This window comes from Lonchura striata, chromosome 4A (assembly GCF_050655825.1).
Source record: "Lonchura striata isolate lonStrDom1 chromosome 4A, ASM5065582v1, whole genome shotgun sequence".
Taxonomy (NCBI): Eukaryota; Metazoa; Chordata; class Aves; order Passeriformes; family Estrildidae; genus Lonchura; species Lonchura striata.
The window spans coordinates 6707899-6842564 of NC_140742.1; the positions used below are offsets into that span (position 1 = coordinate 6707899).

At 45.7% G+C, this 134666-nt stretch overlaps 4 protein-coding genes across 11 annotated transcripts; 2 read left to right on the top strand and 2 right to left on the bottom strand.

The window, feature by feature from the left end:
* Positions 1–11805: 11805 nt before the first annotated feature.
* MAP7D3 (MAP7 domain containing 3) lies at positions 11806–54208 on the top strand. Of its 2 annotated transcripts, XM_085570422.1 has the most exons (21): positions 11806–11910; positions 24607–24702; positions 25496–25576; positions 26984–27147; positions 28988–29102; positions 30025–30057; positions 34473–34574; positions 36273–36371; positions 36749–36847; positions 37921–38046; positions 39874–40019; positions 40416–40546; positions 41133–41377; positions 45672–45807; positions 46907–47087; positions 48181–48285; positions 48520–48573; positions 49364–49451; positions 49852–50050; positions 51158–51453; positions 52786–54208. In XM_085570422.1, the coding sequence occupies exons 1-21, from the start codon at positions 11826–11828 to the stop codon at positions 52791–52793; spliced, it is 2589 nt and encodes an 862-aa protein (XP_085426548.1). In that variant the 5' UTR covers positions 11806–11825; the 3' UTR covers positions 52794–54208. The 2 variants fall into 2 exon arrangements, with proteins under 2 accessions (XP_085426548.1, XP_085426547.1); XM_085570421.1 differs by lacking the exon at positions 52786–54208 and having other exon boundaries at positions 51158–52348.
* A 724-nt stretch (positions 54209–54932) lies between these two features.
* On the bottom strand, positions 54933–84050 carry FHL1 (four and a half LIM domains 1). 7 transcript variants are annotated; one of them, XM_085570423.1, is made up of 6 exons: positions 83992–84050; positions 59178–59359; positions 58054–58231; positions 57416–57585; positions 56679–56865; positions 54933–55911 (listed from the first exon to the last, which is right to left on the bottom strand). In XM_085570423.1, the coding sequence occupies exons 2-6, from the start codon at positions 59331–59333 to the stop codon at positions 55757–55759; spliced, it is 846 nt and encodes a 281-aa protein (XP_085426549.1). In that variant the 5' UTR covers positions 59334–59359; positions 83992–84050; the 3' UTR covers positions 54933–55756. The 7 variants fall into 7 exon arrangements, with proteins under 7 accessions (XP_085426549.1, XP_021404156.1, XP_085426551.1 ...); XM_021548481.4 differs by lacking the exon at positions 83992–84050 and adding an exon at positions 83478–83629 and having other exon boundaries at positions 54933–55914; XM_085570425.1 differs by lacking the exon at positions 83992–84050 and adding an exon at positions 83478–83619.
* Positions 84051–97095: 13045 nt separating this feature from the next.
* SLC9A6 (solute carrier family 9 member A6) lies at positions 97096–120177 on the bottom strand. Its single transcript, XM_077786505.2, has 16 exons — positions 119872–120177; positions 113886–114085; positions 113440–113517; positions 112736–112812; positions 111705–111817; positions 110050–110155; positions 107125–107266; positions 106794–106899; positions 106479–106567; positions 106147–106260; positions 104456–104567; positions 103965–104118; positions 103092–103122; positions 101902–101981; positions 101191–101296; positions 97096–100431 (listed from the first exon to the last, which is right to left on the bottom strand). The coding sequence occupies exons 1-16, from the start codon at positions 120131–120133 to the stop codon at positions 100156–100158; spliced, it is 2046 nt and encodes a 681-aa protein (XP_077642631.1). The 5' UTR covers positions 120134–120177; the 3' UTR covers positions 97096–100155.
* Positions 120178–121074: 897 nt separating this feature from the next.
* Positions 121075–123909, top strand: MMGT1 (membrane magnesium transporter 1). The gene is made up of 4 exons (XM_021548350.3): positions 121075–121229; positions 121647–121699; positions 122533–122636; positions 123593–123909. Exons 1-4 carry the CDS (start codon positions 121148–121150, stop codon positions 123753–123755), a joined length of 402 nt encoding a protein of 133 aa, XP_021404025.1. The 5' UTR covers positions 121075–121147; the 3' UTR covers positions 123756–123909.
* Positions 123910–134666: the final 10757 nt, after the last annotated feature.

Consider the following 134666-nt stretch of genomic DNA (forward strand, 5'->3'; position numbering starts at 1 on the left):
TGCATCAGAGGCTTTTAAGGAAAATAGTCCATGAAAGAAGGATGAAATCTGAACGTAGAGGACAGCTTTGTGCTTGTACCACTTCTCTGTGCAGCTGTTTGCCAGAAAAGCAGCAAACAGGCATGAGTAGTTCTCCTTTTATTTCTGCAGGTGGCACCAAGCATTTAGTTCTGACATATTTGTTATTTCAAAGCTATTTTGAACTCCTAAAACATGGTCTGCTGCTGTGCAGACCCTCTGTGGCTGCACGTGGCCTCTCTGCAGCTCTGTGAGCCCATGCTCCAGCTGGTCAGTGGGTCACCCATCCATCCCCAGGGCCAGCTGGTCAGTGGGTCACCCTTCCATCCTCGTTGTCTCTGGGATGGTGGTGGGAGCTGAGGTGTGAGGCATGGATAGCCCCAGACAGGGAGAAGACTGGCCAGGAGCCAGTGGCATGGGTGAGTGTGGGATTACAGCTGAAGCAAGCCAAGATCTTGGCTGGGGTGTCACTAACCAGACCCATATCCCAACCCTGCAGTCCTGCCCGTGTCCCATCCCATCCTCCCAACTTTTCTGAGCTGCTGCTGTGCCCTCAGACCGCTCCCACAGGGTCATTTTTCTGCTGATTTCAGAGACAGAGACACCAGAGGGCCAGTGCTGCATGTTCAGGGCACCCTTTGAGCTGTGAGGTCTGCAGAGCCTCATGCAAGGACCATGCCAGAGAGCTCTGTTCCATGACAGCTCTGGCTAATCCACACCCCACGCTGATCTGCTGAGCCAGGGAAAGACCCTGGACTAAAGTGGGCAAAACACAGAAACTAAATATCCATATTCCTAACCACTTTCCATCACTGTAAAACTTCACTGCCACAGTCACAACTCTCAAATTTGCCAGATGTAAGCTGCCACATACAACCAGGACCGGTGCTTTGAGTTTTTGAAGCTGCTGGGGGTTACCCAAGAGAGCCAGTCACCTTTTTGGGTGCTCCTTCCTGCAGATGGCCGGGCTGGCTGTCCCGTGTCCCATCCAGATTTCATTTCACTGCAGCCCTCGGAGCTGTCACTCTATCCCCAGGATAACATATCTGCCACGCTCACGTGCAGAGCACACAGTGACAGCTCCCTGGCCCCAGCCCAAAAACTTTATGACTTATTAATTTAGCAAGGCTTTTAATTCACCACTGGCAGCACTGGCTGAAGAGCAAAATGAGGAAGTCAGATTCATCTTTGTCTCCAATGCATCAAAATAAAAGAACATCTCTAGTGTGCACAGCAGACTCAGCAACCAGGAGCTTCTGGGCTGGATATTGGAGGAAATAATTGGAAATCAATGGTGCTATACCTGCTCCATCCACCTCCAGCCCTGCTCTACATTGTGATCAGATTGTGCAGAGGTTTTGCACTGCACCAAATATTGGGGGTTTTTAGCAGCTGTTTGTACTCTGTTTTTCTTAGGTGGTCTATCCATGCTCTGAAGGTGCAGACACTATACATTTAAAACTGCTCATTTCCTTGTGCCATGGGGACAGAAACTCCTGGATTGTTTCCCTTAGGAAGCATTTCTGGCCTACCGCTGAGTGTGCAGCTGTGTACTGAAGCATGTACTCGTTAGAATATATTATAGAAACATTATAATACTTAAAAGGTAGATAGTGTCTTATAATTTCAAAGCACTGTATAAGCACTGACTAATTGGCAGCACTTTTAAACAGATAAGGAACTACCATGGAAAAATAAGTAGCAGCCAACACTTACTACCCTGAGGTCTGAAGTACAGTAGTTATTTTTTCAGGTGTGGAAAGGCAAAATATTTGAGTTTGCTCAGATGCCACAGTACAGTAATAACTGGCAAATGTCAGTATTTAAATGAAACTTCAGATGGAAACCCCCTACCTCCATCTACTCCCCCACCCACTCACCAGCCAAATTTGTACAGCTGAAGTGCTACCATGACAGGACTTGTCACAACTTCTTTTCACACAAGTTACACAGCCTCGATACCCCCTTGAGCACTGGATGGAGGTTGGCTGAAAATCCTGCCCCCAGGAATTGCCTGAGAAAAAACAAGGCTCCAGCCCTGCTAGGCTGAGCAGGTTGTTGTCACACTAAGAAGAAGAACCAGTATTGCTGGTGAAAAGCCAGCACCTCATGCTCAGCCCTGCCGAGGCACTGGCTGCTCCTTTCTTTTTCATTTCCTGTAGCAGAACAAGCTTCAAAGGGCTCCTGTGACAGCCAGCAGCTTTGATCCAGGGTACAACACCTTGGAGGTGGGAATCTCAGATACCAAAGCAGGTGCTGCATCACCATATTAGCAAAGGAGAATCTCCAAGGCTCTTCAAACTTCTCTCCTTTTTTCTTCTTCACTGAACAAACCATTCAGCCTCAACAACAAGCTTGCAGCCCAGTTTGTGCACACATGGACAGCATCACACAGTGCTCACAATCATTTATGCCAGGCCACTCACCACAGGATTTCAAACCACTCAGGGCTCACCACTGCTGACTTGAGACAGAAACCTTCACACGTGAAAGCCAAAGTCGTGGCAAAGAAACCAGTGGAAACTCTATTAGCAATGCTGTGACCTGCTAATTAGCAGTCATACTGAAAGCCATTAACTCCCAGAAAACAAGAGACCTGGAGGTTTCTGTTAGCTGAATGTGAGTTGGAGACTGAAGACTGAAGGGTTTGCCTTGAAAAACTCCTAAAGCATGTGCTCAGTGTTTGACTGAAGCTGTTTTGCTGGGTTTTCAGGTGGCTGGTGACTGCTGTGCCTGGTTCACCGTGCAGGCGTATGGAAGGGAATTACCCTCTAGAGGGTTCTTCAGAACACAATATAAATTATCAGCTAGCATTGCCATAAAATATATCTAAAATATTCCTACATGCTATGCTACATTTCATTTATTTCAGAAATATTTAAATGTCTTGCTAGTTTGGCCCTTATATTTCTAGAAGGAAGAAATCTGTGTCCTTGACAAAGATGTAAATAAATGTAGATCTAGAGGGCACCAGACTGGAAAGAATGGATTTCATGGAGGGCTACAATCCTTCATGTTGCTGCCCATAGCAACATGATACTCATCATGGCAAACTTACCTATTATTTTACACTCACAGTGCTCCAGGAACAGAGCCAGTGCTCATTACTGACAGCTACACTGGGGTCTGATTGCAGAGCACATCCCGGGTTGCTTTGGAGGGGCTGGGTAACAATTGGCTCTGCAGGCAGAGTGCCACTGCCAGACTTTCAGCATCTGCATGATTTGTGTCTCTGACTTCCAAAACTCCACATACCACAGAAAAGACTCACACAGATAGCCAGCCTCACATCAATCACCTTCACACAGTCCATGCAGGCACCTCTTTTTACCTGCCCATCAAAAACTGATCATTTTACAATAGTAATTTTGATTAATTAATTTTCTTAAGTGGAGAGCATGTCCTTTTTTTCTGGTGTAAAGCCTAATTCTTTTGAAGCTCACAGCCATATTTTGAAATGTGTTCTGCTAGAAAAGCTAGAAAATGCTTTCTTAGATTTTACTCTTGAAGACTTCACAACTGACATTAAATAAAAACATGAAGACAAAGGAACCATGGAATGGTTAACTTTTGAGGGAGACACAATCAGAAAATGCTCAAGGAGAAACATCTGGTCTTTCTCTTCTTGCTCCACCAGTCTCTGACTCCACCAGTCAGAGCTTTTTATGAAGACCAACCCAAATGGAAAACCTGCTTGTGATGCAAGTGATTTGTTAGGGCTGCCCCTGCAATGCCATCCACAGTGTCGAGAATAAATGGACTGCTGTGATTCTGTAGTAACAACCTCACAAAACAGCCCCACCAGGCTGGGAAACTGGCCACAGATGGGCTGGTTCTTGTGTTTTAAGTCTCTCAGCTACAAATCTGGCCAGTTATTTCTCCTTCTGGAGTCTGAGGTGCTCAGTCGCACAGCTCTTGTTGGGCTAGTGTTTATAAGGAACTGCCTAGTGGGTTCAAAAGTGATTTATGGGTGAAATTCAGAAAATAAAAAAGTGAAAAAAGAGAGTTTTGTGTGTGCAAAATGAGCAGAAGTCTGATCAGAATCCGACCCTGCATTTCTCACTGTGTGTGCATGGATGTGTAGGAGCAGGGAGGCAAAGGAAATATGTGAGAGAAGCCATAAAAGCTCCCAGATAATGCCTCCAAAGTATTTCTAAGCCATTGCACAAGGAACAATATACAGAGACTTAAATTCAGACACAAGGGATCTATTTACGTGGCTAGGAGAATTCTCATGTGGAATACGCTTACAAAGAACCTTCTTTAGGCAAAACAAACAAACAAACACTGGAGTCATTTATCTCCTTGCCCTCTTCCTGTGCTGGAATACAGGAGCTGCACAGTGCTACAGTCCCAAACCGTGGCAGGGGCCTCCCGCTGTCCCTGCAGAATCCCACTTCAGTTCATTCAGCTGGGCAGGAGCAGAGGGCCCATTTCATGGGAGGACAAGGTAGGGTCTATGGTGAAGCAGCCTGTGAGACCAGGGTCTTTCCAAGCCATGTAAGGAGCCAGTGGGAATTGCCAAGGCAGCAAATTCCAAGCCAAAACAGGAAGGAACACGGTAGAGTTCAGTAGCAACCACACTGCTAAAGCTCTTCTCCAAATAATTTTTTTTATAGAAAGAAACATTGCTGTTTGCCTAAACATTATTTCAGTATGACATTTGTCTTCCAAAACTGATTAAGTAATCCAAGAGCTGAATTTTTTTCTTGATGCTGCTGAATAGGACCCATAGATTCGCTCCATATTGAACTTGGTAAGACTGGATTAATTGAAATGAGGAGAGGCAAATTCAACAGCAGAATTAACACTTGGGAGTAACTGGTTCTTACTTCCAGGTGAGAAATGAAACCACAGCTTCTCAGCAGGGTGAATGAATGCAGCCAGCACTTCCCTGTGCCAGACTCACGTATGGGCATTTATGGTGCAGCCCCAACAGCATCTATCCCACACCAAGAGCATCTGACCCTGGGGAGAGAGGAAAGCAAACTGGAGGAAGTCATCCTAAAACACAACTTGTTAGTGCCCACTCCCCTTACAAGCTGCTTGGAACAGCAGCTAGAAGGCGTTGGGATAAAGGAGGGATTTTCAGGTAGGTAAATGCCAAAATACTGCAGAACATTAAAATTTTGATTAAATTAGCTCCAGAAATCAAGTGCATTCATAAAACAAATATTAGATTTTTGGTGGATTGTTGCTGCTGCTGCTGAAAAGCCATTTCTTTGTTCTCTCTTCCTGTGTGAGCAGGACAGTGTAACCATCATTTCCAGGGTTCTCCTTGGCTCGAGTTCACTTTCCTTTAGCATGGGAATGTCTGGCCAAAGGCAGCACATTGCCTGTCCCAAACCTCTGCAGGGAATCCAGACAATGTAGTGAGGCTGTTAAATCCAGGCTTGCCAGGAAATGTAGGGAGAGCAGGTGGCAGTCTGAAGCAAAAAAAGTTTGCCCACGGTCTGGGAAATGGGAACTATTCCTGACAAATCTTGTTCTTACTGCAGGAAGAGCCACCCTTCAAACCCCAAGGAAATATCCTACATCAATTTAGGGAAGCAAATACTTCAGACCAAGTTTCTGTCCTTGCACTAAGAATATTCCCCATCATCGCTACAACCTGCTCTTTATTCTTGCTTTTTCCAGAGGCAGTGAGGCAGTTACCAGGGACTCTCCTGTTCTCTGCCAAGGAGCTCTGCACAGAATAAAATTTGCATGACTGGCTTTCCTTCTTTTTGTCCAAGGAGACTTCCTGGACAACTGATCTTTCAAAAGCAATGGCCTTCAAACTGTTACAAAGAAAAACATCTAAGCAGTGCTAAGTTACTTAGAAATATTTTCATGCTCAAACAACTGAAAAATTATTCTGTATTCTCATATTTCCCATAAGTGCTCACTTCTAGGCAGGGATCAATGAGCCAGATTTTTAGAACATTACATAGATTTGAGAAGTCTTTTAAGAGTCTTCAAAAAATGTCCTTTCAGTCAGATGCACAGCACTGTTAAGAAAATACTGTAACTCACATCAGTGATTTATCTCAACACCACTTGGAATAATAAAATATTCATAAAAAGCCCTACTGAAATATATTATCTCATCAGGACACGGCGATAAGATTAAATTGTTTGGCATTAGAAGTGATAAGGATTACCATATCAGTGTTTAGCTTGTTGAAATCATATTACCTAGTGCCATTGATAGCAATCACATTGAAATTCTGGATAATTTCAAATTATTCTGTAATAATTACCACACTGTGCTGTAGGCAAAGGGAGATGCTGGAATCTTCACAGCCAGTGCTGAATTTGTACAATGACTCAGTGTGATGGGATTTGTACCTTGAGAAAATTGACTGAACTGATTCCCCTCCTAGTCTTTCCTTTGGGGAATGTAATGCTTCAAATCAGAGCAGGGCAGGAAGGAAACAAGTATAGAAGTTATTTTAAAAATTATCCAGCTGCTCTATAGCTCCTTAAGAAATTCAGGACAAGGTTTGGGGTAGGGAGCAACCTCTGTGATCTGTGTTTACCCATTATTCCTGCAGGCTCCCAGACGGTGTGGCAACATAAATAAATAGCCAGTGATGACACATGCAGTGAGAACTTGAGCACAGAGCATCTCAGTTTGGTTGAACAGATGCAGTTTTGACACTCACTGTTAAGCAGCCACTGTCACAAGAAGTGGCCTAAGAGCTTAACTTTTATAATCTACTATTTGTTTACTGTCTTCAGTGTGCTCAACCTCCCAGACACACCCATACATATACACAATACAGCAACTGCCAGCTTCAGAGAGAGCTTATGCTGGATGGAAAGAATAAATAAATTGGTAAATAAACACTGGAAAGAAGATAGAGGGTGAGAACAGACTTACTTATCCCTATTTTGACCCCTGCAAACACTTAAGTTTGTATGGGAATATGTTTTCTAAGACAACACATAGGTGTAATTCTATGAAGTGAGAACTGGTGGGCAGGCACAGAATGGCAGATAGGAGAGCAGAGGATCTATTTCCATATATGACATGTGCATGTTCTTTCTCTCTTAATTGCCTTCTGTGTAAATTGCTCTCCTGCTCTTACTATACTATTTTATAGAAAGGATGATCTCAGAGACAGAATTGGTGTCAGGCACTGAAGCATCAAACCCTTTCTGCCACATGACCACCATGTCTTCCCTTGAACTCATTTATCTTTTGTCACTGCTTAGAACACTCTGTCTAATTTTAGAAGGCAGTTCTGCAGCCCTTGCAGTGAATAGCACTTGTTCTGGCCAATAGTCCCAAAAGGCATAAGTAGGAGTGCCAGAATCACAGAAACACAGAGCTGAGACAGAGCTCAAGAGGTCATGGGTCCCTCTGATCAGACCTGTCTTTCTGGGCTGACATTCACCCAGACACAGCTCACCCCTGCTGGAGCTTTACTGCTTCCCCAGAAATCTATCCCACTATTATTTCCCTACCCCTACCTGATGATATTTTCCTTGAAATCAAATAATCTTCCATGATTAAAATCACATCAATCATCTTTTACTATCTCTGTTTCAAAGAAAGAAGATTATCACCCTTCATCTACCTCTTCATTAGACTGAAAAAAACCCCAAAAATCCAATTCTTTAACTTACTTCATTCACCCTTTCATTATTTCTTTTCATTTGCTCTAGATGCTCCTCAGCTGGCTTTTATCTTCTCGGGCAGCAGCCCCAGAGTGGTCCTGCTGCTCCCCAGGGCTCCTGATGAGCAGAGGGGGGCTGTGTGTCCCAGAGCCCACCCTCTGTCCCTGCTCTGGGGCACTTCCCTTTTCACAACACCAGGCCACTGTTGACTCATGCTCAGCTTGTGACATCCCAGATTATTTTCTGCTCTATCTGCTATTAGCAAGCTGTTCTCTGTCCTGCCCTTCTACACTGAATTGTTCTTTTCTAAATGCTTTCTCTTGCATCAGTCCCTATTTACCCTCATCTTCTCCTGGGCTGTATCTCTAACTTCCAGGATCATTCTTAATTCTACTCTTGTAGTCTACCATATCAGCAGTGCATACAAATGATAAAGGAATGTTTCCCATTCTATCATCCAGGTAACTAATAAACATACTGGGACAAGGACAAACTAACAGTTGCATTCTCTATCTCTTCTATTAGGCAATACCATCTAATAACTGCACAACTAAGGAATTATTCACCCAGATAAATACAAGTGAACTTGAGCCAGAGCTGAGAAATGAGGTCCTAAGCATACAGATGTATTAGTAACACCATGGTTTGCAGGTATTTGTCCCAGCAGGAGAGCAATAAGCTAGAATGTGCAGTTAAAGCCCATTTGGAAAGAATATTGGGCAGCTACAGTAATTTTCATGCCATCAATTTTATTTCCATCGGCCACGACAGTTACATTCACCACAGGAAACCCACTGTAATCTGTCACAATAGAGACCTTACACTTTTGGACTTAAAACATTTTGAAATACTTGTTCATAATTTTTCAAAATCTTACACATGGATATAAATATAAAAATACATTTAATTTCCCTGGTTTCTTGTTTTAGCTCTTATTCAGGATGACTCTGACACAAATAAAGTTGAATACATGCAAACATTTTACTGTTAGATACTTCAATGACCACAGGAATTAGGACCTGAAGTCTCACAGAAAATCTGGGGGCTGTTTTCTTGAACTACTATATCAGATTTCAGACTGAGTCCAGAGAAGCACAACATCTAATACTGTGTAACAATGGATACTTTGGGAAACAGGGTAAGGAATAAATTAGTAGGTGGGAGCTTCTTCCTCTGGCACACTCCCCAGATCTATCAGTGACTTGGGCATTCTCTGAGCATTTCTTTTTGCATCTCGGTCATCACATGTGCAAGCTTCTACCTGGCTAATTTCAGCCATTATTATTCCAACTACTTTCAATATTCCTGAAACTGAAAAGGATAGTATAACCCCCTGGAATCTCATATTGCATGCAGTGCCAGGGCTCTATTGATTCTGAGCTCACAATGCCAATATGCACCCATCAGTAATTCGGCCTGAAACAGCCTTGAAGATTTGTCAGAAACTATCACATGAAAACTAAGAGGACAGAAGAAATGATTGTAAAATTAAATTATTCATTTTTTCCCAGGGACATGGAAAAAAGGACAGTCTTTCAAGGATTAGGATAAATCAGCTGCTACAATCAAATCTGCAAATGCTGCAAAATTGAAAGGCAATTCCAATTCCGGCTGAAGCCACGTGAGGTCAAAATTTTAATGAAGTTCCACCAAAAATGCAAAAGCAGTAATTGCATGACTGACCTGAAAATCTGAGAAACAAAGTCTAAAAGGAAATAACATTATTATAAAAAATGTTACATTTACAATTGCTGCAACATTAGCTCAAACATTCCTAAACTGCTCATCAGAGAAAAAGATAACACATTTTCCACACTGGGGCAGATTTTCTCAGCTCAGTTCCTGTGTGCCTAAAGATAAAAGATATGCTTGTCAAGCAGTATGTAGATACATGGAGAGCAGGGAGGGACAATGCCCCACTTCTACCTCAAGAGTCCTTTTATCTCTCATAAATTTATATGTGCTCGGTCTTTTAACTTTACAGCCTCCACTGCACCACCACAAACATCCTGAGTGTGCAACACTTGGTTTATTTCCCTTCCTGTAATTCATACCTCCTTCTATGAAGCTTTGCATGTGCAGAATATCAGGCTTGTCAAATTGCAAGCAGCAATACCACTCATAGATGTGTCAGTTCAAATGGAAAGAAAATGCAATCTCATTTGAAAGTGAATTTTAGTTGCCCATTCTGTTTGCAAGCATCCCCTTCAGTGTGATTGCTCCTGTGCCAGTTGTCTCATCTTTCTCAGAGGAACAAAAATGTATAAATAGACTCTGACCCCTTTTATTGCATAGTGTGTTAAATGGAAAAGTTAAGGAAAATAACTGTAACCTAATAAAAATTCAGAGGCACCTCAAAACATTAACGAACACTTTATTATTACATATATTAAAAGTGCAGCCCCATAACTACACATTACTTTTGGGGCTTGCAAAACAAAAATTACATTCTGTCAGGTAGTTTGACCATTTTTTCATACCACACATATTGTATTTTATGCTATTGAGAAGGAATACAAACAGTTTTGGTGATATTTTCTCATAGCTGCTGATTAAAGGAAGATGGAAAAATATGTGGATACAGAACAAGGAATCAAGAAACTTGGGCCAGGCTTTTTTGCTGTTCATGACATAACCAGAGACTTTTATTTCAATGACTCAGTCTTCTCATCTGTAAAATGAGGATAACATCAGAGTGTCTCTCAGTGAAATGGTGAAATTTGATTTCAGCATGTGTATAAAGGACATGGAGATTACTAAGTGGGAAGGTGTTATTACCATATATTATAAATATAAATCTAGAAAATTTGGCATTGAATGTGTAGGGATTTTTCCCCTCTAGCTGCCCCTTTGTTTTAAATACTACTAATAATAATTGACATTCTATTAACACTGAGAGGAAACAACAAACAAAGGATTCTGTTCACATACACATATAGCCAACTTAAAAAAAAGTAATAAGAACAGGGCAAATCTGTGGTCTGAGCATTCAGAATATATAAACTAAAATGGAGCCCTGCATGGAATATTTAAAAGGTTCCTTTTTTGTTCTCTTGAAATACTACCTGATCTTACTGCTACTTTTTCTGCATTCATCACAACTATGGGTTAACTTTTTGGCCCACTGGCAGGCAAACTTTCTGTTCATGATTGCAAAGGGAGTTTCCTGCACAAGGCCCAAAGAGCCTGCCCTTTGGAATGGTCATGGATGCTACTTTACATTCACTCTTCTCAGAGCGTAAACTTAGTGGCAAAATGAGATTATTCCCAAATTTATTACTAACCAGCTAGAGCAGCATCTCTGCTTGAGCTCTGTAACGGGAGGCAATTAATCATGGTTATTAACACATTCGTTTAGGTTGGAAGGGATCTTAAAGACCATCCAGTTCCAGGTCCCTTGCAGTGCTGGGATGACATTTGCAAATGCTGTGGGGACACAAATTGTCCCTGCCATGTGAGGTATCTGGGGAGCTGTCCCATGCCCACCCAGCCTGGAGCCGGCCAGCAGAGCCTCAGCACCGGCCACTGGGGACCACGACAGCTCCCGTGGGGTGGCCAGTTCTATCGGCCCCTTTGGCAGATGCTCACAGAACATTCGAAATATTCAACCCCTAAACCGCTAAACCGAAGGCATATTTAAGAGGTTTCTGGATCTGGCACAGAGTGATGTGGTTTAGTGGTTGCAGTGCCAGCGCTGAGTGGGTGGCTGGATTTGATGGTCTTGACGGTCTCTTCCCGCCTTGACAATTCCATGATCCTAAACCACATCACTCAGCGCCAGGTCCAGACATCTCTTAAACACCTCCAGGGACGGTGCCTATTCCAGCACCTGACCACCTGAACAGTGGGTTCCTTTCTCCTAATCTCGATCTCTGCTGGGGCCGTTTAAGGCCGTTTCCTCTGGTCCTCTCGCAGCAGCCCCGGCAGACGAGACCGGCTCGCTCCTGCCAGGGGCGATGAGGTTCCCCGGAGCCCCGGCTGCCCCAGCCGCCGCTCGGCAGACTCGCTCCGCGGCCCCTGCAGGAGGCTGGAGCCGCCGGCCGGACCCGCTCCGGCAGCCCGGTGCCTGAGGCGGCGCGGCGCGGCCGCCCCGGATGGACGCGGGAGCGCTCCCGGTGCCCGCGGGGCGGGAGCGGGCGGAGCCTGCGCACTGCGGCCCGCGCCCCGCCGCCCGCCGGCACTCCCGCGGCCCGGCGCTGAAGATGGCGGAGGGCGGTGCGGCGCCCCCGGCCTGCGCTTCCTCCTCCTCCTCCTCCTCCTCCTTGAAGGGGCTGCGGGAGCAGATGGGTGAGAGCGGGCAGGGAGGGGTAGCACGGGGGTGTGTGTGGGGGAAGGGGGGTCCGGCGGGCCAAGGGCGCGGCTGGCGCCGGCCGCCCCGCTGGACGCCCGGCCCCGTCCCGGGGCGGGGAAGGGGCGCCGCGGGCGGAGGCCGCCGGGGCTGCCCGGCCGCGGCCCCGGGCGGGGATCGCCGGCTCGGGACCTCCCGCAGCCCGTGGGCAGCGGCACAGGCGGTGCGGGGAGGCTGCGCTACACGAGCCGCCCGTTTTTCACCGGTTCTCCAACTTGTGCTGGCTCTTGCTTTCAGAGGGTTTGCCCCAGCGATGTGTTCGGTCCCGAGTGCAGAAGGCAGAGACAGCCCCTGGCACTGATTTCGAATCAAAGATTGACTAATTCCCGATTTTCTTTTTCTTTTTTTTTTTTAACTAGTGTTATCAGAGGGCTGAAGAAGCTCTTCTTCGGTTTTCTCTTTGGCTGTGTTTATGTGCATATTTATTCTTAATAATATACTCTACGATATGTGTTTGCAGCAACATTTAGTGGTACATTTCTATGCAAAAGTTTTGTGGGTGAGCCATTAGAAAAGATAAACATTTACTTATCTCAGTCACAAAAAAAAAAAAAAGTAAAGAGACTTGTGGTTTGATCTAAGTTAACAAACTAGGACTATGTGCAGCATCTACTCTTGAGAGCCTCCTGCATGATTGTTTTCAGTGTATCTGTAAATACATAAAGAGGAGTGTTGGCAAAGGGTCCTGAATACACAATTCTCATCTAGCATTCTTCTTCAGTGTGTTGGAAATACTATTTAATTACCTTTTGTTTCTGTTTCAAAATTAAGACAGTTCAGTGCTCAAGAAGGATAAAGATCTGCCAAAAGATAGCAGTTCTCACCTGCACAGGCTATGTCTGTCTGAACCTTATTCTTCCTGCTAGAACTGCTGAATTTTATTTTGCATATGGGATGCACTTACATGGTGGCTGCTAAATTTTTCTAAGGATGGGCACCCATATTTGGTTACAGCTGTCATGACCTAGATTTAGTCCCAAAATCAGAGAGGAAGTGTTCCTTGGGCCAAGCAGTTCCATCTCCCTTCAGATATGCACATGCTGTAATATGCACATCATGTTGGAAAAACAACCTCCCTCACTAGATCCTGGAAAGGCTAGACCTTGAATTTTTTTCCCTGAGGGGGTAGAAGTCACTGAACCAGAATCTGAACTTTAGTGTACATAGAATGCATTTGTAGCAGTTACGTGCTCAAAGATAAAGTCAGTGCTAATGTGCAGTGAATCAGTGCTGTCTGTGAGCTCACAGGCTGCTGCAGCTCTGCTGCCGACTTTTAGTCAGTAGCACTCTCTGGAGAGAGCAAATGATATTTAAAAATCGTCCTTGCAATCCAGTGGTTGACGGTGGAATTTGCAGGATAATTTGCTGCTCTTTGGAGAAGTTGTGAGTAGCAGCCAAGTCTGATATCGCAGCTGTTTGGAGAAGATGTAGGAAAAAAAAAAAAAGACACCCAAAGAAACCTCGATGTTCAGTCCCACGCTCCCCTTCGGGTTTTTGGGGAGGGATAGAACTTCCTGCTTGTCTGAGCTCACTTGGCTGCGTGGGGGGACTCCTCAGCTCCAAAATACCTGCTAACAAGAATGCTTCCACCCAGTTTCTGCTGCTCTGTGGGCAGTTGTGTACTTTGCTGTCTTAATCAATCTGGAGAAACATCTATGCAAAATAAATACAGTGTTTGCCTTCGGCCGTTTGTCACTGAACTTGTGTCTGGGAATCTCACATTTAAAGACAAAGAGAATCTTGCTGAGAAACCACAGCTCTTCTGGCAGCCTGGCTAAGAGCTGTGGTTACATACTGTTTGTATAGTCACCCTCTGCATAGGTACCTTTGTGGGTCCTTATTACAGGATGCTTCTGGGTTCTTGTTCTGTTCACTTCTGCTCTCTGTGACCAGCCTCTTGATGCTGCTTTGTTCTGTGGGTGATTGGTGCTTGCTAATTTTTAGGCCTTGCACACATAGAATCCCATGGCATCACTTGTAATCAACTTCCAATTTTGTATGGCATTAAAAATATTCTCTTAAATTCAGTCTAGTGTTGAGGTAAGGAAAAGGTGTTTCTCCTTCTTTGAGTATCAACTGGAATTAAGATTCTGCAGTCCACCTCATGCCTGCAGTGCCAGTTCTACAGTTCTTTTGTAATAATTTTCTGCCCTGACACACTTGCCCAGTCTTGTTTCCTTTATGTGGGTGACAAAAAGCAGAATCTGCTACCACAACTAGAAGGCAGTTAAGGTTTCTGAACATCATTTGACATTAGAAATTAATTGTAGTTGTACATTGAACCAGCAGTGCATAGGTGGCAGTTGCTTACCCCATTTTTGTTATCCATGTTTGCTGCTATCATCCCTCAGGGATGAAGAGGAATTTTTGATCCTGTTCTAATGCCATAAGTACTGCTGAGCTTGTTAAGATGTGAGAAGAGGGGAATAGTCGAGTACTTGTGGTTTATCCAGTAAGTGAGGTTTTCCTTGAATAGTGTGGGTAATCAGAGGAAAAATATCTTAATTTAAGCTGCTGTAGCCTACATTTATTGTCTTCATTTTCACTGGAATACTGAAAACTCCTGTCTTTCATAGTATGGGTGGTAGAGAATGTTTGGATTTTTTTACTAGAGCTTGGTATTCCTTTTCCATTGCCAGGATTTCCACTCACATATTGAATTGCTGTTGCAAAAGTTGTTCAAAACAGAATATTTAAATGCTGCTCATGCATATTTTCCTTTCCAAGACCTGCATCATCTTTTGGGAAACCTGTCTCAGGTTTGGGGAACAAAATACAGTGCCTTTTTAAAAAAATCTAGCTGCAGGAATAAATTCCATGACCTGCAGGTCCCAGTTTGATTGGAAGTTTTCTAATAAACAGCTTTATTCCATGTCATTAGTTTTTTCTCCCTGTGAAAGTGGCACTGTCTGGGTTTGTCCATTTTGCCCAGACCGCAGTTCTTGGCAACAGCTTTACCAAGTACTTGTACACAGAATTGGCATGAAAGGAAGGATGGATGGACAACTAATAGTGTAACTTCATTGCTCAAGCAAGTAGGGACAAGCACAGATTTATCTGGTCTCTAGATAACAGTTATAAAGCAAAACTTAGGAATACAAACTTGTACCAACACCTGTAGGAGTACTAGAGAACTCTTGGGTACAGTCTTGGTCCCACAACAGAAGATGGTCAGAGCTGTCTAGAGGAAATTATTTGGGATCCAGAAGCATCTGTCAGACAATTGATGAGTTGACCTCTGTGTCAGAGCTGCTTGCAGGAAGAAGAAAGAATTTACTTATGAATTTGAATCCTTGAAAGCCTTTGGGATTTGCAGTGTGGTTGTCAGTAGAGGTGGGCTTCAGATCTTGCCTGGGAAGCAGCAAGACAAGGAAACCATTTCTTTGCCAGGTTTCTCACAATGTGGGGGTGCTGCATGAGAAGCATCTCGAGCATTCAGTTCTTGTCCTACTTGGTGATGTTTGAATGAGTGACTGGTACAGGTCCCATCTGCAGAGCAAAGGCAGCCCATCACTGGAGCATTCAGCTGATGATCACTGGGTCTGGCTTCAATTTCTTGATTTGTCAAACTCCTCAGAACTCTGAAGAAAGTTCTAAGGGGTTTTGTGCTCCATCTTTTTTGTGTGAAAGTAGTAAGACTGCTTTGCAGAGTATCAAGGTGATAAATGCAAAGAACTGCACAGAAGCTGGATTTCATGTACATCTCAGTGGTGAGAGAACCTTCCCAAATCAGGCTGAGAACTTAATATATTGTGATGGTTATGAGCCCTAATTCAATTTTCTTCTTGTTCAGGGAAATACAATCATACACGGTAGGAATAATTTTGTGCTGATTCAGAAAGATGAATGCTGTGTATTTAGGTGCTTGACATTCTGTAGATTACTTCCAGTTGTAAGTGGTTTATAAAAGGTTTTATTCAAATTTAAAACTTTAAATTCTTGAGATTTCTCCAAAATCATTTAGGAAAGATATTCTCCTTGATGTAAGGAGAGAAAAAAAAGCAAACAAACAAAAAAACCATCCAAAACATACATATATAGCATATTTTTTTCATTTTTTTAGGTAGTGTTCCATTCTCTACATATTTCTTCATGTGTTGAAAGTGCAAAATATAAATTTGGCTTCCATGCCTCAATTCAGATGAAACTGTTTAGTAAATAATGACTTGCAAGGGTCATGACTCCAATAGTGAGAGCCCGGAGATGCTGTGGCTTCCACTATCCCTAACTGTGCATATTCTTGAAATGTGACTGGAATTAAGGACTGCTGCTTCTTCATACACTTATGTTTTTCAAAAAGAAAACAGGGGAGTACTAATACACTATTATTAATTTTCAGTTCTTAAAGGTGATAAGAGAGGAAAGAAGGGTTACTGTAAGATAAATGGAAGAAATAATCTAGGTTGGTTATAATAATGGTGGTATCAAAACCTGCTGGTTGTCTTTAAATTTGATTAAATAATTGGAGATGCTTGCAGTCCTCTTCTGAAAGAAGACTCTGAGAAATAAATTCTGACCATGCAATTTTAATGACTTCTGTGAATATGACTTATCAGATTACTTGTGGTAGTTTAAAATCCAACTGGGACTGCAAATTTCTTGTCTGCCACAAATAAATTAGTGCCATTTAACTTCCAATTATGCAGCTTACAACCAGGTTAATCTTAATTGATGATATGCTTTCAGTGTGTTTGCATATGCCTGTCCAATAATCAAAACCTTTCTAGATGCTGGTGTTTTAAGTTTTCTGGAGTGTGGGGTTCATGGAAGAAAAAAGTGTTGCTCAGAATTGTTTTTGCTTGAAAGAGACAGAAACCTCCACCATGCTGCATAATGCCTGTGCATAAAGGGACAGAAACCTATGCTTTTAAGGAAGGCTGACATAGTTGCTTGACACTTGCTTTAATCTAAATTATTTTTATATCTCAGTCAGTTTGGAACCTGCTTTCTAGGTGAAGGATTCCCCAGTTGAAGTTGCCTTTGAAGAAAACATTTACCACTGGCCATGCTTAGAATACCTCTCTCTTTTCTCATAGTGGTTTTTTTTTTTTGCCTTCATAATTCACAGGGAACTTCTAAAATACTCTTTTATGAGTACTTAACTGACTCTTAATTTACAGACACTCTCTGTTGTTTAAATGCACTGACCTGAATCTTGGGAGGGAGAATAGATATTGTAGTGGCTTGTTCTCTGGGCAAGTGTTTCAAAGCTCCCAAGTGTTAAAATTCCTCCCCCAAGCCCAAGAGGGCTTGGCTACAAGAATATAGAAATACTGTAGGGATCTTTATACTTAAAGAATGTAATTTAATAGAATTTAAAAAAAAATATTAATTTCAAACCTTACCCTCTCTTTAGTTTTGCCAAGAGAACTTTTTAGAGGAACATTTTTGCAGTACAGAGTTGATTAATATTTTTGTATGTTGTGTTCTAGACATTAAAACCAAGGACACTCATCTCCAGGCCAGATCAGTGAGTGTCACCGTGCTCACTTTCAAATTCCTTTAAAAGGCTTTCTGCCACTGGGTAATTAATTTTAAAAGAAATATGGTCTCTTTATTTGTCTCTTTAGCTCCTTTTTCCTGCTTGCTTTTTTTACACCCATTTTCCACTTTTCACTTACCTTCAGGCTTTTTGGGGCAGAGACAAATGCATGGCTGCTTTGCTGGGGTCATACATTGCACGTATTGGAGTGTGCCACAGTCTTAATTTTTTAATTAGCTGGGTGAACTGTACAGCTTTAAGAAAATTTGCAGTTTATTTCCTTTTACATTTTGCATCCCCCTTTTCTGCTTTAGACAGAGGGTTTGCTGCATTAAACACACTGTGGGCCTGTCAGTGTCCTGCAGCACTTTCTGCATTGAGTAGTTTGACTTGAGACTGGCTTCTTGGGGGTAAATGCCAACACTAGTCTCTCTTTCTGGAACACATAGGCAGTGTTTGAATGAGCTCTGAATTTTCCATGAGAAATCCATCAAGTGTAAAAAGCAAAAGCAGTTTTCACTGCTGTCTTGTAAAGGAGCTGCTATCCTTGCACCAAAAGAAAGCTCAAAATGGTGTTTTCACAGGGTTTGTCTCCAGTCGGTTGTGACTCGCAGTGCTAGGCTGTGGTCTGGGCTGGCATTGTTTGGGCTGGGTGAATTAAACAATAGCCACAGCCTGCAAACAAGAGGACAAAAGCGTTTTCAAGGCCGTGCTTCTAGCAAGCAAAAAACCCCCCAGACTGTTCAGGAAAGAGGGAAGTGGTGGAGAGAATTTAGCTATTGCTAGTGTTACAAATAGTGCACGGCAAGAGAAAGAAACAATAATGAAAAAAACAGATGTGAAATAAGAGAAGAGAGCAAGAGTTTGTCTTGAAGTTACTTTTTGCCATGGCTTGCAGGAGAGTGAAGAGGAGTCAGTGTTAGGCAGCCCCGGAGTTGGGGGAGTCAAGCAGAGAGCTGATTTCTGTCTGTAGCTTTTGCCAATGCTTGAGCTGGAATTCCACTGGGAACTGAGCTGTGCAGAGGAGGTTAAAGTGGGACTGCTCTGGCATCTGTGGAGCCAGTCCAGCATTGAGGGACAATATACGTGCTCCTAAGGCAGCGCTATTAAATAAAGCAAATTATTTATACAGCAGACTGGTTATTGATAATCTTCCATTTTACCTTTTGGGTCCTTCTGTAGCTGTTAAACTTGCATCTGATTCTGTCCAATTAGGAGTGTTAAATCTGTATACCCCTATATATAAGCATTTGTGTCACATAATTAGTAAATTTCACAATGAATCCCTTGAAATTATATAAGGGCATATTCATTGCGTAGACTGCTTTCATTTTAGTCTTGTGTATTAGGATACTTTGGAATTTCCAGTATGCAGAAACAGGTAAATATTTCAGCTAAATTTTAGTAGGTTCACAAGGGTCTTTGTGAGTGTGGAATTGCTGCTGTCATTCCACTTAATTTCTTTCAAGAGATGAATAATAACACACCTCACCAATAAAGAACCCCAAATTGTGGAAGCCAGGTGTCTTTTCTAGAGAAGGAGATAGGTTTAGCTTGTCAGCCCTGTGTGCACAGCACAGACAGTGCTTCTTACTTACTTATGATGGCTTCTGCAAGACTTGGTGACACGTCTTTGTCCTTTCTAAGCATTGTGCTGGCAGTTGCTTTTCCCTTTAAGTAGCAAGAAGTGTAACTAACTCATAGCTGAGCAGTGTAAGTGAGGTTAAAATAAGAGAATAAGGGACAGTGGGAGTCAGTGAGACTCCACAGGTGTGTTTTCAGTAGTGCTCAGACAACTGAAGGTAGTGAGGATGGTGTGGCTGTTGAGCAATGGTGTAGCACCTCTGACTGTAGAAAGTTTCTGGAGATGGCTGCTAATTCTGTTAAGGACAAATTTCAATGCCTTGGTCTGTGCTTATATCACAGTCAAGTTTGTTTTAGATTATGTGCTTCCCCTAGGGCAAAGTGTGCAGAGATCAATGCAAAAATTAACTAGCAATCTTCCTGGTGCCTTTCTGATCATGCCCTAAGCTGAGTACATAGTATGAGTATCATCCATCTTTGAGATTGCTTCAGCTGTATCTCTGCAGGTTTCCTTACAAGTAATTTTGTTAATCATGTGATTTTTTAAAAGAAAATTATTTCTAGGTCTTAATCTGAAAGTGGAAGTTTGAAGATAAGTAAAAACTTAAGTTCTTGCAAGTATGTCTCAAATACTCATGGAGCTGCTGATTCATATACTGCAAAGGAATGCTTGTGTTGGGTTTTCCAGTGGGATCAAAACTTGTGATGAACCGAAGAAATCACCTTGAACTGTCTTGAATTTTGGGAGGAAAACCAGAATGTTGTACAGAATTAGCTTAGGAGATGGTGTTAAAGGGAGGAAAGCACATAAATGTAGTAAAATAGGTATCCTGTGTAGGGAATAAATACAGGACAAAGTTTGCAAATGGAGTCTGGGATAGGGATAAGACAACAGGAAGCTCTTCTAGCCTGCTGAAGCTGAGAGTGTGCACTGCTTTCTGGAGATCTCCGTGCTTCCCATCTGGTGGCTGCCCAGACAAAACAGGAGAACCATCTGCCTTCCAGCTGGCCCGTCAGAAGGTGCCTACCGGGAAGCTCACGTGTTTGTTTGTGGAGCCTGTCAGTCCTTGCAGCCCAAAGATGGGATGTGAGGATCAACAGGAAAAGACAGAAAAGGGGAAAACAGGGAAGAGAGGAGTGCACCCAGAGAGGGCTTTCTCTCCATCATTAGAAACTTTTTGTGTTGTCCACTTGTTTGTGAAGGTGCATCCTTCCTCTGGTGTTATCTGAAGAAGGAGTAGTGGTGTAAAAACCAATACCTGATTTTTCTTAAAGCTTCCAACGTGTGATCTTGCATCCATTTGTCCTAACCTACGTTAATTAGTGAGTGGAAATTAGCTTAAAACGCAGTGCACAGAAATCTCAAACTTAAATACTGACTTTCCTTATCTTCCCTGAAAGTGTGTAAAAAACTTATTAAAAAGATCTGAACACTTATTGCCAAACATGGCTCCCTGTACTTGAGCAAGGCAAAACTGGAGGCTTGCAGATTTGGGACAGTTTGCTATAAAATCAGAGATAATTTGCTGGAATGTTCACTTTTGATTCATGGATTGCTTATTGGCTTCGTATTGCTTGCTTTAAACTTTTATGGACGCACTTAGAATCATAACAATGCTTAACATTCAGGAGCCCTCCTAACACCCCCTCTTTCAGAGGCTTAGTCTGGGATATTTTTGTTTGCTTTGCATAAGGAGTCATTAAATCATAAGGAGCAGAAGGATTGCTGTGAAAGTCAGCACATTCTGCTCTCCTCTGCAGCTCCATGAGGGAAGGGGAGAGCGAGGGGCAGTGCCCGGCCAGGTCACGGACACGGGGCGGGCGATGGGGTGGAAGGCCTGGACCTCGCTGGGTGAAGGGCCAGGAGTGCTGCAGTCCCTAATGAGGTTTACTAAGAACAGCAGTGGGTTCTTTGCCAGTCTTGGCAGGGGCCAAGGGTATTAGCCGTGTGCAGGGGTTGAAATAGAAATCAAGGTTTATTTTTAGCACCGGTCTCTTCAGGGCACATTGGAAACCTGATCAGGGAAGGGAAGTGCTGTCATGCTCGGGAGGCACCTTAGCACCTGCACTGTCAGTGGATCGTGAGCTGGAAGTGAAATTGGGAGAGTTGGATTTATCTAGAATGTCACCTCCTGGTGCTTCTGTGGGTTTGGTTTATCTCTGATTTGCTTGGCCAGACCTGGGGTGCTAAATGGTGATGAGGGCACAGAAGGAAAACTTTTTCACAAATTACCTAATCATTTCATGGTTCAAATAGCTTTGTTTTATTATGCATTAATGCAGATACTATTATTAGCCTCATGCATGGCTTATATTTTTATTAATTTTACCTGGAGCACGTAAAGGTAGAATACTGTAAAATAAACACACACGTTACGCTGATCACAAAATATTGTTGTGAAAGACTACTGTGGGAGGGCAAGCTCTGAATAAAAATGAGATATAATTTGACTCTAAGATAATTTTTCTTCTCCAGGGAGTTTGCTGAATATGTCCATGAAGGCACCCCCACATTAATGCAACATGTGACACAGATTCTAGCGAAATGGTTGTTAACTGGTTTCCTGTTCTGGGGTATCCTAATTCATTACAGAGGTATTAGGCTCTGTATTTTACAGAGATATATTTTGTGGAAATTTTTTTTCCATGAAGCTTCACTCCACAAGCAGACTGCTACATTCATTATGGAAATCTAGGCAGAGGAATTATAGGTATCTGCCAAAACCCATTTAAATATATTCATTATTAAGGTTTTTTTAATCATGTCAAAGCAAAATAAGAGAGGTATTTCTTAAAGATTGCATAGTGCAACAATATGCAATGCATTTTCTTTTAGTGTAGTAAAATGTGGACTTTAAAAATCACAGTTTTGTATTATATATTTACCATGAAATAGTCAAGGGCCATAAAGCCTGTCTGCTGACTAGAAACTTGGTGAAATTGAGATCACGTATCTCAGGGATGTATCTAATGTGATGTCTGTTCCCCTTTTATTAATCTTCTGTTCAGATCCCCAGTTCACATTTGACTCTGGCTTTCTGTTGCTTAAATGGATCACATTCGTGTGGCAGGAAGGTGCATGCCTTGTGCCTTAAATCTGCTACTTTCAAATGTGTTAGTGCATTGTTTCTATGCAAATAATGAAGCACTGAAGGAGTGAACATAAAATATTTTATCTGACATACAAAAAACCTTTATGTGCAAAAACCTCTGGCTGGGTATTTCTAGAGTTTTTTCACCTCTGTGTCCTCTGCAAGCTGAACTGTTTCTGTAACCCATTTTCCTGTCTTATAGAATAGTAATCTTTTGCAACCTTAATTAATTAAAATAAGCTGACTAATTGCTTTGCAGATGTGACACATTTTTAAATAAGTGCCTTCTAATGATGAACATTATTCCAGCTGTATATTGAGTAAACTGTTTTGATTGAGTAAATAAATACATAATCCCCCATATCCATTATGGCTGCTTTGTTCAGCAAGATTTCTATTAGTAAAATACTTCTGCAAGTAAAATAAGATTAATATTGTACCTGCTTAATTGTAGTTTGCTTTTTACCATAACTTTGTTAGGGAAATTTGGATATTTAAACTTTGAGAGGTGAGGCAAAATTCCAGTGTTGGTCTTAACTGAAGCTGGTGTAGGTGCAGAGTGACTTTGTTCTGTTGGGATAATTTCCTGCCTGGGTTGAGTTGGCTCAGGCTTCCTGGGCAGCTCTGTCTCCTCCCTTGAGGAAAGATATACCTGTATTTCTGTATTTGTCTGAAATCTAAGTAGTATTTGAAGAAGCTTATGTTCCTTTAGCCTTTGCGATGTACAAAGGTGTCATTGGATATGAATGCCTGGTTGTACATTTCTGCTCTCAGAACACCTGCAGTGGGCTGCTTTTCCTCTGGCTGTTTTCACTCCCATTTGTGTTAGAATAGATAATTCTGTTGTTCTCCACTTGGTGTTTTTTTTGGGCTGGATTCCCATCCATGTGACATGCAACAGTGTACAAAAATCAGAATTTTGTCTGACTTGTCTGATCTAGAGTGAAAAAACAGTGAGCCTTTTTTAAGCTATTTTTTTTTTGCCATTTGGTAATGTCATCGTGTAGTATATCTGGTCTCTGACTTGTGTGAAAAGAGCCTCAGAGATGTATAGGATGGGTTGGAGGAAGACTTTTGTTTGCTGCTGCACTGAAAAACTAATTCAAGACATGGCAACAGCTGCGGGTGACAATTTAGAGTTGCTGAATAAGTATTGTAATCAGCATTTATCACTGAAATCACATGGGATTAAACACTTTGAGGTGATTGTTCTTGGGCATGGCCTTGGGGAGGGTTATTACCATGACACAACTAGTTGTCATGGCAATGCATGGAGAAGAGGGAGACTCTTCCTTCCTCTTTTGCATTCTGCACTCCTCTTAATAAAGGGAAGTCAGATCATTGGCAAAGTTGTAGTCTCCTTTTTTAAAATATAACAGCAATTTGTACTATTGGTCCTTCATGTTCTGGGTGAGATCACAGCACGTTACATGTTCCTTTTGTGGATTTGCCTTTTCTGTGTAAAACTGGCCTCAAACTTTCTCATGTGTGGGTGGGATGTGTTCCCTTGCTTCCCCTAAATTTGGGCTTTTCCATGGAAGCCAGTTGAGCTCCCAGTGTCTGTCAGCCAAGGTGAGAGCAGGGTGGCAGCGTGTGAGGACACTTCTGTTTGAGCTCTGCAGGGCTTTGGGGTAATGCTGTCTTACAGGTTGTCCTGCCTGCTTTCCCTGTAACTCTTCACACCCTGTGAGGTGATTAGTGAAGGTTGATACCAAAACAAAGAATCTGGGGAGAGTGATACACTAAATTAGTCTCCCTGACTTGTTAATGGGTTTTGTTATGTAGCGAAATAAATATTGGTAGCATTTCCTTTCTGTGTGATTATCTGTGAGTTGTAGCCCTGCATTTTGCTGAAGTCACCTTGGTGAAACTCAGATAAGGTGAATGGGTCTTTACAAATGCTCAATTTACTGTTTTGGAGTCTTAATTTATAATTAAAATTTATTTTTGCAGATCCAATTTCAGAAGTATGTTGTTAACATCCCTTAATGGTTTACTCTATGCAGCTAATCCCCTTTCTCTTTCATGCCATGAAGTAATGACAGGTCTTCATAGACCTCTCCCTGCTTGGGTCTCATCAGAATATTATTCTAGAAGTGCTAATGGGCTATTACATACGTGTGTGCAGCCCACAGATGCTCACGTGGTAGCAAGGAGTTTCTGTTATTAAATGTAAGTCACATATAACTATGCAAAATAATGGAGTTAATTCTAGAAGAGTTATTTAATAAGTTTGATCTTTGAAACTCTATAGTCTTAAAACATAAGGTTTGATAAATGTTTTTACAATGAAAAGCTATGCCCGGTCTCAAGTCTCATTTGACAAGTTTTTCCTTAGAAGCTGAGCAACCCTCAGTTAGTTGTTTAATAAAAGCATCAGCGACCTCAAGTAGAATTTGATGTATTTATTTTAGATATTTATTTAATGAGTTTCAGTTGTAGAGCTTTTCTTAATGTGGATTGATTCTTTCTCACAGTTGCTGCAGCCCAAGCCATTGCAGAAGAAAGAAGAAGCCAAAGTGGCATTAGCCCTCTTGCAGTCCAGACCTCAATAAAGACAGCAACTAAACCAGGTATAATTACAGGTCATTGCTCTTAATGAAGTGCTGGGCTCACAAGCGAGGGTTAGTAGGGATTGAAAAGAACATATTTAGAGAGAGGTTTGGTGCTCTTTCTTCAGGAGGCATCAGAGCACCTGGTAGATGGTTTGTAGGTTTGGTTTTGATGACAGATTTCTGTTTTTGACTGGCTCAGAGTTCAGTGGAAATTGCCTGTTTTGTAAGCAGGACATGACAGCAAAGATAAATGATGGTAACTGGGCAAGTTACCAGCTCACTTCCTGCTGAAATTCAAGTTTTTATTCCTGCAAAGACTGCTTAAGTCTTGGTTCTGCTTAGTCTGTAAATTAGCTGTCCTACAGTGCTCTGAATTTGTCATGACAGGTGAACTATCTGTTCCCAGATGACATTTTCCTAAATTCCTGTCATTCTTGTTTATGGGAGTTAATATGTACAAGAATGAGGATCAGGGCTGAATATGGAAGAGGGTATGTTCTCACACATCTGACTTCTTAGGCTTTCCTTTGACTATCCCTATGGAGACTTTAATATGATGTCTGCTTTCTCTTGCAACTATTAAAAATGTTGTGAGGGAATGAAAAAGGGGAAGAGGAGGATGTTCAGCTTTCTGTGAATTTTTCAGATGGTATCTTTTAATCTCTATATAGAGTGTGCAGTGATTTGGTGGTGTGTGCATCTCTCAGGAAGTTTCATTCTCCTTTTGATAGTAAAGACTTTTGACATTTTATATAAATTTGAATGTTCAAAGTCATTGACAATTATATGTCTTCAATTTTTGTTTTGACAGTGATAGATGGTTCCATGCTAAGAACAGAAGAAAGGCAAAGACTGGCCAGGGAGCGTAGAGAAGAGCGGGAAAAGCAACATGGTATTTTCATGTTTCATTTAAAATACCATTTTCTAAAATGTTTCTCTTAAAGGAATTACTGTCCCCCTTATTCCATGTTCTGTCACTTTTTGTCAGCTTGCTGGGGACAAGAAACAAAGTCTGCTCTTGGTCTTGCATCAGTGTCCATCTGTGAACCTGAATGAAGAAGTTCTTGATTTGAGAGGAGAACTCTGTAGAGAATTTTAGCTTGTTGAAGCTCTGTGTCACTTCTGACCTTCCATTTTTTAGCGACCAACCAGCAAATTTAGCTAATTCCTCATTGAAAGCCCTAACAAAAACACTTTGGAAAATAGAACTTTTAGCTTAGAACTCCTTCCTATAGCCCTGAAGACTGATGTTTGGAGAATGCTGATTCAGAGAAAACCAAAAAAGATTTATCTACTTGAATGGCTTGTTTGCCTTGAACACTGCCTCCCTTGTTTCCCAGCACACTGAAATGACTCCTGTACTGAAGTGTCAGCAGTATACACTTTATCTTAGCAGGGAATCTGAGACTGGATAGCAGCAGAAAACTCTTGCCCAGCTTTATGCTGTTTGTGATGTGAATCAGTGCATGTGTATGTAGCAGGAGATGAAGGGGTCACAGTGTGCCCTGCAGTCCTGGGTCTTGGGCTCCCAGCTGGTGAGATGTCTCTCTGAGCTGTTTGTTTGTTTCTCAACATAAAAGCAAAGACCCACAACAACAGGAATTACTGTGTTATCCTAAAACAGGGTAGTATTATGATGCATATAAAATTCAGAAATATTTTGGGGGCCCTGTGTGTAGATGCTGCCTGTGCATTGTTGGTGTGATTATCTGGTCTCTTGGTTCATTTCATCTGTCTGGCCATGGAAAATTCTCTGTGAATTCTAGCTGTGTGTCACAGGACCTGAGGCTTCCTGTTGGACTGCACACAGCTGTTTCTTGGTGGAGGCTGCAGAGAATGGTGATACAACTATTTTGAACTCCAATACAGGAACTGTAGGGTCTTCCCATCTTATCACTCAGTGCCTTAAATATTACTATATTTTGTTTTAAAAACCAAAAAAGATACAACATAAAAAATTCTACTTTTTCATTTTTAATTTACTGCTTCCTTACAGAGACATCACCATTATGTTGGTAAGAAAAGTGTATGCTTAATATAGGGAATATACATATCCTGATATTCCTGTCTAGACAGTAAAGCCTAGTAGCAGGCAAAGTTCTAATTCCACTTCCAGCCTGGGGACAGAATTAAAGATGAGTCTCTTGTCTGTTGTCACCTCTGCAAGCTCATCTTCCTGTACATTTTCACTTCAGGTGGTAAGAATTATACTTGGATAGTCCCTTGCTTGTAAGTTGTATTGCAATATCAATGAATGGCTAAGTTTGATTTTAATTTTTTCTTAAAAATATTTTTACAGCTGCCAAAGAGACACAGATCCTTGAAAAGGAGAGAAAGGCAAAACTCCAGTATGAAAAACAGTTAGAAGAAAGGCAGAGAAAGCTAAAAGAAATGAAGCAAAAAGAGGAACAACGGAGGGCAGCAGTAGAAGAGAAGAGGAAACAAAAAATAGAGGAGGAAAAGGTAACACACATCAAAGTTCCATAGATTAAAAGAGCTACATGGTTTTCCTACATTACCATGCTCTGAAGTGCTGTGAATGAGAAACTCAGGGAAATTATGAATGTGTTAGAAAGAAAAGTATTTTCCACATCTACAGTGGGCTATGTAGGCACATGTTCACCTTCCCCATAGAGCTTTAGCTATAGCTGAGGCATTCAGGACTTCAGGAGCTGTAGCTGTTTGACCACTGGTTATTTTTCACTTGAGCAAAACCCCCACTCCATATTCCTAGATTTCCAAATGCCTTCAGAGCACTTTGTAGATTTTGTCTGTAAATCAACATAGGTGACAGGTCTTAGACTTACTTCTCTTATTTCTGTGTCTTGCTTCCTTCTCAGGCCCTGATGTGGCCTGAGACTCACATTCTCTTAATTCTTCTAAACCTGAATTCATTCCTGTATGATGAAAGGTGGTGATGTTATCTGTGTATTTGTCATTTGCTGCTTTGAACTGTGTAGTGACTGTGCTCAACTGGCCTTTGCTCTGACTGCACATGGACAGGCAGGGCAGTGTTTGAGTTTGGGACTCACTTGAGGATAGAAGCTGGCAGCAGAAATAAATACATGAAGTTATTCCATCCTTTTGAGAAGTAGCTGACATGAGGATTCATATACCTCTCCATAGCTCCTCAGTCATTCTGCACATCTCTGTAGCTCACTATATTGAGGTCTTGAGCTCATTTCTGTCATTTGTAAAGTGAAGCTTATGTCTAGCTCTGACTGAAGAATTACTGCACTGCAGATACCTCCATGGAAATACAATCTACAGATTACATAATGTCTGGGTACTTTGGCACCTTAGGTAAACTCTAGTTCAGGTTTCTCTAACAGAGGGGAAACTAAGCTTTATATTTCAAACAAAAACTTTTAATTTTATCTTTTGTCAGTGAGCAGAATCCTCCCTTCTTTCCAGGTTGACATTGTGTGTTTTGCACAGTGACTTTTTTAGTTTGTGTTGTGAAATGGTGTTGAAAGCAGGTGAAAGTCTAGTGTCCCCAAGTGGGAGAAATGGCTGTATAATGAGTTCCCTTGACATCTTACTGCAGTGTATCTGCAGAAAATACTGCTTCAAGAGATCACTTGGGATATAGCTATTCCAGAAGAGAAATGTGTTGTTGACACGTGTGGAAACCTGGCTGGCAAGAAGGAGTCTAGCATGGTTACGGTTCATTTTTATGCGCAAGAGCTAAAGCTCCCCTGCAGGCAGTTACTAGTTCTGGAGACAGCAGTGAAAGCTTCTTTCAGCCCCTTGTCAGGAGTGATTGCTGGGGCCTGAACTTGATTGGTCTTCTTTTGTAGTTTTGCCTTTATGCCTTGCAGTTCCTGGTTTCATCACATCTCAACCTCTCATAATTTCAGCATCTGTTAAGACCCAGTCATTGTTTTTATAGTTCTTTGAAATTACAAATAACTTTATACTTGGTATTTTACAATGGAGATTTTTTATCACCTTTTAGAAATAACTTCATTATAGAAATAGTTTCAAGGGTAACAGATGACTTTTGCTCAGTTTGGGGTTCATCCCTATTTAGAAAATCAGTAGTGCTGTTTTCTGAATAGGAAATCTGTTTGGTGGCTATTTTAAGTAAAGAGCAGAATAGATTATCTGTGCTTTAGCTCGACCTAATCATGTTTGCAGTGTTTTGAAGCCATTAATTGCCTCCAACATTCTTTGCATGATAATTTTTGTAACAAAATCCTGGTAAAAAAGATGATAAATCATACTGGGGGTGGTCTGTATTTTGTTTCCTGGCGTGGCTGTGGTTAACAGTTAGAAGCTTCATGGAGATGTTGTTTGGTAGGAGCGCTATGAAGCAGTTCTGCATCGCACCTTGGAACGGAGTCAGCGGCTGGAAACACGACAGAAGAGATGGTCGTGGGGAGGGTCTGTAACTCCAGACTCAGAAGGCAAAACAGGTAAGCAGCACTGCTTTTAGTAGGACTGAAATCACAGAATATTCTGTGTGAACATTGGCAAATGCAGCACAATTCACAGGGACCTGGGCATCCTTTCCTATCTGGGATTTTAAAGCAGGATCTGTGACTGGCTCATGGGAAGGTGTCATATCTGTACTTGCCCTGAAATGCTGCTCAGATTTAGAGCTATTTCTGACCTTGGGAAGAGCTGGAGAGAAGCTCTATGGGAAATACAACACATGACAGCACTGCCAGCCCTCAAGCATCAGATAAGGGGAATTATGATCTGTAATATTAAGATAATTGAGAGTCCTTCAAATGCAGTTCATGTAGTGGAGTGCCAAGACTGGTGATTAAACCAAAAGTACCCAGTTGTACTCTAATATCACATCTAAAATGTTTTAAACACGCCCTTGGAGTTAGGGAATGCTGACTGATTATTTGACTGTCCAGTAGTGGGTAAGGAAATGCATTGGTCAGTCCAAGCTTCTTGGAACATGGATTCTATTCTGGATTAGGTGATGCATTTTAACAGTCTTTAATTTGAGCTCAGATAATTTCCTGTTTCACAATTAACTGTTTCTACTTGTAAGCATTCTGAAATCAGACCAGCAAATAAAGATTGCAGTAGAAGGGATCTTTTCACACACTACCTAACCACCTATAAATAGTGTAAGTTATTGGCCAGGAATAAAATAAATTTTAAAAAATATTTCAGTTCTGCCTATCCTCTGTATTGGTGGAATTGTACTGAGTATGGTACTGTTATTTTCTGTCAGCTTGAGTGTGTGTTTGTAACATGTTTGAAAGTGCTTTGATATCAGTTGTCATTATGATATGCAGCATCCCCATTTTTTGGTTAACTTGCATTTTTTTGCTATTTGACCTCATGACTTAGCTTACAAACCTTCTTCTTCTACAGAACAGCAGAGCACAGATGAAGGTGGAGCTGGTGGTACAGATTTATAAAATTTTCTTTTTCTGTTATTTTGCATTCACTACTAACCTTTTAAGCTTGAGTTCTTCTCACACTAAGAAAAACCATCTTCTTATAGATCTTTTCCTGGATCTTGGCCAGCTGTGCAACAAATGTGATTCCCTAAGTAGAAAGCAGGCCCCCTCATTTTGGCTATCCCTCCCAGCTAATTCAACTATGGCTTAAGTCATGGCATGCTGAGTGGATTTTAAGGGAAAGGCTTATGTTCATTTGGGTTTTTAAAGAGCACAAGGAGAAGAGAAATTTCTGTGGGCAAGTATTTGAATATGAATTAGTTCAGTGGTCTAAGGTTTGGAGGGTTTAAGGGCAGTTTCAGACTGTTTCATTACTTTGCAAAAATTACATTGTAGGTCTTGGTTTGTTTCCTTCTTGCTTTGGTTTACCAGCAGTTGAAGTAACATTTGCAAAATCAAATGATATTTTAGTGAAACTTTGTGAAAGGGAATGAGTCTCTTGAGCAGTTTAATAATTTTTCTATTAAGGGTATTGCAAAATCAGAGCTTTCCCAATTACCTAAAAATAATTCTATTCAAGAAATGTGTTTTCATTGGATTTCTGGCACTTTCTAGTGCACAGACTAGGCCATTCATAGAAATGCTTTGGATCACTGATACATATGTTTAATAAGGAAAATTATTTCTTGTGGCTAGATTGAGATGAAAACTCTCAGCTGAGACTCAGCTGAATCTGAATTCTGACAGTCTGTGCATGCCCACAACGTTACTAATGCAGTGCAGCTGTCTGTGACACAGACAAGTGAGACTTGAAACTGCAGTGAAGGTCTGACTGAGTATGGTTAACAACTCTGTCAACACAGCAGAAGCATATGTATTTTAGTTAACTTTTCTCTTCCCTTGCCCTGCACATCATGAGTCCCTAATTTTCTCCAAAATGAGCCAGTTTGGCTGGGTTGGTTTATCTGCTTTACATGTGTTCCTTGGATACATATATAAATCCATTCACTGTATCTCAGACTACCAAATATCATTTAACCTTGAAACTGGGAAATCACATTTGCCTTACATCTTTAAGAAAGCAGTGTGTTTTATTCTTCTAACAAACACAAAATAATGTTCTTTGCTCTCTCCTGACTTATGTGAGGAAATGAGCCTTGTCTGTCCTTTCCGTTGTGGAGGATCTTCAGTGCTGCTGAAGCACATTTAAGATAAAATGTCTTCTAACACAAATGCTCCTGATGTAATAAGTGCTTAAACTGTGATTTATGCATCATAAAGTGACTATGCAGATAGTTCAGGAGCAGTAGATCAATTTGGATAACTTGGCACCAATCTGGAAAAAAAATTGCAATGGAGATAAACAGGTAATGCAATGTCCTAGTCAAACCCTTGTGCACCCACATTGTTTTAAAATTGTGTTTGATTTTATGTTAATGTTTCAAACATGAAGCTATGATCTGTGGGGTGTATAATGTGGAACCATGACTGGTTTTACATTTCTCATATTTATTCCTATTTCAGGGTAGGTCTTTTTAACTTTGGGAGCTCATTACTTAATTATTATTGAAAATCTACCTAAGACATGTGGGATACTTAAATCCAGCTGGCTTTCTAAAAAATCCTTATATGGTCCATTTTGCTGTATATTTGCACATTTTCTGGAAAGACAACAATTACCTTTTTTTTACTCTGAAAAATGACACTATATGAGCTCTACTCCATTACATCATTGTAGCTGAATAGTGCATCTTCTCTAACTGCATGTTTTGAGCAAATTTGAATCCATTATTATACTTCCACTGTCAAATTCTGTGGTAGATTTGGGATTAAAGCCCCATTTCTTAAAATGAGAACCATTTGGGGAACTGATTTCAAATATTCTTTAAATATTTTAGGACAAAAGGCATTCTTGTCAGTTGTAGTGCTGTGCAAAAAAAAATGCAGAATAGGATATGTCTTCCGTGAACAGGGTGTGTCAACAGTAATATTTAGGAACATTGAGTGGCAGAGCAGAGGTTTTGGGTGATAGTGTGCTCTGGAAAGTGAAGCCCATGTAATGGAACATTTCCCCAGCCATCAGCAGTTCTGTGGGATGTTTAGTGTGATTCATGAGACCACAGCAGGGATTCTGCTGATGGAGAAATGGAAAAATGGATGAAAGCCCTAGAGTCAAGTGTTACATTAATGGCATTGCTGTCAGTGCTAAGATGAAGCAGGCAGGGTGTGGGTCTGCCAAGAGAAATGGCCAAGCTGTGCAATAAAGTCTCCTTGATGACAGTCCTGGTAAAGGGGGTGTTTTAGTGGTGCCTGCTGAGCAGAACTAGAGGTTCAGGTGCATCAGGACTGGAGACATGCTTTTAGAATAGAAATGGGGCTGCCAGAGCCTTTCCTTGCTAAATAAAGAGCTTCCTTGTCCTACTAGAAATTTGGAAGGAAGTGAGAGACAGCTGATCTTATTTCATGTAGCCTTATGTTATCCAGCCTCAGGCAATGCTGCAGCACCCTCTCAGTGAAACCTTGGGAGGATTGAAAGCTCCTCATTCTGAGTGATTTTCTTAAGATCCCATGTTTTCCAGCTCCTTGCCCAGTCCAAGTCCTGCTGTATGGCAGACATGTGCTTTCTTCAGCTCTACTGCTGCAGTTTGCTTTCCCCCTCCATTAGCAAAATAGAGAAGTTGGTGTCACATGGGCTGTGTGCTTCTTGATTTCAAACCCCTTAATGGATGTTTTCTAACATTCCCCCGAAGACGTTATTTGGGATACTTTTTCAAATGGTGCTACATAGGCAGGATATTCCTGAGCCAGTCAGTCCGGTTGTCTTCTAAAGCTTTTTTTTTTATTAGAAAAAGGAGCTTTATAGTTTGCAGAAGCTGTTCTGTAATGAGGTAGGGAAGAAGTTGAGGCCATCTGATCATGCAGATGTATTGCTTGAAAAAGCATTGACCTCTGTTCCTGGGTCCCAGTAGGTGATAGACCAAATCTCATATTTCATACAAGTGCTGAAGTGCTAAATTGAACCAAGAGAAATTTGTGTGAAGTGTCTCTGTGATGTTTGGAGGCCATGGACTCAGTTGAGTTCAGGCAGGAGGCAGGATTTCCTTTAAAGAGCAGACACTAGGGGGTAGCCTTCCCCTTCAAAAGCACCCAAACACATAAATTATGAGCTTCCTGATTTTTGTATATGAAACCTCTTAAGGCTGTTTAGTTATCCCAGTTCTCAGACTCCATTCACAAAATGCCCCCCTTTTTTTTTTCTTCTTCATTTTGTTATGTTGGGAAAGTGTCCACTAAGCTCAGATCTTAATTTCTAAACTAGATTCAGTAGATCTTCCTCTTATCCCAGGGGACTTTGCTCTTGTTCACTGTGCCAAGAGCTTCCCATAGGCTGTCCATAGGAATCCTTATATCCTGGCTCTGGCTATAAGGGGCTGCTGTAGCATGCTGGCAAAGGGAAAAGATGTTGCCTCTGTGGTGAGTAGTGCTGCTGTGTCCTTTGGTATTTATGCACTAATGAGTTCAGATTAATCATCTTTGCTTGTGCAATGTGTCAGTGAAATCAATTACTTGTATTAGATGTATAGAATTTCATGTTTGTTGTGCTGGTCTGCACCCCTCTATGTACATTTATGTTTTCTGCTTACTGAGTTTCTGTAGCAACAGTTGTATGGGGTTTTTTTCCAGTGCTTTCACACTCTGGAGTAGTGTTCATCCTGAAAGTACATTATTTGAAATTAAAAAGCAGGTATTTATCTGCCTTGTAATAAACTTGCAGTTCTGCCACACGAAATGTGATCTTTATGTGTGTATATGTATCTGTATACACATACCAAAAGAAATTAATGCCTCTTGTGGCAGTTTTTTTCTGAAAAATTGCAGATTTGATAAGAAACATGAACTTAAGAGTAGCTTTTAGAGAAAAATTGGCAATTTCTAAAATACAGCAATCTTTGTGAAGCGATCAGAAATAAGAATGCTTTCTTGCCTTTCCTTAGGACTTGGTTTTATTCCTCCAAAAATGGTTTAGATTTATTAACTAGTGATTAAAAAACTGGTTTGAATGAAGAAAGAAATTTTCCTGATTTTGTTGTTATTTTCTGTGTCTTACCAGTCTGGTAACAACAGACAACCTCAGTAGCTTTTGTCTTTATATGTTAGGGGTACAGGGTTTAAAAATCCCCTGTTCACACACACATGCATAAATTTTGGCATGACTCCACTAAATTCTACCTTTCCTGTGCCTGTCCCAGCTGGTGCTAATGGTACCAAGCCTGTTCAAAGGAAAACAAAATTTTGTGTTTATCATCAAACAAAAATGTAAATAGCTTTCAGGATGTAATACCTGGAGAGTGAGCTCCCAGCAAGGTGTGAAAGGCTCAGGATGAGGGTGACTTCTAAAGGTATCACTTCTCTCCACAGCCAGCAAACGCTCGCCCTCCACAGCCAACCTCAAACAGGCAGAGGCTGCCGTGAGCAAATGCCTGTCCTCGTCTGCAGCTCCTCTGAATGCCTCAGATCGAAGTAAGTGGGGGTGTGTGGCTGCTGGGAGCAGGGCACTGCTCAACTGTGCCTGGGGAGGAGACAGGAGGTGGAAGGAAAATTCCTCCCTCCTCCCCTGCTGTGTGACTCACTTCATATTTTGATCTCAGATGCATTTCATGCAATTTCTTAATCCAGCCTGACTGTTCAGGGTTTTGACCCAGTTGATGTGATCTCTGTTAGAGGAGAAGAGCGATGGTAAAAACTGCTGGTTTTTAATTTTTTTATTTCTGTAATTCTGTTACTAAAGTCAAATCTTGGTTAATGATTCACAGATAATTTCCCATCATCTCTGTGGATTTGCATGCCTTAATTCACACTCTAAAATTTCAGCAAAATAGACATAGTATGAAAATAAAGTCTGTCCTTTTCTGTTAGACAGCTTCAGTCATTTGATTGCCAATGAGAGGGGAAAAAATCAATTATGATAAAGAATTGTCCCAACATACTTGTTAAGATAAATAAAAACTATTTGTAGGAGCATATATTTTGGCTTGTTTTAGCATGAGATTTTGTTAATTTGGAATCTTCCCAGAGTTTTGTATGAACCTGCCTATATCACAAACATGGAGGATTTTGCTTTTGCTTTTTTGTTTTTCTAAAATGATGAATAAGCTAAAAGCTGTTTAATACAAAAGCAGATTCAGCTAGGTGTGTGCTGCAGTGTTCTGCCAGGCTGCAACCTCTGATGAAGCAAACTGAGCTAAAAGAATCCCTGACACAGACACAGCTAAAGGTGGTTTTGCTGGTTCATGTTGGAAGGTGATGCAGCAGAAAAATTTGTGATCATCCATTCTGTGCCTGATGGGGAAATCAGTGACTATATTTATACTGGCAGGGGCTCTGAGTCACTGGAGGCTGCTTGTGATTTTAAATTATATTTATATATTATGTGTCTGCAGGGTTCAGCTCTGGATATGAGTCAGAAGCAGGGTTGTAAAGTACAAATTAAACCTCTTACAAAGGAAGTAACTAATTATCAACTAATTGGGATTGCTTTCAAACTTACTGTCATACCCTGAAATCCTTTGTGAATCCTTAGTCACTTCGGAGGAAATATTCTCAGGTGGCTTGAAATACAACAAATTTGGACAGGACTCCAAGTGATCTATGTGATCAGAGGTGAGAGGGTGACTTAGAGTGATCCTGTGCTCTCAATCTGACACTTGGGGAGAACTGTATGTTTGGTAAAAAGATGGGTAAATTCACAGGACATAAGATACAGTCCTAAAATAAACCAGATTGCTTCTGTTGTGCATGTGTGCCTGGGAGGGTGAAGGAGCAGAATGTGGAAATGAGAAAATTATGCTTGTCCTGGATCAGTGGAGTATCTCCACTTACTACTGTGTTAATTCTAGGCTCACTCATACTCATAGAGACTGTGAGCAGTTGTCTTTTAAAATTCTGGTGTATTTTAAGTATGTACAAGGATGGCCTCCATAGATCAAACAAGAATCTGTTGTGGCTGACATACTACTGCTGTGATCAGAAACATGCAGAAATTAAAGAAGTAATGCTTTATATGAAGTGGTTCTTCCCTGATCCAGTTTTTCTGCTTATGAAGAATTTAATATTATAAAGCAACTTAATCATTCCTCTCTCTCTTAGGGAAGTGGGGCAGGTGTTGGAGGGTACCTCTGGGCTTTTGAGCATAATTAATCCATGCACTTTCACTTCCAGGTACCACAAAGAGAAGTGCCTCATTAAACAGACTGAGTAACAAAGTCCCTCCACATTCCCAGCAGTCAGCACCCAAAGGTTCGCAGGTGGAACAGAAAGGTGCTAGAAACCAGTTTGTTTTGAGAGTTGGGAGGCAGTAAATGGGATATTCAATGACTTTAAACCATGTCCCAGTTCCATTATAAATGTTTGCACTCAGGCATTCATGCAGTCTGTGCACTGTGGCATAAATATAATTATGCACATTGCAGTGCCAGATATTGGGTAACTGTCTCTAAACCAGCCTTATTCCTCTGAAATGTGGAAGGGTGGGGGGAAAGTAGACAAATGGTAGCCAAACCATTTAACTCATGAGAAAATAGTGCTTCATAATGATACATTGATGGTTTTAGCTGATTGGTAAAAGCAAAGCATGGGATGGCAAGTTAGAAAATCATATCTTGTTAAAAATAATCTTCCTTACGCTTGGTCTCTAGGAGGAACAGAAAAGAAGAGGAGCACATCTTTGAGTAGAATGAGTAGTAAACCCCAATCCTCTCCAGAGCTAGAAAAAGTGAAAAAGGAAGAAAAAACAGGTGGTTGTTTCATAAAATCAAATATTTTTAAAAAGCCTTTTAAGTTTGGATGGGCTTGATTACACTAGCTTCCTAAGTTCTTAAATTTCTAGGACATTTAAATGGTTTTTTAGTTACCCAGTGTTAAATATAAAATTGTATAAGTTAAATTTTTACTTCTGGACAGAAAAAGAAATCCTCTAAGGCAGCCTTAGTCTTTATTATATGGCACTGCAAACAGATAGCAATATGTGTCTGCTTAATAAAGCAATCTGTTTGAGAGCTGGTAGACTGAAGGGTCAGAAATGGTAAAAATGTCACTGATCTGTTCACTTCTTAGTTAAATCTTACCTTTGCTTTTTAAATTCCATTTCATTATTCAGTTTAAAAGCAACTTCTCTGTTCCTGCTGCTGGAGTAAACCATGTGCATGCAGAAGGAAGAAACCTGTTCTCACTTTAGTCTCTTTTGGTCTGTGTATTCCCAACTAGGTTAAAAATAACCTCATTCCTAGGAACTCCTCCTAAACCTGGAGAATAGCACCTTGTCTAACATGTTTTTCCCTCTGAGTTAACAATTCTGAAACTTTCCTTTTTAGCAGCAGTTGCCAACAGTTGAAATTATTTCTGCTTCAGAATCTTTCCTGTGTGAGAGAATGTTGGGTGCTGTCCATGTGAATCTGTGTGTGCAGGCGATGCTTGACCATAACTGCTGGCTTTGACTTGCAAGCCTTCTGTTTATTATGTCAAAACAGCCTTTCCTGCAATCTAGAGAATGTAGCTCTGAAGAGCTCAGTCAAAAATGTCTCATACTTTGACTGGATTCAGCATTTACCTCTGTTGTACACGTGCCAGTCTCTGCACTTTAAAATGACTTGTACTAAGCAAGACAAGAACAGGAAGTGCAGCATAAGAGATTGCACTGTTTAACCCTTCTGTGCTTTTAGTTTGGAATTCCCCCTCCATGACTTCAGTATTGTTCTTCCAAAACTGTTACGATTTGCAACAATGCTCATTCTTCCTTTGCTTTGTACTGCTTGTCTTTTCCGTGATATGATTTCATGTTGGATCCTTTTTGGTTTGTTCCTGTGTCCAGCTCGTCGCTCCCAGCTCAGTCCCCTGGACAGTAGCGTAATCAGCCGCCTCCTGGCCCCCACACAGGCCTCCCTAGCTAGGAGCAAAAGTGCTGCTACCTTGTCGGCTGATGGACAGGACCCCTCAGGTAACAGGAGGGCAGCAAAGCCTCAAAATCTTACACACTTGCTCTTCAAGCAAGAACGTAGATGGTAGCTGCTAACTGTGCTACACTTCTGTCTGAATCAGACAGTTAATACATGGTTGTGTGTAATATTACTTACCCATGCTGTGTTGCATGTTTACTTTACAAAACCATATAATAATATTAGCTTTTAAACTGCAGTGCTGATTTACTTGCTCTGCAGAGAACCAGATGCTGGTGTTCATTCTGGGGATTTTTTAACTGTGTGTGGTTTTTTTTAACTGACAGAGACCTGCATTTGTACCCTCAACTCAATCTCAGACATTGTGGTTAGAGTAGTACTAGGTTATGAAAGGGAAAAAAAAAAAAACAAGCAAACTTAAAATTTCAAAGTGCAAAACTTAGGGGAAGAAACTCTTGCAGGAACATGACAATAGAGTTACCTTTAGATAAGTACAGTGAGCCCTGAGCTGGCTTTGTTCAGCTGATAAGAGAAGTCAGGGTATAATAGAAGAGAGAAACCCTGGCTGACTCAAGCAGTTTTGTGTTGGTCCAGACTGACCTGATATGTCCACAGCAAGCTCAGTTTACTAGAGCAGGAATTTGCATCATGGGCAAGCCCCCCTAGCTGCATCCCACATGTCCTGGAATTGTTACTGGTTAATTAATAATGCCCCAGTAAATGCATCTCTGGAACCAATGTGGAGTCCTTTCTCTTCTTTTACCTTCATCTTGTGTTATCAGTTTTGCCTGTTTCTTCTTTAGTATGAAATCACATCTTTATTTTTTATCTTACACCATTTCACTTGGTCCTTGTCAGTAACGGTGACATTTCCACACTGTTCCCCTTGCCTAATAACCAGGTTTTATTTTTTGGTTTGTCACCAATAGTCATATTTTTACACACCTGTGTATGTGCTGCTTTTATTTTACCATAAATTATTCAGTTCATGTCATGTGGGGAAATGCCATCATTTTTCTGTTACTGTTAGCATGTGACACTCATTATTGCTGAACTAAAGATACATTTTTATGAGTTTACTTAGAGGTACTTTTTTCATTTCAGTAGAAAAGTACCTGTGCTTTAACACAACCTGTGCACAAACAGAATGCAGGTCTCTTTGCACAAATGCTGCAAATACAAAAATAAAATGTATTTTCCATAAAGTTAGTTACAAAACTATGTGCTTCATTTGTCACAATTTATTTGAATTACAGAAGAATCCAATATCTAGTTTTAGAATATTTTTGCATCTATGTGTGCTTATCTGTCTGTGATCGTGTTAGTAAAAAAGTAGTAAGATAAAATTTCTTCTAGTATCTTATATGTGAAGAGAGTGACACTTCAGGTAGGAAAGGTATCATAGTTAAATAGTTGACCTTTTTTACATCACCTTTGAAAAGAAGGGAGGTTTCCTCCTTGAGTATAGAGGAAACATGCTTGAAATCTGAACCTGTCATGAAGAAATTGTCAGGAAAGATGTAAGCCTTTGATACAGAAGCAGTTGTGATCAAATGCAACTTGACTAAAATTAAAGTAATGCTGCTGTACTACAAATTTGGTCCATTTTTGGAAAAGCATTTTATTTTTATCTACTCCAGACTGCTGCTTTCAGAGTGTTTATTCTTGGTGCTGTTGCTTCCCAAGTACTAATTGTGTGGTGGTGTCTGTCTGTGACCCGTTGCACTGTGCACTGCCTGCGGTGTTTCCCTGTACGGTTTCTAACACACACAATATCTCTTTCTCTTTTTCTCCCTCTTCCTTCTCTCCTGCTCTTATGCTGTGCACTTGGTTCTTGTTTTGTCTTGTCAAATTCCTAACTTTTATAGAATCTCACCTCTGTCCTCGTTCAGCTTCAGCCAGTTCCATCAGTTCCCCAGTCCCAGCTCCTAAAGTGCCGGTGCGCAGCCGTAGCATCGACAGGTTGAAGTCCTCTGTGTCTTCATCTGATGCAAGTTCACCTGATTCAACCCAGGTTTGTTGAAAACCCAGAGGAATTAAGTTTCTGTTAATCTGGGGGGGTTGCAACAGCTCAGGATGGGATCCTGTTTCCCCTCTTTGCGGCTGCTTTCAATAAGCATTAATGAAATGTACAGTAGCATTTGCCTAGAAAATACAGAGTATTAAAATCCAATTGGAATTGTATGGTACTTGATCTCTCTTTTATCTTGAAGGCATATTGTTTGCTGCTTATGGTTCCCAAACTTTAATTTATGTAAAAATTAAACACAGACCAGGTCTGTGTTTTGGAACATAAAAGAAATTCAAAGTGTGTCTTGTTGACCACTTGCTTGTTTGTTGAAATAGCAGCTCCTTTGTCTGCAATGTATTCTAGAGAGTCAGCAGTATTTTGTTTTTGTGTATCTTCTAGAAATCAGAGACAGAAAAACCATCCCCAGGTTCTGGCTTGAGGCGCCCTCCCTCGCCATCTGTGTCTGCCCATAGAAGATCCCCCTCTCCTGCTAATTTGGTGAAGCGTCCTCCGTCCCCTTCTGCAGTCAGGTACGTGCCCAGGTTAAACCTCTTCTGCTGTCAGGTATGTGTAAACACCTTTTATTCAGCACAAATTGAAGGCTTCTTCCTGTCTCAAGACAATTGAGCTGTTAGAGTTTGGATGACCTATGCTGTGCTGTGTTTGTACAGAAAAGTCGTCATTTTGGGTCCAATTTCCCTTTCCCACAGTAGGGATGCAGCTTTTACCCCAACTTTTGTTGTGCACCCTAATCTTCTGTGCAGTCTGTGCACTAAAACCAGCAAAAGCCTGCAAACTTTTGAATGAAGTGATCCACCTGTATTAGCATAGGAAGTTTCTTGGAAGGAATCACAACGTTCATCCTAGATGAGGAGTAAATGGAGATCTGGGCTAGCAGTCCTGTTTTGATGTTAGCCCCCAAGTAGCAAGGCTGGTTGCCCAAGGTTTCTTGGAATTCTGGTTTAAGTTTTATGGGGAAGGCACCAGTAATTTGTGGGTGGATTTATTTTTGAAAGTGAAATATGTAATATAAACTAAACAAAGGAGACTGCTCTCCTCAGGTGCGTGGTTGAGGTTTTCATTGTTAGCTCTGAAAAATATTCTTTATTTCAACAGACAGAAGACTCGCCCACCTTCACCTGGTGTGTCTAAACAAAGACCACCATCTCCTACTCCAGTCTCTAAATCAGCACCCATCCAGCGCCCATCTCTCACACCAAGTGTTATAAACATTACCAAAAAGAAAACTGAAGCAGAGAGCAAACCAAAGGATAAAAGCACAGAAGGAGTAGGACAAGATCAAGGTGCTTCCCCAGCCTTGGAGAGGGATGCAGGAGCAGCTAGCACAAAGACCAAAGAAGGTGGGTGTTTCTCAATGTCTGACTCACTCCTGCTCCAGGCCTCTCCAGTGTGTGCTAGGAGTGGGGAACAGCTGGCTCGTGAGGCAGAGCCCTGCAGGGTAGGATGCTTTAAGGCAGAAGCTGTTCATTGCTTTATTATATAATAGTTTTTCATGGTATGACTTGGGGATGTGAATTTTAATGCAGTAGTTGGTTTATTTGACTTTGAAATTTAAATCAGGAGCTTTCAATATTACTACTTGTACTTAATTTTAAGAAAAGCAGAAATCCTCTTTGCCTTTTGGGCTTCAGCTGCTCTAGCTGAGGGATCTGCTAGCTTAAGTTTGTAAAGTTAGTAGTTAAACTACAGAAAGGTCTTTCAGTTCAGTTGGTAGTTCTTAAAATGCTCCTGTAGAGACCTTCTTGGGGGACAAAATCAGCTCCTGTTCATCACAGGATGAGTTTTCACAATGCTTGAAGGCTACCTTGTCCTAAGTTTCAGTGAGCGTGTAATCACTGCTGCCTTGGGGAAGAGTGATCAGTTCACAGGTCACACTGAGAAGTTATCCTGGTAGATTAAGGAGTGCCATATAGCAGATAAGTAATTGGTCTTCTAGTCCTCTTCATTGTGCCACATGAGCCTGGCCTCTGTCCCTGGCGAAAATGCCAGCTGCCATCTCCAGCAGAATCTGGGAGAGCCTTCTGATGAGATCTGGCAGGCAATACACTGTGCAGAAGGACTTAGGGACCCTTGACAGGAAAAGGAGGGATCTTTAGACTGTAAGTTACAGCCAGTGGGCAGTACTGGGGGTGAATCCCTCACACACCAGGTAAGTGGGAACATGTGCTTGCTGCACGTTACTGCATGTGCGGTTCCTGTGTGCTTCCCTGGGCTGCTCCTCTTCTCTGCCACTTCTGAGACTCCTTCTGATATGGCTTCTGTTGGATGTGAGGAAGTGTCATTCACCTGAAGCACTCATGGTAGAGCTCTCTGGGCATGTGTTCCTGTGGAAGGAAGCCTGGCTGTCAGAGGTGGATGTTTGTATGGAGTTGCACATCCATCTTTGGTGTCCCGTCCTTTGTCTTTGCAGTCCATCCCTCAGTGTGCTACCATACTGTGGATAAATGTCTTGTGTGCCTCAGAGCATCATCACTTCTGATCAATGTCATCAGTTGGTTGAAGCCTCCATAACAATGTGTCCTAGTCCTGTATCTTCCAGTTGTTTTGGAGCGAGTACCTCTGTCCTTGTTCCTTGGATGCCTGATCTATCTCATCTCTACACTGACTTCTGAAACTGTATTAACCCAGTTTATCTGTTTTCCTTTTAGCTTAGTTTTTATCTCAAAATAGTCATCTTTGTAGTGATTCCTACTGGGGCTAGGCAAAGCTCTTTTTCTTTGTTTGATACATAGAACAAAAGTGGGCATGTTCTTCAAAATAAGAGATTATTTCATTTCTCTCCTTTAATGGTTTGGTACACTGCGATATTGCTATGTGAGGCAATATCTTTTTCATTAAGAAGTTGCTCTCGGTTTTCAAGGCAATTTTCATTTTACAGGTCTGTGTCAGCAGTTCATCCCATGGGTTGGTTCAATTCCCTGTCCCTGACAGCTTCTGAAGTCAGAGCACACCAGTGAATGGCATGTGGCAAATCAGTCTCTAGGTCTTGTAGGTTTAGCCTACTTTCAGCTTTGTGCACTTGTATCTTCATCCCATTTCTTCTCCTTCAAACTGAACTTGTTTGCCTGTTGCTGACAGCAATCAAGTTTTTGTCTTGTTTTTTGTGTCTTCCTACTGCAATATACTGTTCTGCAGTAAAACACTTTTTATTTTTCAGTGACTGGAGCAGTTGTCATTTCTGGCAGCAGCCTCTCGCAGCTTCTCTGAGAATTAAAAGGCTTGTTCAACTTAAAGCATAAGAAGTGCTCCTTCATGAGCTCTCACCTTATGCATGATGATAGGTAATAAACTATCATGGAGCCTCACATTTTGTATCTGGGTATTGAAGGCTTTGAAATATGATTCCTAGATTAATTGTGAATTAATTACTTACCTTAGAATCTTCCCTCCATCCAGCTAGTACTACATTTTGCAAGTGTTCAGAGATTGTTTCTCTTGCCTTTTCTCTCTTTTTTTCCTTCCCTTACAAAAAGGGAAGTCCTTTGATAAAAAGACTCTTCTTACCAGTAATGACTAGGTATACAAGGAAAAGGTAGCTGAGTGTAAAAGACTGAATTTTCTTAAGGCATGTTAGCAATCATGTTGAGAAATCTCATGTCCTGCTCTGTGGAAACACCTGTACAGGGGTACATGGAGATGAAAACAGTATTGAAATACCCATATGGAAATCATCAATAAAACTGCAGAAGTGAAAAGGCAGTGGGCAGCTCCCCAACCCTTTCTTCTTTTTCCTTCCTGTTCTTTACATATCTGCAGTGTTCTGAACGTTGTGACTAATTTTCTTCTGTCAGTACCTGATATTATACTTAATCTGTCATCATGCTGTAACCCTAGAACTTAAGTAAAAAACCTTTAGGCTTCTTGCTGTGCATTAGGTTGTCTTATTTAGGTTCAGTTTTGAGGAGGGGAGCTAGGTTAAACCTGACATTAAATGTCAACCAGATTTGATACAACTGGGAGAGATTGCAAATGTGCAACAAAAACTGGCCTCTGCTGTGAAAAGTGGGTACTCTGAACACAAAGTACACTCATATGACAGAGAGAGACATTTTGACTTCTTCATGGCTGTACACTCGCAACAGTAAATGAAACCTAGTAAATTACAGAATATTGGAAGAAAAATATCTGCCTATCTTGAACAGGCAGATCTGCTAATGGTTTTTGTAAATGCAAAATGGTTTTCCTTGCTCAGGAGGAGGAGGACCTCTTCTGACTGAGGTCGAATTTGGAACAGGCTGATTTTTGTTAGTACCAACATCACTGCAACTTTTTCCCACATCAGAAGTAATGTGTTGTCTGGGGAGGTGGTGTTTTCTCAGCTTTGGATAAATCTAAATGTTAGAACACTCTCTGTGCCTGCACTATACGTCAGTGCTGAAATGCTTTTCCTAGGGCTGCAAGAACAATTTTTATGCACAAAAGACAGCCATGAGTCAGCTGCTGAGAGTTTGCTGTGTGTTAATTATACCCTGCAGCTGCAGGTAGTGATTATGTGTCCATGGGGCCTAAGCAGCTTTTCAGGTATTAAAGTTCCTAATGATGACCTTGTGTTTTGAATTATTTGTCTTCAGGTCAGAAGTAAAATAAATGGTCAAACCCTGATGTCATAATTCATTAAAATTACCTTGACTTCAATGCTGTATAAATGTTAAGCAAAAATACATGTGCTGATTTGTGAAATGTTTAGGAGAAAGGCAGGTCCTCACCAAAATTATGATGCTGCTCCTCTACTGACATCAAGAGCTGATTCTCTGAATATTCAGATGATGAGCTCTTAAATCACATTCAATCTGAAATATTTCTAGGGAGTGGGAATAACTGATAGAAATCAGAGTTCTTTCAGTATGCATATTGAGAGCAGCTGGATGGCAAGATGGTTCTGTTTTGACTTTTTTCCTGAGGTTAATTTGTAATAGTGCCTCTGATGTTTTGACACCATAGCACCAGGCAGGTCATGAAGAAGCATAAACAGCAGGACCTGCAAAGATCTACTCACCTGGTGGTTGAAGCTGTTTTGATCTCCATGTAAATTGGAAATTGATTTGTTGCTGATGTATAGAAATATGGTATTACTGAAGTCATTAGTATGTGCCCTCAGGGCCAGATAAAATGATGATCATTTGCACTCTAAGATACTATGTAAATATAAAGCCATGAATGTTAATGTTATGAAACAAGAAAAATAAAAGAATTATAATTTCCTCTTTAGGGTCCCATGCATTCAGTTTTATTAGAAGGAAGTGAAAGCTATTTCCTAAAGCAGTTTTTTTCCCAGTTTTCTTTTCAGTGTTCAAGCATTACAGAAATAAGGGTGTCTTGTCAGATACATGTTTTTAAATGCTATGATAATTGGAGAGTATCTTTAAGTGTATCATCTGGAATATGGCTGGACCAGTGTTGAAATGAGCTGTTACTCTTTCAGTGTCAGTGAGATATTGTGCCTCTGTCCCTTCAGGGCTCCCCTTTGGCTCTTGCAGGCCTGTTACAGATAAGGGTGCAATCACTTATGTGATGAGCACTGATGGAAGAGGTACTGAATCAGTTGGCCATAAGAACTCATCTCACAGAGATAACATGTTTCATAATTTTAAGTTCCTGGAACTTGCTAACAGCAGATTCTTTTAACCTTTGCAGAATCAGGTAGCAAAACAGTAGCAGGGACCACCACAGCTGAAGAAGCTGCTAAAATCCTGACAGAGAAGCGACGTCTGGCACGGGAGCAAAGAGAGCGTGAAGACCAAGAAAGAATTCAGAAACAAGAAGAGGAAAGGTAACTACTGAGGAAGGGAAGGGATGCTTTCAGTGATGGGGTATGGTTGTAAAGGATACTCCAGCTGTGTATGTTTTCTAAGTGTTCATTTAAGTTCCTGAAAATGTTAAGAGAGTTCCTGAAGCTGAGAGGCACTGGCACCAACCTGGTACAGGTTACTGTGTGTAACATCAGTTTATATCTCAGAACATACATAATGCACAGTCCCTGTGAAGTCACTGCTTCTTTTTCCTTCCAAACACCAGTGGGGCTTTTGTTTCACAACTAGAACTTGCCTTTTTTACACCACTTGTGTTTGGTTTGTTCGTATTTGGTTTGAAAGAGTCAAATTCTCTGTATCAAACTTCCCTTTGATCAGCTTAGGCAGTGGTTGGATGGTACATTAAATCTCACTTTAGTGATATGAAATATGGATCAGGAATCGTGCAGGCAAGTAATTCAAAGTAGTAAATCAGTGTGGATTTGGTTCACTGCATAGAAGTTATTAAAATAAATGGCTAAGTTAGTGCTGACTAACTTTATTCTAGGTCAGGGGTCACCTGCCTACTATAAACAGGGTGGAATGTCAGATTTTGTCTGTTACCCAGTTGTGGATATGAAGCTGTCAGAAACTTGCATATAATCTGCTCTAGAAATATGTCCTCAGATCTGCCCTGTATGTCTGCAAGAGCTGGCAGTATGCACCTTCAGTGCATCTCTGAATTCAGGCTATAGAAGAAAGAGTCCTTTAGGAAATCCCACTAAATTTATGTTTGACGGTGATTATAAGCTTTATTCATGTCATGGTTGCAGATGGTCATTGGTTAATCCAATTCTCAATCAAATTTAATTATTGGAACAACCTTGACTTAATTATTGGAACAATGTTGACTTAATTAGTAAAGAGATTTTACTCACAGATAATTTCTTCCAAGTTATTCTAATTTTTGCTTTGATAAGTCTGAATGGTGGCATTTGTAAATCCACACCAGAAAGTGTCTTTATGCAGTTATTTTTGACTGGACTGCCTTGAACTTTCTTGCTTTCCTACTCTTGTCTCTTGTGCATGCATGCTTTTAAAGAAATAAGTGCCCAGTAATCTGTACCTTGGAAATTCTAGAATCAGAGAAGAAGAAATGGCCAGGAGAGCAACTGAGGAAAAAGCACGACGGGAGGAGGAGCTCCGGAAGCAGGAGGAGGAGAGGAGAGTCACTTATGAAGAGCAGCAGAGACAAGCTGAAGAGGAGAGGGTCCGCCGGGAGCAGGAGGAGCAGGAAAAACTCGCAGAGCTTCAACAGCAGGTCTGTGGCTCCTGCTGTGTTCCTGGAAGAAGTTGCTGCTGTGGTTTCAAGAGGGTTGTCTTTGATTTTTCTTTCACAGAATGGTTTTGACAAATCTGTGTCAGCCATGATGTGAGGCTGAGTTTATCCTGTCTGAGATGGATTTGAGACTGTCTGTAGATCTTTCCTTGCCCTGGTCTCTGTGATTTTTTTTTTTTCCCTTAGCATTTAATAAATTCAAGTGTGGGTAGAAGCAGCTATTTTGGAATATTTTTTTTAGTCATCAGGGATGCTCTTTTGCATATGTAAAATATCTGTACTGAGCCCACTTAACCAGCAGACTGCTATGAGTTACAAGAAGATGGTCTGTCTGGAAAATAATCTGGTTTGTTCTGATTCCTCTCAAAGAAAGATTGGTAATGTTTCCAAGTCTGCCTTTCGTGTTGCTGAATAGTCTTCCACAGCCAAGTACCTTTGCAAAGACATCCTTTGAACTGAAGGGAGCAGCTCTGCAGAAAGCAGGCTTTCCTTAAATTAGATTAAATCTGAAAATTAAAGCAGTTTTACATTGAAATTATTTGTGTCCAAAGAGCTGTGAATGGCTTTGCCACATGTATATTTCTTTAAATGTTTGTTAATGACCATTACGCAGAGTGTTAATTATGTTTCTGTCTTCTTTCCAGTCATATTGGAAAATATTTTCCAGAGTAGGAGGAGTAGAAGATGTTCAGCAACAAGTGTCTTGGTAGCAATACCTGACTGCCACGATTTTTAAGTTCACCTTGGCACATTTAGAATTTAATTGCTGTCTTGTTACTTTATAGATAATCCTCGTTCATCCCAAAGCGTAGTCTGAACAAAAACATTCAGTAGCTCAGCAGCATTCAGAACATTTGCATTATCTCAATATAGTTGGTTTCAGTTTCAGAATGCCATAGTAATGTATATTGGTGTCAGTAACTAGGTAATTGACATTTAGTTGTAATGTGTGATCATATTACATAGTGATTGTCTGATGTTCCTGTTTGTGTTGAACTGGATTCTGTAACTCCTTTGCTTTTTATTGTTGGTAATAAATTATGCACTGGGTGCTTTCTTCTTTTTGTTTTTTCAGAGAGAAGAAGCTGAAGCAAAAGCTCAAGAAGAGGCTGAAAGACAGCGACTGGAAAGAGAGAGGATTATGCAGCAAAATATGCAGGAAAGGCTTGAAAGAAAAAAGGTATCCTGTTTTGAATTTTCAGCCTAAAATGAACAGGCAAATGGTCTCAGATGCAATTAAATAGAAGTGTGTTTTTTTTAAAGGCTGCCAACTCTGGTTTGTGAAATTTAAAAACAGTGATGAAAATAGTACACACATGAAATATGAAAATATATTCTGATTGATGAATTTTAACCAGAATGCTGAAATAGAAAGCTCTGTATGTAATTGTAAATGTTCTGCATGTTTTAACAGAGAATAGAAGAAATAATGAAAAGAACACGAAAATCGGATCAAAACGAATCCAAGGTACTTTTTTGTTTGGATCTGTAAAATGCAGAATAGGACTTTTTGCCTTGTATCCTGTCTTCCTCTGTTATCCGTACACAAAATGGCTTCCACAGGAAGTGCAGAGTTCTGGTGCACCAGAATAATTTCCAGTAGTTTGCCATTGCACACATTCTTCTGTTTGGCTTGCTATGTGAAGAGTCTTTGTTACATTTTTGTTCCAGGCCTATAGACACAATGTTATCTGCTGCTATCACTTCAGACTGGTTTTTAAAAACTGTTTTAACCAAACCCTGATTAATAATGGATTTATTTTTAACTGTGTGCATTCTGCCAGGACAGATTTTTCCCAGAAAACTTAGATTTCTGGCATCATCTGTTTGCTTAAAGCAAAAGAATTGCTTAGAGCAATTCTCTTTGGATTGCTATTGCTACAGAAAACTGGATGTATTTTTGTTAATGCAGTGATCTAAGTTTTGTGAAAAATTGTGCATATTGAGGATTAGTTGTTCCTCTTTGAACATTCAAATATTCAAGTCTTCCAATAGCTGAAAATCAATAAAAATTTAGCACACACCTTGGAGAAAAGTGGGGGAAAGCAACTCAGGAATAATAGGTAGGATGTGGAAGTGGGTCTCACAGGCTCTGGCTCTGCAAAGCACATGTTGCTGGGTGGCCTGGTTGTCTGTGAGCCTGGAACTCGTGTGGCCTCACTTCTGGGCACTGAATGGTTTTGTGTGGGAGCTGTGACTGAACTTGTGAAAACTGTGGAAGACAGGGAGTTGTTCCAAGTAACACTGTGGCAATTCAGTTGCAGAATGAAGGGAAGTCTGCCTCGATGGAGGGAGAGGATATTGAAGAGGAGGAGGAGTTGGGTCTTGAGAAGACTGATCAGCCAGGTAAGGAAGCTGATTGAGTCTGACCTGGGTGGCAGCGAGTCTCTGTTGAAAAGGTCAGTCCTAACAGCACTGGGATGGTCTGAAACACCAGTCCCAGAGATGCCGGGGGGACTCCCTTCTTGAACAGAGAATCAGTCAGAATTATTTGAGAGTGAAATTCAGGCAGCATGCTTTCATTTTACAAGTGGATTTCTGAAGATGACAAACAAATTTCATGTTGATATAGGCAGCTTGTCTACAGACAGATGAATCTGTTGAAGCCAAATACCTCAGGTTTTGGCTAGGAAGGGTTATTTTGGCACTTGTATTTTATTAATTTAGAATAGCAATTCTGCTACTCACATTGTTTTTTCCGTTGTATTTAATTTTTCTCTCCTCCCCCTCTCCCTGCAAAATACAGGAAAGCTAAATGGTGTTGACTTGCTCCAGGGCATCAAGGGGGAGGCAGAGGATTGTTTAGAGACTGCACAAAGCATGATCTCTGCAGAATCTGAGGCACAAGATGAGTCAGAGTTGAAGGCCAGTGAAGTGTTCATGAATGGAAGTGACTTGAAAAGTGACAAGGAGTCTCTGTCTGTTACTGAGCTAAAGGATTCCAGGTGAGTCTACTGTACTGTTAGAGCACTTAGCTCTCACACAAGAAAGCTCTTGTCTGTGTTTAAATAAATGCAGTGCAGCATTTATTTAAATCTGCAGCACCTTGGTGGCTTTGTGGTGTCTGCGTACCTTTCTCCAGCCATGTGGTGTGTGCTGTCAGCTCACAGCCTCACACAGAGCAGGTAGCTCAGGGTAATTGTTTGTTTAGATGGCACCATGTTAACAGTGCTGCCTTTGCTGAGAAGTGAGACACACAGCCAGCAACATGGCAATGTTGATTATAAAAACAGACATTGGCTTGAAACCTTTTCCATTTAAATGCCTTGCTGTTCTCATTAACAAAACATTAAACAAGAGGGAGGAGGATAACACTGAAAAGGAATAACTTACAGAAAGTTCTAGAACACTTTCAGTTGTGCTGAAATACCAGATACAATGCAGAAGCCTCCCTTAGTGAGGAATTTGAGTTTTTTATTGTTTCAACTTATTTTTTAACATAAAGCTTTTTCATCTCCTACTGGACAGTTTGTCCTCTGATGCTTGTTCCATTTACTCGTCTAAATGCTAATGATTTAGAAATTGTGAACACTTTTTTAAAGTGATGATAAATTAATGTAATTCCTCCAGTGATGGACTATAAAGACATTTCCAAGATTGTCCTAAGAATGAGTGAAAATTGGTCTGTAATTTGAGTTTAGCTATTGAATCTGTTTTAAATATTGCTAGTCTTCTGAGACTTAGTTTTGTGTTCAAAAAGTCTTACCTGGAGAAAAAAAAAAGGAAAAATGCACCCTACAAAAATCAAGACTTAATAATCAAAGCTTTAAACTTGTTACATTCTTATGTCAAATTTTTAGAGACAGAAGCCTTACCTGAGGGCTGCTATATAGTAAAAAATGGGTATATATTGTTGAGTTTTTCTTCCCCATTGGTTCTTGGAAGGGAGATCCTGTGTGGCAGCTGAAGCTTCTCTGGGAATGCCCTGTGGGTTATTCAGTGCTTTGCAGAGTATGCAGACTGTAAATTATTAGTCCTGGAATCAATGTAAGGTTAAACATACGGAAACTGCAACACAAGCTTTTTGTTTTTCCATTCTCTGTTTTTTGTAGCCATTCTGTGAAAGAAGTGGTTATTGATGACTCGGGGAAGTTGGGTGTTCATGAAGCTGACCATACAATTGGACTTATTCCGAATCTTAATGGAAAATCTGGTTCCTGGACTTTTGAGGAGTTCATTGATGTTGGAGTACATTCCAAGTCAACCAAACTGAGCTCGGACAGCATCTCTGCTGGTAACTGTAATCAAAACTTGAATGATGCTGCTACACTACCTTCTAGTCCCAAATTGGCTTTTGAGGAAGATGGTGCAGTGAATTCATTGACCAAACCTATAGATGCTTCATCAGGTAATCCAAGCTGACTTCCCTGTCTGTCTCTTCCCCCAGCTAGGCAATTCACCTCCTTGCGTTTTGCTCTCCTTGCCTTAAATACAGCTTCTTGTTTTCAAGGCACTTTTTCCAATGCGTAGACTGGAGGGAAGGCTCTTTCTTTAGTGCTTTTAACTTGAATTCTGTCAAAAGGAGTCACCAACTGATGCCTTTTTAGGGACTTGATAAGGCCCAACATTAAGGCTCTTCCAAAGAAACAGCTAAGCCCTTGTGAAGTTCCAAACAGCATTGAAGCTCGTATGTTGTACTTTAAGGTTTTTCTAATACATGTTAAATGGCACATGTTACTTTTGAAGATACAAAATAGTTTAAAAGGTGTTTGATGTAGCTCTGCACACCAGACCTTTTCACTCCTAGACATGTTCTGGTTTTGATGCTGACCTGTGTGGTCTTACAAGGTCTCTTCAGACTCTTAGCAGTGTACTAGCTGGCTCTCTACTTACTGTAAAACAGTCTTTCACTTCACTGAGGCAAGTAACACCAACCTGAAATTCCACAGATGGTTGTGTTACATTTTGGGAGGAGTAATAAAGCTGTACTCAAAATATTCTGAATTTTCTGAAAGACGCAGGGCTGCATCTCGAGCCACATGTACTTGAGAAACCAAGCCCTGATGCAGTACAGTGCTTTGTGTGTCAGAGAAGCTTCAGGAAGCCAGTTTCTGTAAGACTGGACTTCTCTGGTGTTGGAGCCAAGCCCCAAAGGACTGTTTTCACAGGAGATCTCTTTCCGTGGGATAAATGACTGTGTGATCAGTTGAAGTGAATGCTAGTGGAAAACCAAGCCTTGCTATCCACATTTCCTTCCAGTGATGTGTAGCACTTGTTTGATTAAAGTGTAGCACTTTCCTAGACTGAACTGTTTCCTGAGTCCTCTGTCACTCTGCGTCTTGTGAATTTTAGTTCCATGGACACACCCTGATGGAGGCTTCCCTTGAGGCCACAGCAAACAGAGCCATGGGAATAGACAAATTTATTGTGGTTCTGCTGTTCACTTTCTATTTTAATCATACTAATTAACTTTTTAGTGAAGGATGTGTGGCCTTTTAATTTTGAACTTGAAAATTTTTAAGTGTAATACAGGTTAAGAATTCTGTACATAACTTTGAAAACTAATATTCCTGTAAAAAGAAAGAAAACCTACTGTGCTAGTTTTGGACTGTACGTGACCAAGTGGTTCTGTGCTCACTCCTGGATGTAGACTGACAATGATGATGGATGAATGTGGCATACACACAGTTATGATGGTTAAATGGTTTTGTTTTGTTTTTTTTCTTTGCTTTTTGGACAGAACTGTGAACACTAGAGACCTGGAAATAATCTGATTGCACTTCAGTAATCCAGTGTTTTCTCAAGTACCGAAGGCCTTGTTTTGAAAAGCTGCTTGTTTACCTTTATCCATCTTCAAGTTTGCAAAAAACAACAGGGGAGGGATGACAAACTTCTAATTTGCACCTTGAAACATTTCAGGGAAACTGTTGTGCTAATGTTCTTTTTTTGTTTGTTTAGCTAATTGTTAGATGAGGTTTCCTAGTTCAAGTGTTCCTTGTTTCCCCTTTACAAACTTTACAGTAACCTGGTTGAGTCTTTTTTTAATTATTTTCATATCAGTATCATGTAGAACATGCCGCTGAAGGCTCCCCACTTAGCTGCAGACTTTGCATATTTTTCTAAAATGATCTCGATGAAATAAAAGACTCACTCAGTGTATGTTAAAGCTGAACTCCCTTTTTAATGTCTAGAAAAATGTTGTTGCTTGTTGGTTCATGTGCTATTTAAAAATGCAAAATTGAATTTCTTCAATTTTGAATGGAGAAGAAAAATTCCTTATTATCTAATGTGAAAATATTGGCAGTTTCAAAATGCAAGTGTTGTACCACCACTAATATGTTTTGATCTATTGGCAAACATGAAAACATTTTCCAGCATGTGCTCTAATATATTACAAAAATGTTGAGTCCCTAGATTTGTCTGTTGGTGCAGTTTAAGGTGTTAGGCTTTTAAAAAATGTTTTCCTTTTGAATTACTTATTTATCTACACTATGGAAGTATTATTTTATTGTGTACATAACAGTATTAGACCATTGAAGTCATGTTTTGTTCATGTTCATTATTCCAAGAGTTCTAGTTCCAGCTCTATAACAGTGGCTGCAAGCTGCATATATATTTCCCTTCCCCTCAAGCCTGCATTAAATAATCTTATTTAACCTGAATTTGCCTGCTTTTTTCAGCATGAAGAGTTTAACGAAGCATCTTCTGAAAATTGCTACTAAAAGTAATAATGCAGCCTTGTTCTGATGCCTCCTGTAACAGATAGACTGCATAGGTCATTACTTTAAGGAGTAGCTCTCTCAAAACCTGCTACAAGCCATTGGCTGTCCCTCAGTTCCAGGGATGCATCCAAGCAGCAGCTGTGTTTGCAGTGGCTTTGCTGGAACTACACCTGTGCTTTCCTCGACACCTCAGCTGCAACAGAGCCCTCAGTCTTCTCCCTCTTGCTGGTCAGAAATCCTGTAGAACTGTTTTAGACTTTAGAGCAGTGCCTTAGGTAAAAGGAGAACTGTATTTTTGTATGATAGCTGTTTGTTCTGGCAGAGACAATCATTCTAACAAAGATGCTGATATTTTTTCTGTGCTGGGATTTGTTGGATGGTCTGATCCAGCCCTGTGTAAATACGTGTGCACAGTTAAATAAACTTTGCAGTTGAACAATGCTTTATTTCTGTAATGTTAAATGTGACCTTACTAGGCCTCTCCACCCCTTGCCATGCTGAAATGCCTCGGGATGCACTCTGGTGCTGCTCTAACTGCTCCTGATTCCCAAACTAGCAGTCTGTGTGGTTGAGAGGGATTTGCACTAACACCTTCAGCTCTTGCTGTGTTTGTCCGTGCTGATGGCGTGTTCTGAACTAAGGAATTCTTTAACCTGCTTTTCCCTGCCAGTCTTTGCCTTTCCCCTGCAGCAGCAACAGCATCTCTGTGTTGCGAGTCCAGCAGTGGAGCAGTGACCAGCAAGATGCTGCCTTTTCATTTTCTTGCAAGGGTTCTTTATCAGTAGTTGAAAAGGAAGGGCTGGAGCAGATCCAGTTGATGAAGTATTTCACTACTGTGGAAAAAAAACCTCCTTAAACCAGCATTCAGGTTGCTGAAGCGTGGTGGATCTATGCATGAACAGTGGCTGTACATATGCTCTCCAAAGGGCATTTTCACACAGGCTGTTTCTGGCAGATGGTCCAGTGTCAGTTATATATTAAAAAATTAATTAGTTTATGGAAATGGTTGCTTTAGTCCTCAGATATTTAAGGGTGCAATGACAGCACAGCTGACTCTTACTTTGCCAGTATTTGTGTAGTAGACTTGGTTTCAGTAGCTCAGCCCTAAGACACATCAATCATGTAAGATGGCAGAATGAAAAAGGAATAATTTCCAGACTATGGGTTCCAAGCAGGTACTAGTCTCACTTTTATTCAGTCACTAAACATACACTGACATGATAGGAGAGCTAGCCTTGTATGAGCTATTTTTAAGGCACTTGTAAATGCATGTGCATGTTGTAGGTGAAAGATTTACTACTTGTTAATGGATTAATAATTGTACATAGACAGCCTTGTTTAAACAATTATATAAAAAAAGCTGATGAGGAAAACTTGCAGGCAAACCACACGGAAATCAAGACTAAAACAAGTTTATGGAAACTTAACTAAGCTAAATGTCACTGCCAAAACATTGTTATCTGTAAGATGAAGCCATTCCTACATGTGCTGCAACATGGTGTTGTAGAGTAAGCTAAGGTATTTATTACTTATTAATGGTGCAGTGTTTGTTGTGTATCTGTACTTGTAGAAGCATAATCATGGATCCCTCTGATCTCACATGCTGTCTTTGCATCTCTGTGTCAGAGGTGCATGCCTTGTCAAACCCACTTCAAGTTAAGTGCCAAGCTTAATCATATACCAGGTAAGCTTAAAACTAGATTTGTTTTAGTTTAAGCCACACACAGATGATGCAGTGTGTGGATCTCTAAATCTAACAACATTTCAAGCCTTTATACTAGGAGTTACTTGGAAACAAGGTTAGATTTTTGCAAGGCTACATGCTTTTGTACTGCAAGAGCTTCAAAAGTCACACCCAGTATATTAAGGCTAATTTAGTTCTTACACTAAAAATGGAAAAAGTTAAAATTCTCAACATGCAAAAACCTGCTTTTTTACCAGGGCTGTTTGGGAAAGCAGGGCTTTAAAATCCATCTTACATCTGCTCATTTACAGTCGTTTGGGACACTCAGCACAATAAATTTTTCCATTATGGCAAACAAAGCGCTTGTTGGCCAGACCACGGGCACACTTTGTGCATTTGAAACAGTAATCGTGCCAGGATTCATCCTCGTAGTTAACCACACTGGTTCCTCTTCCAAATCCTGCTAGGAGAGAACACAATTATAGGACGGCGATAGTAGCGCTGCCTTGGCTGGGCTGTCCCACCAACCAGCACAGCCTGGTCCTGCTGCCCCACTGCTCCCTAGGCTTGCAGGCCACAGGGGCTGCCTGAAACTGCAAAGTGGCAACTGAGCCATGGTTTTTGTTGCATCTTCTGATGTTTCTTGAAGGAGAAACATAAGTCTTGCGTGGCTTGTCTCTACAATCAACTTTTTTCCCTTTGCTCCTTTCTCCAGCAAACAGTTAAGGAGAGATGTGGAGCAAGGACAGGTTGAGCTAAACACTTGTGGGTTCAGATCTGTGCTCTGAAATGCAGGAGGGAATGTGAGCCTCATCGGTCTGGCAGGACAGTGGCCACAGTTCAGGGCTGAGCTCTGTAATCCAGTGAGTTTTAAGTGCAAGAGACATCGGAAGGGGTACAAATGTCCCTTTGAGGGAATAAAAACACCACTCATTTTAGACTTAAGGGTCCCAGACTGAGATATGGGTGGGAATCATTCTGGTTGGGGGAGTTTTGAAGGAGGTAAATTTGAGACATGCAGAGGCTGAAGAGCTCAGTTACCAGCTCAGCCTCCATCCAGCACAAGCACGTGGCTCAAGAGCCAGATCACATGTAAAATACTGGGATTGGGCTTGGGTTACCAGACCTGCTTCTGATGTTTCCCACCCCTGGACTCTCTGTCTTTGGAGGATCACTGTCCTGACCTTCAGCACCCACTGCCCTCGAGCTGCATTTAACCCAACATACCTGTAATAGGATTCTTGCATCCAGCACACTTCTTGGCAACACACTCCTTGTAGCACTCAACGCAGTAAAACTGATCCTCCACAGCTGTGAAGCGCTTCCCACCCAGTTGCTTCTTGCAGTTGGAGCAAATGAAACACTCGGAATGCCAAGGCTGTTCCTGGTAAGTGAGGCCTCCAGAAGTGATAGGCTGGGAGAGAAAGAGCACAGGTGTGGTTCAGAATCAGCAGAGGAGAGGAGAGGTGACACAGACATGGGGTGTAGGGTAGGAAAGCTTTGTCATGGAGAGGATCTTTCCAAAGTGCATTAAAATTTAATTGCACAGTGCACTTGAGTCCCTCTAAACTGAAATTCCACATACCTGGTACTTTTGTAATACTTTCTTTTACCTGCAGTAACTGAAATTCCACACTAATCAGTTGCAGAAGTTGTGGAACAGCTACTGTTTCACTTCTTGAATATTCAGTACCACTACAGAGCCTAAACTACCCCAAGGCAAGTGCAAGACGGCATCATTTGTTTTCTGTAGTGTTGCCAACCACCCCTGCCCAGTTCCTGTAATGCACAGGAACCATCGGCTCTCCTGTCATTCCACCAGTTGCTGGCACTGGTATCTCAGGGGAAGAAATAAGCTTTGATACAGCTTCAGCATGGTCTGCCTGCTGGTTCACCCTCCCAGCTCCCAAAAGGCACACGAGGGCTGGTTCTGGCAGCTGCCTCTGCAGAGGGGAAGGACTTACATTCTTGCACTTAGCACAGGTCTTGGCAAACTTGTGCTCATGGCAGGAGACACAGTAGAAGTCATCACCCTTGGGGAAGAAGCTCCCAGATCCAATCACTTGCTTGCACTGGCTGCAGGTGAAGCAGTCCTTGTGCCAGACCATCTTCTTGTACTCAACATTTTGGTCTCCTACAATAGATAAAAATAACTTGTGAGATTTCAGGCCTGTGGCAAACCTTCCCCTGTGGGCAGGACCTGTCCATAGCTATGCCCAGGATTCCACTGGAATGCAGACCAGGGATGAGCTGGTCATTTCTGTCTCTGATTTTAGCCAGGGCTTGCTAGATTTTCTTAAAATAGTTACCAGCTGCCTGAGCCTTTTAGGACCTTGATTTACCAAGTAAAGCTTTTGGTAGAATTAGTTTAAGACTGACATGAGGGTTAATTATCCACATGAGGGTTAACGGCAAAGCAGCCTTTCAACACTTGAATAAAATGGACAGGTGAGAGCAACAATCAAAATTCACTATTCTGAGGCTCTCCAGCCTTCCACTGTGATGCCCAAACCCCTAACTGCAGCCTCGACAGCCTGATAAACCCCCCTGGTTTATGCTCTAGAGCAGAACACGACCCTCAGACCCATCGCTGGCACAGTACCTGCAATAATGGGCTTGAAGCAGCCCTTACACCTGGGTGCATCCTCAGCAGCAGTGCAGTTGCTGCACCAAACCTTGTTGTTCTCCCTCAGCATGAAGGGCTCGTTGACCAGGGACGTGTAGCACTTGAAGCAGCGGAAGCAGCTGTCGTGCCAGTAGCGGTTCTTGAAATGCAGCTCCTGCAGCGAACAGAAAGGGAGGCAGGGAGTGAGAAGCTTTTCTCTTTTCTCTCCCCCTGAGCAGCCCTAAAGCCAAGCTCCTGTCTCAGCAGCCTGGGCAGTAAAGGATGGATTTGTTGTCCCTAAGTTTGTCTGATTCAGAGGGTAGGGCTACAGCTTCTCTTCAAGCACTTAAGGGAAGGACATTTAACCAAACTCACTGACACAATCACATTCACTTTGGACTTTCAGTGGGACAGAAGATGCTTCAAACCAACAGTTTGGAGATTCAAAGCTCTGCAAGTTCTTGTGGTCTTACATTCCCTCTAGCTCAGGTGTACATTATTAACATTTATCTGTCCCTGAAGGTATATGCTAATGACTTCAATAATATCATATCTCTATACATAAGGAACAAGCCAATTTCCAGCTTTTATGGAGATCAAAACAGTTTCAACCACCAGGCTTGCAGATATTTGCAGGTCCTGCAGTTTGTTTCTTCATGTCCTGCCTGGTGTTAGTGTGTCTGAACATCAGAGATACTATTATAAATTAAAATAAAGGGAAAAAAACCCAGCAGAATCATCTTGCCACCCAACTGCTCTCAACATGTATGTATACAGAAAGAACTCTTGATTTCCATCATGAAGCAATAAGCATCTGAAAAATTGTCAGAAATCAGACCTCAGTGCTTTGCCCAGAAGATGAGTTTTGCAGGCCCTATGGAGGCCAGCTCCCTGCATCTCTCTCTCCAGGGCAATTCAGCATCTGCAGCAGGCTGAAGTGAGATCCTGTGCCAAAGCAGCCCACCGCGTGCCCGCTGTGCACACCCCAGTGCCGCTGTTTGCCCGATGAGCGCACGGCTGGCAGCCAGAGGATTCCCAAAGTGCTGCTCAGAGCCAGAGCAAACAGGAGGGTGATCATCCCCTGCCTCTCCTCATCACCCACCGAGGTGCCCAGCACTGACCTTGGAGTCGGCCCCGATGGGTTTCTTGCACTCGATGCAGGTGTTGGCGCAGAACTTGTCGAAGCACTTGACGCAGCAGTGCCGCCCCTCCTTCTGCACGTACTTCTTGCCCTGCAAGGGGTCGCGGCAGTAGTGGCAGTCGAAGCGCTCCGACATGGTGCCCACGGTGTAGCTGCCAGGCCCTGCAAGGGACAGCGGCTGAGGGACAGCACTGGGGCCCTGCAAGCTGCTCCAGCCTCCTGGGGCTGTGCAGATCAGCAGGAGGAACGTGGCGCAGGAATGTGGTGGTGTTATCACGCTCCTCAAGGGCTCCTTGATAGACAAAGCAGCTCCAGTCAAGGAGAGCAGAGTCTCAAATCAGGCTTTTCCCCATCCCCTTGTTAAGTGGGAGGATGCTGGGCTGGTTTATTTATATGCTGCGCAGGCTAATGACACCTAATCACTCCCTGGGAGTCCCTTAGTTCATTACTGCAGGCCTCGGTGAGGTCCTGGCTCAGGCACCACATCACTTGTGTGCAGAAATCACCAACAAACATGAGCAGAGTGGAACTGTTTCCATGTTTCCAGCCTGAACCCACAGCCAGCTGCAGCCCTCCAAGGCCTTTTGTGCTGGATAGTGTGGAGCTTCCAGCTGCCTCTTTTCACCAGGCTTTCACATAAAAAATCATAAGGGGGAAAAAAGAAAAGAAAAAAAAAAAGAAAAAAAGAAAAAAATCTGCCTCCATGGAGAGATATCTTTCAGTTCACACCATCAAGGCTCTGCCAAAATCTGATGTTCCACCATGGCCAGGGAGCTGTCAGTGGGTGTGGGGAATATTGACTGGAGGATTTTCCACTTTGGCTCACACTTTCTCCCCAGACATGCATCCCTTCCTGCACTCCCAGTCTCCTGCCAAGGGCTCCCTTCTTTCCATGCACCCTTCCTCAGCAGAAGCCACCAACACTCTTGTGAGGGGCTACAAGGGCTCCATCAGGATTCAGAAAATCCTGGACTGGTTTGGGTTTGAAGGAATCTTAGAAATCATTTTGTTCCAAGTCCCCACTACGGACAGGGGTGCCAGTAACTACATCAGGTTGCTTAAAGCCTGATCCAACGTGGCCTGGAGCACTTCCAGGGAGAGAACACAGGAGTTACAGAAGGCCATGGAGTTCCACAGAGGCAGCTCCATCCCTGCCCCTGGTGCCCCCAGAGCCCCAGCACTGCAGAGCCCATTTCCCTGCACAGCCAACACACAGGGACACAGCCTTGAGCCTTCTGCACCATCACCAGCCAGATGGGAAATGTCCTCTCTTCCTGAAAATTCCTCTCTTCCTGACAGGGCAGCAGCGTCAGCACAGAGCAAGGAAGGGATAGGACAAAATCAGGCCATAACAAGTGCTTCTGCCTCCATCATGTGGCCTCACCCAGCTCTGGGGCTACCCTGAAGCCTGTTCCTCAAAGAGCTCAGTGGTACAACAGTGCTTATTCCAGCCATGCTGCTCCAAGCCCAGGACAATGTGCCTTTATGAACCAAACCTGTAGGGGTTTTGGGGTGCAGAGAGGTGTGTCACTCCTGGCTGTGCCCTCACAGCAAGGCAGGGTCAGTGGGACCCTGTTTGGGCTCGCCCTTGGCTGCAGGATGCTCTTGGTCTGCCCTGTCATGACCTAAGGGCCTGGTCACAGGTTTTCATGGACACTTGTCCACCCCAGTAATTCCAGATGTACCATCAGCTACAGGGCCCAACCTCACCAGACCACTGCAGCACGCCAGGAACAGCCCAGCACTGCTGGGTACAAAGCCAGAGGAGCCTGCACATGAACACTTTGCCATCACAGCAGAGCATCTGCCTTATCTGGGCACAGGAGGAGTGGGACTCACACTGTCACCTTGCAGGCTTTAAAATCCAAGAGTCATCACACTATCTCCTCTTTGTCACCCTCTCAATAACATAGGGCCAGAACAAGTTGAAGGATTTATATTTCAGAGAGCAGGACAGAGAGCCCTAAAGAAATGTTTCACATAGGCAGGCTGCAGCAGAGGTGGAGGCTCTGTTCACAGCCTGTTCCTGCCCCTAAAACTGGCAGAGGCAGGCTGGAGGCTGAACTGGTAGGAATTGTACTTTGTGGAGGGACCAAGATCTGGAAATAAACCCTTGGCAAGGATGCCATGTCCTGCTGACAACTACACCAAGGGCTTTGAGGTACCTGTTCAAGCAAATGAAATGGATAAACAGCTGGGAAACATGGAAACTATGTGAGCCACCACCAGCTCTGCAGAGCTAGCAAGCAGATGAGTTTTATTTGGAAGAAATGCAATTGCAGAGTCCAGGGCAAATGGTATTGAAATGCCCCTGATCTCAAGTTTAAGGTTGCTTTCAGCCTGAACATATAATCTTGAAAGTATGGCTCGGGGAGCAACACAGCCCCATGTTGCCATGTAACACATCACTTGCTAATGTGAGACACATTTATCACAGCAGCTCTGGAGCTCCACAGGCAAATTAACACCGGGCCTGGAGCCCCCAGACTGGGCTGTGCAAGCAGCTTCTGCCTGCCTCCTGCCATCTCACACCAGAGAGCCCCTCTCCTGCACAGGCAGGGGCATGAATTTGCTTCCAGCTTTTCCAGAGGCTTCCTGCCCTCAGCCTATCATTCCTGAATTCCTGATCTAGAGCCAGGAAAGGCACCTCTGTCCCCTTGCCTGCAGTGAAGATGCAGTGGTCGCATTGTCCCTGCAAGTGTGCTGGCTGCTCATGGGCTCTGCTCACCCGTGCCGTGTCTAGAGCCCAGAGCAGCCCACCAAGGCATGGTGCTCATGAGCCCTGAAACCACCAGTTTGTGGCAGAGTGGAGCCCCAGGACAGCAGCAGCTGTGCTGAGACCACCAGATTATTTTCCCCAAATGGAGCAAACATCTGTGGACTCTTCAGAGCTCAACTTCATTTAGTATCCTGCAGCTGGTCCCCTCAGCAGTCCTGTCCCCTCTCATGGAAGGTAAACAGAGCAGATATTTCTCGTGCTCTGTATAAAAATAAATGTATTTCTAAAGCTTGCTTGGCAGCAGGTCATGGGTTTGGAGTTATCTCCTTAATAACCTGCTCTCCCTCCAGCTGCACAGGTCCCCACGGCACTACTTTCCAGAGCTTCAAGGTATATTAACTGGAATTTACTTTCTGAAAAATAGGCAAGTTATAAAACTAAGGGTACAGTGGGTACATGGAAAAATCATCACTTTCTCAGGGTCTTATTCAGTGCCCTCATCATCACTTCCCATCTGAGCAATGCAGCAGATGCCGAGCACAGAGTAGGGATCCACAACAGGAGTTCAACAGTGCTACAGAAACCCAAAACCAGGGAGAGCACTCACCAAACTACCACTAAAACCCAGAGCACTGAACCTCTGTGCTTCTTTTCACACTGCTGTGCTGAAAATGAGAGCAGTACATGCAGATGTTTTAGCTTGGATGTCACTTGAACACAAGTTTCTGTGGCTGTACCTTCACACCAGACTGGCATCTCCCAAGGTGATATCCTGGTCGTGTGTCTCTTGTTTAGCCCCAGGAGAATCACCATGAGGACATGCACTGATCCAAACCCCAGGCCAGTCTGACACTGAGGCCACAGAGAGGAAGAGTATGGACAGGCTGGAACTATTCCCCCTCCCAGGCATGTGCCCAGGATTGTCTGCTGGAGAGAAGCAGGTGAAATCAGTGAGCACAGGCAGCTGGGGGGAGTGGAAAATGCAGAATGTGCCCAGCCTTAAATAGCCTAGAGAACCCTCAATAAGAAGAAGAATACAGCCATACTTCCAGAAACAAATCTCAGTCTAAGCAAGGTGTCCCTGTCCCAGCAGCCCTGGCAGGGTGTTCTCTAAATGCAGCTCCCTGATGGATTTGGCTACAGCTGGGGGGCAGAAGGCCAGGCCAGTGGCCTTCTCAGATATCAGGGTATTTGGCACAAAGACCCACTGGAATACAGCCCTAACATTTACCTGACCACAGAGGTGCCAGTTGGCCACTTGTCCCCTGAAAGCATCTTCTGCTCCACAAGAACAGCCCTTGGACAGCCACACCTTCTATCCTTCAGAGATCTCAAACCCTTGGGCCCCAGGGGCTTCCAGACACCTCAAGTGGTGCTGACACCAAGGAATCACAGTGCTGAGGGTCAGGGCCACATCTGCACCCTGCAGCACAGCCAGCTTTGCACGGAAAGGTAAGGCCTAAGCAGTGCCACCCCACAAAAACTGCTGCATGCACACATCCCCTGCCTCCCGCTGGGCTCCTGCATCACCCTGGGCTGGTTCATCCCAGTTCAGCCAAAAACCCAAAGCAGCATCACAGTGGTTTGCACAATAAATGGAACCAAAGCATTCAGGGAAGGAAGCTGAAGCACAGCTGATAAGCAAAGCACTTAGCACAGGCTATGTGTTAACGTCTCTGGGGAATATGTTTAAATGTGATAAACCACCAAGAAGAACTTGAAGTGTAGTCTCTAAACACAACCAGAGAAACTGTACTTACACTTTACAGATTATTCTGCCACTTAAGAAAGAAGATGAGGTTGGAGTTGTTAACCCTCTGCCCTACACACAGTTGCACATGGAGAAAAAAGTGCTTTGTGATTCTACATTAGTTTTATTTTTTCTCAGCAGACTGAGTACACAGCCCCACAGTGCCAGGCACTGGCTACACCTGCCTGTTTCAGATCAGTCCTGGCAGCCCTGCTCTGTCACCTGAGTTACTATTCTCAGCATTCCTCTATGCAAGGTCGCATGGTTTGCTATAAATACCTGGGAAACCCTTAAAAGAAGGGTCCTGTTAATCCCAAATGCAAAGTGACACTCAGGACTGTACTGGCACAATGCCCTGGGCAACCAACATTTGCAAAGCCCAAGGAAAGAAAGAAATCTCTTATAGGTCGTTTTTGTTCTGGTATTTTTGAAAATACCAGAGCTGTGCTCTCCCACTGCCAGGCTGGGGCACGTGCGAGTCTCATACTCTATAATTCAAAAATTAATCTGTTGATAAAATGAAAGCTTCTTTATTTAGAGCAAGAACAGCTCCAAGTTCCTCAGGCAGTTGCCAGTAACATTCCCTACAGTCCTATTGCCACCATGTGTGAGCACATCCCAGTCATTACTAAATCTTCACAGTTCCCCAGGGAAGTAGGGACGTGCCATTTATTAAAAATCACTGGCCCAGCCCCGCAAACACTTTCCCCAGGGATTGCTTTGGCACTCAGTGCAGAGCTCAGTGAAGGCTAACAAGGCACCACTGCCTCAAGTAAAGCTGAGCACTTTAGGCAGAGTTTAAGCAGCAAAGTCCAAACCTTTCAAAACAAAACAAGTCCTGTCCATTAATTAACTCTGTGGCTGCATTAAGTTTTGTTTTTGAGACCCGACTACTATGTTCCCAGCTAAGCACTGGTCTGCCCCACCTCAGCAGCTGGGTGCCCTTCTCACACCCAGGGGCTCCCAGGTGCCAAAATGAGATTTCCTCCTGCTCTGGAGGATCCAGCCCCACCTTGAGCAGGCACTGTGATACCCCCACGGCTGCCCTGGGGTTCCCAGTGGACTGCAGGATCAGACATTGTCCTGTGACTGTTTGGCAGCAGCAGTCCAACTTCAGCATCTGCTCAGAACACCCTGCAGCATTTTATATTACAACACACCATCAAGTCTGTGAGTTCCTGCCCCAGGGGACATCCTCTGAGGAAGATGAGAAAGAAAAAAATTATATAGCTGGGAGTGTAATGGAAGGATGCTACAGCACTGCTCAGTCTTGTGGGCTGAAGTTAAACATCTTATATCAAATGATACCACAGAAGTCAGATTTACTCACACTGGTGTCCTGCATAACCTGTATGTGCATCCCACAAGCAAATCCTGAGCAGTTCTGTGCTGTGCAAGCAGCCTCTCGCATGTGCCTCGTCCTGGGAAGTTGAGCAGGAAGCTGAGCAGCAAACTGTGCCTTTTCTGCCCAGCTTTGAGGGGGCTCCCTGTTCCCAAGTCTCACAAGCACCCCTGGCTCCTGGTGCAGCAGCTGAGTTTGGTGCCCACAGGAGCTGTGCCCCACACTGACACCCTGTCCCCAGGCACATCCACCCTCGGGGTGTGCCTCACCAAGAGATGCAATGGCACCGCCACTGTGCTGTGAATACACCCTGGATATGCACAAAAACAGCTGCTAAGAGTGAGATAGGCTTTCAAAACCCCCAAAGAGCTTCTGATTGTCTTCAGCTGCAGGGCTAGAGGAATGAGGCAGGATGGGAAGACACCACAGAGCTGCATGCCATGTAGACATGTAAAATATGATCTTGAGATTCCTGTCAGTGTTAATGGAAAAATTAACATTTTCCTGTCACTAGTAAGGGTCAGCCCATCTGAACTAAAAGACAAACAGAGAAGAGGGACTAATCACAAACTTCCCACCAGAGCAGAGAAAACCATCTGGGTTTACACACTGGTCTCCCCTCTGCTCTGGGTTTCTCTGCTCACTGCAATAAACTTGCAGCAAGGAGGAGTGTTGTCCCCTATTTTCACCAAGTCTTTCTCAAATAACAGCTAACCCCCAGCCTTCCCACAGAAGCAGATACAAAAACATTTAAAATCCAATGCATTTCACAAAACAAACGAGGCCACCACCAGCACTCTGCTCCAGCACCAGTCTCCCACTGGTTATCAGCCCGTTTGCCATCAGAAGTTACAGCTGCAGATTGCTGAGGTTTAGGTCTGCATTCAAAGTTCTTTCTCTGGCACAGGAGCCTTTTAGCAAAACTTTCCTCCCCATTTACCAGGTGTACTCCCACACCCACTGTACCTGTGTGCCTGTGGAAAGCCATGGCCAGCAGCCCAAAGTCACCAGCAGCCCCGCAGGTAATGGAGTTCACAGGCTGATAAGGAGCTGCCCCATTTGATAACATACATTTAAACGGAGGCTATTAATATGGACAGGACTCCTACCAGATGTCCACTCCCCTCCCCAGAGATCTCAACCTTAATCCCCCTTGGAAATTCTTACCATTTTAGGTGATCTGAGGGAGAAGAATAGGATCCTGAGACCTCTAGGTCTCTGCAGGCAACAGTCAAATACCTGCCCAGCTACTCAGCACCCAAATTAGTCCCAAAGGCAGAATGAACTCATGAACTTGACCCCATGCTGGTACTATTTGGCCTTGGCTTTAGAGTGAGATTGTGTCTCGTAACAGTCCCAAGCTAAATTACAGACCCAACATGAATGCTGCTCTGCCATGGCTGAAGAGAAGAGGTGATCGCAGCCCCGCGGGGGCCAGGGGGCTGCAGCCCCAGTAGCCAGCGAGGAGCTGTCTTCTGGCCCAGAGAGGATGTGGCTGTACCCCTGGGGACTGAGCTGACAGCCCACAGAAACACCAGCACATACATTCATGGATGGGTTGGACTTGCTGCCAACATGGAGGTCATGCTGAAGTTTCACTGCCAGTAAAACTGCCATTCCTGGTCCTTCCCCAACTTTTTCCTTAAGGAAGCTCACAGCATTAACTGCTCAAAGGGAGCAAATCCCTTAAGAGCAGCACTTAGAAAGATGGGTGTCATGATATGGGGCTTCTCTAGCATCTAGCATGGCTTTAGAGGCACTGGCTCATACCTCTGTCCTCTAGACTCAGGTGTTCCCAAAGCTCTCAGGAAGATCTCAGCTCCATGATTCCAGCCAACCTGTTTCCACCCAAGTCACAGCAGGAGGGGAGGGAGCCATGGCTCGGGGTCACTCCTGTGGGGACCCCCAGGCTGCAGCAGCTCCGCAGCCCCGCACTCACCCCGAGTTATGCAACTGCCGGGGACGCTCAGGGCCAGGGGCCAGGACACCCAGCTGCCAATCCTGCCTCCCACTGACGCACTGCACGGCCGTGGGAAAGTCACTGAACCTCCCTGACAGCCACTGGGAAGAGCCAATGTTTATCATTCCTTCCAGGAAGCCCATCGTGGTGGTGTCTGGCCTCTGAAGAGCAGCCCTGCTACAGCCAGGAACATCTCTGCTTCCCAAGAGCTCCTCAGCCACACACACGTGCAGTCTCCAGCCTCAGCACTGGCCTTGGTGACTCCCTGAGCCTTCACACCCATCCTAGCCCCCCAGGCAGCATGTGCCCAGGCTCAGCATCTCACCAGCATCCTGACATCTCCAAGTTTCCAACATGGCCTGGAAAAGGCCACTCCTGACAGCGTGCCATTCCAAAGAGCACAGAATGCATCCACTGGTGCAGCACACTGAGGCTGGGAAACGTGCTAAAATACTAATGCACTGAAACACTTTGGCGAGGAAAAACACAATGTTATTCTGCCCCAGCTCATCTATAAACTCCAGCAAATTGTTTGCATAATTCAGATGGCAACAGGAACCCTAACAACTCGTATTTTCCTGTTCTAATCTTGCTGTGCGCAGTGTAATATTTACAGACATGAGTTCATTTTTGGCAATGCACATAGAGTTTGCACCATTAACCATTCTCATTCCTTTCTAGCTCCCTACACAAAGCTCTGGCACCCTCCCACCCAGCTGTCATTTCCTGCTTTCCCCAGAATGCCCAGGTATTTCCCTCAGAAGCCTTGGCTCCCATCCTGGCTGATAGAGCAGAGTCTCTGTGCAGTGCCAGTGGCTGCCACACCCCGAGCAGAGGTGGCTGCAACCAGCAGCAGTTTGGCAGCTGCAGAGGGCTGTGGAGAGCAGGGATGGACACTTGGATGTCGTTTCATGTGCACAAACACACGTGTGTCCACAGCACCACAACAGGCTTGGGCTGGAGGAGAGAGGAGAAGGGAAACGTTTGGCCAAGAAACAAGAGAGACCCAGACGTGTGGATGCCTATGGAGCTCCTGGCACAGCTTACTCTGCAAAGCCCCTTCTGATCTCCCAGAGCAGACTTTAATTAAAGCCATTTTGCTTGAATCTGTGGTCTCCTGGTCCAGCAACAGGAAAGGAACAACCTTACTGCTGCTCTTGGTTTCTTGCTTGGTTTTAGCCAGATAACTTTGGACAATTCACTTTTCCTGCCCAAGACTCTCCTCATCCACACAAACCCAGGTGATTAAACACAAAGGTGGTGCAGATGTAGCACAAGTGCCAAGGAGAGACATCATTGCCCCATGAAACGTGTCAAGGAGTAGACACCTCCAGGAAAGAGAGGGTGCCCCAGAACAGAGGTGTGGCAGCCCTGCCTGAGCCTTGTCTGTGCACCAGGCACCCACAGGTCCCAGAGGGAAAAGTGCTACAAATACACCAGGGAATGCACAGCAGGGCACAGCAGGCTTGGGATGTCATGTTTTTAACATTAAACCTGTCCTGTAGGTTTTCCAGGGAGCTGCCCTGGACACACTGATCCCACCCAGCAGGTCCAACTGCAGAGCAGCATGGCTGGGGCATAGTGTCATCCACTCGGATAAACAAATGATTCACGTTGTGATTTCCAGAGTATTTCCTTGCCCCAAGAATCCTTCCAGAAAAGGTCTGGGTCTCTCAGCTTGCTCACACATCCTGCTGTCATTCAACAGGCAGAAACTCCTAAAGAGAGCTGCTCTAAGCCAGGCATTGATGAACTATTAGTCACCATCATCAAAGAAAGCAGCAGTAAATACCAGCAGCAGAGCACCTGTGCACCTCCTAAAGTAATGCTGTGCCTCCTGCTTCCATACATGCTGCTGGCAATGCACAGTGCACCTGCACAGAAGAGCACACTGCCATTCACCAGGCTCCCCAGAAAATGAGAGTCCTACAGTGCTCCCTGCCCTTCCTGTCTGAGGGCAGATCAATTTTTATTTTATATGTCTCAGGTTGCGTGTGTGTCTCTTCCCACAGAAAAGCACTCCTGCCCAACAGATCTCAGCTATAAACTTCCTTGGCTCTTCTGAGGCAGAAATAAAACTGTTTTTAAAATCAGTTCTTTGTTTTAGTATAAAGGCAAAGTTTGCAGTTAGACCACCAATAAGAGAGTTGGGTTTGAGAGAAGAGAGGACACAGATACAGCTCTCTCCAAGGAAAAGATCTTTACAGGTGTAGCTGAACCATCAGAGAGGCATAAGAGGCAGCAGTCCCCAGTGCCACAGAAATGCTGGACAGGTTTGGCACAAGGACTGGCACTGGGAGCTGATCCAGCTCTCCAAGCACTCGGTATCCAACACGCCTCCTGCTCCAGCACAGGAGCAGGCACTGCAGAGCAGTGCTTGGATATCCAGACTGGACTGCCCCCAGCCAGAGACCCTGCATGGCACACTCACACCTGAGCCACAAAGGGAATTTTCCACCTCGTCCTTTCAAAACTGGACAGTTTTGATGAAAGTGAAATATCCCAAAAATGCTCTGGAAGTCTCAAATCCAGCTCTGTGCACAAGGCTGTGCCTTGGCACCCCTGAAGCATCCCACAGGCACTCACAGGAGCACAGGGCAGAGACGGCTGGGCTGTGCCCACATCCAGAGCAAAGCCAGCAAGGACATCCCTGCAGGGACAGGGGAATGAACACCCCAGGTACCAGGTGAGCCCCTGGTGCTCCCAGGGAACCAGCTCAGAGGGACAGTAGAGAAGGAAAGTGGCAAGACCTGGCAAAAGCAGGATTCTTCCAGGCTGAGGTCCAGCTCACAGCTGGGTCACAGCAGCAAGCTGAGCCTTTCAGTGCCAAAGGAAGTTTTTTGGGCCAGCTCTGAAGGTAGGGGTAGAGGAACTGGGAATAGATTTATAAGGAAGCAGGCCCAGGAGCTCAAACAGAGTGTGAGTAAAAACAAAAGGCGGAAAAGAAGACAGGATAAGAAGGGGGGAAAAAAGGGATAAGGGCATAATAATTAGGAAGGAATGGTCAAGAGATAACAGAGCCCATCTGAAAAAAAGCAAAACCAGGAAGAGATATAAACCAAGTCCTTCCCCATCTGCCTCCATCTACAGGCTGGACTGTTTCCAGGACCATTCCCATGGCAGCTCCAAATTTATTTCCCTGCTGCCATCTGCTCTGTGGCTCCCCTCCACACACGCTCCTGACTGGCACTTCTCCCCATCACCTGTTGCTGACATGGCAGACCTCTCACTGCTGCTGGAGCCAAGTGACACTGGGGCCTGGGGGGAGTGTCTGTGCATAAATCAGGAGCTGCTTTGTAGTCCCAAAGCTTTGTTCAGCTCCTGTTCCCCATTCTGGCTATGACAGTGTGGTGGGATGCAGGCATCAAACAAAGCATGGCAACCCCTGGCTCCAGAGAAGACTGGGGAGAGGAGAGGCTGCAGCAGGTTCTGGGCAGAGCTGGTTTTGAATCAGCTCCAAAATAAAGTCAACTTCCTCCTATCCCTAGTCCTCTTTCTTGCATTGCAGATAAGATGCCAAGGCTGCATCTCCCAGCATCAAAGGATGTTGAGTGCCTGCTGTAGTCCCAGCAGTTAGATTTAGACCTTCAGTGCACACTCAAAAAGGGACAGCCCCAAAAGATTGAAGATTTTTAAAAAATATCTTAGAAAGACAGATGTCTTAGTCTTTAGATGCACTTGCTTAAACGTGAGCTGTGTTTCTCTTCCCAGCTCTGTCTGCCAAGTCCTTCTGCTGTGAGTGTGCAGCAGTGGGCTGAGCCCCCTTCATGGACTGCAAGGTGAAGACCACAGGTGTGAACATGTCCATGAAGGTCATACAGCCCTGAGGGGAGACAAAACTTCCTCTACTCCTCTTGGGAGACAGGGCCACATGTACTGCCACATGTACTGGTCTGATTCAGAAACCTCATGGGGCCAACCAGCTGCACCCCACCTCAGTTATTCCCCAGCCTATTACCCCAAAGCTTCACACTTAGGGCAGTGAGCTCCTTAGGCCAACTTTAGGTCTTTCTTTGTTCAAGTTTAGTTGCATTCATGGGCAGGGGGAATGACCAGTGGAGCCAAACGTGAGGCAGATATTTGCCAGTCACAGCTTTCCCCTGGTGGCTTAGCCCTGGCCTCAGAGCTGAGAAAAGTAACTCAAATCCCCATCAAATAAATCCCACAGTGAGCCAGCCAAGCAGCACAGCAGTCTTTCCCAGGACAGATGAGGTGTGAGGAACAGGCACAGCAATATAATCCTGCCATACCCACACAATAAATGCTCATGTCAGGGCTTCACCAAGCAGAGAGTGAGCCATCACTGAAATAATATTTCACAGTGTCCAGCAGGATCTCTGCACTTCTAAGCTCCCAGTTCCTTCTCATGGGCACAGCAGCTGGCTGGCAGTGCCCTGCCTCAGTGAGGTTAAACAGCTCATGGAAGGAAGTTCAGCTACTGGTTTGCTTCACTGCTTGAAAGCTGGGTCATTCCTTGGAAATCTACCCACTAGGAGTCAGAGATTAGCAGCAGACATCAGCTACAACACACATGCTCTCCAGCATCCCCTGACACCCTCCTGTGTTTATCCAACAGCACCTGGCAGCAAGGAAGACTCAAGGTGGGTGCTGCAGGCTGTGCCCTAGCTCTTACTCCAAAGCCTGGGAATGCTTTCCATGTGATGTTTTCTAGCAAAATACCGTGTTCCCAGGAAGCTGCTGAGCAGATGGTTCTGCAGACCTTCATCCTCTGCCTGCCCAGAACAGAGGACAAGCCAAATCCCCACACTCAGTGGCCCCAAGGAGCCTTGGTATTTCCCCTTACAGATCTTGATTTTCAAGGGAAGAGAAGCAAGAGCTGTTTGTGGATGGACTGTGATTCTGGCAAAATGTTCTCCAGAAATTCAGCATGTGAGAGACACTGAGGATAGAAATCTTCAGCTCAGGTGGTCAGAGAAGGGCAAAGCAAAATCCCTCAAGAGGGGCTGTCTGGCTAAGGGAAGACAGGCCACATCTTTGATGAGGACGTGCCCTTCCAAGCGTTGGCATGCCAGTAGGGAAGACTCCCTGGCATCCAGCACACCATCAAAGCACTGCCCAAACTTGGCACAGGCCACGGGGCCATGCCCTCAGCACTGATTTAGAGCTGACAGAGCCAGCACTGGCACATGCTTTAGCAGGAGAAGCAGCCCAATACCCTGGGCAGGACAGTCGCCTCGAGCAAGATTAACATTTGGCTGTCTGCACCCTCAGTTGTTAGCCAGAGCTGGTGGCTGAAAGGACCAGATCACCCCTGTTATGTGGCCACTTTAAAAATAACCTCTCCCAAAGCCCCACAGTGCATAACCCTGTGTCTGTCTCAGCTCCAGGAGCTGAAGGGGATCAGTTTGCAGGGCTGATGGGTATTTTTGGGCACTCTGACTAATTGTCAGGACATATGCTGAGCATTCTTTACAAGGGAAAACAAAGCTGCACAGTCTCCTCCAGCAAGGCCTAAGGGGTTGGATTAGTCACAAGAGTTATTTTCATAAAACTCTACTTTAGGAAGGTTTAACTTCCAGCTTCAGATAAGTGCAGTTTAAAATGGAAGAAGAAGTCAACCTCCTGGCACCCCAACACCCACCACAAAGGCTGGCCCAGGCTGGGTCACATTGCACAAACAAGGGCAGGAGAAGTGGAAATTTCACCTTGGAGTGGCTTCAGATTCACAAGTGCTTCTTTGGTACCACATGGAGTATTTTGGAAGTTGTGTCCCTCCTCCTCCCTCCACTCTCAGGAGCAGGAGCTCCCAGCCCAGAGGCTGCAGACTTGATGTCCTGCAGCCCAATGTGAAGTGCTCCTCAAAGGCCACATCCCCTGAGAGGAGCAGAGAACAGCCAGTTCTTGCAAGTTTATTCACCATTAAAAAGACTTTGTTCTAAAATAACCTGTTTTGAATGGGTTTCTTTGTTGCACTTCCTTGCTGCTTCTGTCACCAACCTGAGCACCTCAGCAGCACTTCACTCACCTGCCAGCTTAAGGCAGCACTCATCAGCTCAGTTTCTCTACACTTACTAAGACAGCAAATAAAGCACCTGTGTGCAACATCTCCACATCACCCTGGGACACACAAGCCAGAACAGCCCATGTTTCCCCACCACTTTGCTCCCCCTTTCAGCCTCTGGGATGTTTTAAGCCCCACTGTTGTCTCAGCCCATGAACTTGTGCTTTCCCCTTTCCCTGGCACATATCAAACCTTGCTCTTCTCATTCAGCAGACATTGCACCAGAAGCACACACGTCTCAAGATGACAAGAGCTCTCTGAACTCTCCAGTGTTCTCTGTACATTTTCCCCTGAGCTGCAGAGCAATTTCTGCTGAGGATAAATGTTGCCAATTCAATTTCTAATAGCAGCATTAAAATGTATGAGCCATTTATCTGGAGTCAGGGATAATATTTTCAAAGTGCCTGTGTGATACAGGAATGTAAATCTCGTTTTTCATAAAGTGATAAGGATCCTGAGTCTCTCTGGAAATATGTCAGATCAGAGCTGGGCAAGGACTGCACAGGAAAGCTTTACCTGTGGGGTCGGTTAGAAAACACTGGTTCAAATGTTAAAAAAAAGGAACAGATCTATTTAAATCTTTCATCAGGGTTAGGTTTCAATTTCAGCCAAAACCAGAGTCCCAGCCCAAAATGGTTTTCAGAGCCCTGCCCTGGTTTTGGTATCCCAGCTGAATGTCATCATCTGCAGGATAGAGGCTGTTTTGGAACAGAAAGCAGGGGAATTCTCCTCCCCAGCATACTCCCACTCTAGTTTTTTGGTAACCTAGCAAAATTCGAGTTCCTTTAGTGTCTCGGAAACATTAAGATCAGTACTTGGTAAGAGACAGCTCAGGCCAAAGGAGGGTGGGGGGGTGAGGTTACTGAAATTGCTAAATTTAATACCTTCATTTCCCCCTCCACCAAGCCAGGGCATTCAGAGGTGAGGGAAGGGCTCTTCCCCTCTGCCATGCTCCTCCAAGAGTCCCACAGCAGCTCTGCATGCTGCAACATTTCCACCAGTGCTGACTCTTGGAGCAATGGGCAAAGTCTGTGAGTGGGTACATTCATTCAACACAAACTTTGGAAAAAGAAAAGTAATATACTTAAAAGAGTGTTTGATTTTAAACATAGAAATAAACCAATGTTGGAGCTGGTAAAAGTATTTCTGTGTTTGATTAAGCCATCCCCTGCTCTGGGGCTGGATTCAGGCCCAAAAAATGATTTTGTTTTCTTTCTCAAGTAGCAGAGAGACAATAAATTCAGGGACAAGGAGCAACAGTCTGCAAAGAGAACCAGCCCTTCTCAACACAACCACTGCAAGCTCTGCAGCTACTGCCCACATCCAGCCATTAGAGGATGGGCTCCATGTGACAGAAAAGCAGTGCTAATTGCACACAAATGACAGAGAAAACTGTCAAAAAGCTCAACCAGATGTGAAACAGTGGTTTGCCTTCCTTTAAAACCAGCTTGTGCAACCACATTTCATGAGAGCCCACAAGCACCATGTCCCTCTGGGAATGCTGCAGGACAATGGGGAAAGGGTGAGGCTTCCAAATCATGGAGAGTTTTCCTGCAATAGCAAGGACTCTGCTGTCCCTTTGGTAAAGTTATATCCCTTGAGAGAAACTCTCAGCCGTGCTAGAAGGAAGCCTGGCAGGAAGCCTTGTCTGCTTTGTGCCAGGGCTGAGCAAGGTTAGGTTTAGTTCTGGATCTGCAAAGAACAGCAGCAGGTTTAGTCACCCAGAGACAGCCAAAAGGCAAACACACCTTGATACCAAGAAGGTGAAACACTGGGGGAGGACACAGGAAGACCTGCAGGGATGCCTGTCCTGCTCCCAAATGTTAACATTCAGTGCTGCACCCCACGGAGGTGACACAAAGGAACATCAGATACTGCATGCAAACAAGTCACATGAGACAAGCAGTGTCTCATCTCCAAAGAGATGCTGAAAACACAAGATAAAAAGCTCCAAGTGGCATTTGTAGGTTTTAAAGCTGTTTAGCATCCTGCCCAGCTCAGCTCTGGCAGTTTGGGGTGTGGTGGGGGGCACAGGGCTGTGCTGTGCAGCAGGGCCACACGGAATCAAGCCCAGCCCCTGGGCCACAGCACTGCCCACCTTGAGCTATAAAAGGTGGACTCCTGTCTGTCTCACCCAGATCTCACCCAGCTGTGAAAATCACCTTCTTTAAGATGCCAGGCTGCCCAAGGACCAGGCTTTCCTGAAGCCTCTCCCTGAAGCTGATGGCTGAATGCACTGCTGGCACTGAGAGCTCCCTGTGATGCTGAGGAGCTTGGTCATGTCACCAAAGCATTTCCCACATGGCTCCAGAAAGGAGCTAGAAAAAAATCCACCCACAGCCCTGGAAGGGACTTGCAAGAACACATAATTTACAGCTCCCTCATGATTGTAAAATTATAATAAAATACTTCTAAAATATCCCTACAGAAACCAATCTCTTTTTATAGATGCAACCTCCATCCCTTGTTTCAGAAAGCTATGAAGCTAATCCAAAAAAGGGATCGTGATTTTTCATCATGTGAATAGGTTCACAGATCATGGGTTTTCATGGGTTCAGCTTTTGTTTGTATTTGTGCCATTGATAATTGTTCCCTCTTTTCACTCACTGGTAATTATGCCTAAAAAGATTTGCTGAAATCCATCAGTGGGCCTCTGGTAAGGGGCTCAGGCATTGCTTCATCAAGACAGGTGGTATTCTCATGTATTTCTACACAACTTCATGTATTTGATAGTTCAGCAATAAGGAGCAAAACCCAAGCAGAGATCACTGCCACAGCCTTGTCAGCCTCTCCCCTGCAGCACCATGGTGCAGAGGGACAGACAGTACTTCTCCTACAGACAGATTTTTCAGTTAAAAGTTGTACTTCTTCAAAAAATACAAGTCCATTGAGTGAAGTGCATCTGCAAATATCTCTGTCCTAACAGAGAAAGGTGCAGGATGATACAGGAGCCCTTCCTGGGCTGCCAAGAGACTGGGTTCAGCACAGCCTCCTTATCCTGCCTTTCTCAGGCACAGCTGGTACTGCACAAGAGCCCCCTCCATCATCCCAGAAATGAAATCTCTGCTCCCACAGTGCCCTGGCAGCAGGTGACTCCAAAACTCCAGTCCTGACCTGCTTAAACTGGGGACACTTCAGGGCAAAATAATGCCAGAGTCCAAATTTTCAATTTCCTGCCCCAGGTATATTGCAGAAGAGGCTGAGGTTTGCTCCAGCCCCTGGAGCAGCAGCAGGGAGAGGCTTAGTCTGTCAGCACTCCTGCCTAACCAGCTGCTTAGAACCAACCCTTACCTACAAATCAAGCATCTCAGTTTCCCCACAATCCTTTCACAGGGAGAAATTTTCAGGATAGGGGAGATGGCAGAGAAGGCCACCTCTGCAGCACCTGAACCCACTCCCAAGGCTCTCCAGCCCACAGTCCCACCAGGAATTTCATTGCCATACTTCCAGGAATTGTAAAAGCCCAATCTCGGCAGCCAGCTTCACGCACCATCCCCTGCACGATCTCATTTATAAGGCAAAAGCTGTTTGGCAAAACAGCTCACGCAGCATCCAAATGTCCGCGGAGCAGCCAGCATTCCTGGCGCGGGCTCCCCTTCCCCCCGGCTGCTCCAGGGATGAGCTCATCGCTATTTCAGGTTGAATTTGCACTTGGCAATCTCCCTGGTAACCAAAACAACTTACTCCTGGTTTATAAGAGATTTGTTGGTTGTTTGGCTCAGTGTCTGGGGAGCACACAGAGGTTTCCCGGCACTGAGCAGGGAGGGCAGGAGATGCTCTGCAGGGAGGAGGGAGAGCCGCCTTCGGGCTCACCCAGCGACGTGGGCCTGAGGAAAGGAGCTGTGAGGCACGGCTTTCACTCGCACACACCGCAGGTGAGCCTTTAGGGCAGCCCCTGCCAGCCCAAACCAGTGTTACAGCCTCTCCAGCACATCACAGTCACCACAGGGATGCTGTTTGCAATCCTCTCCAGCCAAAAATCAGCAATTCTTTCCCCAAACAGGAATGGTGTGTCCCCCACCCACTGCAGGAAACCCATCCTACCACAGGGACAGATCCAGAATCGAAGTTTCCACCTTTGGTTATAAATCACTGAGGTGTTAATGGCATAAGAGAGAAGGGAATATCATGGCAAGGGGTGGATGACACGTTCTAGCATCCACCAAAAAAAATCCAGACAGAATTGAACAGATTTGCGTCCCCACCAGGAGCCTTTGTGCTGCTGTGAGGTGAACGTGGGCTGCTCTCCAATCCTGATCCCATCCTGGCCATTTCCAGAGGCACTAAAGTAAATTACACATCAAATGCATTCACTGGCAGGCTGTGCCTGGGGAAGCAGGACTGCTTTTCAATAGGCAGAGCAAGGGCAGACAGGAAAATGCATTTGCTTGTGTTGAGTGAAATACATAGCTCTGGGTATCTTTAACGTGAGATGAGACCAGAGAGAGTGAGAGGGAAATCCTTGCACCCTGGGCTGTTCATCAGTGCCTCTCCATAGTACTGTCAGAAGCAAGATCACATCAGGACAATGTTTAGACATCTCCAGGGAATTTGTAGAGTGGAAGCAAAGCCACTCAGTATTCGGATTACAATCTCAAATTACTCAGTCCAGATGAGGACCACACACCTGTGTTCTGGAGGTGCTGTCTGTGTTTGCATTGCCTGAAACCACTGGGTGCCCTGTGGTTAATGCTGTACCAAAGAGCAGGACACAGTGCCAGGCCACTGGAATGCTCTTGGGATCCTGACACTGCCACTGTGGGCTCTTGAACTCAGCAGGTATCAGTCAGAAACTCATCAAACTCATCCCCTGGATGAAGTAAATCAAGCTAGAAAAATCTCTGTAGCACACAGCAAGAGCATTGTGAGTGCACCCAGCTGTCCCAAGGCAGCAGTTTCCTGGGATGCTGCAGCCCTGGGGATGACACACCTACCAGGAATTTTAAAGAGCTCTTTGCTATCTCAGTGCAATGAGATGAGGGGAAAACCAAGAGGCACAGAATGAAGTGCAAAAACCAGACGATAAGACAGAAGCTGGAAAGGGAGGCAGGCAGTGCCTCAGAAGTGACTAATTCCAAACCTTTGCTCCAGTGTTTATTATAGAAAAGAACAGATAAGAAAGGCTGATGGTAACAACTGCCAGGGGCAGCCAGTCCCAAGGTAAACAAGCAGCAAATGCCTTGGGAGCAGCCTGCCAAGTCCAGATGGTTCCCACATTTTGGGGCATTTCTTTAGAAGAAAGGACATCATTTTCTTCCCTCCCCAGCATGCTCCTGCAGTAGTGGGGGCTGTATTTAGGGTCATGTCATAGTTAAGGGAGTCTTTGTTCAGACACCACTAGAAGCACATGAAAACTGAATATTCCCATGTGAAGGCTCTGAGGAAGAGCTGGGAGCCAACTCCCTGCAGGAAAGTCAACTAACAACCACTGTGGGCTGGACCAGTCATGGCTTTAGTGTGATGAACCATTTCTATTTTTCTTAGCACAAGAAGAAAGGGATGTCCAGCACTCTGGTTCATATGAGAGAGTTTTGGAGGATTGAGTGGATTTTTTGCTCTGTCCAAGCAAAACAGCAAGAGCAATTCTTGCTCTGCCAGAAGCTCTGAACTCCTCTGCAGCTGAGAGCTGGTGTAACACAAGAGCCCTCACACTCTGGGACAGCTGCTGCAGTGCTGAAGGGACCTTGAAGAAAAATAGGTGGATTATAGATCCCTGCACCAGGAGTCCCTTGGCATATGGAGCACACACAATTCCTTGTGAAGAGGAGTCTTTTAAACCCCCATCATTTCAGCAGACAGACACTACTGGAGCCAGCCAATATTTGATTTGAAGCTGCCTCATATGTCAAAGCATCATAAATCTGTGAGGCAGATTTTAGTCTCCTCTTTTCCACTCTGCTCATGTCCCCTTTCCAGGGGTGGAAGGGGATTAGAAGTGAGGAAGCCAAAAAGCTGCCCTGCAGTAATTCTTCCCAGCTGGAATAGGTTTCCCCTGTTCTCCATTAGATGTCTGGGTGACAAGTGGCATTCTGTATTTGACCCCAACAGATTCAGCTGTGTCCCACCACCTTCAATCCCTCACAGTTCTGACCTTGGCTGCCAGCTCACACCACAGACAGCTCTGCAGGAGGGATGCAAACACCACCAATCACTGGGGTCACCTCAAGGAACAGAAAAGAGATGAGAACCATCTGTGGAATAAGTGGGTCTCCTGAAAACATCAGTCCAAAGTCAAGAGGGTTTGAATTTCTTATTTACAAAAATAATGCAGCTCTGTAACAGCATCCAAACCAAAATTGTAACTCTGCCTGAAGGTTTCCAGCCAGGCACACAGCAAAATAGCTGCCCTTCCACCCTGGATTGCAGCTCCAGGAACTGCCAGGAACCCTGCCCTGGCTCTCAAACTTCTTCCAGGGAACTCTAGCTCAGCCTTTTTTTTTGAAAGAGTGCTTCCAACCCTGTCCAGCATGGCTATAATGCAATTCTTGCCCTACTTTGATTTTCTCCAAAGCTTTAAATGTAATTTTAGCCCTGTCTTGCCATTGGACACAGACCCTATTTCCCATCTATTCTGATGGAGATGAAAAAGCTGGAGAAGCAGAAGAGGGAGCATCCCTTTGTCCCACAGAAATGCCACGTTCTCCTGCTCTGAGAGGAGGAATTTGCTCTGGCAGCATTCTTGGCACCACACAAACCTGAATCACCCTGGAAGCATCGAGGGCCAGCTTCTACTTCAGTGTGTGCTGCAGGGAGGGCATCCAGGGCTTTCCTGTGGCTTTCCAACAACAGCTCAGAGCACAGCAAAGCCTTTGCAGGAAGCACTGAGAGCAGCTAAATGAGCCTTTTCTGGTAGCAGAGTTTTGCCTACAGGACTGGGCAGGTTTCACAGAGAGAAATGCTCATCACACACCAGCTTCAGCCTCTTGGTTCCAGTTCACTCCTGCAGAAGCCAGCTGGGATGGTATTCCCAGAGCTGGCTCTGGGCTGCTCAGCTACAAAAGTCCCAGTTAAAGCCCTCTGGGGAGAGGAACAAGGTGGGCTATGTCCTGTCTCTGAAGCCCAGGGAAGCCCCAGTCCTTTGGTCCTACACCCTGCCAAGTGGCTGCAAACAGGGCTTTTAGTGGACCCAAGGACAAAATGACTAAAGCCAGAATATATGGCACAGTCCTTCCAAAACCACACTGCAGAAGTGGAAACGTGCATTTAACTAAATAGCATTTAATTCTTTAGAGTCACAGAGTCTCAAGAGCCATCTGCTTAAAACTCCTCTCCAAACAGAGTATCTAAGTGAAATATGAGATCTCTTTCTTCCTCCCACACTCCCTCTGCCAAAATCAGACACGAAATGACTGATCTCAGACATTTCTGCTTTGTTACTTTCCCTGTGTGCATTTCTATAACAGAAGTGAAATAAAAAGAGATCTCGATGAATCAAACTGTAGTATTTTGACTTAAAGTGCATTTTTTTTATGAAATCACAGGTCAGTTCTGGGAAGGTTTATTGCATATACATGATTTTCATTATCTGCTCAAGCAAAAGTGAGTCCACCCTACTAAAGGTAAAGAATTGAATTTGAAACCTCAGCTTTGCTACCTTTGCTCTGCTACCAGCAGGGCACAAGGTGAGAGTGGCTGAGGACCACGAGGGTGACAGGCAGGCATGGACTGCTTGGCTCAGCTCTCCACACATCTGCATCTCCCTGTGACCCCTGTGCAAGCCTGGCACCAGAGCCTGCCCATGGCTCTCCAGGGAGCTGCTCTGATTTAGAAGCAACCAAATCAAAACTAATCCAAAGCCTGGGCAAACTTTGCACATTGCTGGTGGTGAGGCTTTTCTTGCTACATTTAATGCCCCTGGGACTTCAGGGCTAAGCAGCACCACAAAAAGGGAAATACTAAATACAGACTTGTGTGATCTTTGTCCCATCAGCAAAGATCAGAGGAATTTTCTACCCAAATCCCACAATGCTTCCACTGGCTGGTGAATAAACTTAAAAGAATATAATTCACCCAGGCTGCTGCTGAGGGGACAGTATTATTCCTGGCTCACATCTGCCTCTGCTTACCTGCAGAGCTGTGTGCAGCCCTGGGGTCCAGCACAAGAAGGAGAGAATCCAGAGGAGACAAGGGTGCAGTGCTCTGAGGGATGGAGCAGCTCTCCTTTGGAGACAGGCTGGGAGAGCTGGGGTTGCTCAGCCTGGAGAAGGGAAGGCTCTGGGAAGGTCTTATTGCAGTTTTGTATTTCAGCTCTTCAAGGGGGGGTCACAAGGAAGATGGGAACAAACTTTTTATCAAGGCCTGTTGCAATAGGACAAGGGCAAAGGTTTTCAACTGCAACACATTAGATTTAGACTAGATACAAGGAAAGATATTTTTACACTGGAAAAACCAGTAAATCACTGGCACAGACTGCCCAGAGAGGTGGTAGGTGCCCCATCCCTGGAAGTGTTTGAGGCCAGGCTGGACAGGGCTCTGAGCAACCTGGCCTAGTTGAAGATGTCCCTGTGGACTAATTTACCTTTAAAGGTCCCTTCCAACCAAACTGTTCTGTGATACAAAAGGAAGTTGCTTAAGGAGGTCAGTTCCTTAAAGCTTTTGTTACATCCTAGTGCAGTGGGTGTGGACTGGAAGCCACATTCATGTGATAAGGATTCAGACTACAGATGAAGGGCATCCTCCAGCATCACTCCCTATCCACAGCCATGAGCAGGGACCTGACTGGGCTCTCCCAGCTGTTTCCTGCCATATATCTGGATTTTCCATTCACAGTGCAGCTCGATGGAAAAGCTGCTTCCGAAATAAAGGGCAGCCAAGACAGGCAGGAGAGTGTTTATTTTCAACTGTTTGAGTACCCTAAACATTGCCTCCTGTTGAACAGCTGCCATTGTTTACATCCAAGCAGAGAATTATACCAACATACAGGGAGACAAGCCGTCGCTCACAGCAGGGAATAACTTCTGTTAGAATCAGTTCAAGGGCCCAATCCTAAAAACCCTCCCCAGCCAAAATTCCTCAGTGCACATCAGAAACCAGCTGTAAAATCCCAGCCCTGAACTCCTTCCTCAGAGCCACAGTCCAAAATCTGAGCAAAGGGCTTACTGCTGCACTGAGATCTGGAGGGGTTGGGGTTTTTTTGCACTTGTGGTGCCAGCTCTGAAACACCTACCCACATTTTTCTTTTAGGTATTAGTCAAGAAGGAATTTTTATATACTGAGCTCCTTAAGGAAAAGTTAGGAACTGGTTTGTATTCAAGAATGCTGTGTTTGGTAAAAAGAAGAAAAGGGTGTTGTCACTGAAGTATGTGGGTGCTCTTATCATTACAAAAAGAAAGCTGAAGTTTCAAATCCATATTTGGTTGCTTGATCAGCTATTTGCTTTGTACATCATGGCTTAAGAATTTAATCAGTTTCCTTTCGGAAGTTGTTTTGTTGTTGTTTTTAAAAAACATTCTTCCTCTCAAAAGAGGGTAAAAGGCTATTTGGTAGGTGGATTGTTTTTACGGTTTTTCCCATTTCACATCCTAGATTTCAGTGGTTTAAAAAATAGTCACAACCCATTCTCAACCACAGACAGGCTCCTGCTTACACAACATGAACTGGACCAGAGCCTCACGCATTAACTTATCTTTTGACCAATTACTAAAGAAAATATTAATTACAGAAACACCCATCTTGCAAACACAAGGGCAAATACAACTTCACTCATGCAAGTGACTTCCCAAATCTATATTGATACAGGGGTGCAGCATTTGTACAAAGCTAAAGGTGTTTGCATTCACATGGGTGCAGCTGTAGAACTCTGCAACTGCCTGATATTCCATAATACAGAAAGAGGAAATTGTGATAATTATTAGGTAAAAGCCTGCATTCCCATAACCTCAATTCTGTTACTGCCAGCCTGCTCCCAGGATTGTTCCTCACATCACCTGAGACCCCACAAAACAGTCTCTGCTTTAGTTATTTCCTTCCCAGCTCTCTTTAAAAAACTTAAAGAGGCACATCTGATCACCTGCCCAGGAAAGCACAGAGCTGGCAGTTCTTACACAACTCAGTACCACTGCAAATGCTCCCAGTTTAACTTGGAGGCAAAGAGAAAAGTTATATTTATACCCCAGTGTTCAAAACAACCACCTTCCAGGAGGCAATATGCATATCAGAAAGAGAAGATGCAAGAGAAATCAGAAGCCGGAATGTAGATAAATTCCATTTCCAAAACAACCCACAAAACAAGCAGTTTCTGAGGTTAACTCAGCGAACTATGGAGAAATTGCCTGCTGAAGCGTTCCAGAAGTACATCACGCACCCACAGGCTTCCCACTCCCCATCCCCGCTCCCACAAACCCTTCTCCGGCAGAGCAGTCACAAGGCAGAGAAAAGACCAAACACCAGCCCTGAAATCCAAAGATCTGCGAAGCGTGGGATGCCGAAACGCTCCTGCCCTGCTCGGCGAGACGATGCTCGAGAGGCGGAGGGAGGGATGCGCTTACTGCGTGCCGGAGAGGAGAGCGGAGCCCCGGGCGCTGCGGCGGCGCTGCCGGAGGAGGGGAGGGATGGACCGAGCGCCGCTTTGGTCCGGGCTGCGCTGGGATGTCCAGCGGGACAGACGCGGCTCCCACGCTTATAGCAGGGAGGTGCATGGCAAAAAAAAAAAAAAAAAAATACTTAGTCCAGCCCAGAGCACCGATCCTGCCCGGGGAGCAGCTGGAGGTGGGGAGCTCCTCCCAGGGTCACTGCACCATCCGTGGGGGGAAAACCCCAAGCAGCGGTGGCACTTGGCCAGCAGAGCTGTTCCGAGTTCCCCACAACAGCACAGCGCTGTCATGGGAACCGTGGGATGCTGCAGGCTGGGAACAGCCCCGCTGCCCCAAAAAAAGTGCCAGCAGCTGCACTGCCAGACCAGGAAAATGAGGCACAAAATCTTCGCAGGAGGATGCCTCGCCTGTCCTGTCCGAACAATCCTCTCAGTGCTAAAGGCTTTCGGGAAGCTCAGTTATGCATCACCTTCAGGTCCACAGACAGAGTTTGCAGGACACAAACGAACAGCAGGGATGTATTTCAAGTGAGAAGTCTGCAAGGAGGGAGGGGACCCAACTGAAGAGAGCATAGAAAAATGCCCCAAAAGGAGCACTTTCTTCAAAGCAGACATAACAAAGTGCTGTCAGGTAGCAGTTCATTGCTATTTTAAATAAATCTGCCTGCCTGTGCTGCACCCCACCAGAAAAATATCACAACGTTCACGTTTGTTTTCTCCCTCTCTCCATCCCTTATTCTTTTTATATTCTTCTGAGTTTATGCCACTTTTTACTGTACTTCACATGGCAAGAAACTAAGTTTGTTGTTCAACAAGAGGTGCTTGTGTTAGAGCTCTTGCTCTACAAACAGATTTGTGGTGCCTTGGAGAGCCACCACAGAGCTCCTGACTAATAGCAGGAGAGGCTGGTAGGTGTGCTGGACACAGCACCAATATCCCTGGAAAGCAGATCATTATACTTGGGCCAAGCAATTTCTCTTTGTTAGTAAAACAAAAACAATTGTGTAAGAGCAAACACACTCTCTTTATAAAAACATTCATCTTTTTCTGTGTCTCTGTTCATTCAACAGGTAAATACCACAGATTCCTCTAACACTGCATCATCCACATTAACAACATCCCTAGCAGGGACAAGAACACTGGGCTGCCCTGAGGTTCAAGGATCAGTCCATCACCACTTGCCAAGAACAACTTCAAGCATGCATAAAACACAGATGTGAAACACCAACATCATTTATCATGATGGACTGGAGTTTACACTTGATTTCCAAAGGAATCCAAATACCCATTTCCAGCTCATTTTTCCAACAGCTCTCCCAGCAAGCATAAAACTCACTCACCATTATGAGAGCTTTTCCCTAGTGCCTGTAACCAACCATCAGACCTACAAGGACATTAGCAGAACCCCCCCTGTCCCTCAGGTGTGAGGTTTATCACATGTTTGCAGCTGCAGAGCTCCAGGATTCACGAGAAACTGCAGAGGTGAGACCCATCAAGGATGGGACATCCAGACAGAGCATTCCCAGTTAGACAGATCAAGGCAAGAGCTCCAGGAGAAACCAGAGGTGTAGAGTGTGAGGATACAAAGATAAGCCAGGTGTTGCATGACTGTAGGAGAGCATCACTAGGGAAAATTACCCTGCAGGCAGCTCCTGTGGGGTTTCTGCTTTCAAAAGAGGGAGTTCTCCTGTCTCTGGCCACAAACAGAAAAGGGAGGAGAGGGGAGTGGGAAGGCTGCTGCTCCAGGGGTGTCTGTGCCAATGGATTCCCTTCACCAGGACCAGACATTGCCCTGTCCCCACAGGGGTATCTGGGGACTAATCCTGCACCTCTGTGGGTGCATCTTGGAAGATCCCAACCAGATGATGCATCCTGGAGAAGCACAAGTGCTCTGATAAGTGCCTGACAACAGGCACCTGCAGCCCACCAGCAGTGTAACAAGCATCCCATATCTGCAGGGAATGTCTGCTCTCTGGAGCCTCTCATTTAATACTTATTTAAATTATTACATACTTCATAATAATTATTTAAAATTTTCCACACACAACACAAACTAGAGATTTCATGGCCAAATCCTAAATACCAGCTACCATCAAAAGCAACTCCTAAGCAGCATGTCTGTCAGCTTAATAGAGTGGCAGCTAAATAATAAATTCATCTATTTAATGTGGCTCTCACTGGCTGCAGCAGAGCAGGCTGTTATTTGAGTAATTCATTGCTCTCATTGGATTGCAGCTCAAGGCCTCATCCTGCAATTGCTGCATCCTTTAGATCCCTGTTGGATTCACTACTCAGTCCCATGTGCACCATGCCACACCCAAAAAAAAAGATAAATAAAGGTCTGCAAAGGCACGTGGAACAGAGCAAGTGCTTTACCCCATCTTCAGTATGGCTACTCCTGCCAGAAAGTGAGTGTGTGCAGGACCAGACCTTAAATCAGACCTTAAAATTACCAGTATACCTGACAGAGAAGAATTTAAGACCTCCAAAGCTTGCACTCATCACAGCAGCAACTTTATTCTGTTTGGAAAAGAGCACTGGATGATTTAGAGAGCAAGGACAGCACAAAACCAGAGTCAAGGAACAGGCACTGGGGCACTGCTACATTACAGATACAGTAGAGCACTATAAAAATCTCTGCCAAAGCATCAGATTAAACAAGAATAAAGTGCAAGAATGACACAACTCATTGCAAAGGACTGAGTCAACCCTGAGTCAATCCCCTGCTACCACCAGTGCTTGCTAAGGAAGATAATCAATTACCCTGCAAATTGATTTTTGGCAAACACAGGAGATAAATCTAAAAAAGAAAGACTCCAATGATCCAACATATCTTTGACTAGTTATCCAAACAAAATGGACTATAAGCAAAAGCACTTAAAACTGAGTTGGTTGAATTACTCACTCAAATCTATCTGCTGGAAAACTTTATTTGGAGATGGCAGAGCTTGCAAAGGGTGTGGGGAGGCTGCTCTACTGCCAAGTGGCCTCCAAGAAACCCTAAGGGCAGGACACCCTCAAAGCCAAGGGCTCACCTCAGGGATCATCTGCACCAGTGAAAAGAAAGATTTGTTTTGATTCGTCCTTTGGGTCTTGAGCTGATCCCATAAAATCCCTCTGCAGCCACAGAGGGGGAACCCTTCCCCACCGTGGGGCCTGGTTTTGGCAGGGGAAGGAAGACCTTGGGGTGAGTCCATGCAGAACGCCCTTCACGTGCCCCACGGCGGGGTTTGGCTGTCCTGCTTCCCCCAGGCCAGGCTGGGTGTGACACATCCTGTCTATGGTGTCCCCAGTCAGGGCTGGCAGTGGTGACAATCACCTTGTGTGACACAGAGCTGCCCACTCACCTGCCCGAGGTGGGATCCATGGCCACAGCAGCTCTCCACACCAGCAGAGACAATCTCCACACACAAACCCTCCAGAGCCCTCCTCTCCCAGAGAGACACTCAGCCCTTCCCTCAGCTGCAGGTGAAAACAATCACCAATCCCCCTCATTAAAAAAGTAATTAACAGTCATTATCCCCCCTCGTGCAAAGCTGGGAAGGGCTGGGCAGGACTCTTTTCCCCTTCCAAGTTGCAGTCTGAGGGATGCAGCTATTTTGGGCTTAAGGGACCATCACAAACGCTCTTGACTCCCTATCCACACTGACTCCCCAGGGTCACTGCCCTGTTAATTCCCTAATTGACAGGCTCCATCCTGCTTTCAGCACACAGCCACCTGCTTTCACCAGCCTCTGAGAGCAGGAAGCCTTCCCAGCAGGGGCAGCCACACAGGCTGGTGGCTCCTGTGACATCCATGTCCCTGACTGGCAGGATGGGCTCATTTTCCACTGCAATATAAAGCATCTGTGGCTCACACAGGGCCTCCCAGCTGAAAGGAGAACTACCATGTTGGAAAGCTGTTCCCCTGAGGTCTCTGTGGTGGCTCCCTCCTCAACCTGCCCTCTGACTTTTCCAAAGTCTGTTTTCAGCCCCAGGTACACACCTTGCCCCACAGTGAGTCATTCCAAGAGATGTGAAAGAAAGGAAAAGGAAGAAAATAAATAGAGATCCATCAGTCTCCACACCCTCAGCCATCCTACCATTCTGCTGCCCTGGGGGATAACTGCTGGCCAGATGGAGCCTCAGCCCTGCAGGCAGCTGGAACTCACCTGACACCAGCTGATTACCTCACGGCCAGCAGCACAAAGTCTCCAGGCAGGCAAAGTAATGGAAAAGCTGAAACACTTCAGAGTCATTCCTCTCTGGGAGTAAGTAAGGGAGGGGTTATGGAAGGTTTGGGATGGTGTGGTTAAAACATCAGTGATGCAAAGCATTTTCCATGGAGTTTAAATACATAACACACTGCTTTCCAAACTGATGCACAGGAGAGCATCACAACCTGCTGGCCACACACCATGGGCTGGGATCTCCAGTGGGAGCAGTCAGGCTGCCAAAACACAGACATCTCTGTGCTTCTGCTTCAATTCTTCCTGTCAGTGTGGTTTGGAAATCATACACATGCAAGGGAGCGAGGGCAAAATTGCTGAGGGGCATCAGTGGATTCTTCTTCATCACTGGTTGAACAAACCAGACAAGGACCAATTTGTCCTGGCCTCAAATTGCACCACAGGAGGTTTAGACTGAATATTAGGAAATATTTCTCCATGCAAAGAGTGGTCAAACATTGGAACACGCTGCCCAGGAAAGTGGTGGAACCACTGTCTCTGGGAGAGTTCAAAAATAACGTAGATGTGGTGCTTAGAAACATAGTTTAGAGCTGGGATTGGCAGTGCTGGATTAATGGTGGGGCTCAAGATAAGCTTTTTCTAGCCTTTATGATTCTATGATTCTTTTAATTTAGTGGGTAAAACAGCAAGCCACCAAAAAAAGGATTATAATTGTATTAGGTGACATGCACAAGACTAGTCAGCTTTCTCCAATTTAGTGTCCAAGTATTTCTGTAGCATAGCCCTAAGATACCATCAGCAAACCTGGATCAACAGATCAAAGGAGATTTCCAAAAGCTGGACAATCACCTGCTGAGAGCCTGCTAGTGAATAAGCCCATGAGTAATTACAGTGGCTGTGTTGTGACATCACTGCTACTCAGAGTTTCCTGAGTGACACCAGAATCTGCACATGGAGAAGGGATCTAGCTAAAGATTGTTCCCACCTTTAAAAAGCAGCTGCAGGGATGGCTCATCTATCAGATTAAGAGGAGCAGCCGTGTCAGCCCTCTTGGTGTCCTTTGGCAGAGTCCAAAATGCTTCTCCCAGAACAAGTTGCTCCTTCTGTGCATGGAAAATTACAAAGTGACTCCCATTTATAAAAGATGATGCACCAGAGCCCTGCAGGAATGGACCCATCTGTTGACTGTAGCAAGGCCACATTTGGAAAAGGCAAGATAAACTAAGGTTTCCAACTGTCTTTCCAGCAGCAATTTAAGTTTTCAAGGAATTTTGGCAGCAGTCACAGGTATTTATCTGCAGCCTGCAAGGGGCTATTCAAACACACCAGATTTTCTGCCAAGGGTAGGGCTTGAGGTTTTCTGCTCCGTGGTTGTTTGAACTTCAGCATTTCCATCCACATTCGTGTGCTGGGTCCTGGTGTTTTTCCTGCTGGATCACAAGCAGGGATGTGGGAGCAGCAGGCAGCTTGTGGCCATGGGCATGGCCCCACCTGGGGCTGGGCAGCCTGGGAGTGCCCAGCCCTGCCCTGCAGCCCCACTCACCCACCTGATGGTCTGTGCAAACCTGGGCAGAGCCCACAAACTGCAGTGGGGGGAGCAGCCTGGCCAAAAAACAGCTTTGCTCCTGCACAACTACTGCTATCTCTAGAACTTTTCAGCCGCCCTCTGCCAGAGACAAGTAAATTTTCATTGACTTCAACAACTGCTGGGGCACAGTTTAAGTGTTTCCAGACTTTGGCCCTTCCAGCAAACACCTTGGCCAGACATTAAACAATATCAAGAAACCATCTAATATTTGAGTATTTGCATATGTCAAGCAGATAAAATTTCAGAAGAGGTTTGGCTCTTGGTCCTTATCAGTTATCAATTCCTGGGTGGATACCTACTGAGAGAGATTTAACAAAGCTTTCTAACAGCAATGAGGTAAAGAAATATCAATATAATATAAGGTTTTCCTTCAAACAGAGTAAAGGGATTTGTGATGATACATATTATAGACACGTGCATCTTTATCTTACTATACATAATTACCCTAACGTTGGTCTTTTTCCTTAGTGTGAGACTTACCAGGAATTTCATGTTCCAGATTTTAAAAAATAGCTTCCAGGCATCAAATCAAAATTAAGTTTCTTTATTAATTTTGGCTTTACATTTTAGTCTAAGAAAAAGATCATTCAAGGTACCCGCAGACTAACGTAAGTAAAATACATGCTTTAACAGCAGAGGAAGTTTTCAAAGCATGACAAATTTCATTTTGCCTCAGTCTGCAACTAAAATCAAATCAATTAAAAAGCTGAGGACCATGAAGAAACCCATACAATTGGATTAGATCATTCCATGAAGATGAGAGACAACAGGCACAGAATGGGCTGGGGTTCACAGTGTTTGCTGCAGCTCAGGGCACCAAAATTAATTTCCCCATGGTGGTACAAAGTGCTAACTTGACCAGGCAATACCTGCCTGGCTCCAGGGCTGCTGGGAATGCTGAGGACACCTCCAGAAAGGAGCAGTGGTGCTCAGTGCCTGCAGTCCCAGGTTTGTTCACCTGCCAGCATGACCACGATGGAGGGGTTTGCTCAACGTGCCTCAGGTTCCTGTGTGTACACAGAGACATAAAAGCGTTTTTTGCTCCCCTCCTAGGGAGGCAAAGATACGTGAAGGCTTAAAATGCAGCTTTGCAACAACAGACAGGCAGTAAGAGGACAAGCTTGCAGACTCAGTGGAGAAGAGATTCTGGTTCCAAAGCAGAGCTGGAGACATGGAACCACTGCAGTAGACTCACACAAACCTCCTCTGCTGCCACAGCACCTTGCAGTCCATGGGATGGGATGCAGGGTCACATTCCAGCCCCTCCAGCAGCTGCCACCAGCATGTCCTTGTCTCTCTGGATGCAAAGCCTCGAGCTGGGAGCCTTAACAAATGCTCTGCTGGATTTTCTGTGCTTTTCTGTGCTCATATAGTGCTTTTCTGTGACTCACAATTAATGCCAGTGAAAAACAAATTTAGTGGCATAGTTGGCATAGTTGGCATCTGAATCTGTGCAGAGGATAAATTTGGTGTGCCCCAAGGTACCAACCTAAACAACCCCTGTGGTGCCCAGGGCTACACCAGGAGCAAAGTGGAGAAAGCAGCCACTTGTCCAAGGCTGTGGATGAGCTCTGTCCCAGGGCTGGACCTGAACACCAGCCCAGCTCACCACACCCAAGTGCCTCTGCAGAAAGCAAAGTCTTTTTCTTTTACATAATGCACTGGGAATTGTGCTGCTCAGACCTGCACTGATGGTGATGTGGAAAAACCAGGTGACACCTTTCCACTTTTTCTGCTTTCTCCTTTTGTTCAAAAGCACTGGCTAGATGAGCATTTTGAATTTCTGTATCAGATCAATTTTGCCTTTGCTGAAAAAACAGATTGTATTAAAATTATAAGACTATTGACAGAAAACACAAACAAGGTTGGGGTTTTTATTCTCTATGCCAAACAAATCAAGGGAATGGTATCCTATTAAACTATATACATCATGTTAGCTTCATACTTAGGCAAAAAGTAAATTTGTGCAAGATTTCCAGAGGTTTTGTTTCACAAACAAAAAAAGAAATAGTCATGGGAAAATTACAAACAATTTGGCACTAAGGAAATTATGAATGCAATTTCCTGAGCTCAGTGTGCTGAAGGAGCTGCAGTAAATAGCTGTCAGGCAGCTTTCTCCAACAAAAGATTTTAGACTTGATACCCAGCTGTGAGATTTGTCTGTGCTGGACTTTTGTTCTCTTTCCAGTCAGATAGGATTTTCAACTGGCTTAGTTTAGCTGGCACAAAGGGAGCATGGGTGTGTTGCCTTTGGTTTAAACCAAATTTTCTGGGAATCCACTCTTAAGTAAAAATGACAGAACTCACTTCTTTGCTGAGTTCTGCTGAAGAAAAGTGACTTAGTGATGATTTAAAGTCAAACTCAGAGACACAAGAGAAATATCTCACCTATGCATGGCTACAGAGAAGGTGTCTTCCTGCCACTTCCAAACTGAAATAAATCTCTTCAGTAAAAGCAGATTGGGATTTTTTTTTCCCCCTAAGCAGCTAAAGTGAGAGTTGGGAACAGAAGAGGAAACTAAACCAACAGCAGGGAAAAATATTTGGCATTAGATATTCTGGATCTGAGGAAGAACATGAAAATTGTGCTCAGACTACTTGGGTTTTGATTTTTAAAACAACCCTCTACCATGAGGGGTGACAGAGGCGCGAAGGGTCACTCAGAGCCCTGGGCACTGCCCCTGGCTCCCTGCAGAGAGGATCCTGCCCCTGCCAGTGTCCTTGGCAACCCAGAGCCACAAACACCCAGTGGCAGGAGCCAGGAGGGACGGAGGGATTGGCCAAATATGAAACCTGGTAACTGGCTATAAATATTTACAGCCAGCTTTACTCCTTCTGCTGCATCAGAGGCTCGGCGGCCACGGAGTGCAGGTATTAACTGTGCTGCCTGGGCTCCAGGGCTTCCAGCAGCACCACCATCTCCACCCAGTGTCCTGAGCCAGATCCACTCCTGGGGAGGCCACGGGATGCTCCTTTTCCCAACCCAAGGAGCCAGTGCATCCTTCTCTGACAGTGATGTATCCCCTGCTCCCGTGACAGCCCAGCCAGCTCTGCACACAGAACTGCTCCAGCAGCAGCCCGGCAGGACTGCCTGGCCCCAGCGGGGCTCTTCTCCCCAGAGCAATGGAATTCAGTCTTGCCAGCACTGCCAGGGCCAAAAGCCAGCTCTGGAATCTCAGACTGAATATCTGTAAAGCCAGGATGATCCATTTTTTCCAGGGAGTTTTCGCTCAACCCCTACAGCCTTGTCATGAGCACCCTCAGTCTATTATCAGCTCTGTCATCCAGCACAGATTGCAGCTGAAGCAACAGGTCTCTGATGGAGCTGGGTTTAGGAATGTCACAGCACCACAGGCCTGGCTCCTCTCTAGCAGGACAATAGCCCTGAGCCCTCTTAGGCATCTGACTGGAACTGAGGTATTTTATCTACAGCAAATATCTCTGCAACAGAGCTCCAGCCCACAAACAGCAGAAACCAATCGCAAGGCAAATTTGTTTGCCTTTTGTAAGAATTTGCACATTTTTGTGTGAGCAGCACACACAGGTCTGGGGTCCCAGGGTGGAAAACATATTCCAGACATACCCTGTTCATTTTCAGAACTGTCACCTGAGCTGCCCTGTCAGAGGAATCCTTGATTTTGCACTTTGAGAAATGGACACCAATGCAAATAGTGACCTCAGACCACTCAGACATTATTTAGCTAAAGAGCTTTAGGATGTTCAGGGCTATTTCAAAGCTAGAAACTAATGGCAGAGTACATGGAGAAGGGAAGAAATTTGTATTACCTGGCCCATCTGTCACTGAGATACACAGACATTTCCAATTCTCTCTTATTGAAGATGTCAAAAGCTTCAGAACCTGGGAGAATTCACATAACATATCCAAAGCACCAGTGATTAATATTAACCACCTGAGAAAAGGGAAAAGCAGCCAATGCTGCATCTCTTGTTCTCTTTTCTCTTGTACCTCTGGGAATTCTAAGAGTGAGCTGTATCACAGAAGAGCAGATTCAGCCATCCATCATCAAAGGATGCAGAGGAGATACTTCAAGGCACTGCAGGGAATGAGGATGCTGTGAGGATGTGGAGACCTGCTGTCCTTAGCTAGTTTCAAGGTCATACTCCTGGAGCTACTATCCAGAAAAGGTACATTTTGGCTCAAACCAGTGCTGAGAGGAGGATGGACAAGAAAAAAAAAACCTTTGCTGCTGTCTCAGCCCAGGCACATTTACATTGCCAAGCATTTCCATGCTCAGCCAGTTGGTGCTTTCCTGTTCTCAAAGCATCCTTTGCCCTGTGGTGCCTGCCCTGCCCAGCACAGCACCGGTGTGGGTAGGCTGGCACATCTGCCCTGGCTGCTGCAGGTGGAAGGGCTGACATGCTGTACAGAACTGACAGCTTTAATTTATGCACATTTTAAATTTTTTTCCACATTCCTGGGAGCTTATGCACACAGGAAAGGGAGCAATGTTCACACATATCCTTAAAAGTAGCCATGACCACACTATTGTGGAACATGCAGGCTTGGGACATTTCAACCATATATGGGCTCCTTGGGGCTGGAGCATCCCTGGCACCCCTGGGAGGAGGGCAGCTGGTGAAATTTCCTATGAAAGGACAATTAATAAAGATCCAATCCTTTTGTGTATACACATGTCTAAATATCAGACAACACATTCAAGGTTTTTCTACCCCAGAATCCTGAACCTTTCAGGACTCCTGCACTCATTAAGAGATTTGTAGCCTCTGGCCCAGGTTCCAAGTGCAGGGACTGTGAGGGCTGGAGATAGGAAAAGCACCAAGAGGGGCTGTTCAAGGACTGCAAGTGCCAAAGGAACATGCTCCAGAGCCCCTGGTCCCCAAACACTGTTCTGAGGCAGACCTCCAGCAGCACTGAGCAGTGACAGGCTGGAATTCTGCTTTCCCTGGTTGAGCTCTCCAGTCACAGACTCACCCTGACACCTCAGCTCTGCAGCATCCTGAGACTTTGCTTTTCTTCTTATCTGAGGTCCAGGAGCTTTCAGGGACATCAGAGCCACTGTGCCACTCCCTGTGGCCATGGCAGGGACAGGGCTCCAGGAGCCAGCAAGGTGCAAAGCAGCCTCTGGGGTTGGCTGGCTGCAGGCACCAGGTGTGCTGCAAGTGCCTTTGGGATGAATGAGACACACATTGCTCCCAGCTGAGTGGGGGAGGTGGAAAGCAGGGGCACACACAGCAGGGTTTGTGCTGGGCAGTGTTTCTACGCCTGTGCTGGACACAGAGAGTACACAAACAATCCCAGCCCCTGGGTTCCCTCACCAGCTTGGCAGATTTTGTTAGGGCTGTCAGCAAGGACATAACTTCTCTATTTTCATATTACTTGCCTCATCTTCCAATTATTCTCCAATCACAGACAGATGTGGCCAAAAGTGTTTTTTGTAATTTACAGTTGTGAGATTGTATTTGGACCCACTGGCATCAGGGAGGCACTTCCACCCCCACCTCCCCTCTTCACCTCAGCAAGACGTTTCCTCCACAAAACTCCCCACCTCTGGTGAGAAACACTCTTTTGGAGTGGTGACAAGAGAAAGTCCTCTGGCAATAGTTCAGGCAGCCATGATGACCATGAATTGGCTGCAGATGCCAGCAAAGCCTAGTGCCAGGAATGGTGCCCAGGTGATGTGAGACACACACCTGTGAGACGTGGGGAGCTCGTGGGGGAAGGTGCCCTTGTGAGCTGCAGCAAGGGCTGCAGCTCATCTCTCACCAAAACTCATCCTGCAGTCAGCTTGTGGCCACTGGCCTTAAACTCCTCATTCTGAAAGCTCAGTAGGGGAAAAATGGCCAACAAGCAGCTGGGCTTAAAGGGGAAAACAAGGCACAGGGGAGATGTCTGTGAGCACCTCCAACCTCCCAGGGGTTTGAGAAGGCGGTGGTCCTGCGAGGGGGTTCAGGGTGACAGAGCAGACAGTGTTGCAATAGGTTCTCCTCTGCTTTGTGCTGATGAGGATTCAGCTGCATGGGGCCTGAGGTGTGGTGAGCCCGGCAGGGCATGGGAGGGTCTCTGGAACCGGGTGGGCTGGGCTCTGATGGCCAGGGACACAGTGGTGATGGACAACTGCTGTCCTTTCCAATATTGCCATCTAGAGGACCCAGCAAGGACCAGAGCTCCTTGCAGGACATGATGAGATAAGGAAGAATCAAAGCCTTGCTTTTTAAAAAATTTTATCTCATAAAAATGCGACCCCAGCATGCCGTGGAGATGCAGACCCAAGGCTGCAGAAATGTCTGTGACTTTGGGCATGGCAATACAGCATTGCTCTAGAAACAGCCCTGTGATTTTTTTTGAGGCTGTAGATACCCAGTGCTGGCCCATTTCCCAGAGCTTTACTGATCCCCACACGAAGATGGACAGATGGTACTGACTGAAAGCTGCCCCTCATCAGCTCTGACTAAACAGAACTAATCAACCAGGGACTAATCAGCAGATGACAACTCTGTGCACCTGCCTGCAGGGAAGGCCCCCATCCCACACCGTGCAGGGAACTGCCTTGTCCCTGCTTGCTGTGCCTCTGAACAGCACCTGTCCAAAACATGTTTGCATGGCTGGTATGAGATGCCAGCTCCTGGCACAGTGAGCCCATCCCAGTGGGTGCCCAGCTGCAGCTGCCCGTGCTGGGGAGGCTGGATACAGACCAGGGGATCCCAGCTACATTTTGGGTACTGGGGATACCACTCACCAATGGTGAGGGGCTTGAATCATGCCTTGTTTCAAGGAAACAATACATTTGAAGGGATCTGCTGCACTTCTTCTGAGGGTTTGGGAAGGTGAAGGGCTGCCAAAAGGCATTTGTTCAATTGCTAAATGATGTCCTTGTTTGTTTTAGTTCCATGCCAGAATCCAACCCCAGCTGGGCTGGACAGCACGTATCCAGTGGGATTAGTGGTGTTTATTCCGACTGTCAGGATGCTGAGGGGGGAGTGCACAGCAGAATTAGCATCACTCCATAGCAAGAAAATAGAATAACACCTTTGTCTCCTGTCCCACTGCTGTGACTTCCAGTAGCACAGGCCACCCATGACCAGTGTGACACCCTGCACGGCCCTCTCGTGAGCTGCAGCTCAGCTTTGGGACAGCCCAGCAGGACAGCTCAGGATTCAGCACCCCACACAAAGGCCACAGTCCCTCTGGAAAGCAGCACAGACACCCCCTCAGCTACTATGGGTGGGAAATAAGTAGGGTAAATACATATCAGGGTATCTGCCTGGTAAATAGGTGTATAGGTACTTGCCTCCAGCAGCCAGGCAGAGCTGTGACAATGTGGTTTTACACCATCCAAGGGATGAAAGTTGTCCTTTGCAAACCAAAGCCCTCAGAAAGAGATTCCTGAAATTTCTGAGGTGCCCTCCATACTGAAGGGTTGTAAAGCATTTGAAAAACTTGCCCTTTCAGCACGTGGCACCAAAAAATTGGTGCAGGTGGGAGTCAGAGGGCAGAATCACCAGCCAGGAGCCCAAGTGCAAATTCAACAGTCCCAGGTGTATAAAAGCCTGAGAAAGCTCAGGGACCTTGATTTTGCAAACACCCCATGGTGATGCCTCTGTGCAGGTCCATTCCCTGCCCCAGGGCTGGGAGTGAGCAGCATTATCCCAGCTGGATTTGCTGCTCCTGGAGGAGTTTTTGGTAACCAGCACTGATCCTGCGAGGAGGGAGTGTCCCAGGAGCTGGGCTGAAGGCAGAGTGTGCACCCACCCAGCTGCCCTCCAGCCCTCGGGGTCCCGTGGCTGCTGCCAAAGGCCATGAACAAACTGCTCTCAGAAGGTCAAGTGGCACGTCGTCACTTTGCTACAGGTTTATTTCCATGTGAATTAATGAAACGGTACACACAATTCAAAAAAAAAAAAAATAATCGTCTTTTATAGGCCCATAATCCTTCTTTCACAGTACAACGCAACAGTAAAGGATTTAGTCAGTGTAAACAGAAGGTCCAATAGTGATCATCAGCTATCACAGATCAGCTGCACAAACACCATAGCTACGGGGTTAATGCCACTACCACACAAATCAACAGTACCAGTACAAATCATAACTTTACCTACAATGCTTTTTCATGTGCAAAAAACATGGAAATTCAATTTACAGAAGAAGGGCACCTTCTCTACATCTTCATGGGGCCTGTAAAGTGCCTCCTCAGGGCTGTGTTATCTATTTGGCAAAGGTCTCAGGCCCTAATTTTCCAAGGTACCCTTAGCTCCATCTGCAGCACAAAACATCAGGGCTCTGCCTCTGCACACCAGGCATTCCTGTGTGCTCTGCTGCAGCCTAGCACAGAAAAAAATCGGTGGAGGACTAATGCCATTCATTTATGAAATCACTCATTAATTTAAGCTTAAATTCATTCATCGACTATGGCTATTCAAAACAGTCCTGGTTATATTATATATGGATCATAATGTAACACATACATCATCATTGGTTAACTTTTTTCCTTTCATGTAACTGAACTGTTATTGGTGTTAAAAGATGAGGCTTATGGGAAATGTGTCTGGCAAGTTTACAGTGAGTGGATAAATTACTGAAGTCAAAGGGCCAGAGGAAGAGAGGAATGCTACCACAGCCATGAGAAAACATCAGCTTGTGGCCACCTCACAGCAAATTTGCACTTCAGCTGGGAATGCCTGGGAGGGAGCCCTGGGGCAGCAGAACTGTCCTGCACCTCCAGCTGCACCAACTCTGTAAATTGAATTCATAGTCAGGCTATACAGGAAAAAACAAGAGGTAGTTATTTATCATACCTCTTCAAAAAGGCAGAACGAACAAAAAACAGGATGTAGAAGTGATGCAGTAAACCTAAAATCAACAGGTTTCTACCTTTTTTTTTTTCCTTTTTTTGTTTTTTTAAACACATGAAGTTAAGTTACAGACATCATATAAAATGCACTCACTTTATGGAATTCCTGCATAGTAGGAAACAAAGGCCAGTGCTAATCCAACAGCTTTGTTAACAGCGGGATGCCATTTACAGGTGCAAGGAAGATGCCCCAAATATATCCAAATATAAACAGAGCATTACCTCCCTTCTAGGGAAGTCCTATGGCAACACTTACACATTTTGTTCAGAAGAAAAAAGAAAGCATTTTCTTGGGGATAAACTGCCAAAATAATTATCGTTTCACATCCATAAATTTAAGGCAATGTTACTTAGACCTGAGAAAATGAAAAAAAAAAACAAACCAAACAGACCGTGCAGATTTATTTTCTCAACTATACATATACAATTGAAACTTCAGGATTTTCTGTCTCCTCCAGCTCTCAGGTGGTGCTGGAGAAAACAGCTGTGGGGACGCTGCTCTGAGGTCTCAGGGTCAGATCCTGAGAGATGCAGAGTTTGTTCCAAAGACAATTAAGGGAGCTGTGAGTGCTCAGACTCACCTGGCTCTCTTTCATGTATTTTCATTTTCAATACCTCTGTTTAAGCCCTCTGGAGAGGGTTAACTCCAGAATAGGCCTGTAGTGCACCAGTAACCCTGAAAGGTTTGTATAGAAAAACTGTAGATAAAATAGACAATAAAATTACATACAGTAAATTTCCATGATTCCCCCTTTCCAGGATAAAAAAGATGTCAGGGTTAGCAGTTTCACTGCACCTTTAGCCATTCCCATAACTACAGAATAAATCCTTTAACACTAGAGTGAAATCGCAAATTGTTCTGTGCTCTTCCTTGAAAAATAAAAACGTAAATTAAAACCAAAAAATCAACTCACAAACATTTCTCAAAAAATGATAAGAGACACAAGAAAGGTGGGGTGGGGACTGCAAACACACAGCATGCTAAGGAGTTACCAAACAAAGTGCAATGGTTTCTGACTCTGCGGGAGGACGGACGGACGGACGGACAGCTCCCCTTCAGGACCAGCTGGATGCCTCTGGAGAGCTCCGGAGGTACCGTGTGGATCTGCAGCCTTAAAGCTCGGGTTTGAGGTTGGCTGGGCTCCACAGCCCCACGTGCAGCTGCAGCAGCTCTGCACACCTTGGCTACAGCTGTGACCGCAGGACGGGGATTCGCCCGCGCAAAGACACGGCCGCTTCCCGAACGTGAAATTTAGTTGTCAAAAGAGGATTTGATGGCTGGTTCTAGAAAGCTGCTTGAGCCACAGCTGAAAGATGGACTCAGACCTAAAATCTGTGCACGCCTGGTGTAGTTTCTGTGGGATCGCCTCCTTCTCCTGAACACAACTACAGACACCAACCATCACTCTCTCCTGCTCCCATCCGAGCAGCTGGACACCCGCAGCCCTTGCTGTCAGCTTTGGCTGGGGTCTGCCATGAGCCCACTAAAGCAGAGCTCGGGCAGAGGGTCACTAAGAAGCACAAAGTCTCCAGCTTCCCACAGTGAAACAAGTTTATCACCATCCACTGCCTGGTGAGAGGGTCTGTGAGCAGATTTTTTGCTGATATTTCAAACGTGACTATCCAAAGATCAGAGACCAAAAAAAACTCCACAATCCTCATCAGACTAGAAAGCAATTTCCACTGCTCACCAGCAACTCCCTACCCTCCTCTCCAGGTTCAAAGGATGAACAGGGAGTCACAGCTCCTTTACTCACCCACTGGGAACTAAACCCTTCATCAAATCACACATTAACGAAGCTCACTGTGTGCAAATGACTCTGACGCTAAAACAGTTCCACCCTACATAGTGCAGTCAACACAGTTTTTAACTTAAATTTGCAGCTTGTTCTTTACAAGTGCTTGGCAGAGAATATTTATATTCTTTTGACACCATATAAATAATATTTATACAGCTTAGACATTTTGAGACATGCATTAGACTTTAGGTAGTACATACTTCTTGATCATATATGCAAATATCACTGTCAATTAAACCGAGCAACCTTATGCTGGACCGTGTCTGGCGTTATCCAGGACGTTTGACGGGGGCTCGGAATCGTCCATGGGCAGGACCAGGCGCGTTCCCCGGATCACGAGTTCATGGTCCCCAAAAGCCAGCTCCCGGTCCAGGGCGTCCTCCGCGCTGTTCCCCACGAAGCGCCGGGACGCGCCGCTGGACGCCACCGAGTCGGTGTTCACCGTGGAGTCCCCGTACGTCAGGCTGATGTCCCCGTCGTTGAGAATGAGGTCGGAGTCATCGTCCTTCAGCTGCTCTTGATTCTGGGGAACAACCAGGAAGGAAATGCTGTTTTTTTTATTGCATGGTGATGGTGACTGAGCAGAGACACAGGCACCAAGTCACGGGCTCTCCTGCACCGTGAACAGAATCGACGTGGCACACACACATCTCAGAGCCCACGTGACTCACAGCACGCAGAATTTCTCTGCAGACTGCCCAAAAGGTTCTCTCAGCTCTTTTCTTCCTGGTGCCATAGCCAGGTACACAGGGAATGCAGCATTGAGTGGCTTTAGCCATACTCGTGAGCACAGGAATTGCACTGCTGATCCATCACAGCCATTTCTGGTTTGTCAGGATGCTGATACTGTGCAGACAGGACAAGAAGACTCCTGGCATGGACAGCTGCCACTGCAAGGGGCCATTGGGCACAGCAATACTGGCTACCTTTCTGGTTGTGACTGATGCAGCTGAAAGGGCTGCAGGAATGGCTCAGCTTTAAGGCTGGAAGCAAGCAAGGGATAGGGAACAGTGTGTCCTCCCAGCTGAGCCTGGGGAAGGACAGCTGTGACAACTTCATTGAGCCAGTCACTGAGGAACCACCACGAACACACCACAAACCCCTTCATGACCTAACAGCAGGCTGGAAAAGTAAAATGCTCATGGGAATTAACTCATCCATCAGCCCCAGTACCTGATTTCCCTTATGCTCCCACCTTGACACTGCAGAGCAGCATCCAAAAGAGAAACATAAACACATCAAACCCACAACACCGTGACAGAAAGGACACCAAAGGACTCACCTCGTATGCCTGAGGGCTCGTCAGGCACCGGGCAACAGGCCCACAGCACCCTGGGAGTGTGGTGGTCAGAGGGGGACCACTGTGTGTCAGGAGAGGCTTTAGATAGCTGCAGAGAGGGTTAAGGATAAAAGAGGAACGGGGCCATGTCAGTGAGCCAAGGGCTGGGAGGGCAGCACTGAAGGACTCGGCATTGTCAGAAATCACAGAAAGAAAAGGAACACAAATGTGTGGCAGCACACAAGTTGTAATGGTGTACAACAAGAATGCAACCAAACACATCAGGGCACAGTCCTGGTAAGATGCTCAGCAGCACTGCTTGTCCCAGCACCCTGTGCCCCTCAGCCTCACATCACTCCTCCACTGATTCAGAGCACAGCATCTGGAAGGGAGGAGAGGCACAGATCTACCAAGAGGGACTGCAAGTAAGAAAACCCCCATCCCTTCCTGCCCACCTGCCCCTGGGATTAAGGACCCCCAGGATGCCAATCTTGGAGAGCCCAGCTTTCACCAGAACTGCTGCTGCATCCTCACTGACAGAGGGTGGAAATTGTCATTTCTTACAGACACGAGGAGGTGCAAACCGAAACACAGCAATGTCACAGGAAAGCAAACACTGGCTCCTCTGCTAAGCAGGGAGGAACTCGTGGTCCCAGCAGAGCTGTCTGGCAGTGGGGTCTGACCCAGCACACACCCACTGCTGCCCAAGGATACTTGTGGTCGAAGTTGTACCACATGCGGAAAAGCCAAGCGCTTTCAGCCTTCGTGCTCCTCCTCTCGCTCTCTGGGACACCCTGTGGGAGAGCAAAACAGTAAAGAGGGGCAGGACAACATGCCACGGGCTGGATCAGGGCCAGGAGACACCCATGGGACACTGAATTATCCCCAGGGGATGGCTTTGGCTGTGTGTGTAAGGACGTTCACCACCACAACAGGCTGTATTTAGCAGCATTCAGCTGTCTCAGGGAGGTGTAGCAAAGCACAGAGTGACCATTTTGCTGCTAGAGCCTTCCAGTGTCTGGCCCCAAGGTTTAAAGTGCCTCAGAGCCAGCAGCTGCACCCAGACATCATATTTAATAGTGACTGACAGATCCAACCTCCATCAGAGTTCGCTGCATGCAAATAATTGTGTGTTGTGGGAACTCCAGGCTTCCTTTTAGTCAGAGAAAAAAAATATAAAACTGTTTGGAGGGGACTGTAAATTACAATTACATATTTCACAGAAATCTGGCTTACAGATTTATGGCCCTTGGCTTCCTGTCACATTTGATGCTTTCTCTTCAGGAGGTGAACAGCCCAGTAAATGACTCTGAATAAAATGAATCTCCAAGGTGCAGAATCCACACTGAAACCAAGGAGAGCCACAGCCACAGCACAACCAGGCTGCAGACACGTGAATGAGACAGCTGGAACTACCAGGCAGGAAAACTCCCGCATTGATCTCAGTGTGGTCAGTGGGGCTGTCAGAGGAAAAGGGGGTAAGCAGGGGCTGAGGGTAAAAGTGGGGTGCATGCTACATAAAATGAGTCAGTAAATGGTGTTTCTATACTGCCCTAGACACTGGGATGAGGCAGAGCCTCCATGTCATGCTCACTATGGAATTTATTTCAAACCCAGCAAGGGAGAGACTGAATCTATTGCAGCAGCAATGTGAACTGACTAAACAGTCCAGCATTGCTCCTGTGCCCTTCTTTCCAGCTCAGCCAAAACAAGGCTCATGAAAACCAGATAGCACAGAAGAGCTGTGACTCCCACTGACTGCAAACTCTTTCACAGGGGGAGCTAAAACCTCCAGCAGCTGGAAGGAAGCAGAGCACAGGCAGGCATTCACAGGGTCAGGCATTCACAGTGACCAAGCCCTGCCCTGAGGGCGCAGTGCAGATTCCCCAGCAGAGCACACTCACCACGTTCTCCTGATCCGCATCCACACCGACCCTGTGAGGAGAGAACAAGGAGTGTCACACACTGAGAACAGGCAGAGTCACACATTGAGAACAGGCAGTGTCACACACTGAGAACAGGCAGTGTCACACACGGAGAACAGGCAGTGTCACACACTGAGAACAGGCAGTGTCACACATGGAGTACAGGCAGTGTCACACACTGAGAACAGGCAGTGTCACACATTAAGAACAAGGAGTGTTACACACCGAGAACAGGCAGTGTCACACACTGAAAGCAGTGTCACACACCGAGAACAGGCAGTGTCACACATTAAGAACAAGGAGTGTTACACACCGAGAACAGGCAGTGTCACACACTGAAAGCAGTGTCACACACTGAGAACAGGCAGTGTCACACATTAAGAACAAGGAGTGTTACACACTGAAAGCAATGTCACACACCGAGAACAGGCAGTGTCACACATTAAGAACAAGGAGTGTTACACACCAAGAACAGGCAGTGTCACACACTGAAAGCAGTGTCACACACCAAGAACAGGCAGTGTCACACACTGAAAGCAGTGTCACACACTGAGAACAGGCAGTGTCACACACTGAAAGCAGTCTCACACACTGAAAGCAGTGTCACACACCGAGAACAGGCAGTGTCACACACTGAAAGCAGTGTCACACACCAAGAACAGGCAGTGTCACACACTGAAAGCAGTCTCACACACCGAGAACAGGCAGTGTCACACACTGAAAGCAGTCTCACACACTGAAAGCAGTGTCACACACCATGCCAGGGCTGGGATCAGGGAAGGACAACGCTGGGATCCGCCCCGGCTCTCTGGAAGCCGAGCAGCCTGAGCCGGGCAGCCCAGATTTACTGACCGGATGTTGAGGCAGGACAGCATGGCCGTGGTGCCCCCGCCGAACACCCAGACGGTGAAGAAGACGATGAGCAGGGTGGTGCTGAACATCATCTGCCGCGCGTAGGTGGCCGTGTCCCGGATGGCCAGCGCGAAGGCCATGGCTCCGCGCAGCCCTGCGGGGACGGAGAGCACGGCAGCTGTGGCAGCCCCAGCACAGGACGTCTCCCCACCTGGGGTTTTCATCCTGCTGCCCCTCTGCTGGGACATCCATCCACCCCCACGGGAGAACAGTGGTGGCTTTGTCACCCCTCTTTCTTGAGCCCAGAAAGGCAAACCCTCCTCCTGCCCCGTGCCACCTACTTAAAGCAGGACCACTGAGTCCCTTCCTGCCCAGCCTCCCCTCCAGACATTGCCCAGAAGAGATTTAGAGTTGAATAAGGAATATTTCCAGGTTCTCAGAGGCAAGGAAGTGCCAACAGGCCACATGGTCAGAAGGATGCAGCAACCTACCAGCAAACATCATCATGTGCTGCAGATTCGTGCCAATCTTATTTCTTCTCCCCAGATTCAGTAAAAATGACAATGGGTAAATATTGGCAGCTCTCCCTAGGAAGATAGCAAGCTGTATTTGCACATGTTAAGGAAATTGCTCTTTCTGTGTCTCCCATCACATCCCACCTGCACACAGGGCCAGTTTCTACTGTCCAAAGGAAACTGGGAGCTGCAGAAATGCCAGTGCTCTGGCTGCAAAGAAAACAATCCAGCCCTGAGTGCTACAGCACTGTGGGAGGAGCAGGCTACTGCCTCGCTGAAACACAGCACACACTGCAACTCAGGAATATCACACAGAGACGAGCTCAAGTAAACACAGGTAATGATGAAAGGAAGTGAGAGGAGAGAAAAAACACCATTTCCCACAGTATGCTCTCTGCTGCCAGGTCCATTTTGCACCCCAAGAATTATTTGTCTTCTGTGAAGCTCAAGTTATCACAGCTATGACAACCCCTCTGACATTCCCCAGCATGCCACACTTCACAGCTGGGTCTGAAGCTTTAAGCCAAGTCTCATTCCCAAAGATTATTCAGCAAAATGAAAGCAGCAGCAGTTGAGAAGGAAAAAAAAAAAAAATCTAATTCTCTTTCTGTTTTCATAGCATGCGAGATACAAGAATCACCAGCCCCTTCCTATTGCTTTTTATCTTTGAAGCTGTATCTTTTAATACCAGCACCCAGATGGCAAAAATAATCTTGGAGCCAGTATTCAGCACAGCCTTGAATAATATGGAAAATGCTTCTAGCTTTTATGTTCTTTCCTGAACATCACAATTTGCATAAGAGATGTATTTCATGATCTCTCTCATGAATGAGCTATTTCATCAGCGAGTTAGCCAGTTCCCACTGAAGAGGACCTGCACAAAATTTCAATATAACAGCCCAAATAGCATTTCTCTGCTCTCCATCCCTTCTGCCCCACACAACCCCATAAAAGCTGATCGGGAAAATTCAGCTGAGGCTGCTGCAAAACCATGGACCAGCCCTGGCAAAAATGTTTTGTTTACCAGTATAAACTTGCATTAGTACTGACAAAGGGTGAAAATAATTCTGCACATTAAACTGGCTTCTTTGTGATGTGAAAAAAATTCCTTAAAAATTCTTGTTTCTCTGAGACATACCAGGGCCCTTGTTCCCATTAGCATCAGCCTGCAGAACAGGAAATCCTTTCTCATTACATCATTCAGAGGCATCTACTGTAGCTGTAACTGTGCTGTTTGACCAAAAAAAGGCTTTTTTTTCAGGGTAAACCAAGTGCACTAGCAGAGAAAAGAGGAAATAAATGGCTAAACCAGGCAGCCCCCCTTTGCAAAGCCCCTCCTGGTGCCACATGACAAAGCCTGGCATTGGTATCACAGTCACACTGAATGATGAGTCCCTGCAGCAGCTGATTCAGATGCCCACAAGAGCAAAGAACACAGGGAGAGAAAAAAAAAAAAACAACATAAAACCAGAAAAGCTGAAAAAAGAATCTCCATCTTCTTAAAATAACCAGCAAAGGCACCACTACATGGCAGAAATCCCCATTTAAAAATAAAGCTAGACTGACTGAAAAAAAAGCAAACCCACTCATTTGAATGAAAAACACAAATTGGGAATGAGGCACCTCTCCCTTTCTTTCTGTCTTATAAATTGGGCTCCAAAGGATACGAAGGCCCCCACCACAAAAGTAGGGTTGAAGACATGGTTCTGGAAGGTGAACAGTGCAAGTCCCATGTAGGAGAAGATGAAGTTTTCTGCCAAGAAATTCAGAAGCTCAAACAACTGAAAGAGAAAAACAAATTAAAAGTGAGTTAGACGTAATATAGATTTAACAAGAAAAGCATGTTAGACCATCCATCATGCAATAAATACTTCTGCAGAAGCAACCCTAGTGAAATGCAGCTGTAAGAAGATAGATGCACCTAATTCTGGCTAGAGGGAAGGGAAAAAACTTTGAATTTGAAATTCAGAGAGGCTGAAGGGGTCTGAGGAGTTCTCACCTGCTTAGTTCTGTGTTGGGACTCTGTAGATAAGTTGTTATAGGTATAATGGGCCTGTGTGATCCCACAGAAGAGCACAGCCACCACACCTGGGGAGCAGAGCATCACATTAGACTCCTGGTGAGGAAAAGGGAGCCAAGCTGCACCCCAGGCCTGCAGAGAACTTAATGCAGTAACCCCAGAACCCAGAATCATTACACTTCTGCAAGCAGAGGGAGAGCCCTGGCTACAATCGATACTGAGAGAAGCAAAACTCAGTGGCCCCATCATCCCTGCAGATCCCCATGGCAGAGGCAGGGCTGTGCTGGAGCTTGCCTGTAAAGCCACATGCTTCAGCCAGCAGGAACGTGCTCCAGGACATCAAGAAGAACAAGCCAGTCTCCAGCAAGGGGAACTCCCGAAGTTTGGTGAACTTGGTGACGTTGCAGATGGTTAAGGACAATTTGGAGAGACACTGCAAGCTAACAGCATATCAAATCCAATTGTGTATCACAGCTACACAATCTGCCCCTAACAAGGCTATGGTGCTGTCCTTCATTATTTAGGGAAAAAAAAATTAAACATCTGGGTGAAATGCAGTGCAGCAAAAAATAAATACGCTGTTATGCAAACACTTGGGAAAAAAACCAAACAGTGCAAAGGATATTAAAGCTGTCACAACTCCAGTAGCTGCTCCCATTGCAAAAGATCCACTGAATATCCCCAGGAAGATCCCGATGGACTTGAACATTGCTGTGACATCAAACGTGTGGCTGTTGTCACCCGCTGGCTGATACGCAACTATTGAGCTGGAAGAGGAGAGAAAACACAAGAACAAAACTGCTCAGTCTGGAGGGAGAGGCACCTCACGGTGCTACACCAGCCTTGCAAAGTGCTACAACTGCTGCAAACAGCGAGCCTGAGGAACGGGGAGACACAACACACTGCAAACCCCTGGGACCACAGCGTGCAGTGACTGCACACCCTCCCTGTCCTGGGGAGTTTGGGATCAGCCCCCCTAAGCCTGGATGTGCTGTTACTCCTGGACATTAGAGAGCAGGGCACCAAAGCCTGTGCCTCATGTGATATATGGTACTTATGGTGGTATTTGGGGGTTTTGGCACCAGCTCTCTGTAATGTCAGGTGCTGTGGGAACACGAAGCATTCAGGCAGGAAACCTCCATTTCTCCAGCGAGGCGGCTGATGTGAACATCCCCTGGAGAGCTGTAACTGCTCCCGTTCTGCCACATTTAACATGCACCACATTTAGTCTGCACTGCTCTGAGCTCCAAAGTGCAATACCACAGGGCAGCCAAGGCAGACAGTGCCATGCACAGCAGCAACACCATTCTCTGCATCCACCAGACCTCAGCAGACCTTTGTGGTGAGATGGCAAACAGGTCTGCAGTGCTGATCCCATCTCCCAATCTGCTCCCTCCTAACTCCTGATGAGCTGAGCCTTGCATTAGTCATTGTTCTACCTGGAAAGGCTGAGATACAGAGGGGCCCTTATCCAGCTCCTAAATCCCATTCAACAACTCCTTACATCACTTTCCTTGATGTAAACTTCTTGGAAACATTAACTTCCTAGTTAGCAATCCCTTGACTCACTCTGTTAAAACTCCTGGATGTGAACTTTACACATTGGCTGTTTAAACTGCCTTGCACACACATCTTGAAGCTTTCTCCCCTAACTATACACCAACATTTTTCTGCAACAGAAATTGCACACCTTCCCTTTCCAATACAGGTTATTTCCCTTGCTAAACTTCCCTCCTTTTAATACAGCTCATTTTTCTGCATTGCCTTTTACACTGCAAGCTGTAGATTTCTCCATGCTTTAATTCCTTTCATCATATTCCATCTTATACTTCTCATTCACTAACATGATTTTATTCTCGGTTTCCAGTTTCTTTTTTTTTTAATCCAGACTGATTTCACTTCCCCTCCATAACCAACTCTTTGAATGTTGGTTTTGCATTTTAACCTCTTACAGCTCTCCTTCTGGTTTTGTTTTTTGCATTGCCAATAAGACACTATTGCCAGCTGCCCTTTATTTCCCCTTTTCCTGCCCATGGGGCTTCCTGTGGTGTTTAATCTGTGCAAATCCTCCCTTTGGAAGAAACAGGTTGGGATCCTGCAGCTGCATTTATCCCTCTGCTCCCAAACTGCAGCTCTTGCACCTCACTGCCCACCAGCTTTCAGTTCTGGGTTCAATTCCTCTTCATCCTGCAACAGGCTCCTGCTGCCGAGCCACACCAGGCCAAGACAGGAAGAGAAAGGCACAGATCCTGCTCCTTAAGCACGGAATAGACATTTGCCCAGGGCTGAAAGCAGGCAGGAGAGGAGCCTTGGGGCACCCACACTGGGCAAAAGCCACTGAAGAGCCCAGCTCTGCATCCTCCCCTGCCTGCAGCGCTGGGGCAAAATAAAACAACTGCTGAGTGAGCTCAGAGCTGCTGCTTTGGTGCAAATTATCCTGTTTTGGGGAAGGGGTGGCCTGAGCTCAGCTTGTGGAGAGGAAAGCAAGAAATCAGAGCAACAGCTCCAGAGCTGGCACTGAAGCAGAGCAAGAGGCAAATCACTGCAGGCAGTGCCATCACCCACACGTGCCGAGATCCACCACGAATTCCATTACTCTGAAGCTGAATCCACCCACTCCCACCCAGACCCTGCCAGCACAGGCTGGAAGACCCCATCCCCTCCTCAGTCATGAAACACAATCTGGCTGTGCAGCATTTCCTCTCGCACCAGCAGTGACACATCCAGCAAAAAAGCCAGAGTGAGCAATACAAAGAGTTCCAGAAACCTCAACAGAAGCACTCGATTCAGTAAATACAACACACAGCTCACAGTGTGTTACTTGCTGCCTCCAGTGAAACCCACACAACCAGCATGCTGGAGTGACAAGTATTCTAGAAATATTTTCTCCATTAGTCTTAGCTATATGTTAAGCTGTCACCATTGCAGGTATTACATATTACTGAACAAATTCCCATGATGACAACACAGTGAAAACGCAGATAATATATGTCCTGCATGCAAAGGACATAAAATATTAAAGAATATAAAACATTCTTTAGAAAGGCAGCAAGTTTTTCATGTGTTCAGTCAAGGGCATTAACTCCAGCTGTAAGAACATTAACTCTTCAAAGTGGGGAGAGAAAGGAAACAGCTGCTTCACCAGCTTTTCCACCTAAACAAAAGAGGGGTTTGAGGGTGGGAAGCAATGCAGGTAGGAGCAAAGCCATCAGCAAGGGGCTGCAGTGGGATCTTGCAGCTGAAAAGGAGACTTGGTGCTTTTCCTGTTTCAGAGGGATATAAAAACTTCCCTGTGAATGGGTCAACTGGCCACACAAGCAAAACAAAACCATCCATCATGCAGGGGGAAGTTTTAAGGGCAATCCGTAATCCCAAGCAGTGGTGAGCAATGAGGACATGCATCAGAATGTCACTACAGCTTTTTGGGACGCTTAAGATGCTCTTGCAAACACCCATGTTCCTATTTTACAGGGGCAAGGCCGAGAGGCTCCCCCCAACTCCTGACATGTAAGACATGTAACAGCTCTAAATAAAAACAGGAGACACTTACGAAGACAGCACTATGGCAACGGCATCATTGAGGACGCTTTCGCCAAAGAGAAGGGCATACAGCTCAACATCGACCTGGAGTTCATGGAATATGGCAAGGACAGTCACTGACAAATAGAAAAATAAAGAGACATTCAAAAAGGTGCTGTTATTTCGATGTAATCAAAGACTAAATGTCCTTTTTAGAAAGCGGCCTTCCTGCACATCTGTGCCAGTGCTGCGATGGTGCCAGCAGCCCCCCGTGCTCTCTTTGATAGTCTTCCTTCTGCTCTTTCAGATTTCGATTTGATTCATCATTTCCCTCCTCCTCTTACTAAAACACATCTTGGCCTATTGAAGCTTTTGCAGGCAGACAAAAACAAACTCTGCTCTGAGCTTCCCAGGGTCTGAGCTCATGGGCTGGGCCACAGTACCAGGCTGGCATGAGGCATCAGCTGTAGGGATGCTGTTAGCTCAGAGCATCAGGGAGAGCCTTCCTGCACCTGCAGAAGGCCAGAAGGATCAGCTTGTCCAGGATGATGACTGCCTTTTCTTTCTATTCCTGATACTCTGAGAGAAAATCCTTGGATTCAACACATTCTAAGGGCCAGCACAGACACACAACATTACAGATCTGACTGGAAATAGCCAGGCATCAGCTCAAACCCCATGTGGGGGTTTCTGTTATTTAGGACCATATGGCAGAGATCAGAGCTCCCTCAAGCTCTTCCATGATCCAGCAGCTCCAAGAAAATAATGGAAAGCAGCAGGTTTTGCATATCAGCCTTGCAGAGACATCACAACACCCAAAGCAAGCATGATGTAACACATGGTTCAGGCTGAGGGCTGAGCCAACTCCAAACAACTTCTGTGAGTCTTCAAACAGGAACAGGAACTCAGGACACACTGAGGGGGGTTAAACCCATTTATGCACAGGGAAATTCTCAATTTCTACCTGTGAAATCTTCTTGTTCCTATTTCAAGACCAAAGAAGGGACACAACACCAACAGCTCAACTGCAGCATTTCTAAGCATTAGAAGATTTGCAGCCCTGCTCAGCAAAGGGCAGGAGCAAACAGAGGCCTCTTTGTGGCCCTGTGTCGTTATATGAAATGAGAGCATGCAAGTGAACAGCTACCACATACAAGCTATCATGAACTAATTTCAATTATTTTGACAAGCATGTTTTTCACAGTTTTGATTTACAAAGTGCATCAGTAAACCAAGGTGTCACTACTCCTCAGTACTGCTCATTAAGGTGTCTCCTTAGTCTAATTTCAATTAGATTAGCCCCTGTCAAAATCCAACCAAACTGGAAGCAGGAGAAAATAGCTAAAATAAAACTATCAACTGAACCCTCCCCACATTACACATCTTGTTCTGCAACAGATGCTGGCACAGGGTGGCAGAGACACAATGCCAAACACCAGCACAGTCAAGAGAGAGGTTGCCTGGGACTTCACTGCAAACAAGGATTCAGGAAAGCAGAGGTTTGGAAACTATATTGCACATAACTAAAGAAAATTAAAAGGCACAGGGACAAATCTGACTTCTAAGAACATCACAAATAAATTAAGCTCCAAAATTCAGGAGGGAACTCACAGGGGTTTCAGACTTTCTTCCCCTCTGCCCCACAACACAAACCAGGCTAAAATGTAGGGCAAGCATGCAACACACCTGGGTCAGTGGCTGACACGATGGCCCCAAACAGGAGGCAGTCAGTGAAGTAGAAATCTCCCCCAAGCTGCCCAGTGACTTTCATCAGCGCCACGCAGCCGTACACCACAGAGCTGGGGATCAGAAGAGGCAGTTACACATCTCTGCAATGCATTAAAACGACATCCATAGGGCCTGGTTTCCCTGCATTTACCAGATTAAAGCTATCCACATGCCAGAACACCAAAGAACTGCATGGGATGCACAGAGCCTGGTGAAACCCCAGGGCCACAATCTTGGAGGTGAATGTTGGACCACACACACCAAAGCACCCTCTGAACTGGACCACAAACATGGTGCCAGGAGGGAAGTGGGACCAGAACTCCTCCAGGAGCACAACACGCCTAAAGAAAAGCAGCAGCCAGGCTTATGGGGTCATAAGATCACTTTGCAGTGCTGCACATTAACAGAGTCCAGTGAAGTCATCTTGGATGGACTAACTCTGAAATGCTCAAAACTTTCAGTGAGGAGCAGATAATGCAGATGCTGAGTTTGCTTGAATCCACTGGGCTCCAGGTTAGAACACTCTGTGTTAGCCTGTGTGCTACTATCCAGAGTGGGAACCATCCAGCAGCCTCTGCACTGAGGGATAAACAATTTGAAACACATCTGTGCTCACTAGACAGCCCCCTTTATGATCCTGCCCTCTACTCTTGTGCCTCAAGTTTAGGAGGGCATATGCTTCCAATAAGTTGAAGTTGCTGATTTATCAAGACAATTTTCTCTGAAGTGTGAAACTTTCCTTGCCATGAATAACTATTCTCATGGGATGTTCAGATGCTGAGAGAACACTTCATAGTTAGCAACTACCCTGCCCATGGAGCAGAAGTTTGCACAGTAAATAGTATTATTTGCTACTGCTGAGCAGCAGTAGGAGAGCATGTGTGACCTTTCAGGGCTGGGATTAGCAGCTTCATCTCCAGGCTTAGAACACTTCTCCCAAGCACAGCTCAAATCCCTGTGGAAGAACCAGACCAGCTCCATCTACTCACCCAATCACCAGGCAGGAAATGGCAGTGCCGAGGAAAGCATATGCCAGGATGGATCCCAAGTTTCTGAAGAAGTGCCTCTAGCAGGAGAAAAGAAACCAAAAACTGAATTATACTTTGCTAACAATTTATTTCAAGCCTGCACAGGCACCCACAGCGTCCACAGCAACAACATGAGCTGGACAGGCACAGGGTGCCCAGCACAGCCCAATGCCAGACCAGGAGCTCATTCAGCATTAATAAACATGAATGTACCATGTTCTCATACCTGGGTGTTTAATAAGGTGCTATTCCAAGTCCTGGGAACTGATTTCCTAACCCAGCAGCATTCCTCCTTCCTTCTCCCACAAGCTAAACTGCATCATTCTCCTCTCCTTCCAAGTCAGCATTTCAGAGAACTGCTGCTTTCTAAAACCTTCCCACACTCCCATGTGCCTGGAAAGCTGGGGTGGCTGAAATGGCCTGGCTGACCCCAAAAAATCCCTGCTGGAGACAGCTGAAGTCACTGACCCTTCCCGGGGCAGAGGGGCAGACAAGAATGACGGGGGCACTCTCAGCTCTGCTTCTCACAATCCCACATTTGCTGGGTAAAACCATAGCCACCCCCACAGCCTCGGCCTGCTGAGCAAGCATTAAAGCACTCACAAGTATTAAAAATTCTCTGGAGGCAGAGGAACTAAAAACATCAGCACTGTAAAGGCACGTACCCTTTTCAAGCTGTAGCCTGCATAAAATATAATGGGGGGAAGCAAAATGTTGAAGAATACTTCAGGATCAAAAGTCACCTGTTAAGAAAGGAAAAAAAAAAAACCCAACAGTAAAATGATTTGTTGAAATTTTGCAAGACAAAACACAATTAAGAAAGTAATATATGGAGACTGCCCTATACCCCCACCATGGGAATCATGTTGGGTCAACACTGAAAATGTGTCTGGGATCTTCTGGAGACAAATCCCAGAGTCTGAACAGCTCAAATTAAGATGAGCTAAAACTAGAGTTTCATTACATTGTGTTCAACATATAAATTACTGCTGATCACAATCACAAGTTAAAAAACCAAAATAAAAACACTTAATCTAGCAGATCCAGCAGACCCATCCCCATGGAGGGCGTGGGAAGCACCGCTCACCATTCCAGCCACTGCCTCCCTTACCTTCCTCAGCATCTCATTATCCTGGACATTGTTGAGCTCCTGGGCACTGATTTCCCCCTTCAGGGTGTACTCATAGAACTTGCCACTGACGTTCACCAGCAGCGTGGCCGGGCTGCTCTGCACCTGGCAGCTCAGGGTGACGTTGTTCACATCGCTGGGGACGTGGATGCCGTAGCGCAGGACCACGCCGACCAGGACACCTGGGGAGGGACACAGCTGTGTGAGACAAACCACAGCAGACCCAGAATGATCCCTCTGAGCATGGATGCAGCACCAGGATCCTGAACCCCTGCTCAGCTGCTGAGCACAACCACAACGCAATAAATGCCCGTGTGAATTGAACCATCCTCGTCCCCGTGAGCCAGGCGAATGCTCCGTGCTCATGGGGAGTTTCTAACACAGACATGGACAAGTCCTGAAGGATTTGAACCACCCAGCAATTGAACCACCCAGCAATTTGAACCACCCAGCAACTGAACCACCCAGCAATCAGTCAGGCCCTCACTCCAGGGCAGCCAACATCAAGGGCACGCTGGATTTTTTAAGGTGAGCAGCTCGAACTGCTGGGCCAGGTGCTGCTCACACATGCCCAAAATGTGCCCTTTGCCCCTTGAAACCTGACATTGATACATTAAACTCTGGCAGGGGTTAAAGATGATATCCAGCAACCACCCTGATCACTCCGAGGCTGGCAAGCATCTTTCCTAAAGTGATGAAGCACCATACAGCCTCCTCCCAGCCCTCCCTGTTTTTATAAAACCACATTTTGAAATATATAAATATATAAACATATAAAACTGTTTCCCAATCCAGGCTGACCACCCAGGTCTACTCCTTACCCCTGCTAAATTCAGCTCTGTACCACAAGCAGCAGCCCCAGGGCAGTCCCGTGAGGCAGCTCTGCCTCCAGCTCAGCTGCTAAGTAGGGGTATTTTGGAGTTAATTTACAAGTCAGCAATTTATAAGGCATTTTTCTTTTGTTGTCTGAAGTCTCAAATCCAGATTCAAGTTGTTGAGTGCTCTCCTGGCAGAGTGTTTTGACATCTGCAGGCTGGGGAAGAGGGGTGTCCCACAAGACACCTTTCCACGTAGCCTTCAGCAAAAAAGGGTTTGGAAACTCCTTGATTAAGGCGGCCCCGAGCTGCCACAGAAATCCTGGATCTTAACCCCATTTCTGAGCCACACATTTATGAAAAGCTTGCAGACACGTGAGAACTAAACACAGACCGCAATGCTCTGAAGGCTTCTCCATTTGCCTCCCAGGACACTCCTGTTCCTGACTGCTGCCTTAATTAAAGCCTTGCTCTGTGCTTTCCTACAGGCAGGGCACAACCCCTGGGTTGTGTTCTCTGACTGGGAACACCCAACTCTTCCCGTGCCCCCACCTCTCAGAGCAGAGCCTGGGCAGGACACCGTGGGGCCACACTCATTCAGCATCTCCTGCAGCCAGTTCCTGATCATACAGCCACTTTTTGACTTCTTTTCCCTTGGCCATAGTTTTTCCAGGATAAAATTTGCCATTTTTCCTGATGGTGAAAAGAAAAGCCCCCACCTCCTGTCTCAGGGCGTGCCACACTCAGCAGGGCCACCAGAGCACACACACCCAGGCCACGAGCACAGACAGAGGAGCTGGCTGCACACAAAATCACCACTGCTGACCTAGGACAGCCCAGCTCAGGGACTGGACAGACCCAAAACCCTGGTCTAATACAGCACTTTGCAGCACAGGTGAGCTAAAAGGCTACAGATGCTTTTAAGCCATGCACCATCAACGAGCTGCTCACCACTCTGGGCTTATCCTGCCCTGAATCACCCCAAGAGTCACAGAACAGCTCCCTCCGGGCACAGCCAGGCACCACCAGCTCCAGCAAGGAGAGTTCAGGGCACATCACACCGTGCACAGCAGCTGAGGGCTGCTTTTACACCACCATCATTTACAGGGGACACCATAAGTAATTCTTTAGCTTTCTTTTCTGCCAGTCTCGGCTCCTGTGATCTTCCAGTGCTCCAGAAATAAAAGTATAGAATGAAAGCAAGTATGTCAAGCACATCATGATGCCACAACGTGTGTTTGCAGGAGTATGTGGCAGTGGCTGCAAGGCATCACAGCAGTGGGACAAAACACCCCATTTTCCTTTCACCCAGAGGATGACAATCCTACAGGTACCAGGGAAAACAACCAAAACCCTTCACGGGGACAAAAGGAGTTTCAAAGGGTTATTTACAACTGTTTATGGCTATTAAGGTACACCATGCTTTGCAGCCCTCAAGAACTACCTGGGGTGATTGTTAAAAAGCTTCTTAAAGAAAAAAAATTATTTCAGAGGTTCATGCAGCTGCCTGCCCTTGCTCAGATGGAAGGAAACCCACCCAGCAACCCCTTTAATACCCAGGCTAAGCACTGTGAGATGAGACCCCACAGGAGGAAGGAAAGACAGACAGAGGGAGTCACTGCTGTGAATTCAGAAGGGATCCTGAGTCAGGATCACCTCTCCACCCTTAATCCCTGTCCCAAAGCAGTGCTACATCTGATAGCACTCTGCTCCTCTGCCACCTCCTTATCCAGGCAGCTGTTCCTGGCCCCGTGTGCCAGCCAAGCTCCAGACAGGGCCAAATTCCCACTCTGGCCAAGAATGGGGTAAGGGAAAAGGGACAGATAAACCTACATTTGCCAAAAACCCCTGTTTGGGAGCCCCCAGATCATACTTTTTGTTTTGCTCAGTAATAGGCTGCCTGGAAGGCTGCCAGGTGGGGAAAGACACCCATGTGCAAATACACAAATGCAGAAATTGCTCCTGGGCACTGAGTGTGACCCTGCAGCAGCCCTGACACAGAGACTGTCAGAGTTACCTGCAGGGAAAGCATCCTGCTGCTCTGCTGGACACCAAAATTATTCCACCAACACTAAATGGCCCCACCAGCAGCCCCTCCTGCCCCACGGTGGGTCTGTTCAACCCTCCCTATCCAACAATGCTCATGGGAGGCACGTGGGACAAGCCTGACATGGTTTTCCAGGCTCCAACCCAGTCCTGAGCTCAGGCTACCTGGCCAAGCCCAGGGGACCCTGCAGGTGCTCCTGGTTCCAACAGGCTCTTAGGAAATGGTTCAGACTCTGCTGGCACTCACAGGGCTGCCCCAGTATCGACACGATTTTGCTGCCAGGAGTTTTACAGAACGGAGCCCTGGGAGGGAGCTGAGCTGAGCAGAGGGAACCCAGGGCTGAGGAAGCTGCCAGCTGAAAGCTGCAAGGAGTTGAGAAGCTGAAGGCAAAGCCGGCAAATTAACTGGGTTCTTTTATGCAAAGTGCACAAGATTATTTTCATTGCCATTTCTCCTGACTTCATTAAAAATAACAAAAGCCCATGGGCTTTTTTTTTTTTTAAGGTGCTGTTGAACATTTCCGAGGTAATGTTTTAAATGAAGACTAATATATTACCAAACCCAGCACTTAACAACAATGAAAGCAGACGGGATCCCCAGGCAAGCATTAATCTGGACACCAAAAGGAAAGAAAAATGTAACAACTGAAGACATCCTGACAACAAGCAGTTTAGACACACACAATCCACAGGTCAAGTGGGAACAAGTAGAAGGAAACTAAACTTCTAGAGAAGCTCCTGCACATCCACCATCAGACTCTGAGAAGAACTGAAACAAAATTGTTCAATTAATCACCCTAAATGCTGAGCATCTCAAATGTGGGAACTTCATTTTAAACACTGAAATGAATCTTAAGAGCTACTAAGCACCTATTGTCTATCACTGAAATTACTCCAGACAGTTTCCAGCTCTTGAACATCAGCTCTGAGCTGACAGTGTGATGTGCACGACAGAAATCCACCTGGAGCAAGAGCTTATAACTTCCAGTAAAAATAAAGACCAGAAACTGATGTGCTTTGCCAAAAGAGAGATAAGCCCAAGTTTTGACTTCGTTGTTGGGTTTTTACAAACAGAAAAAGACAAGCTTTTGCAAATTGCTTCTCTTGTTCAGATTTCAGGGTCTGTTTTGCAGCCCCTTCCACATTTTCAGTGAAATTCCTTGGGGCTAAAACCATCGCAGGGAGATAGGGACAGGGACACCTCCTCTCTTCCCTGCAGATTTCAAGTTGTCACAGTAAAACAACAGCATCTCACCTTGGAATGAATTCCTTGGGAATTACACATCCCTTTTCCTATGGCACCTGCCAGTACCTGAGAAGTAAATGCCAAAAGCCTTGACACTGAGGAAAACTTGGGATTTTCTGCATGATCAGAGAGGTGACATTACTGATTTCAGCAATTCCCTAAGCACAGTCTGCAGAAGAACAGACAGAAAAGGTGCATTTTATGGATCAGCAGGAGACTGAAACAACCCAGGCTGTGCTCTGAGAATAAAGTGAGCACTTAGATACATCAGGGAGAGAGGACAATCAAGAGGAAGAAATGTCCAGGAGAAGAAGAACAAGGTGTGAGAGCATGAAAGGAATAGAAAGTTGCATGTCAGGAGTTCTGGGGCACTCCACACAGCAGGAGAGAGAAGACCTTCCATGCTGGAAGCATGTCCTCCCACAGCACAGCTCCTGTCCCAGGAGGTCACCATCCCCACCCTGGGCAGGAGGCCAGAAACATCTGAACCCCCCGAGCAGTGGCTGGATGGAATGTGAAAATGCAGAGCATTATTTCGTGCCTGTGTGCTGACACAAGTGCCTCCACCCCTTCATTTGGAAGGAGACTTCCAATTAATTGAAACTTGGGATCACAAAAGCCAGTGGCCCAAACAGGTCAAGTCACAGCCTTCAGATCAAAGCTTTCTGCTGGGTGGGAGATTCAGCCACATCTGCCTGTGTGGCCACACTTCACCCCCAGCCAACAAGGGCCACACAGAGGACACACTAACTACAGCACGCAACAGGAGATGCCTTCTCAATCCTAAATTCCTAAAATCATCCCTAGATACAGATCCACGGCCATGTTAATCATTCCCCAGCACACCTCCCAGTCCTACTTTGGCTGAACTCAAAGTCATGCCAGATAACCCAGGGAGAGCCATACATGGCCCCATCATACCCTGGGGTTCAGGCCACCTCACGAGGCCATGTCACCTCAGTAAATCACAGGCCACCATTAAAACCCAAATGTCTACAGCCCCACTGCACTGACCCACAGCCTTGCTTCACTTCCTCTGGGAATACACAAGGGGTTCCTCTCCAAGAGGTCCTGTCACAGTGGGAGGAAAAGGTAGAGGGTTGTGCACTCAGGTCCCCAGGCAGCAGGATAGAAGGCTGCTGGCTCTGCAGGCCCTGAGCATGCCAAAGCTTGGGAGAATCCCCTAAATGGCCTCTCCAGTCTTCTTGGGTAGCTTCTGGAAATCTGGATGCTCTAAACACATCTTGGAATCACAGCCTCTAGCCCCAGGATGTGGGATCACAGAATCACTGAATGATTTGGGTCAGGGGACCGTGATGATCATCCAGCTCCAACCCCCCTGCCATGGGCAGGGAACCTTCCACTAGACCAGGTTGCTCAGAACCCCATCCAGCCCGGGATGTGAGGCTCCTGACCAGTGCAACCACTGGTCTGTGCTGCCCCAAGTCCCCACTCTCAACCCGGAGCAGGTAAGTGGGACCTGCCAGTGCTTGGTGACGTGGTAGCCCATGACCCTGCCAGCTTCACCCCGTGAGGCCGTCTGGAAAAACCCAACCGGTTCCCCACTGCCAGCCATTTGAGAGCACCTCTGCCTTGGAGAGCTCTCCATATCTAAGGTTTGGAAAACAACCAACCCTCCGTTCAGCAGCACCCAGATAAGGCTGAGCGCAGCAGCACGGGGCTGTCCCGGTGACACAGCACCCACGGGGGGATGTGTCGTGTCCCCCCGCAGCCCCTCGGCAGGCACCGAGCGGGAGAACCATGCTTTTGGTGCTGCCGCGGCAGTGGGCGGTGGGGCAGGCAGCCAGAGCCGGGGCTGGCCGGGACCTGGCTCCCGGCGCCCGGGGCAGGCACCGCTCACCGTAGATCATGGCCAGCCCGGTCTCGTGGAGGAAGCGAGCGCGGCGGTGCTTGAAGAGCCAGATGGTGAGGATGGTGAGGGTGAGCAGCAGGATGAAGACGAGCAGGTTGGCGCTGTCCTGGCGGTGACTCTCCTCCGCCGCCTTCTCGGACACGATCTCCTCCTCCAGCGCCCCGGGACGCGCCGCCGCCACCTCGGCGGCCGCCGCGCCCCGCGCCCACAGCCCCGCGGCCGCCGCCAGCACCGGCCCCGGCCCCGCCATCGCCCCGGCACCGGCCCGGCCCCGCCGCCACCAGGAAGCGGCTCTGGGCGCAGGCGCCGGGGGCGGGAACAGCGCCGGGAGCCCGGATAGGGACGGGCCGGGGCGAGCGGGGGGAAAGGGGCCGGGGCTGCCCTGAACGAGTCCCGGGAGCGGGATGCGCGGCACGGAGAAGGGGAGCGGGGCTCACAGGGGGTTGTAGAGGGAGGGAGACCCCCAGGCAGACTTGGAGCGGGGTACTTCAGCGCGGCCGCGCGCAGCAGCGGGGCTTGTTTGTGCGCAGCGTGCTTTGGAGGGATGTCCTGCAGGACACTCCCCAGGGCCCAGGGGGAGACGGGGTCCAGGAGGATCCTGGTCGTGCCTTCACACCGTGCCAAGGCATGTGTTTGGTGCCAAGAGCCGCCGGCAGCCCCCAAGTGGGATCGGGTAAACTTCCCACCTTTTTTACCAAGACACGGAGGGGGGATGCGCGGTGCCGGTGAGTCAAGGGTTGTAATAAATGCCAATGATCAACTTAAAGGTGACTTGTAGAAAAGGTCCTCAAAGAATTGCCTTTGTGCCTTGGGGGCACGGAAGACCCAGGATGCTTGACTGTGTGGTGTTTCCTTGCTTTGCCCCAAGCCTGGCTCGGCCAGGGGCGTCCCTCCTACACGTTGTGTGCGTGCCTTTGCCCCGTTTTTTCTTGCACCGGTTTCTCAAGCTTTGAGGTTAAACGCGTGTAAAATGTGAATTAACTCGGGTACCACTGGCTCTACGCTCTGATTTCGGCCTTAAGGGATCCGGCCTGGCCCGGTGGAGCGAAGGGGCCTGTTCGGGGAGGTCCACGGGCCCCTTGTCCCTCAACCGCCCCCCGGGAACCATCCCGGGTTCACACACCGCTCGGAATTTATCAATGGCCCCGCGTGGGAAAGCGGCGGCCTGGCCCCGCCCCCTCCGCGCGCCGGGGCGCGGCCTGGCCCCGCCCCCTCGGTGACGCCATCACGGCGCGCCGGGGCGCCCTGGCGGCGGCGGGCGGCGATGGCGGCGGGGTCGGTGTGGAAGGGGCTGGTGGGGCTCGGCCTGTTCGCCCTGGCACACGCGGCCTTCTCGGCGGCGCAGCGTGAGTCACGGCCGGGGGGGCGCCCCGGGGCACCGGCGCCTCCGCACGGCCGACGGGGAGCGCGCGGGGCGGGGGCCGGGCCGGGCCGGCAGCATCATCATCGTCCCGAGCCGCGAGCCCGGCGGCGGGGGCGGCCCTGCCCGTGGGGCCGGGAGGAGCGCGGGGGAACGGAGGGGAAAACGAAGGGTGGGAAGGGGGAGCTGCCGCCCGCCGGGTCGCGGCTCCGGCCTGGCCTCTCCCGGCCGCCTGCGGCAGGCCCAGCCGTGCCCCGGAGCAGCGGCACCGGGGCGGCCCCGCTGCCCGGGGAGGGCCGGGCTGACGCGTGTTTTGCAGCCGTTTTTCTGGGGTTTCGCCTTGCCGGGCTGTTTATTTGCGTGCACGGAGTTTTTGATGCGTGCGTGTGTTTCTGTTTTGTAGATCGTTCTTACATGAGGTTGACAGAAAAGGAAGATGAAACGTTGCCCATAGATGTAAGTTTTTGTGTGTGCAAGGTGTAACTGGGGTGGTTTAGTCTCTCAGTTGCTTCCTTTTAATGTGCTAGGCAAGCATAAAGTATAAAGTAGTTTTTAATCACTGGAGCTGGCACTGTCAAAAAGAACCACATTTTTCATTTTCATCCCAACTTCCTGAGCATGTTGTAGTTGTTAGTGAAACCCCAAACCCCAGATCCAGGCCTCCCTCTCTTTTAGAACTACCCTGGAGCATCCTGTCCAGGATCCCCTGAACGTAGCTCAGAGAGCTTTTGCATCCATCACCTCCTGTGCAGCATAAACACCCTGCACCCTCTGGCGCTGGGTGGCTGACATGTTTATCCAGTGTGGCTGTTTGATCCCAGCACAGCCTGCTTCAGGAAGGGAGCTTTTATTTGCTTTATTTGCTTGCTTTTCAAATTTCCACTTCAGTTATCTGTTCCCTCTCTCCTTAATCAGAAGGGCAGGGAGATCAGGTGCCCGGGAGAGCCAGGCACAGTGCCTAGCCCAGGGCTCCACAGTGTTCCTGGCAGGAATTTGGTCCTGGAGAGCAGAGAACAGAGTGTTTGGTCTCAGGCTCTTGCTGAGGAGCTCTGTGAGTCAATTCAGTTGGTGTAACCCAGACCTGTGCTGGAGCAGCTGGAGCTCTGCTGTGCAAATAGGAGAGAATTTTAATTCTTCCATGCCTCAGTTTCCCCACTGCTGGAATGCCCCCTCTGTTTGCTGTCACTGGATGAAAAGCACCAGAGATACTGTGTGAAAGCTGAGATGTTTTGGTAAATGTGCAGAACACCGGGTAATGTGTGTGTTGCACTGTGCTCCCTCTGTTGCAGATAGTCCTGCAGACTCTGCTGGCCTTTGCAGTCACCTGCTATGGGATAGCACATATTGCAGGAGAGTTTAAAGACATGGATGCCACTTCAGAACTCAAAAATAAGTATGTTTGATTTCTTCTTTTTGTACACACGGGTATCTGCTTCTCTGTACAAACTGAAATTGCTCATCTTTAGCTCAGTCCTTCAATGCGTGCTGTAGGCAGCCACCCAAGGGGAGCAGCCACGCTTGCAAAAGCCAACAAAGTCTTGAGTTTAAGGGAGAATTAGATAACAGGCAGAAATCAAACTTCTTGCTTTTCCTCGTCTGAAATCCTGCTGTGCAGACTTGGTACGGGCATGAAGTGTGCAGGTGGGAAGTAGAGCTCAGGAGCCACCACCTGCTGTCATGACATGGTCTCAGACTGCACGTCTGAGTCACTTGAGTCTCACTCAGTATATTCAAGGCAGGACATCTGTAAGACTTTTAAGAAAATAAAGGATTTTGGGCCAAAATTTTGAGGAGGATAGTTGTTTACAGCATGCCAAGGTCATAGGTTCAACTGCTTTATGAGCTGTTCAGTTTGGAGTTGGACTCAATGATCCTTGTGGGTCCCTTCCTACTCAGAATATTCTGTGATTCTGACAGGAAATTGGATGGGCAGATGTTGTCTCTCTGGCCATTTCCAAAACCACAGGGGAGTATGGGAATTGAAAAAGTTGACATAATTGTATTTCAGCCTTTAGTGTGAGGCTCCCAGGGGGATGGAAAGCTGAGCAGTATCAGGGTGTTAACACAAGTGAGAGCTGAACAAAGGCTGGCATGTGATGTCTGCAGCAGCAGCCACAGGCTGCTCCTGAGCCCCGGAAAGGAAGGGGAAGTTGGTGACGTGGACATCTTGTGGTCTTTTTCACAACTGTGTATTTCCTCATTGTTCAGTTTAGGAAACTTAAAAGCAAGCAAGAGTTTGGATTGAAAACTTGTATTTTTGTGTCTAAAGTCAATACGCCCCAGACTGACTGTTCTAAACTCCCTGCTCTGAAAGAGTATTAACCTTGGCTTTTTGCATTTATTTTGAAGGACATTTGACACATTAAGGAACCACCCATCTTTTTATGTATTTAATCATCGTGGTAGAGTATTGTTCCAGTCCCCAGACACAGTGAATTCTTCTTCAAACCAAGATGCTTTGTCATCCAGCTCGGCACTGAAATTTCGAAAACTTGAACCTCTGCGCCGCTAAGACTTTTACAGATGATACCAATAACCCAGGACACTGAGATGTAATATTGAAGTCGGGGATGTAAACACTTTTTTTAATTTCTGGAGCAGTATTTATATTGATCTTCCAGACTTTATAAAATATATATATATATAAATATATATATATAAACTAATGACCTTCTTTGTACACTGTTAATGAGAATGACTGAATTGTGGATTGGCAATGCAGTGTAAATTCTACAGTTATGCTGTGAAACACATCTTCAAAGTTTCAGATATTAAAACGAGTTGCGGCTAACTTAACTTCAGTTAAAACAAAAAGCAAGCTAGTTTTTCCTGCAACTGATGTTCTTTGACAGGAGGGACTGTTTGAGTGTATTTATTTTCTCAGTTTGCTTGCACTACAGTCTACGGATCCCCTCAGAAATGCTGTGTGCACTGCATCACTGAACAGCAGGAAAAGGGGCAGCACCTGATCGTAGAATGCCTGTGGGACACCAGCACGGTGTGGCAGGGGGAGTCAAAGTGATTGCTTTCATTGTTATTTTTTTATAATGCTGAAAAACAGTTGTGTGAAGGGTTATTCTTTTTTTCCTGGTTTCTCACTACCACGTTACTTCCTCGTTGCCCTCCTTTGTTCCACGTGAGTTGCCCCAGGTTCCTGGGCTGTGGCTGTGCGTTGGTGCTGCTGTGGGGAGGCAGCTCAGCTCAGCTGCCACACTCTGGCTGTGAACCGGGGAGTGCTGAACGTTGTGTACGTGCTGAACACGGTGTTGGCACCAGCTACAACCTCCAAGTCATCTTCATATTTAAGTATCAGTAAAAAGTGTCCCTTCTGTGAGTGATCCGGGGGTAGGGTCTAGCAGCTTGCTCTGTTTGCTGGCACTAATCCAGGACAGCAACCCCTTTTTTGCCAACAGATTCTTCCACCTTCATTTTTCCAGCTGAGCCCCTTGTTGATTTAATATTACTGTCTTGATTTCATGTATTAGAACTGATCATACTGTCCTTAACTCTTACTTATGTCTAAATTCTTATCTCCCCTCAGGGGCTGAATCAATACTAAAATCTCTCTTGGTCTGGCTTTTCACCTCCCTGACACAGCAGAGGGAGGGTAGGTTGAGATACTGGTGGGCCCAGTGAGAATTTGCCCTGGTTGGAGGATGTTTCACTGGCACAGTGGAAACTCAGCCTTTTGTCCTGGCATCTGTTGAATTGTGTTTGGTATTTTTTTAAACTGTTAAGAACTGTCAAAGGCAAAAAGCTCGGCAAAAATACTGTGTAAACCGAAGTCTCTTTTTCTAGCTCTGCCCGTCCTATGGAGTGGGTGCCCCAGTGCTCGAGCAATATCCATGGCTGCTGCTCTACAATCACTCTTAAGCATCTGGGTTTGATTAGAAGGGGTTACTCTGCCAGCTGAAAGCATCTGAGCTGCAGGATTAGTTGCTAAAGTGTCCTGGTTCTCCTCTTGCTGGTGTCACAAATCAGCTCCTGCCAGCACCAAAGGCCTCGGAAATAGTTTTGGGTCAGCCCTTCACCGTGGACAGAGCTGGTCCCTTGGGGAACAGGGCTGCTGCACCAAGGGGAGGCTGAACACGGGCCAGGTGGCCTTGTGGGGCAGAGGAGAAACAGAGTTGGCAGAGGGAGGGAGAAGCACAGCAGGAGCTCAGTAACCACTGTTGTAGACAGGTTCTGCAGCCATGGTTGCACTGAGCAGAGGGCCTTAGAGCAGAGCTGCTCACACAAAACATCTGAGAAGCCCCGTTTGTGCTGCTGGAAGGCTACAGGGACCTGCCCGAGGTGTGAGGTGCTGATGGGAGAGGGAGGTGGAGAACATCACCTGCTGCTCAGAGCAGGTCCTGGGAGCACCCTGGGGCTCCCTCAAGGCCCTTCTCATGAGGAGTAGCCTCAGTCTGCAGCAGCAGCAGTTCTATCACAAAGCTGTACAGACTATTTTTTCTTATTGATCTCACAATGTCAAATAAAAATTGATATCCTTAAAGTGTTTGTTTGTTTATTTCTGACCATCCTGCAGCAAATCCCTGTTGAGTGACTAAAAGTGACTGCCCAGCACTGACATGAAATGACTGCCTTAATTATAGCAGCTCTGTGTGAAAGTGCTGTCTTGGCCTGGTGTTCATTGCTGGGAGATTAAGATCAGAAGGGGGGATCAAAATAGCTGCAAGTAGCTGAATAAAACACTTAGGGAAATATTACCAGCCTGGGGATCTGCTTGCCTTTGAGGCTCCTCGTCATCCTCTCTGGCAGAGCTGACATATTTTCTGTCTTCAGTTTAACCACAGTAAAGGCTTTTCTACCATGTGCTAATCTACCCTGCCAGCCCACGGGACAGGCTCCTGCAAGGTCTGGTGTTGCAACAGTCACTGGGGGAAACACTCGGGCTGCTCCCGGGGCTGGCGATAGTTAAAATCCTGTGCTTGAGCAAGATCACTTTCCACTCCTTGCTCTGCTTTTCCACTGGGGGAGGTTGAAAAGTTAGCAAAGCACTGGAGGAGTTTGCTCAACTACAGCATCCATCAGGATTGCACCAGAGAGAGCAGCAGGCTCACCCCTCATCTGCTTTCTGTGCTGCTGCAGTTCTGCATCCAGCACAGCATACAAGGGGAAAACACCAATAAAGCTGGTGTTTTGGGAAGGGGTACCTTAACCAGCTCCCAAAGCCATCTCGTGCTTACCTTGCAGCATAGGGTTCTTCATAGATGAGCTTCTCTTCTTCAAAAGCAAAGCAAGAGTTGAGCCAAGAGTTTCTTGAATTAGACTGGAGAGTTTCCAGCCTCGCCCAATGCACATTTACAGCCGTCACATCTTGAATTGCTTTGGCTACAAGCCGTGATATTTCTACTACATTAAATAGTAAAATAAAAAATATGTGCTGGTAATTTCCATTCACTGCTGAAGTAGCAGGTATAATCTGCATTAATTTTGCTGGGTTTTTTAACTATTGCAGTGAGAGCTCAGTGGGGAATTGCTAGAGAGGGCAGCAGTCATTTACACCCTTGCAGGTAGGAAATGGGGACCACTGTGTCAAAGATTGGGCACTTGTGCAGCCCTTCACTGTGAGGCTGGAATGGGAGTGCAGTGGCAGAAGCACTTATTCTAGAGGTCAGTGAGGGCTGAACTGCAGCACCATGTGTGGAAATCCCCCTGGTCGCACATCTGCGTGTCCCAGAGCCATCGCTGCAGTCTGGACCCATGTCCCCAGTGCTGCCCAAAGTGGAGCACAGCTTTCTCAGGAAAGCTGGCAGCTCACGGCCCCTTCCAGGTGCTCTGGAGCACCCACAGCCCCCCTTGCTGAAGAAAGCAGGGAATGACTATTATTTTCTAACCTAAAATGATTTTTGGCTTTCTTATGACTCACTTCCCATGGTTCAGGTTCTCTTGCACTTCACCACACTGCAGCAGATCTGCCCTTCTCCACCTCTGACACCTTCAAGCAAGGACATTACTGTGGGGACATCCTCCAGCTGGATACAGCCCCCCACCAAGAGTGGCACCATTTCTGCTCCCTTTTGCCACCTGCACCAACAGCAGCAGTTTTCCACCAGACAATTCGGGAAGGCTGCAGCATCCGGGGCCACGGCGCTGCCCCCGGGCTCCCTGTGGGAAGGCCCCCAGCCAGGCAGGGAAGCTGCAGCTCTGCAGTTCCCTGCTGTCCCAGCCATGCTGTGCCAGACTGGCAGGCTGCCTGCAGAGGGGAAGGGCAAAGCAAGGCTATTTTGAATGTTAAACAAGCAGAAAAGACTTTGGTACCAGCTTTCCACAGCCAGCACTAACAGTGAAGGCAAAACACTCCTTGGATTTGGCCTTGAGGTTCACCTTGAAGCCATAATCACCAGGGGCAGAACCCCGGCGGAAATAAATCTGATATTCCGGCAGGTAAAAGCCTTTTAATCAACCCCAGCTTGGTCTCAGTGACACAATGCCATTTCAAAACACTTCGGACTGCGACGAAAGCTACATCCTTAAAATGGCAGCTAATTAATTTTCCTGTCCTGCTAACTTAATCCTTTTTCCAGCCAAGAAAGGCAAATGGGAGTTCACAGAGCAGCAAGGCAGCCGGGAGTCTGGCAGCATGAGCAGGAACACAAGCCCCAGGGCTCCTTGGCAGGGACCCAGGCTATGTGGTGTCACAGCTTCCTAGGCCATTTTAATAGGAAGGGAGATGGAAAAAAAATAAATAAAAGGTGACATTTGGATTATCAATGGCTCACCCTATGCTAGTGGTCCTGGGGAACCCACAGCCCCCCACATGGAGAGATGTGGATGTTTATTCCCAGTTCATGCCCCAGTGCTGCCAGGCAGAGCACCCAGCACTGGCAGTGCCCTCCCTGCCCAGACTGGTGCTGGCTGAACCAGTTTCCCCAGGATCTGCCAGAGGGAGGCCATGCTGCAGGGGCACTTCACTTTGCATTTGAGAAAAAATAAATAATAGAAGGAAAGAAAATACTTCCCTCCTCCCCCAAGGTATTTCTTCTGTATATTTTAGAGCAGTTCAGTTCCAGCCACAAAAGGCCAGTGCTGCTGTCCCTGGAGCCAGAATCCCTTGTCCCTGCCCCAGGAGGTCTCTGTTCCACTGCAGGATGCAGGAGGAGCATCCTCTGTGCACAGCAAAGGCTGAAGCAGAAGTGCACAAAGCAGGATGCAGCCCAAAGCAGTTTTGGAGTGGCCAGTTTGGCAGGCAGGCCACAGAGGGCCTCCTGTTCCCCACATCCACACCAGGCTGTCACTCCCTGGGACATTGCTGAAGCCTCCAAGGCACCCACAGGTCTGGGTGAGCCCCCAGTGAGGCACCACCTCCCCAGCACAATGCAAAGCACATGGAGGGGAGAGAAGGGGTCAGATAATGCCCCCTCCTTGCCCAAGGCCACCATGCTGCTCTACAGTGTCCTGTCACACACAGATCTCTGCTGAGGGACTTGGGGATTGTGGCACCATTTCTAATTCACCACCACCATTCTGAAGCTGGAGCCAGTCTACTTTCCCTACATGTTTAAATACAGCAGCTTCAGATCACAAAGGAAAACCCACAGCAGGGTGAGGCCCATGTTCATCTCCCATGGGAGGGACCACATATCCTATAGGATGCACCAGGGCTGGTTAAAAACACCAATCTAGTGATGGTCAAGCGTGGCCATGGCCATGCTGCTGCCTTGGGCTGCCTTGGGCTGGCAGGGAGGACAACCATGGGAACAGCCTGAGCTGCCTCCCAGCATGGGAGCAGTGGGCAGGGGAGTCTCAAGGCACTTTCTCATCTGCCTTCTTGTGCTCAGGCAGCAGCTGCAGAGCTTGAAAGGGACAGACCTGAGGCTCAAACCCCAGGAGCAGAGCAGCGGGATGCTCCACAGAGATGAAGTACAAGTCAAAACAGGAGCAGTGAAATAAGTGAGTCATGACAGATGAGCTCCAGAGAGAGCAGAGCACTCCATCAGCACAAACCCCCTCAGAGGGCCCCACGCCAGGTTCACACTGAGCACAGCACCGACCTCCCAAACTCACCACTGGTCAATCCCTTCACAGGAGCTCCCACCTCGTGCCTGAATATCAACAGGGAAAGGTTTTCAACCTCTCTCTTGCTTTCCTATCATAGCAAGAGCTGTCCCTTTCATCTCCTTACCCTGACAACCCCTTCTCCCTTCAACAGTAGGTACACCAGGTCCAGGGGTGCAAGGCATACCCTGGGAAGGAGGGCCTGTTATATCTACATTTGCAGGAATTCAGCTTTGGCCACCTGGAACCCAGACAAAGAACAGCTTTCAGCTGCCCCACGAGGTCAGAGCCTCCTCAGGGTCCTGATGTGTGAAGAGAAGCCACCACCATCGCTCAAGCTATTATCCAGCAACCTTCCCATCACAGCCTGGGCCGTGACTCACCAGTACCTGCCTTTCCTGGGGGAATTCACAGCCAGTTCCCAGGAGTTGCTCTGACCCGGTTTCACCTGCTGGAAGCCGCAGGCGCTGCCGCAGCAGCAGCTCGGTGAGAGCCTTCCCAGCTCACCGAGCCCCAGCACGTCCTGCCCACATCCAGCTCCTGGCATTCCTGTTCTCTGACACAACTCCTGCGGGAGAGTTTGATGGATGTGAGACACTTAAAACAGCCTCTTCCACAGCTCCCGAGTCCCACACCATCTCCTTTTCCACTAATGATCATTTTGGATAGCAGCTTCTAAGTTCTGTGTGTGCAGAAGGAGGAGCCCTGAACCCACGGATGTCAGCAGAATTTTGAAATGTGTTTTCGCTGAGCTGGGAAAGGAAAGGTGCTGGAGCAGCTCAGGTCAAAAGCCAAACTCTTAACAAAGAGGCAGTACCACCACAAATGCCAAAAGGCTTGGGCAGCTTCTCTGCAGTCCTCCTACCTTCATTTCCAAGCTCCTGCTTTTTTCCAGCCCCAGAAGCACACTTCCAGCCAAAAGGCACCCACTGCAGTCACCTCCATGGGGAAGCAGTACGGAGCCTGTCCTTCCTCCATCTCACGCTGCTCCCATGCCAGACCCAGCTGGCAGGTGGGAGAGCACAGGGAGGAAGGAACCCACTGACATGTACAACAGCCCAGCAGCCAGTGTGTTGGTTTGTGGTGGGATTGTCCACACCAGAGAAATAATTCAAGTGTGCAAGACCAAATTAGGGCACAGAATTCATAATCATCTTTGTCAGTGACACACTATATGACCTTGGGTAAGTCCCTCCATCCATCTTTAAAGACACTCTCAGAGGAGAGCCACAGGACTTTAATTAGCAGCCCTAAAAGTGCTCAAGATAGCTTGTCTCTCTTCCAAAATAACCAACTGCAGATGAATTGGAACAATCTTATTTTCAAATTCTGCAAGCAACTGGGATCCAGGCTGCTCTCAGATCAGTCACTTCAACAACATAATCAAAGTTAAATGTGCCAGCTGTGCATGAAGGGTTTTAATATGCTGCGCAGACTGGAAAACAGCTCAAAGAATCAATGTTATTTTTCCATGGCTGGAATGTCACTGTCGAACAGCTGCATTATAATCATCTGCAATCAGCAAAATGCCTTTTTTTTAATCACTTTCTAGTCTTGGGGAACAGGGCTCATTTTTATTTCTGTCCTGCTTAGGAAAGCACCCTTGATCCCTGAGACACCCAGTGCCAAGGGATCAGGCAGCCACTTCAGCAGCGTGCCCTGACCCGACCTGTGGCTGCTCAAACTCCAAAAACCCCGACAGCTTCCTCAGCTCCCAAAGCTGTGCCCAGACAGGAACTGCTCACACTGCTACCACCACCTCAAGAAACAATAAGTGCATTTCCACAAACCCAGCAAAAATCAGCTCCCTTGCCTATTTACACTGATCTAAGACCTGGGATGGTTCCAGAGCAGTCCCTCCCTGTGGAAAACCTGAGCAGCACAGCCCAGCATCCTTCCCTTGCAAGGGCCACCTCTGCACAAGCACATGGGTCACAGCTGCAAGATGAAGCAAGGGGAAACGTCTCCCAACTCCATCCTTTACAAGACTGAACCTCTTTGATATATTCTACATATTAAATACTTATAGAGACAATTTAACATTAAAATATACACCTGCTCTGGAGTAAAGAAACAGACTGACCACGCAAAAAAAGCTTTACCCTAGTAACTACCAAAATGCTTTACAACCCTCTCCTCCTGTTCAGCATTCTGCAGGGCTCTAAAGTACTTTGTAAATGAGCACACACCATGGGGATCATCCCCAAAAAGCTCTGTTCCTCCTACCAGCTGCTCAGCAGTGGCAAGTGGAGCACTGGGATACAGCAAATTACCAGAGGTGCCCAATATTTTAAGGGACATTATGCAAGACTGTTTGCATTAGAGGAGTGACAGTGATGGAGATGACAGCAAGCATATTCAATTGCCAAGGATCCAGCTACTTCCATTGCAGCTGGAGATGGTCCAGGACTAAGAAACAGCCATCAAATTCCCACTGCAGATGTAAAGATAAAACTTCCCCAAGCTCTCCAAAACATCAGATCTACAGCAAAAATCTCGTCTGAGGTTTCTATTTCACCATTTCCAGGCCAAACTATTCAAGTCTTTTGGACTTCAATAAAAATTCTTTGAGAGCTTCATCCCAAGCTCAAAATCTGAAGAAATATGCAGCTGCTTTGAGCACTGTTGAAGGGCATTTTCCTTACACGGTACCAGCAGTCCCCATTCCTGGCAAAGCCGAGCGGGTGAAGGCAAGTGCAGCTCAGTTCTTCCACTGCCTATGGAAACATCCTCCAGCATCTACCACTTGGCTGTACAAGTCTGTACAACAATTTAACTCCTTCCTTGGCACATCCATCCTCTGAACTCTGAGTAATCAGCTGCTCAAGGCATCAGATCTGTGCTCCCAGCCCTGAAAAGCATCTTGTGCACTTTTAAAATGAAGGATTTGACATGGAAGAGGTGAAGCTGAACTACCTCCCACAGCACACAAGCAGCACCTGCCTTTTCCACCAATTCTTCCCACAGCCCCTGTCTGCACTCCCAGCTCCATGGACAACCACAGAGCTTCCCTGCCATGCTGCTTTAGCCACTACCAAGAGACAACACCACATCACAGACTGAGAGAAGAAAAACACCAATGCCAAAGCCAAGCCAAGCCTTTCAGTGAAGAAACAAGCCAGGTTGCAATGCAACTGAATGGATTATTTCAGGAAAGTTCAACATTTTTTGTTTAGTCCATCCTCCTTGAAATGATCTTAGAATTCAGATTTAGAACACAGCTCAACAATTCCTGCAGGCCAGAAGATTTTTGCTAAATCCCAAGGCATTCTTCTTCTCCAGCTTCTTCCTTTTCCACTTAGGATAGACCTCAACTTGTTTTTGCAGACCTGCAAGCAGCAGCTCCTTTTAATTCCAGTGACTAACATCCTTCCTCCAGATCTCTGCCAAGCCTCCTGTCTGCCAGATCTGAAGTGTCTTTGGCCTTGTTTTCTGCTTAACTAGGTTGCACATTCTCAAGACAAGCACTCTCAAGTCCATTTGCTTAAGGTGTGATGTTGCCATGTTGCTGGTATGAAACACTGTAATTGAGCTTTACAGGTTTTTTTAACCATTTGTTTCTGTTAGGTAATGCATTTCTTGTATTTTTCCATCAGAAGTTTCTTAGCAGATACTAAAGAACAGACTAAAAGAAATGAAACTCTAACAGCCCACACTGCTGCCATTTCAGCCAGGCAGTTTAGAAGAAGAACCAGGAGAAAATTACCAAAAAAAAAAAAAAATAGATTTGGGGATTGTTTTTTACAGTTTCCTGCAAAGGGAGACATAAAATTGCTTGTCCACAGCACAGTTACAGCCTCTGCAGCTGCTATTTTGGAAGCTGACAATCACTCTCTGATGCTGGTTAAACCTGGGCAAGAATACATGTGCCCACCATAAATGCACTGCACCCCCAGACTGGGAACAGTAACACCCAACAGACACCTGCCACAGTGACCAGCCTGGGAATTGCATGGCTCAGGAGGAAAAACCCTTGATGTCTACAAGGGAAAAAATAAAGGCAACACGTACTGAGGAGGCCTAGTTAAGAGAGGGTCAGAAAACCCTCAGATGCAGAACTCGCACAGGTATCCAGACTCCAAAGCACCTCACAACCCTTCCTATCCAAGGAAGGCAAGTGCTAAATTTGCTAATTCAGATTGTTAAACAATGCTCCTTACAGGAAACACAGAGCCATATTTTTCCCCTACTTCCCAACATTCAACTGTGCCACATTATTTCAACCTTACATATAAACAAGGGCTCAAAAATCTAAGTTTGAGCAAAGCACAAACCACTTCCAATTCCAGGATGAATCAGTGGACCCACACTCTCTCCTGAGCCCTTGCTGAGGGACACTCCTGCTGTGATACAGGTCACAGCCCTGGTGACATAGCTCTTGCTGCTGGGCTATGGTCTATACCAGGAAAGGCAAGGCCTGACACCAGCATGGCTCTCCTGGCTGTCCCCAAAGTGCCAGCACAGCTTGTGACTGTATTTGTTCAAGGCATGTCCCACCCATATCCAGCACTGGGGTCTGGCTCACAAGGAGTTCTCTCCATTAACAATCTTCTTAAACCAGCTGTGGAACATTTTCTGCCTCCTGCATGAGCAATTTCCATGTGGAATTCAGGGCTGCGTGCGTTCTCCATCACTGGTGTTGCTCCTTCTTCATCTCTGCACTGACACAACCCCTGAGGATATCTTCCTTCCTTCCTTCTTATGAAGACTCATGTCCAGTTCACTATATGGTTCCTGCTGCTCAAATATTCTAATCCAAATGTAGTCTATTCAGATAAAATAATGGTGAGGCAGGGGTCAAATTCCCACTGCTTGCACTTGAATGTTCTGTAGTTTCTGAGGTGACGAGTGCATGGAAGTTACCAGCTCCTTGCAGCTGATTTGGCAGCCAACTGCATCCCACCAAAAGAGCAGATTTACACACTACCAAGGTCACTGGTTAAAAATATGGCCCCTGCTGAGACACACAGTGATCAAGTGAGTGTCTCTGGAATCGGTGATGACAATTAATCAGCCATTAATTATATGGAAGAAAGCTGTCTCCTCTTATCACCTACTACTTCAGGAATAGTACATTACATGCAACTTGATGCATTTAACCAGGCAATTTTACAATGAGGTATGCACATTATATCTGACCCTCCATAAATAAAATCCCTTAGAAGAGTCCAACACTTGGCATGGGATGTCCATCACAGTGAGAAACAGCTGCCATACGAAATTTGAAGGAGTAAATCCCCCTTTGTATAATTTCAAGGTATTTGTGGGGTTTTAAAACAGATATTCAATTCTATTCATCTGCACAGATGAATAAAAGTTACTTCTAAGAATCAGGGCACACTTATAGTAATGCCTTCTCCTATGGCACTTCATTCATATACACTGTGGCAGAGATTTGTTGTTGCTGTATTTCACTTCCTTC

What these genes read in the sequence shown, in the direction of transcription:
- MAP7D3 (XM_085570421.1), top strand. Translation starts at nt 11,826, where the DNA reads ATGGCGGAGGGCGGTGCGGCGCCCCCGGCCTGCGCTTCCTCCTCCTCC. An exon ending in AAAAAATAGAGGAGGAAAAG is followed by an intron (nt 27,148 to 28,987) that starts GTAACACACATC and finishes GTTGTTTGGTAG; the next exon opens with GAGCGCTATGAAGCAGTTCT. An exon ending in TAGCACAAAGACCAAAGAAG is followed by an intron (nt 41,378 to 45,671) that starts GTGGGTGTTTCT and finishes TAACCTTTGCAG; the next exon opens with AATCAGGTAGCAAAACAGTA.
- FHL1 (XM_021548479.3), bottom strand. Translation starts at nt 66,077, where the DNA reads ATGTTATCAAATGGGGCAGCTCCTTATCAGCCTGTGAACTCCATTACC. An exon ending in GGCTTTCCACAGGCACACAG is followed by an intron (nt 59,360 to 65,974) that starts GTACAGTGGGTG and finishes TGTCCCTTGCAG; the next exon opens with GGCCTGGCAGCTACACCGTG. An exon ending in CCTGTGCTAAGTGCAAGAAT is followed by an intron (nt 56,866 to 57,415) that starts GTAAGTCCTTCC and finishes TTTCTCTCCCAG; the next exon opens with CCTATCACTTCTGGAGGCCT.
- SLC9A6 (XM_077786505.2), bottom strand. Translation starts at nt 120,133, where the DNA reads ATGGCGGGGCCGGGGCCGGTGCTGGCGGCGGCCGCGGGGCTGTGGGCG. An exon ending in ATTTCCTGCCTGGTGATTGG is followed by an intron (nt 111,818 to 112,735) that starts GTGAGTAGATGG and finishes TCTGATCCCCAG; the next exon opens with CTCTGTGGTGTACGGCTGCG. An exon ending in GCACATGATGATGTTTGCTG is followed by an intron (nt 104,119 to 104,455) that starts GTAGGTTGCTGC and finishes CCGTCCCCGCAG; the next exon opens with GGCTGCGCGGAGCCATGGCC.
- MMGT1 (XM_021548350.3), top strand. Translation starts at nt 121,148, where the DNA reads ATGGCGGCGGGGTCGGTGTGGAAGGGGCTGGTGGGGCTCGGCCTGTTC. An exon ending in GGCCTTCTCGGCGGCGCAGC is followed by an intron (nt 121,230 to 121,646) that starts GTGAGTCACGGC and finishes TCTGTTTTGTAG; the next exon opens with ATCGTTCTTACATGAGGTTG. An exon ending in ACTTCAGAACTCAAAAATAA is followed by an intron (nt 122,637 to 123,592) that starts GTATGTTTGATT and finishes TTTATTTTGAAG; the next exon opens with GACATTTGACACATTAAGGA.